The sequence below is a fragment of the Hyperoodon ampullatus genome (genome assembly GCF_949752795.1).
Source record: "Hyperoodon ampullatus genome assembly, chromosome: 14".
Taxonomy (NCBI): domain Eukaryota; kingdom Metazoa; phylum Chordata; class Mammalia; order Artiodactyla; family Ziphiidae; genus Hyperoodon; species Hyperoodon ampullatus.
Window position 1 is genome coordinate 11,521,901 of NC_136927.1, and position 144,179 is coordinate 11,666,079.

Here is a 144,179-nt window from a genome sequence, read left to right on the forward strand (position 1 = left end):
GGCTGGATCTAAACTCTTCAGCTAACGGCCTGGCTGCTTCCTGAGGGGTGTGTGGGGAACAGGCCACAGCGGCACAGAATCAAAACAGGTTCAAATATGGGGAACTCCAAGGAGTTCACATCTGAAGACCTTACCAGCCCTTTGTTTTTTCCAGTACCAGCATTTTGCTTTTAACCATTCCTTAGCACCCTAATTAGTGAAAATTTGGGGGTAGAGGTGAGAAGGGGCAGATAGGAGGTAGGGGAGATTGGCTTGTATGGAAAGGTTGGTGAGAAAAGTCTAGATGGGATTACATATGACAACTGGATGTCTTGCATTTAGTATAATTGGGAAGAGTGGGGACTGGGGTACATTAAGACAAAACACCCAGGTTGCTACTGCTTATGGTTCTTCTCTTGGATATGTCCTTTCCAAAATATGGACTAATTCTCTCATCAATGATCATCAAGATGGGACACATCACCATTAAGAAGGTGCCTTTCTGGGAATTCCCTGGCAGCCCAGCGGTTAGGCCTTGGTGCTTTCACTGTGGTCGCCGGGGTTCAATCCCTGGTCTGGGAACTAAGATCCTGCAAGCCACGTGGAATGGTCAATAAATAAATAAATAACAACAAAGAGAGAAGGTGCCTTTCTTAGGCTGTTAAAATGCCAAAATTCCTAAACCACCCTTGGTGACATTGAACCAATGTCAAGAGGTCAGTTAGCTGCTTTCTTTTATTCCCTAGCATGATGAGATCTAGTACTGAAAATATTGTCCATGTTGATCCACCCGTTAAATGCAATAAATAACCACAAATTAGCCACCGTTTTATTTTCTCATAACTCAGTACGTTGGAAAATATTTTCCTTTCACCCTTGCAGCCCATCATGCCCCACAGTTTCGGAGGGTTTGAGCCACGACCCGGCCCCTTTTCCTCAGGACGTACCTAATATAGGGGCCAAAACTTTGTCCACATTTTGGGGGAAATCAGTCTTTTCCCTAAAGAGATCTCCTCCAACACAGCAGCAGGTCCTCCCGCAGAGGGGTTGGCAGAGGCGTCTGCCAGCCCGCAGGTTTCCTTCGACCTTGGTTGTGACCTAGAGTGTCGCTGTTAATTGCGAGGCTCGCCTCAAGGTAGAAAATAGCATCGGTTTCCACTGCCACCCCAGAGAAGCCAAGTTCTGATGCCGGGCGACGGCGGTGAGACAGTTTTCCAGGCTAGTCTCCGGCCACCCAGAGCTGCTCGGAGGCCGCCTACAGGTGCAATCCCGGCACTGCGGCCTGGGCAGCGGGACGGGGAGGGTGCGAGCCCCAGCCCATCTGCATCTCTGCCTGCCTCTTGCAAAGCCTGCGCAGGGCCCTCCCTCCCCCGCCCCTCGTGCCAGCCGCCCTCTGCCCCCGGCTTCCCCTCCTCTGCCCCGGCGCGGTTTGGAAAGGAAGCTGGGAGCCCTCCGAGGCTCCGCAGACTCGGGTTTGGAAGAGGGTAGGGCGCGGCCGAGGCTTCCCCTCGAATCTGCGGCCAGCCTGGCTCCGGGAAAGTTTTTCAAAGTTCCCAGCAGCGCCTGCCCAGGTCGCCTCCGCGGGGCGAGCAGACGGCGGCCAGCGCGCCAGCCTCGCCGCCGCCGCCAGCCGCGCGCTCTGGGCGACTCTCTCGCTCGCTCGCTCGCGGGAAGCCGGCCCGGCTCCCGGCGGGCAGGCCCTCCTCCCGGGGCGAAAGCCGCAGCTGACGCAGGCGGCTCGGAAGGCGGAAGCTGCCCCGCTCCGACTGCTCAGGCAGCGCCGCGGGGCCTACACCTGGGGCCCCGACGGGCGGCCGGCCCGAGGTGCCCGAGGGGGCGGTCCGCGCGGGGGGCCCCGGGCGTCTAAGTGGCTTAGCGCGTCCCAGAGCAACGGAGACCTCCCGTTCCTCCCCGCGCCCTACCCGCTACCCACTTCCCGCCTGGCCCAAAGCGCCCGAGGGCGGGGGTCTGCTTTGGGCCCCCAGAAGTCTACGCGTCCCTGAGCCCCCTGCCCCTTCCAAGTTCCTCCCTGTACTCCCCCACCCCATCCAACGGGAGGGAAGGGGGCGTGTCGCTGGTGGACACGCCCCTCATGAATATTAATAAGCGCGCATGCGCCTGCCAGGCGCGCTGGGTAGAGGTGGCTAGCCCCGGCCGCGGCTCCCAGACGGGCTCTCTGAGTCCCTCTCCGAGAGCCGGGCGGGCACGCGTCATTGTGTTACCTGGGACCGGCCCGCGAGCTGGGTTCGGGTTGTTTTTTTTTTTTTTCCCTCCCCTCCCTCCCTCCCTCCTCTCTAAGCAGCTGATCTGAAAGGGAATAAAAGGCTGCGCATAATCATAATAATAAAAGAAGGGGAGCTCGAGAGAAGGAAAGAAAGCCGGGAGGTGGAAGAGGAGGGGGAGCGCCTCAAAGAAGCGATCAGAATAATAAAAGGAGGCCGGGCTCTTTGCCTTCTGGAACGGGCCGCTCTTGAAAGGGCTTTTGAAAAGTGGTGTTGTTTTCCAGTCGTGCATGCTCCAATCGGCGGAGTATATTAGAGCCGGGACGCGGCGGCCGCAGGGGCAGCGGCGACGGCAGCACCGGCGGCAGCACCAGCGGCAGCACCAGCGCGAGCAGCAGCAGCGGCGGCGGCGGCGGCGTCCCGAGTGCCCGCGGCGCGCGGTGCAGCGATGCGGTCCCCACGGACGCGCAGCCGGCCCGGGCGCCCCCTGAGCCTCCTGCTCGCCCTGCTCTGCGCCCTACGAGCCAAGGTAAGAGCCCGCCGGGCCACTCTCCCGACCCGTCCTCTTCTTTCCCTCGCGGCGCCCCGGACGCCTGCGGTTGAGCGTCTGGAGCGGGCTCGGTAGCCCTGGGGCGCCGGCTCCCGCCCCGGCCCCTGCGCCCAAGAAGCTGCACTTGGGCTGGGGGAGCCCCCGGGCTCCTAAATGTACCCTCCAGGCTGGGCAGAGCGCGCGTTCGCTCCGCTCTTGCTCCCGGGGCGGGGGGGGGGCGGCGTAGTCGTATCGGTTTGCTCCCACTCTAGCCTCTCAAGCCCGGGAATCACGTTGAGTCCTTGCGCCCAGTTTCGTAAAATTATTTTCACTTGGCGCCAAGGGCTCGTCGGGGCGGGCGGGGACGGAGTCGCCACTTCCACCCTCGAAGAAAACAACTTTCCCCTGCGCTGACCTCCCTCCCTCCCTCTCTCGCCGGCAGGTGTGCGGGGCCTCCGGCCAGTTCGAGTTGGAGATCCTTTCCATGCAGAACGTGAACGGGGAGCTGCAAAACGGGAACTGCTGCGGCGGTGCCCGGAACCCGGGGGACCGCAAGTGCTCCCGCGACGAGTGTGACACGTACTTCAAAGTGTGCCTCAAGGAGTACCAGTCGCGCGTCACGGCCGGGGGGCCCTGCAGCTTTGGCTCGGGGTCCACGCCTGTCATCGGGGGCAACACCTTCAACCTCAAGGCCAGTCGCGGCAACGAACGCAACCGCATCGTGCTGCCTTTCAGTTTTGCCTGGCCGGTGAGTGACGGCCGGGGGTGGCCGGGCCGTGGTTTGCACCCGTGGGCCGAGCTCTGCTTTCTCTTGCGAGCGGAGAGGGATTTAAAGGGCCTTGGCTGGAAGCTCGGCGCTAACCAGGGATGTCTCTGTGGTGGCGGGGTTAGGGAGCCGAGGCTCTGTAGCTAGATCTCGGCAGGCCCCAGCCCCAGTGCTTTTTGCTAAGCGCACGAAAGTGGGACCCCAGAGCGAACGGTGGGGCAAGGCTCCTAGGAAGGCCGGTTGAAACTTACAACGTGAAGGCCCGAGAGTAACCGCCTGAGGCAGGAGGTCGTTATAGATGATCTTTGCTCAACCTTATTAAACCTGATGCGCCGGGGAAGGCGGCTCGGCACAGTTCTGGCCTCCGAACGCCGTCCAAATTGGCACCCTCGCGTTTCCCGTGAGCAGCCGGGAGGGCGGGTGTGTCCTTCCTGGAGGGTGTGGGGAGCCCACTTCCCGCTGCTCCCCGGGAGATTTCGGTGCGTGCGGGGGCGCGCTCTGGGCTGAGTAAGGCCGGGGGGGGGGCGGCCGCCGCCGGGGGGCGGCCGGGCTTTCCCCAGAGCTGTGGGCGCGGGAGCCACCCGCCCCCTGCCGGCCCCTTCCTGCCCTCGCCCCCGCGCGGCGTAGCTCTTGTGGCCTCACTAACAGCGGTTCCCGGGCTCTGGAACAGCTGTGTTTGCAAACTTCCCCGGGAAGGGCGGGGGTGCGCCCTCGTCCGGTGGGCGCGCGGGCCCCGCGAGCGTCGGGGGGCGTGCCGAGGCCTGGAAGGGGCGGCCCGAGCGAGGCAGCCCCTGCGGGTGCAAGTGCGCAGACCCACGACTCCGGAGCCGCTCGAGGCCCGGGCCCCGCTGGCCGACCCTGCAGCGAGGCCCTGGCAACGTCTCGAAATGGGTGGAAGGAAGATGAGTGTGATTGCAGAAGGGGAGGAAAGGGGAAAGTGTTGGTGCCCTCTGCCCCGCTCCTGCCGTCCAGGAGGCGTGACTCAGTACCAGGACTGGGGCTTGGCCCGGCCTGTGCTGGGCGGGTGGGTGGTGAGAGGGGGAGGTCGGTGCCCTGGGGAATACTCTTCGCCACGTGCTCTGATGGGGCGCACTCTGCTGCCTCCTATCGCGGGCTAGGGCTGCAATCGCAGCTGTGAGAAGGGAGGGGAGAGAGTCGGCCTTGGAGTGTGTGAGAAGCTCGGGGTGCCTCTCAAGGCCCGCGTTGACTGGGGCTGGCGTTATAAACTGCCCTCTGCCTGGGTGGGATGAGACATTTATCAGAACATGCCATTAAAAGGGGCTTATAAAAACCTGTGGTTTGTGGAATTCTCTGAGAATGGAGGACTGAGTCTGTTGTGGGATCTCATTTTTACAAAGAGTGTTTATCTTGTTTGTTAATCCCCTTTAGGGAGAACTTTAAGCTAAAGAGGTTGGCCGCTTTTTAACCTGGCTGGGCCCAAGTTGACTGTGACGACTGACTGCCCTTACCCTTGTCCGTGTGTTTGGAGGTAGGGGGAAGGGGCCTGCAGGTGGTTACACCCGCCTGGAGGATCAGTCCGGAGCCCCTCGCTTTTCACAAGACCATAAAAGGAATCTTATTACTGATGTGGAAAAGCTGCAGGGCTGGCTGAGGTTCATCTTGGAGAGGAGGGTCAGAGAAACGGCTGGGATGAACACAGGGAGCCTTGCTCCCCTGGCTGGCTGGCTGGGGAAAGTGACCCAGAAGGTGTGTCTGCCTCCTTTTGACACTTGGCAGAGAGCCCGAGATGGGGATGAGCGGCAGTGGTGTGTGAGGGCAGGGAGACGATTGATTTGCTGGTGCTCGTCTGTGGTTTCAGGCCCCGCGGGTCACCAACCATGAAATAGACTCTCGGCTTTTCTAGAATGGGGGAGACGGCTGGAGCTCACACTGAGAGTGTGGTTCTTTTGAAGCTGGGCCAAATGCCTGCGTCCCTCCTAAACAAGTCCCCACCCCACCGCCCCAAAAAGGCCTGCTGTGCAGCGTAAGCTTGACTTCCCAAGAGAGAGCGGAGGGTGGGGTGTGCCGTGTTATTTTCCCCAGCACGGTTGGAGAAACACCACAGTCTGTAACTTTCAAGAATGATTCCAGTGTGAGTGTTAACTGAAGTGAAAGCACTTAGGTAGCTGGATTAGTACCGAAGTAGATCGCACAGCTTCATTCAGTTTGGTAATTAAATATTAATGAGCGTGTCTATTTAAAGCTGATATCTTAAATAGGTAAGAGCTGAACTTGGTATAGAATTCAAGATGGAACAAGGAGGATACAGGGTTTAAAAAAAAAAATCAAACCACCTTGAACTTCCTGGCCCCTAAGTTTCTAACCCTTAGGCAGCCACAATTAGCGTCCACGTGGTTCCTCCCAAGTTTGCTGACAGTGGCAGGGAGGTGGTTCAGGGTGCACAAAAGAAGGTCACTTTAGAAGGTGGTATAATTACGTGTTTTGTCTGGAATTATGACCCCAATCAAACAACTGCTTGTGTTCTGAAGAGGAAGAGGAGAAAACGATTTGGTCAGATATGAAGCGTAACCCACAGGCCAGTGTCCTTGTGAGAAGCTCTGTGGTGTGGGCCTGCCCTCCAGACAGTATCTGATTGTGTCCCACTTGGGGTCTACTGCCCCAGCCGCAGCCTGGTGATGGTTTTCTTTCGTGGCTTCTAATAAGCATAGCAGTGCTGCTCAGAGGGGCTTGCCTTGAAGCAACCAGCCTGATTTATGATCCTCCAATCAGGGGACCCAGTGATAAGACCACACATTATCGGAGGTAATTAGGCTCAACGGGAAATGATTGGGGAACAGCCATTTAGAAATCACTGAAATGGTTAAGTTGCACTTCCCAAAATTAGTACTAAATCCCAGGAGTGCAGGATAATTAAAAGTACATTAGTGTAATTACCACTAGCCAGCCCCAAAAGCTTTTTAGGGACTCCAGAACCCCGGTTAGCTGTACTGATGCTTTGCTGGCCCTGCAGTGAAGTGAATCTGGAGAAATTTGGGGGGAAGCAGTTCAGGTACCTGGTCTCTTGGCCTCACATTTAAATGCCATTGACATTGATAAAAGGCTTGCTGAGATCAACTTCCATCTTTTAGGAAAACCCAGTGAAGTGTGATTCATGCATACCAGAGGGATGCCAGCTTTGGCTCCCTTCACACTTGAGGCCTGAATGACCAACGGCCAGGGGTTTGGGTAAATCGGATGCTATAAGGTTAGTCGCAGACCATAACTGACATGCCCTTGCCTTTATGCCTTCCTCTGTGCTTTCGGGTCCCTAGGCCTCCGCAGATGGGTAGCCACGTGGAGGGATGGGGTTCTCATTTAGACTGGCTCCTCTCTGCAGTCAGAATGTGCCACCCACGTGGTCAGCATGCGTGCATACAAATAGCACACGTGTGTACGTGCTCAGAGCAAGGGACTTTCTGTGTATGGGGAAAACACCCTTTGCCCTAAGATACCTACCTCGAACTAAAGTGATGAAATGATATGTCTGCATTGCAAAACCAGGCTGGAGAGAACGTTGAGCTATGCCTGTTTTGTACTGAGTGTCTGCAGCATGGCTACTCCCCACATGGAATCCCTATTCAAGGTACTTGGTCTCTAATAGTTCTTTCCTCTTCCAGGTGTAACCTCTGTGTGTTCCCGCTCCTTGTTGTCTTGTTTCTTAGCAACTTATTCAAACCTCCAGTACTTATAGGAGTTTACAACCCCCCAGCTCCACACCCATAATTCTACAGGGACTTCAAACATTTTTCAAGAATGGTGAAGCTTTTGGCATGGAGGCTGTTTGGGGGAGTTGGATGGTTAAGGAGGAGAGGCAGCAGCCACTTACAAAGCCTGTAGCCTCCCAGAAAGCCAGCAACCTGAATGCTGCCTAAAATCTTTACAGCAAATAGTTGTAAGGGACCTTTTGGATGGAAGGTATGTGGAAAGTTTAGCATAGAGGAAAAATGTGATTCATGAAAAAACGAAGCCAAGGCAACAGGGAGTCTTCACGTCCTGATCTGAAAACAGGAATGCAAACAGAGGCCTTGGCCGGATTCATAGCAGCCACTGGCCCATTGTAGGAGGGCCAGAACCTGGTTCCAATGCCAGGCTTTCAAGATTAGTTACAGTATAAGAATGCGTAATCTCTGGATGTGCATACAATCAGCATGGTAATCCATAAAGGCAAATATTCCTGAGAACTCTCCCTTGGTAAACGTTCAGAGGCATGTTCCTACACTCTGCCCGTTCAACCCCCAAGGTGAGGTTCCAAGCTGCTCCAGCTTTTAAATACATTAAAAAAAAAAAAAAATTAGCCCTAAACAAACCTAACCTAGTTTTCAACTTTAGGAAGATGTTTGTTTTAGTATGCATGGGAAGTGATGATTCTTGTGTTTTCTAGAATGGTAGAGGCGGAGGGGTAGGGTTCTGGGTTCAGAAATGTCCTGCCTCTAGCTTGGCATGGGGCGGGGGTGAGTGGCTGTGTTGTGACTTCTTGCTGGTTTCTGATCACCGCGTGCACTACCCTGCCCTGTGGCCCTTGTTTCTAGGGCACCAGTGACATTTGTCTCTGGTGCATTGCGTGTGCTGGGAGGACACGACAGCGTGGCTCACGGTGGTTAAAAGTGGCACATAAATAGTCAAACATTCAGGGCCCTCTATCAGTTCAGCCTAGTCTTTATGCGCTTCTGGTAAACGAGTAGAAAGGCATCTTGTTCAGGCTTGCTCTGTGTGAACCGGACGGTTGTGCTTGGCTGGTTTCTCGGTATTCTATCTATTAACCTCGCCACCCTTTTGTAACTGGTGCATTTAATTATCAGTGGGATGCTTTTCAAACAGGTAGGGATAATGATGGGAAATGGGGTGGGGGGCCTCTCATTGAGAGTCTCAGATCTGGATATGAGCTTCGGGGCCCCGCTTGGTGAGTCTTTGAGGTGGGCTTTCATGAGAAAATCACCCTTTGTAACCAGATCAGACTCTATTGAAATGTCAAGCCCTGCAGACTAAATTGCTTTCTGTGACTGAGGTCTCAGCTGAGATGCCATGGGGTGGTTGTCCTCCCTCCATGCCTCACCTTGCCCAAAGCCTGCCACACAGGAATCGTCGGGGCGAGCGTGCATGTACCCACTCATGACATCTCTGGAGCCTTTATTGAATATGTTTGTGCTTGGAATGTTTTATACTCGGGCCACCCAGACGCAGGCAGGACAACAGTGTGGCCGAATTGACTGAAATGAGGATTACAGGGAATAATGCAGCCGCTGCACAAATAATGCAGATACAGGGCCAGCCACAGGAAGCGACAGTTGAGTCAGCAGAGCACAGGGCCCCAGACCGACCTGGGCCCGATGACTCTGTACAATGGCCCTGTGGGCGCTCCCAGGGCGCGCTCCCTGCCGCCTGCCCTGCAGCCCAGGCTTTTGGATGCCGCACGTGTGCCGTTTGCACGGTGGGCTGTTTGTGTCCCTCAGTTTGGCAGGAGGGGAAGCAGCAGCTTCTCGGGGCTTGGTTTGGCTGCCACTGTTGCCAGGAAGAGGAAGCTCTCCGCTGCCAGCACACTTACCTTTGTGTCTCACGTCCCCCCTTCTTAATACGGCAATTAAGTGCTTACCACCCCGCCTGGTGCCAAGGTAACCACCATGGGGCTGGATGGGCGTGGAACACAGGCCTCCCGCAGCCCCAGCTCCACGGGCGGGAGGAGGCGCCGGGGGGCCCTTCGATGCCAGGACCCTCCTCGAGGTAGAATTCCAGGGGCGTCCTCCCCAGAGGTCCTCCTGAAAGCTGACCATTGCTCCTCCCTGCTGCACGAGAGTGAGAACCAGCTGCCATGTTGCCAGGTTTCCCTGGAGCTGGGAAGACAGAAGCGATTCACACTGTGAACCCAGACTGAAGATCTGCTGGCTGCCCGTCCCTCCTGCTTTACCCCCAGGCCATTTTTCTGGAAAAAAACGTAAGGAAAAATAGATGAATGCCAGGTAGCTTTTTATAAGAATCCTCTTCTCATAGTTTGAAACCAAGAAAAATCCAGGTGTTTGCTATCTTTTATGTTTTTTGCGGGTTTTTTTTTTTTTTTTGGTATGAACTTGTTAATAAGTTGAAACACCTGCCCGTCATCTCGCCTGCACCCCCCTCCCAAGCCGTGAGAAGGGCCCTGGGACTTGGCCTCTCTAGGGTTAGGTTTGCAGTGGCCACTTGGGTGTGATGTGATTGTAGTGGAATGCCAGTTTGGGGCCTTGTACCCGGGCTTGATGGCATAAGGTGCACATGGTCTGGATCCCGGAGTCGGGATGTACATTCTGGGATGTATAGAGGTCAAGCGTGGGCCTGGGAAAACTTAAAGTTCCCTAGCAACTAATAATCATTGCCAAATTATCTCGATTGTTGATCTATAGTGTGAGGTTGGAGTGGGAGCTTAAGAATACCTCCTAATAGGAGCCTTGGAGAGAATCCTTTTCTCTGAAGGCTGGGTGGGAGGAATCCTCCCGCCCCAGGAGGCGAGTCTTAGAACCACAGTCCCTTCTCTGAAACAAGGGAGAGAGAGACGGTCCAGGGCTGCTGCTTGATTTTTCTACCAGCGCCTCGTTGCCAGTGCTGCAGCCCCCAGCCCCTACCCCACCTTCACCTCCTAGAAGGCCGTTCATGGGGAAATCATGATGCCAGCTGCTGTCAAGGGCTCTGTACTCCTCTTTCCCCTCAAGGTGGGGCATGTTGGTCAGCGACTTCTGAGGTCTCCCAGTTCTGGGAGGATGAGTCCGGGAGAGAGCCTGGCCTTCTAGGATCTTGTGCAAGAACCAAGGATGCCCTCTCCCTTGAGCTTTAAAGCAGAGTTACTACTGTCACGCCAGCTCGGTCCCGGGATGCCTTCCCTTTCCGTGGGGTTGTGGGCATATTGTGTGTTTAGTGCTTGTACAAGTCTGAACAAACTCCCGGGTACCGGTGCATTTAATCAGAGGATTAATTACAACAATATGTGGAAGTGGAGAACGTGGGTCTCGACGTGACCAGCAAATGAAGGGCTTCATTATCCAGAATCAGACACACATCTGGCCTCATTTGGACTTGGCTGTCATGTCAGATCAGCAGAGAAACCTCTAACATCTTGGTGCTCTCAGGGAAGAGTCCGGTAATTTGTAGGAAGTCCTAAGAAACACAGAGGCAGTAAATAAGGTGTAACTTTCACTAATGAAACACCAGTGACGACAGCAATGAATTTGGACCTCTGGCCACTTGCAGGAGAGGGCTGGGTATGTGCCCCGGCTTGCCCGGTTTTGCTTGCTTTTCTGAGCATTTTCCCACAGTTATCAGTGAGCGAAATGGAATCCTCCTCTGCTTTGAGTATGAAACATATTTCGGCTGAATTCCAAGGCGGGGTCTATCACAAGATATTTTTATGTTCAGAGACCTGCTGGGTCGCTGTGTGAGCAGTAAGCTTGCTCTGAGTTATGAATGAAGTTCCTTTTTTTTGTTTTCTTCCCCCCTCTGTTTTTGCCTTCACCTTGTAGGTGGCACCGTATTATTTGATCAATATACGCTACTATTTCCGACATCCTGGTACCTGCCTTTGACAAGGCGGGGATACATAAAAGGGTTCATGTGCCTTTCTTCCCTACTCTCTACCCCTTTGGATACATTTCCCCAGCACCAAGATAGCAGAGGTTTTCTTGAAACCCTGGTGTTTTGTGAGACTGACCTCATTCTAAATTACAAATGAAGATTTGAGTAAAAGTGGGAATTTGCTAATGGGCTGGGATTTGGGGGGGGGGTGGGGTGGCGCGGGGAGGCGGTGGAACTCTGAGATAAGCCTGGAAGAGAAAAGGTACCTTCAGTAGAATGGCTGGCATCCCGCCAGTGTCCAGGGAATTTGTTTAGTTAGTGGACTCTGATTATTCCTGGAATGTTAGATCTTATTGACAGATAAGTTTATCAATAAATACAACCCATGGGGTGCAGCTCTTTCTTCCTTTTATACTTTGGTCCCTAGAGTCCGCCCCCCACCCCCCGCACCCCCAAGTTAGGTTACCGCCTTTGTCTTCAGAGTCTATTTGCACGTACCCCGCCTCCTGCTTCCTGGAGTCACCTGATACTTGTGGGAGCCGAGATGGTCTCACACAGACAGGGCTTTCAAAGGGGTTCGGCAAAGGAAAAGGGGCCTCCCTGGGGACCTCCCCACCAGGGCCCAGAGTGTAACAGCAATCCCCAGCCCTCCTCGCTGGGTGAGCGCCTCCACTCCCAGGTACAAACACCTGGTTAGGTTAGCTTAGAATCAATTCTTTGTGTGGTTTGCTCAAGCCACCAGGGTTAGAGTCTGGAAAGTTTGGGAAAAGCATTACGCAAAGTGTGCACAAGTCTAGGGAGATGGCATTTCTTGGTCGGGACTTTAGGCTGCCTGCATGAGGACCACGGGGGGCCCGGTGTCTCTTGCCACCCTGGGGTGGGTGCTAGGGGGAGGGGTGGGGAGTTGGTCTGGACCTAAACACCCAAGACCTCCCTTCGACAGCAAATACAGTTTCCATGTTGGCTGCATGGTTTTGTTTGGCAGGGCGTGCAGGGAGGCCGAGAAGGCCTGACCTTTGCGAGCTGACCCCCGTTTCTGAATACTGAGCTGTTGTTTATCTGTGTTACAGAGGTCCTACACTTTGCTTGTGGAGGCGTGGGATTCCAGCAATGACACTGTCCGTAAGTATCACCGCCATGGGCTGAGCGCGTGAGTCGGGAAGCACAGAGCTTGGCACCCGGTGCTTGTCAGAGCTGTCCCCAGGCTACTTCAGAGCTCTCCTGCCACCACCACCCCCCCCAGACCTCTCTGTGGAGTCTTTTTCCATCACTTCCCCTAGAATTTTCGCTTGGAATATTAAGTGGCCAGGACAGATGGCCAGTTAACTCGGTCCCTGAATAAGGCCCCTAGATTATCTTTGGGATAGAGATCTTAATGGTTTTACAACTCTAAAACCTTGTAGACTTGCGAAAGGATCAAAGTAGTGACTTTTTAAAAGTCCATTTAAACTTTAAGTGAGCATTTAATCTCTCATCGGAAAGATAAAGCCCGAAGAGGTGGCTTTGGGCTCTAAAGACCGACCTTGAATTTCACTCCTTGGGCAGGTGAGCCCCCAGCCGGTCAGGGTTTCCCACACTGTGGATGACAGGTGTTCCAGTGCCTCATGGCCATCACACTGCCCTTGTCCCCTTCTGAAAGGTGGCTCTGTTCTCAGCGCAAGCTGCTTTTCAGGGCTGCTGGGGGTGGGCGGGTGCTGGGGTCCGGGGAAGCCCTAGAGGATGCCGGTAGAAATGGCAGCATCTGTCTGGCTTAGAACGGAGTCTTTGCTCTTGGATTGTAGCTTCAAAATACGTTTCCCCTCCCTCGCTGAGACTGCCAGCCAGTTCCCTTTTTGCCAGCAGGATCTGGGTGGTTGTCATGGGAAAACTTGATTCACGCTGAAATCTGAGTCTGCACAAGAGGAGGGGTTGACCGGCCTGGTGTCTCTGTGCGCGCCCCCCATCCCATCCCTCTGCGTGTCTCATCCTCTCTGACCCTTGGTGTGTTTGCTGCTAAGAACATTTCCCGCTCTTCTCACCTTGCTTTTTTCTTCCTGACTCTGGGACTGGTGAATAACCAGAGAGGGCACAGTGAGGGCCTGGAATCCAAGAGGCAGACACTGCCCAATGGTCTTGCTGGACCACCTTGAGCCGCTCGATCCCTGCTGAGCCCCGGTTGCCAGAAGCTCCAGGCCGTTTGGGTCACTCCTTGTGCTTTGGCATCTGAAGTCCAGATCCGTGGACCTTCCTCCCTGAGTGATACCCCCGTCCCGCTGTTGGTGGAGGGAGGGGAGGCAGTGGCCTGCCTGGGCTGTGGCTGATGCCAGTCAGGGTCATGGGCACCTGTTTGTTCTCTGTTTCCTCCCCTGCCACGCGCGTTGTGGGCTGGGTGAACGTCATGTCACTGACCTGCTTACAGTGGTAACTGTACATTGGGAAGATGGGGGATGGGGAGGGGGAAACAGGCTCTTCAGATGTCCTGGTGCAGATATTAACACAGGCTGGCTGGTGGCATGAGCATCCTTGAGGTTGACCCTGGCTCCTGGCAAGGCTGGGTTAGGACACCTGTCAGGGTGTGCAAGGGGCCCCTAGTGTTTGCAGGGCCCTTCCTGGGCCTTCCACCAGCCCACGGGTCAGGTAGCTGTTCCTCCGGGAAGCTGGTGCCCCTCCAGAGCGGCCCACGGTCGTGTGCCCCATTTTGGGGTTCTGGAGCCTCTCCTCTCTCGCTGGGAGGTAAAATCACTGGAAGGACGCAGGAAGACTTGGGGTAGAGATAAAGGGCTTTCAGACCTCTACTCTTGAAGAGAGGGGTTGCCTCAAAGTCACGGAATGCCCACTGCAGGGCATTGAGCCTCACTTTTGTGACCCTGGTGAGGAGGAACGGGGGTTTGCTGGGAGTGGCTTATCCACGTGCTTGTCCAGCCTCCCTTTTGCGATGCTTCCAAGGTATCTCAGATTCCAGCATATTCAGAACCAAATGTGTCATCTTCCCTCCCCCAAAAGCAGAGCCTGCCTAGGGCCCTTTATGGATGACTGGCACCAGCATTTGAACGCCCAGTACCATAAGCCAGAAATCTGGACAGCATCCCCTGTGTACCACCCTCTCTTAGCATCAGTACCTAATCCACCTCCAAGTTCTGAAAACCTTCTGTCCAGTGCTCCACACCCAATCCTGATTGGGTTTGCCTCCCTCTAGCTCCTCTGCTGCCACCATGGTCCATGTCACCATCTGCTTACGCCTCAGTTCTTACAGGAGCGGCTGAATTAATGCACCCCTATCTACTCTGGTCCACCTCCAGCACTTTCTCCATTCTCCTGCCATCTTGATCTTTTCAGAGCGTAACGTTTGAGTGTCACCTTTACTGAGAGCCACTTGGTAACTTCCTGTTGCCCTTGGGACAGATCTTTGTGTGGCCCCAAAGCCCTTTGCATGGCCCAGTCTGGTCTCCCTGCCAGCTCCATCTCACATGCCACGTTGTCATCTGTCATACCTGTATTCTCTCAAACCCCACCAGTCAACTTTCTGTCCTCAAATGCATCACATTCTCTCCTGCCTCAGGGCCTTTGCACATGCTGTTCACACTGCCTGGAATGTTTTGCTTTTACTCTCTTCACCCTCTGTCCCTCCCAAGGCACTGTCCTCCATGAGAGCAGACGCTGAGGATGTGTAGCAACCCAACTGGGGTTGGCTGCTCTTTGGGGACCAAACAAGGCTTCAGATTAGAGGCAGAGCCCTGAGCTTGGGAACAGAGAATTCCTTCTCACGTCAGCTCTGCAATGAACCCTCGGGAGCAGAGCCTGGCCCAAGTGATGTACGTTTTAGAAAGTATTTTCTGAGGCCAGCCCTCCAAGTTCATTGCTATTGCATTTCAGGACTGCACTATATAAGGATGCAGACTTTACTCTCTCCCCCAGAGCAAATTATTTCAGTTTCTCGTTCTGATCAATAGATATGTAAACACAGGTTGGCATACTTAGGTCCAAGTTTTCCTTATACTGTAGCCTTCTTGGTTAAGCCTTCTTGGTTAAGGTTTGTGGTTGGCATGGTTCCAGGATTCTGCTCAGACTCGCCTCTCATCCCCTCCTCCTTGGCCTGCAAGGCTGTTGTGGGTTCTTTGTGCTCCATCTTCATGCAGTTCAAGGTTGTAGGAAGGCCTGGTAATATCCCCTTCCAATCTTAAAGCTGGGCTATCAACTGAACTACCCCAGAAACACTGGTAATGCCCTGAGCTGATAGGAAGTGTGATTCAGGCGACAGCAGCTTAAAAGAAGCATCTCTGTAACCCAGATGCCAGAGAGCGTGTCACAGACACACTCAACTCCCTCTGGGCCCTTAGGAAAAATCTGTCACACAGGTGTGAAGTTAGTTATACAGACCTGTTAGCCCCATTGAGGATTCTGAAATGATGTCTTCACAACATTTCCCGGAAATAGAAAGCATACCAAACCACTGACTGACATGTCAGCCTGTGCCTTTAGGATTACCCCGGACTCTTGTCTGAATTGTTTGTTGTTGCAGCCTGCCTGAGAAGGAGCCATGGCTAGTGTGTTTAAGTAATCCCTTTATTAAGATCTCATCATCACATGGTAATAGCTCACTACACTTTTTCATTGAACCAGCAGAGGAAGCACACAGTTAATGCAGGGACATTTTTGTCATTCTTTGGCCTGTGTTTATTTGCAAAACTCAGGTTAGGAAAGCGTCCTCTGCAAGTGCTTCGTGCATGCCAGGGTGTAGGTCTACAGGTATGCGGGCTTGTTCAAGGCCCGTCTTGCCCACAGGTAAAGAGCCCAGAGGATGAGGGCTGGGGTGCTGTTGGAAGTGGAGTGTGGCTGAAGCTGCCCAGGAGTGCCCGTCTCCTGGTCACCTGTGGGGTTTGCCTAGCCTTGCAGATGAGCACAGGCCCTAGGCCTAATAAATCAGGGGTGTAGGTGGATAAGAATCACAAAGACACTGCAAGCAGTTCCTAACGGTCTCTCCAAGGTGGCCTTGAATTTGACAAGGTGTCAAGGGTTGGTGCTGGCAGGCTTAAGAAAACAAACACAGGACCAGGGTGGGTGCTGACTCGGGGCCTCGTTTCCTTTTCACGCCCCTCCCCTGAACTCCTGGCACCTGGAGTTTGGAGCTATTTTTGTACCTGTCTCTTCTCATACTAAGTGATAGGTGACCCCAGGGCAGGGACCACTTCTTCCTCCTGGAGCTGTTTGGGCCCCAGGCGTGTCTCTTTTCCTCAGTAGGCACTCTTTAAGGAGCCTGACTTGGCTCCAAAAAACCCTTAGTCTACCTGTCTGTAAACTGGGATGAATGCTTTTCCCATATGCCTTCTGGGCAAAGGTGAACGGTGAAATGCATCAAGTTCGTGGTATTGTTATTTAAATGCCAGCTTAAGAGGTGGCAAAGTTTATAATTAAAAAAAAATTACTCTTTGGCTTCCAGTGAAGTTTGGAAATAGACACAGCCTTTCTAGAGCAAGACACAAAACTCTAAAACCAGAAAAGAAAGATTGCTAACCTTTACCTGGAATGATGAAATTTCCTCAAGAATAGCCTTCCATAAGGGGTCACTTTCTATCACATGTAAAGAGCTTTTGCAAACCAGTATGACCAAACAGCGCAATAGAAAAGTTGGCAAAGGAGAGAAACAGATTGAAGTTCAGAGGAGCCTATACACATGGTTTTGTCAAAAGGGTGCTCACCATCACTTAATTAAATACCCATTAAATCAGAAAGTCTGATAACGCAGTGTTGGCACTGCTGTTGGGAAACAGTTTCCTTTGCTGGTGGGAGGGCAGACAGATGGGGCTTTTGTTCCTGGTGGTTTGGGTTTTCTGGGCGGAAGTGTGTTGGTTGTGTGTGTCTTCTTCGATCCAGCACTTTCATTTCTGGGATATTTCTTTCTTCTAGAACCACATACAGGTAAATATGTTCAAGGATGTTCCCTGTGGCTTTGCTTAATAGCCAAAGGCCAAAACAACCTCAGTGCACATGTTGGGAACTAGGTAAATGATTTCACTTTATTTCCAGACGAAGAAATACTACATGCCCAGTAAAAAGGGTAAATGTATGATGGGGAGGGAGATGAATGGCTCATTTTTTGCCCTTTTGTGTTGTTTGAATTTTGTGCCGTGTGCATTTGTTGTTATTAAAGGGCGTCAAAATGGTCGGGGGAGAAAGCTCTGATATCTGATGTGAATGTTGGTGTGATTAATCCTTTTTTTTTTTTTTTTTTTTTGCCTCTAGAACCCGACAGCATTATTGAAAAGGCTTCTCACTCAGGCATGATCAACCCCAGCCGGCAGTGGCAGACGCTGAAGCAGAACACGGGGGTTGCCCACTTTGAGTATCAGATCCGCGTGACCTGTGATGACTATTACTATGGCTTCGGCTGCAATAAGTTCTGCCGACCCAGAGACGACTTCTTTGGCCACTATGCCTGCGACCAGAATGGCAACAAAACGTGCATGGAAGGCTGGATGGGCCCTGAATGTAACAAAGGTGTGTGTGGGCGTGCCTGGTGGGTTAACCAGCTCCTGATGGCTGTCACTTTGGGTGTCATGTTCTCACCCCCCTGCCATCAGGTGGCTTTCTTGGGTATGGTGAGATTTGGGCTGTTTTCTAGGCCTGAAGCACGAAGATGCTGTTGGTACCCCATCCCCCAGATGCTTTGAGCATTGGCTGCTAACAACATCTCCTTCTCTGGAGCATTGTCCTTGGCCAAACAGGTGCCACTCCACGCCCCGTCCCGCCAGCTCACAGTCTGTGAATGGCTGACATGGGCGTAAGAAGGCCACAGCCCCCTTTGCGTTAACCCTGGGCTACAGTTCACACTCCGGAGTTTCCCCTGGGATCAGGCTGAGGCCAGGCTCCTGCTGAGACCACGTTCTTGCTCAGCTTCTTGCCCTGCCCATCTGCTGCCCTCTACCTCTTTCTCTGTACCCGACCCCCCTTCTCAGGCTCTGCGTTTTAAGGCATCCAACGCGAAACAGATGCCAGGTGGACTGGGTTAGCCCAGCCAATGTCTGAACAGCTTGTGAAAAATGACAGCCCTTGGCTCAGGGTGGCCTTACGGCAGCTTACGGCAGCTTTCACTGGGCATCTCTGGGGGCCGTGGTATTGAGGGCGAGTGGTGAACTGAACGCCTCCACAGTGGGATAAACTTCCAGACCTCCTGTCTACTGTCCCAGCCCCGTCTATTGGAATACAGGGAGTTATCACATATTCACAGATGTTCACAGAATCATCTGTGGTCTTTACCTTTACAAAGCTTCTAATTCATAGCAAACTGGTGTATAATTCTAGTCAACCATGTAATAGGCCCTCACGAACATTAACGCACTCTGCTTAGTTCACATAATTTGGTAAATTCCTTTAAGATAAACTCAAGTTGAAAAACGAATTTTTGAACTGTGACTGAAGGGTAAGGCAAAGAGAGGAATTTGCAGGTCTCCTGGGCAATATTGCTTTCTTAAATAATTAGAGACAAGAGTGAAAAGGATGGCCTTTCTGGGATCCAAATGAAAGGATTGATAAAACATATTTTAAATAGTTGGTATCCTAAAAATCAGTAACAATTACTTAAAAAGTATCTGCCTACTATTTTTTAATGTCTGTTCAAAAACTTTTTTCAGTAAAGGAAGCAGAATGGTTTTGTGTGGATACTTTGCAAAAAAAAACAAAAAACAAAAAAAACAAAAGTACCACCAGATCTGGCCCGTGGATTAGCCTGCCAAGTGAAGCCGGCCTGGTTGGCTTTGTGAGTCCCATGGGATTTTTGAGATACCAGGCATTTGGTCAGAGGGTTCTGAGGAAGCTGGGGTACAGAGTGGGGAAGATGACAGAGTTGAGGAAGGATTAGACCTCCTTTCTGCTTTTGGCGAGGGTGGGAATTGACCGGGAGCAGCGCAGCTATTGTTCAGAGACTCCGTAAACCTCCCCTTGCCTCACCTGCTTGCCTGCATTTTGTCCCCAAATGCTATCATGTTTGAGGCTCTGCTAGCATGGCCTTGAAGTTTAAAGCTGGGTTTGTTCTTGGGGCACCTCCCGTCTTCCTCTCCTTACCGTGGGCTTGATACGAGATCTCTTAAAATAGTGGATTTTGTTGGCTTAATGGACAAGGCCATTCTCATGATGGTGACAGTGCAAGAAACTGGCAGTGTGCTGACACATCCTTCTGTGTTTTTTGTTTTTTGTTTTTTTACAGCTATTTGCCGGCAGGGCTGCAGCCCCAAGCATGGGTCTTGCAAACTCCCAGGTGACTGCAGGTAAACAACTAAACTCATTTTTTTCCTAATAATGATCCCTTTAATACAAGAGGAGGACTGACTTTATTGTGAATACGCCTCTTTTACTTTGGAGGACAAGAAAGCGTTACCAAAAAAAAAAAAAAATTTTTTTTTCAAGTAGGCACATCCGAAGCTTATTAAATTATACCAGCTGTCCAGTGAAATGCACACGCTTTTCTCTTGGGGGGGAAAAAAAAAACTCTTCTGGGCATAGTCAGTGACTTCATGTATTAACGGTTCTGTAAATTGATAACTCGTTTTTATAATCTTCCCCTTAAAGTGCTAATGGACTAGATGGAGGGCTGTGGGTTTGGTTTTTGCGGCGGTCTCTCTCCTCCTCCACCCCCCAGCCCCCGCCTGGTTTTCTGTCTCCCAGCCCTCCCCCACTTTTCCCATCAATAGGGGAAAGTGGAGCATTCTTTAGAATGGGATTAGGACAATCTCCTGGCCCCTTTGCAGGCGGGAGCCTGGCCGGTGCTGAGAGGTTAATGGCTGCGCTGGAATCTTGTCAGTTGAGCCTGATGAATGTAGACTTTTGCTGCTGGCCTTTGAAGTCTGTTCTTTTATGGTCCTGGACAATGCAAGAAGCCAAATGGAGACCTCCCCCACGGCTTCCCGATTACAGGTTTTGGAGCTTCTTGAAATGTACATCATGCCAATCTGGGAAAGGCTTGTTTCAGGAAATACTGTTGGTGTCTGTGGCATTTTGACATGATCGCCCACTTTACTCTCCTCCCAAATCTGAAGGATTAGCAGATTTAACGTGACACTCAATGGTTCCTTTGGGCCTGTCACGTTTTCCCCCAGAGCTACCCCAGTTTGAGCCCAGGGAAGCTTACGAATCCTTAGTCTAAACCAGTGCATCTCAAACTGACGTTACCTGGGGCTCTAGTGATGACGCAGATCCTGATTCCATAGCTTGGGGTGGACTCAAGTCTCTGCATTTCTAACAAGCCCCCAGCAGTGCTGCTCTTGCTGGTGGGGGGGACCGTACTTTGGGATTCACTGCCCCCAAACCTCAGTACTCAGAGTGTCATTCCCTGAGTTAACCAGGGACATGTGGAAATGCAGGTTGCTGGGTGCCACCCCACACCCACGGAACCCCAGTCCCTAGGCTGGGCCCAGAAATCTGCATTTCGACAGGCTGAGCACAGCCACAGGATTTTGCCGATCCGAAAATCCTGAAGACCCCTGTGGTCCTCCGTACCTTTGTGCACCCGCCACCGCAGCGCCCCTCCCATGCAGCGGGGAGCTCTGAGCTCTGGGGCTTGAAGCTGAAGGTGGGAATCAAGGCAGCTGGAAGTAAAACAAAACCAGGCTGGCCTGACATTGTCTCTTCCTGCCCTTCAGAAAGATAAGTTTACTTTCTGCAAGACTGAAGGGCTTCGCCTGCGGACCCCCATCGCTGGTGGCAGCAGACTGTGGTATTTAACAGCGTTACTGTCAAGCTTGGGGGCAGGCGCTTCTTTGTGAAGGTTGTTCCCGAGAGTCAGATCAGCCGTGCTCTCAGGGACTCTGCTGCGCCCGCTCCGTGCTCAGCACGCGGGTGCTCAGCTCAGATGAGTATCAGCCGAGGGCGACCTCGATTTCTGCTCCTGTCATCAGAATAAACACACTGCTGCCTGGGGAGGGCCCTCCCAGCCAGAACAGCAGGCTTTGTTTCCAGAGTTTAGGCCTTTCTCTTTCGAAGTCTCCCTCCCACTCCCTGCCTGGACTCGCAGGCCCTTATTTACTTAAGGTGTGACTTTCCCACACATCATTTGCATGGTCTCCCAGACCATCTCCTTCTCCTTCCCTTGAAAGAAAAATCAAAACAGAACCTTCTCGCCAAGGAAGTTCTGGTTGCGTCCCGCTCCAGAAATAGCTGATGGCAAGTTACCTGTAAGTTGTCCTTTGGATCGTGTATTACAGAGGTGTGTTTTGTCTTGTTTTTTCCCCCACGTGAGAAAACTTTACTGCTTCTCTTGCTCCCAGGTCGACCTGGAATCCCTTTTTCTGGGTGCACAGTCTTGCTTTATTGCGAGCCTGCCAATAATATCAGACTCAGTTATGAATCATCCTATGAGGAAAGTCACTTCAATTTCTCATGAGAACCTTAATCATATATTATTAAACTGGGATAACCTTGTGGATGCCTCTTTTAGGGTCAGTATTTTTATTTGTTTTCTTTTGAAGTCATCCAGGGCCTCTTGTGGTTCCTTTCTTATGCTTGGGTATCCAGCTCTTGCTAATTAAGAGCTGAGGCGGGTCCTCAGCTGCCTCTTATTCCTTTTATCAAGCAAATTGAAGAGGTGTCCTGATCCTTCATCTGGAAGGGAATGAGGGAAAGACTACGAATAATGGAATAATGCTATTTCCCAATCCGTTCCTTCTTAATATCTACCTTTCAAACTAAGAACATCAGTCTTTTACCAAAGGCATCCCCGTGACCTCCCGCTAACTTGAGTGTCCACTTTTTAAAAACACTTCTACCAGAGGATTTACTTTGTTCTTATTTTACTCCTTTAACAGTGCCTTGTCCTTTAGACCAGAGTTTCGTTTTAGATAAACCAGAATCCTCTGTCTGATTTTTAAACCACACAGCCTGGTGGTTCTTTGTATTGGGGCGTGGATGGCTTGCTTTTAGAAGTTAGGAAGTGGTGAGTCAGAATTCTCAGGGGCTGAGTTGACTCTCGGCCGGGCCGTGGATGATTAGCGATTAGCTGGATCCCTGTAATTTTCCCATGACAAGGATTTTTAGCCCACCTCCAGCTCTCTGGACGCAGAAAGCCTTTCCTTCTTTGCGGGGGAGGCGATTCTGACCATGGCTTTCCCGGGTCCCGTCATGGAAATATTTGCTGGTCGCTGTTTCTGGCTCACCCCACCTTCACTCCACTGTGGGCTGGCCCCCGTGCCCCGAGACCAGCTCCTGTTTGCTAGAGCTTGATTTCTGAGAAGGCAGTTAGAGTTTCAGAGGGCTTGAAACTTGAGGGGAGAGTAGTTGAGCCCCTGCCCCAGGTGAAGGTGTATGTTTGTGTTTTTGTTTGGGGATCAAAGGCACCATTTGGCCTCTAAAGAGTCCGATTAATGAGGCGCTTATAAAGGAAACTCGACTCCCTTCCCCAATATGAGATAAACCAAGTTGACTTTTTGTGTGTGTGTGCAAAGTGAGAAATAACTATAAAATAAATTAGCCTAAGTAGCCACGAGGGCGGCGGGTCATAAATCATGTACGGAAATGGTTCCAAGCGCTGTTGCTTTCCTCGTCCTCCCTGCAGAAATGGGTCCGGAGATCCTACCCCATCTCTCCAAGGAAGTGTGCCCTTCTCCCTCGTTGTCTGAGTTCAGGGAGCCTCCTTGGGAGGCAGTTTCCTGCCGCACTTGGTGTCTTGGTGCATTTTTGTGTGCTGGGGTCCTGACTTGCTGCTGAGACACAGCCCAGCCGAGCTGCTGTGTAAAACTTGCCCAAAGGGCTGCGTCTGCAGAGGCTTTCACATGGCTATTGTTGTCACTGCAGGGAGAGCCCTTTCCTTCCCCCCAGGGGTTGATTTATTCCAAGCCTCCACCCTGGGCTCATGGGGGAGCCTGAGAAGAGAGAGGGGCTTTGTGGAGGGCAGCCCAGTGCTGGCCTCTCCCCAAACAGCCCTCCTTTTGTTGGGAGTCGCCTGGGAGGGGACCTCAGTCCAACTGGGAAAATGTTTGCTTAGAGGGAACCCCCGGACAGACCTTGACAGTCTACCATCCTGTCACCAGAAACAGCAAGCCTGGGCTTTGCATCCTTGAGTTTTTCTGGCTCCGATCTCCCTGCAAGTTCTAAAGGGTGAAGCAGGGTTTGCTGTGTGTCCCCAGGTGCCAGTATGGCTGGCAGGGCCTGTACTGTGACAAGTGCATCCCACACCCAGGGTGCGTCCACGGCACCTGTAACGAGCCCTGGCAGTGCCTCTGTGAGACCAACTGGGGTGGCCAGCTCTGCGACAAAGGTATGTCTGGGGAGGGCCTGGGCGGAGCTGGAGGTTGGGGGTGGGGTGTGGGTGATTTGGTTTGTACTTTCATTTATTTTTATTTGCAGGGGCTTTTATTCTAAATCTGTTTGAATTTGCCTTTAACCCTGTGAATCTGGGTCAGTTTCCCTCGGTTTTAGTTTTTAAAAGAGGAATGGGTCTAGGAACACAGTGTTTCTGGTCTTTGAGTGACTTCTTTGGGGTCTTTTTGGCAGATCTCAACTACTGCGGGACCCACCAGCCGTGTCTCAACGGGGGAACTTGTAGCAACACGGGGCCTGACAAATATCAGTGTTCATGCCCCGAGGGGTACTCAGGACCCAACTGTGAAATTGGTAAGTGGTCCAGGCACAGTGAGATCCCTTTGTCTAATTTTTCTGTACACTCAGCTTAAATACCCTTAGGGACTCGTAAAAAGATGAAAATATCCTCCAACGTTAAGACCTGTCCTCCCAGCTGTTCCGTGGGTCTTTGAAACCTCTGTCTAGTTGCTCAGGTGGTTTGGGTGCTGCTGATTGCATCGGGGGCGGCGTGTACAGGGCAGTGACCCAGCTCTCAGGTCAGAAGCTTGGAGAAATGGGGCCGGAGAGCTTAGCAAGAAAGATGACTTCCTTTCCGCCCCAGACACAGTGGGGTTACGTCCCACACCTGCTTTGATTTCTTGAAAGGAGCTGGAGCTGGTGGCCCAGGTGTGGGATTTGGTTGCCGGGGAGAGTTAGGTAGCCTCTCGGTGGGTGCCCCTTGCTGACTGCTGTGCTGGTGTCCACAGCGGAACACGCCTGCCTCTCTGATCCCTGCCACAACAGAGGCAGCTGCAAGGAGACCTCCCTGGGGTTTGAGTGTGAGTGTTCTCCGGGCTGGACCGGCCCCACGTGCTCCACAAGTAAGTCTGCGTTTTGGCCTGTGTCCTTTCTTGGCGGGGGGAGGGGGGTATTGTGTCAAGATACAGGGTTGTGGGTCCCACGTCCGTCTCAGTGATGGGTCTGTCTCGGTGGGAGGGGGTCTGGTGGGGAGGCTGGCCTGAGCTTCCGGCCTCTGCCCTTGGAAGTCTCCTGGCATCCCCATCCTAAGGCACCCCGCTAAGTTAGCACATGCATCTCTGACTGGAAGAAACTCGCTCGTGGGGTAGCTGCGTCTTTCTCCCTGGACTTGTGCCTCCTCTGAACTGAATCACGGTTATTCTCCTCGAAGCTGTACAGAGGATGCCTGCGGGGGAGGTCGTCACTACTGAATTTCATGGTGGGGACAAATTTTGAAAGAGGGACCCAGGGCTACAGAGTGACAGTGGCTGCGGGACTTGGCCGCACACAAGGACTACCCCAGTGCTTCCCAGTACAGGTCTCTGGGTCCTACGGTTTTCCTTTGGAATTGGGGAGTTCGTGCCTTCCACAGGCTCCTGGGGACTTCCCTGGTGGTGCAACAGTTAGGACTCCGAGCTTCCAGTGCAGGGGACGCAGGTTCGATCCCCGGTCGGGGAACTAGCCTCCCACATGCCATGCAGCGCAGCAAAAACAAAAAACAAAACACACACAAGCTCCTGGATTTCAGAGGTGCAGCCAGGCCCGAGGTCCACGGTCATCAGCCCCCTGAGAACAGCATGCAGCACGGTTAAGGAGCTGGGTTCCGGGGTTGGATCACCTGGGCTGGCACCATGGCCCCGCCACCTGTCACCATGGTGGGACTGTGGTCACTGCCAACCTGTGCCCTGTTTAAACGGGAGAGTAGCAATTCCCATCTCCTAGGGGAGGGAAGGCTCGGTGAGCAGGTTCATGAGGAGAGCCTGGCACCTCCTACACGGGCAGGAGATGAATCGCTAAGAGGCCTCGGGAGTCTAGTGCAGAAGGGGGAGGTTGGGCACTCCAGGCATGTGATTTTGGGAAAAGTCTGTGAGTAAACAAGAATATGATTTTTTCTTCACCAGCGAAGAAGTTATTTTTCCTTACCTCTCCTTAGTTACCTCTGTGCCATGATGAAACTTTTCTTTAAAAATAAAGGGTAGGCAGAGAGAGATGTCCTGAGTTACCCAGGGCTGATGCTCCGGGGATCCAGCTGGTCTCCCGCCCGCTCAGGTTGCGGATTAAATGAACTGGGCCAGTGGGGGATTTAAAGCTAAAATCAGGCCTTATCGTCATCGTAGCAGTCACTTGCAGCAGGTGTCTGGCTCTTAAGTGAAGGCCCCTCATGTGAGGGGTGGTATTAAATTATCTAATTGTCAAATGGATTGAGATTAAATTGCCAACCCTCTCCTCTTTTTGTCGAGCAGACATTGATGACTGTTCTCCAAATAACTGTTCCCACGGGGGCACCTGCCAGGACTTGGTTAACGGATTTAAGTGCGTGTGCCCGCCCCAGTGGACGGGCAAAACGTGCCAGTTAGGTAAGAGAATTCCTGCACCGGGCCTGGCTTGATCCGAGCGATTAAGGGAGATGTGCATGTGGCCAGCGGTGCAAGTTTGCGTGCCATCGTACCGAGAAGTCATTTATTATCTAGGGGTCCAGCCAGCGGGCCTGGAAGAAATAACTCGCATGCAAATGGCCTGGCTCTTTGAGGCCCTGTGGGAAAGTCGTGGGATTCCTTGAACCATGTCAATCGTCTGTCCGAGGAGTGTTCAGCTGGGTTCCAAACGGGGATGATCTCATGAGGAATGAGCTGTCTGCATTCTTTTTTGCCACTATTAAATCCCAGCAACTAGGCTGCGCTGGGTTTTGCACAGAAGTGCCTAGTGGCTTTCTGCTGTCCTGTCGGGGGCTAGTTGTTAACAGCAGCTGGAATGTTATCAATTAGCATTCCTTACTGGAGCATGGCTAGGGGAGACGGTTCAGATGTTCAAAGTAGTATCTCTTATTTAGCTAGCTTATTAAAATGTCTCGTTTCAGACAAACTATTGGTATGGTGGGTTTTTTTTGAGGGGGGAGGTGGGGTAGGACCCCATTTCTGACTGTTCATCCTCTCTGTTTTTCAGATGCAAATGAATGCGAGGCCAAACCTTGTGTAAATGCCAAATCCTGTAAGAATCTGATTGCCAGCTACTACTGTGATTGCCTCCCGGGCTGGATGGGTCAGAATTGTGACATAAGTGAGTGTGAGACTGTTTCAATTTTGATTTTCATGAAACTGGGGTGTTGAAGGCGTTTGCCAGCCGTACTCAGGCTCCAGGTCTAAGACTTGAGTAGTGGAAGGAGAACCTTATAGAGGGAATGTTTTTGGAGAGGGAGTGATGGGCACAGAAATGAAAACATACACGTTATCAGGCTCATTAGCTGGTAAAAACACGGCTGTACTCTGATAAGGTGGCTGAAACAATGATGTGAAGTTTCAGTACCTCAGTCTGGAAGAACTAAGGAGTGTTCCCACCAATCACCTTATTTCACAAGCCGCACACAAGAAATCTGATTGGAGGTTTTTATCTGTCCTGAGCAGAGAAGGCTTTTCAGTTAAGCCCAATTTCAATGTAAATTGCCCCTCCAATACGGTGACTTGTTTATTTTTTAGATATTAATGACTGCCTCGGCCAATGTCAGAATGACGCCTCCTGTCGGGTATGTAAATCTTTGCTTATATCAAAACCTTAGTGATTGACAACAAGCCTTAAGATTTATGTGACCCTGGGAAAGCTCTGTCCCTGAGCGATTTTAAAATGCAGGTGAAAAGTGAGTCTCTGGAAGTTTCACTCAGGCTCATGTTACCCCAGCCTCCCGGGAGTCATCTTGAAGGCATGCACATAGAAATTCCTCTCTCACATTTGGAGAGGTTTGGCATCTCTTTCAGTGAATCAGCTGAAGCGCAGCAGTCACGCTGAACCACTGAAGCCCTGTGTTTGTGGAGCACCTAGAAAAAAAGCATGTGTTTCTCACCCTCCTTCTCCTCCCTCCAGGATTTGGTTAATGGTTATCGCTGTATCTGTCCACCTGGCTATGCAGGCGATCACTGTGAGACAGACATCGATGAGTGTGCCAGCAACCCCTGTCTCAACGGGGGTCACTGTCAGAACGAAATCAACAGATTCCAGTGTCTGTGTCCCACTGGTTTCTCTGGAAACCTCTGTCAGGTGAGCCGAGCTAGAGCGTCCGATGGCCAAGTTTTCACAGGCAGTCTCCCCCCACTCCCTTCCCATTCCCGACACTGTCTGGAGCCTCCTATTGACTAGGGATCTCTGCTAGACACACGCCGTGGAAGGAGGGAGATGAGTGATTTTCTTCCCGTTGTCCGGTAGCCTGTCGATTTCTCTTTGTCCGTTTCATCCCAGACCCAGCACTCTCTCGTTCTGCCCTGTTGTCTCAAATGCGTACCTGGACAGTCGCTAGGACACGACCGTAAATCATGCTGGGTGTTCTTCTAACAGAAGCAGACGGAAGGGTCAAATTCCAGTGGCCGCTGCCCCGGAGGAGTCATAATCACGCCTTTGTTTTACTTTGTGTCCCCCTCCCCTGCCCCTGGTCCTCGCAGCTGGACATCGATTATTGCGAGCCCAATCCCTGCCAGAACGGTGCCCAGTGCTACAACCGTGCCAGCGACTATTTCTGCAAGTGTCCCGAGGACTATGAAGGCAAGAACTGCTCCCACCTTAAAGACCACTGCCGCACCACCCCCTGTGAAGGTACCTCCCTCCCCGCCAGGCTTCTGGCTTGTCTTCAAGGCTGCTGCCCTCTGCCCCTTTGTCACCGCCCCGTGACACTCGGAGGGAAGCCAGAACACGTGGAAACAACCTATTCAGGCCCACCAGTTCGGGGGGACCATACCTGCAGGTAGCCCAGGGCAGAGAAGGGAATTCATTTAGCATCCCCATTCTGGGGGACGCTGATATGCAAGGCCGAGATGGATTCCTCAGGGCACCTCTGCCAGTAGAACTTTCTGCCATGGTGATATCTGCACCGTCAGGTACAGTAGTCTCGGGACACGTGTGGCCCGGAGCGTTTAGTGTATGACCAGGGCAACTAGAGGCCCTGATTTACTTACTTTTCATTCACTTAAACTTAAATGGCTGCCTGTGGCTGCTGTGTGAGATGGCTCAGGCTTCCAGGTTCTGTTAAGTTTGTCCTGCAGCTGTAAGTGCCCTTACATCGAGGGAAAGGCTGTTCCTCCTCCTTAGCCAGCTTCCAGCAAATTCGGTAGATGTATCAGTAGAGGGAGGATGAACAGGGCCTGCAGACACGTGGGCTCCTGGCTCCATAGGGAGAAAACGCCTAAAAAAAAAAAAAACTCTCCGCCTGGGGTCTCGGCTTTGCCTGTCACTTCATGACACGGCACGTTGCCAGTCTTGGCCCCTGAGGTGCTGGCTTCTTACCCTCATTAGCCTGGCTAAGGTGCCTGGCTCCAGGAGAGCAGGTGTGGCGTGGGTCCTGGGCTCAGGAACACCAGGTCTTCGGGTCCCTGGCGGGGATCTGACCCCACGTCTGTCTCGCAGTGATTGACAGCTGCACGGTGGCCATGGCCTCCAATGACACGCCTGAAGGGGTGCGCTACATTTCCTCTAACGTCTGCGGTCCCCACGGGAAGTGCAAGAGTCAGTCGGGAGGCAAATTCACCTGTGACTGTAACAAAGGCTTCACTGGAACGTACTGCCATGAAAGTAAGACCCCACATCCTCGGGGAACGGGCCGAGGTCCCCCAAACCCTGCCCCGGCCCAGCTGGGGGGCATCTGGAATCATTTCAGGAGAGACCAGTCCAGGTTTACCATCTACAATCTAAGACTGAGGTCATGTTTAACTTACGAGATCACTGACGCCTCTTAAGTCTTCAGCACGTTTATTTTAGAATGTTCTGGAACCTTACTAGATCGGGTGGTCCGCTTTCCCTAGGAGTTTCCTCCCCACTCTCGCCAAGTAGCTTAGTGTGAGGACATTAAATAAAAGGGACGGGGTGCTCTCTGGAGGCTCCTGCTTGATAAAACTGCCCACCGGATTCAGAAACAGTCCTGACGGAGTTAAATGTTGAGGTGCCCAGTGTATTTTCTCAGGAGGGGCAGGGAAACCCATAGAACAGTGCTTGGCGGTGGCATTACTTTTCCTTCGTTTACCTGTTTTTCCTTTCACAGATATTAACGACTGTGAGAGCAACCCCTGTAAAAATGGTGGCACTTGCATCGATGGTGTCAACTCCTACAAGTGTATCTGCAGTGGTGGCTGGGAGGGCGCCTACTGTGAGACCAGTGAGTTCAGGGGTCCTTTGGGGACAGACAGCTCTGGGGGGTGTGGGCAGGACAGAATCCACATGGGAAGCCGTTCTTCTTCGTGGAAATATCTGGGAGTGAGACCCCGACAGTTCCTGCCCTGGGACGGCATGGCCTGTGTCCTCTTTGCCTGTGTTGATGCTGACGCCAGCCAGCGGGAAGGAACTTCTGCGGAGGAGCTTATAGAATTAGACCCTGTAATTAGGATGATAGATATCCCCGCTTGCAGGCAAAGTGATCATCTTTCTGTTTGGGTTGTCATTTCTGCCCATCTTGACTTTAACTTCCGTGGCCTGTTGGGGGCTCCTTTATTCCTGGGAAAGGGTGACCGTGTTTAAGCCCCCGGGTGTCTCTGCTGGTTTTGAACTGGGCGTGGAAAGCAGGGGCTGGGGGTGGAGAGATGCAGTCCTCAGGCGTCGCGGGGTGTGGATGGGCCTGGGAGCGTCTTCAGCCGGCTGTCTCCTCTGATTGCAGATATTAACGACTGCAGCCAGAACCCCTGCCACAACGGGGGCTCGTGTCGCGACCTGGTCAACGACTTTTACTGCGACTGTAAAAATGGGTGGAAAGGCAAGACCTGCCACTCACGTAAGTGGTGGCCGGCTGGGATCCTGCCCTGTCTTCCGTGAGCAGGGCTGGCCAGGGGCTCACGCCGGGATCTTCTCCTCCAGGTGACAGCCAGTGTGACGAGGCTACGTGCAACAATGGTGGCACCTGCTATGACGAGGGGGACGCTTTCAAGTGCATGTGTCCCGGAGGCTGGGAAGGAACGACCTGTAACATAGGTACCTTTCTGCCCTCCCTGGGCTTCACAGGGGCCGTGGGCCTGTGAGCCTGTGACTGTTTCCTGGGACCTGGTTTCTGCCCCTCCAGACTGTCGCTGGATCCTCAGGGAGGGTGGCCTTGTCTGCTCTTGTCTCGTAGCCCGAAACAGTAGCTGCCTGCCTAACCCCTGCCACAATGGGGGCACCTGTGTGGTCAATGGCGAGTCCTTCACGTGTGTCTGCAAAGAAGGCTGGGAGGGGCCCATCTGTACGCAGAGTGAGTGTTTCCCGCCCCCACTTGCCACCTTGAACTCTCTGAGGGCTGCAGGAGTCCATCCTGACACCCCCAGGGACTGGCAATGGAAACCAGCAGCAGAGCCGTTTGATGTCTGCTTCTGCGTCACCTGGGTCTGTTCTAATGACTTGATGGGATGCAGCCCTGACCTGGGCATGAGAAAGTCGCCGAGGAGATAAGTGGAGACAGATGGCGTCGTGGTTCCCAGCTCTGGTCTGACCAGCAGCCTGTCTCCATCCATTCTCACACGCCCTGCCCACCCCACCCAGGGCCTCTTCCTGTGTACATGTGTCCCACGGTGAACGGGATCAAGTGTGGTGTGGGCCTGCTTCCAATTGAGCAGAGGTCTTAAGCTCCTTCTGCCGGTGTTAACGACAGCTTTATCCTCTGGGTATTGTGGAAATCACTGGTGTTTTTACTTAGGGCTAAGAAGGCCTCTCTGTTAAGTTGTCTTGTTTTTACTTTGCAGATACCAATGACTGCAGTCCTCATCCCTGGTAAGCATGGCCACCTTTTAAGCTGGCACTTGTTGGCTGTGACACGTGTGGGCATCTCCCGGGGACCTTGTTTAAAGTGCAGGTTCAGATGCAGGAAGTCTGGGAGCTGCTGCACATTTCTCCTCTCTGACAAGCTCCCAGGCAATGCCGATCCTGCTGGTCCGTGGACCACACTTTAATTAGTCAGGTTGTGTCCTCATTTAGAGCAGTGATTCTCAACCTTGGCTACACGCGAGAATTATCCGGGGAGCATTTATAAGTTCCAGTGCCTGGGCTGCAACCGAGACCTGTGATATTAGACTCTCTGGGGGTGAGACCCAGGCATCAGTATTTTTAAAGCTCCCAGGCAGTGGTGCGTGTGAGCAGGGGTGAGAGCCGCTGATCGTAACTGGCATGGCTACCTTTGAACTGGCAGGGGGAGTGGTGGACTGGTGGTGACCGAGGGGTCTTTGCTTTCCTAGTTACAACAGTGGCACGTGCGTGGATGGAGAGAACTGGTACCGCTGTGAGTGCGCCCCCGGCTTCGCTGGGCCCGACTGCAGGATAAGTAAGGACCACCTCCGACTGGGTCTCCCCACTCCAAACCCTCAGCCTGAGAGTTTTCATCTTTAAAATAATTATGGCCATGGTTCTAAGTAGCCTTGACAAGTAATCTCCTGCCTCCAGCTGGGATTAAGATGGCCCTGGCCGGCCCCTCCCTGGGGGACACAGCCCTCCTTGCTCTAGGGGTGAGAGCGTCAGCCACAGAATTTGGTGATTAATCTACTCTGAGGTCCTAAGGAAAGAGTGTGCCTGTCCCCGTGACTAACATGAAATAATGGGCAAGCGGACGTTGCCACAGCCATGCTGGTGGGGGACTGAGCTAAGGCCACAGAAGGGGCACTGGGGCTGCGGTTTCCGGGGCTTGATCAGGCCCCGGTGAAATGATTAAACAAAATGGAGGCAGGCAGTGCAGTTTTTCAGGAAGTTCACAGTTTATTCTTTATTTTGAGCCTTTTCCCTACTTTGTTTACATGCCGTTTCTTTTGCCAAAAAAGGTGATAGATTAGTTGTACTTCTTTGTGTTCTTGTCCCTAAAGTATTTAAAGTTTTACTGGTCCTTGAGGTCCCCAAGTCTGGGACTTCAAGAACTGCTAGGTGGGGGAACTGTGTATCTGTTTCATGTTTCTGAATCAGGAGTCGGCAAATTATGGCCTGGGGGCCAAAATAAAGTTTTATTGACACACAGCCACACCCTTGTTGATGTACTGTCTAGGGCTGCTTTCATGCTGCAACAGAGTTGAGCAGTCATGACGGAGACTACATGGCCTGCAAAGCCTAAAATACTTACTAGCTGACCCTTTTCAAGATCTTTGCTGGCCCTTGTTCTAAATTGTACTATCAGAGAAAAAGGAACCTCAGTTAAAAATTGCTGCTTCCCCATATGATTCTCAGCTGTTAGAAATCAGGCTAGCGGTGATCCTTGCGGGGCAGTGACTGGAGACTTTGGGAGTACTGATGATCTGTTTCTTTATTTGGGTGCTGGTCATGTGATGAAAATGAGTTAAGCTTATACTCAGAAAGCTTATCTGTACGTTTTGTCAGTAAAAACTTAGAAAAACGTTGCTGCCTCCCACTGGGGCCTAAGCTCGAACTCCATTTTTCCTAGACATCAACGAATGCCAGTCTTCACCTTGTGCCTTCGGGGCAACCTGTGTGGATGAGATCAATGGGTACCGGTGTGTCTGCCCCCCAGGGCACAGTGGTGCTAAATGCCAGGAAGGTACGTGGGCCGGACCCAGCTGCCCGTGTGTCCTGCGGGCTGAGCGGGCACTGCAGTCACTGTTTTGACTGTTCGTGAGTGGACACTGTGCTCAGGGAGAGAACACGGAGGGGACAGCCACTTGGGACCACGGGGAAGGGAAAACCTGAGGGGGGGTCCCGTGAGAACAGGGTAGCTGTTGGTTTTAGCCAGCTGTTGCCACAACTATGCTGTGTGACAACCATCCCCGATCTCCATGCGTACGACAAGTATTGGTGTTGCTCGTGGGCACAAGGGCGCAAGCAGAGCGATGGATGCCTCGGCTTGGGTGCCCAGGTCTGTGTGCCACCCCATCCTCCTTGGACCAGCACTGTATCCAGGGCATGTCCTTTTCCCGGCAAACAGCAGGCTCTCAAGGGGCCAAGCCCACCTGGGAGAGACTCTGCTCACATCGCATCCCAACGCACTGCACTGACCAAAGCCGGTCACGTGGCCGGGTGCAAAGGCCACCGGGGAGGGAGGGACGCTTGCCCATCGTGGGAGCAACTGTGTTGTCATGGGACAAGGGGCAACAGGTGTAATCACTTCCCGACGGGCAGGGAGTGAAGTATCAGGAGAACCGTCTCCAGAAAAGGCAGCTCCTCCCACTCACGAGTCTCCACCTCAGTTTCAGGGAGATCTTGCATCACCGTGGGGAGCGTGATACCTGATGGGGCCAAGTGGGACGATGACTGCAACACCTGCCAGTGCCTGGACGGGAGGATCGCCTGCTCGAAGGTAGGCGTGGCCCCAGCCGCCGGCGTTCTGGTTCTGGAACTGCCAACGAGCGAGCGTCTCCTGAGCTCTACTCTGTCTCTGCAGGTGTGGTGTGGCCCCCGCCCTTGCTCGCTGCACAAAGGGCACAGCGAGTGCCCCAGTGGGCAGAGCTGCATCCCCATCCTGGACGCCCAGTGCTTCGTGCGCCCCTGCACTGGTGTGGGTGAGTGCCGGTCCTCCAGCCTCCAGCCCGTGAAGACCAAGTGTGCCTCCGACCCCTACTACCAGGACAACTGTGCCAACATCACGTTCACCTTCAACAAGGAGATGATGTCGCCGGTACGGAACACCTTGCTGGCTTTGGAGAGGTGGGGTGTGTCTGCTTTTGCCCTAAAGCAGGGGCGTCACGAGCTCGGATCTCCTCCTCCTCAGCCTAGATTCTTGTCTTACACCAGAGCTCAGCTTCTGAACATAGCTTCGCTTTCAAGCAAACAGCAGCCTTTTTTCCTTCCGCTCTTTTACATGTGTGTGGATTTAAAAATCTCGTTCTAGGGTCTCACCACAGAGCATATTTGCAGCGAATTGCGGAATTTGAATATTCTGAAGAATGTTTCTGCTGAATATTCAATCTACATAGCTTGCGAGCCTTCCCCTTCTGCAAACAATGAAATACACGTGGCCATTGTGAGTATGAGACCCATGCACGCTTAGTTGTTTGATTGCCAAGTAGCTCAGAAACTTCACTTAGCCAGTGTCCAGATAAGCAGATACATTGACATACACGTGTGGTCAGATAATTTTGAATAAAGGTGACTGTGGAGTGTCCCTGATCCTCCGGTCTGATGAGTCTTCCTTTTCCAGTCTGCTGAAGACATCCGGGATGATGGAAACCCAATCAAGGAAATCACCGACAAAATTATAGATCTTGTTAGTAAACGTGAAGGGAACAGCTCACTGATCGCCGCCGTTGCGGAAGTGAGAGTTCAGAGGCGTCCTCTGAAGAACAGAACAGGTAGGTGGTGGGGGCAGTGGTCCCTTTCTGTGAGGACTGTCACGTCCATCTCATCAATAAGACCAACACAACCGGCATCCAGTAAAACCGCCAGGGTGGGGAGTTACTTGACGGTTCCCTACTCAAGGACCCCCCATTTTTAACTGAGAAAACAGAGGCCGGCTGACGTGACCAAGGTCACATGGCAAAGGGCAGAGGCGGCCCTGACTTGTTCCCCTGCCTGCAAGCTGTGCTCCGGCAGGCGGGCGCCCTTCCAGGCACGCATTGTCTCTGGGTCCCGGGAAGAGCATGGCTGTGCCTTGAGCGCGTGTCTGTGTGGAGCCTGTCCTGTGCTCCGGTATCGGGGGACAGCCCGTCCTAAGCACTGAGACACGGGTTTGATAGATGGCTCGATGGCCCTGCAGGATGTCCAGAGTCCCCCGTGGATGCCCCAAGTATCACCGTTCTAGTGAAGCGACTTGCCGGGCGCAGGACCACTGGGGGCATTTGAACCGTCCATGCCGGGACCCTCTTTCTGATGGTTCTGGAAACCGGCTCCTCTAATGAGCTGCCTAAGTAGCCAGACTCCCCGTGACCGGCCCAGATACTGCTCCACACCCAGGCGGGAGCCTCTATGGGCTGCTGCTCGGCCTGGTCTCTCCAGGGATGCTGGGAGGTGATGATGTGTGGTTGGGAAAGGGACCCGTCCCCATGCGCCCTCATAGGGACCAAGGACAGGGGAGCCGTGGGCGCGGGGCTCACGGGGGTGCCCCTGCCTTGCAGATTTCCTGGTGCCCCTGCTGAGCTCGGTCCTGACCGTGGCCTGGGTCTGCTGCCTGGTGACCGCCTTCTACTGGTGCGTGCGCAAGCGGCGGAAGCCCGGCAGCCACGCGCGCTCGGCCTCTGAGGAGAGCACCACCAACAACGTACGGGAGCAGCTGAACCAGATCAAGAACCCCATTGAGAAGCACGGGGCCAACACGGTCCCCATCAAGGACTACGAGAACAAGAACTCCAAAATGTCCAAAATAAGGACACACAACTCGGAGGTGGAAGAGGACGACATGGACAAGCACCAGCAGAAAGCCCGCTTCGCCAGGCAGGCCACGTACACGCTGGTCGACAGAGAGGAGAAGTCCCCCCACGGCACGCCGGCCAAACACCCGAACTGGACAAACAAACAGGACAACAGAGACCTGGAGAGCGCGCAGAGCCTGAACCGCATGGAGTACATCGTATAGCAGACGGCGGGCGGAGTCTGAGGGCGCCCGGGGTTCCTGAAGCTTCTCCAGATGTCTGTCCTGTCGCGTTCCGGTCCCAGGCTGTCCTTGACGTAGAATCCCTGTGTTAATTTAAGTTCTGACAAGCTGGCTTACACTGGCAATGGTAGTTTCTGTGGTTGGCTGGGCAGCACTGCATCGCACAGCTATGCAAACACCAGGCCCCGAGGCCCCGGAGCCCCCGCACCTGTCGGATCAGGCTCCCAGGAGAACACCCGGTCCCCCGAGGCCTCCAGCCTCCACTTCTGCCAGATGTCCCGATGGTGATGCAGTCTTAGGATCATAGTTTTTATTTATATTTATTGACTCTTGAGTTGTTTTTGTATATTGGTTTTATGATGACGTCCAAGTAGTTCTGTATTTGAAAAGTGCCTTTGCAGCTCAGAACCACAGCAACTATCACAAATGAGTTTATTATTTATTTTTTTTATTGTATTTTGTTGTTGGGGGAGGGGGACTTTGATGTCAGCAGTTGCTGGTAAAATGAAGAATTTAAAGAGGAAAAATGTGTCAAAAGTAGAATTTTGTATAGTTCTGTAAATAATTCTTTTTTATTAATCACTGTGTATATTTGATTTATTAACTTAATAATCAAGAGCCTTAAGACATCATTCCTTTTTATTTATATGTACGTGTTTAGAATCGAAGGTTTTTGATAGCGTTGTAAGCGTATGGCTTTATTTTTTTGACCTTATTTTCTTATTACGTGTTGCCTATAAGCCAAAATTAAGGTGTTTGAAAATAGTTTATTTTAAGACAATAGGATGGCCTTCTGTGCCTGGAATACTGGTGGAGTTTTTTTTTTTTTTTTTTTTTTTTTTTCGTACGACGTCAGATGTTTAAAACCCCGACTGAGGCAGTTTGAGAGTTAGTCTAGAACAAGGTTTTTTTTTGTTTGTTTTTTTGTTTTTTTTTGTTTTTTGCTTTAGACTTGAAAGAGACAGGCAGGTGATCTGCTACCGAGCAGTTTAAGGGAACAAGCTGAGCTATGACTAAACGTAGCCAAAACGTGAGTGGTTGAAGCTCATTAAAGATATCAAATTAATTGTGTGAAGTTGGAAGCACACCAATCTTATCTTGTAAATTCTGATTTCTTTTCACCATTCGTAATGTAAGACTGAACCACTTGTAGATTTGATTTTTTGTTGTTATCTACTGCATTTAGGGAGTATTCTCATAAGCTAGTTGAATACTTGAACCGTAAAATGTCCGGAAAGGTCACTGTTTAGATTTGCCAGAGTCCACTGCCTGCCTTAAGTGAGGAAATCAAAATGCTATGACGAAATTTAAGATCAAAAAGACTTATTAAAAACTGATTTCGTTGGTTCACCGTTCAGACCGTGAAGGTCCTTTGTATTGTCCTCTTAGCGTTATACGAACATAAACATACATCTTTGATGTGTTGTTCCTGGCAATACATTTTGAAAAGTCATATTTATTAAATTTTTTTGTACGAAAACACGGACCCGTGTGGCCTCTTCTGAGCTTACGTAGTTCTGCCTGGCTCTGCCTTGTGCCTTTGCCACCGCCCTGGGCCTGTCCTGGTGACCGGGGTGTGAGAAGTAGGCTGTGCTTGACAGGGGCCCCCCTCAAGAACGGAGAGCCTTTTCAGCCATAACATGCTCGAAACCCCGAGGGGCTGCTGTGAAGCTGGAGCTGTGAGCCCCGTCTTGGGGGCCTAGGTGCCCTTGTTATTCGACAGCAAGTGTGAATACTGCTTGAATAAACACCACTGGATTAACGGCCTGCAGTGTGGACTGAATTGTTTTGAGCACTTGCGGGGAACGCCCACCGCAGTAAAAGGGTTTTAAATAGCTTGGAATTGGTGCTGGGGGGTTAGGAGGGACACTGGATGCCTTCTCTTTTTATTTTTCCCCTGGCTGTTTGGATGAATGTGGATGTCCTGCCGTCAATGCAGACCACACCCTTGTGGCTTTTGTGCACCTTGTGCCTCTGGGCTGGTCTCCGCAGGAGGTGGTGGCTACAGGCTTCTGGGGTGAGGGTCCTCCTGCCCCTCACCACCTTGCTCCTAGGGAGTGCGCGAGTGGCTGGCCTCCTGTGCACCCTTGGGGTGCCAGAGCCGGGCTGCTCCTACCTGTAAAGAGCAGGTGAGCTGTGGTGGTTGCTCGTGGCTGCTGGGGCCAGAGGCCAACAAGCCTGCCCCACACGGCGGGGCGGGGTGGAGTGGGGGAAGCTTTGCCTCTGGCATCTCGGCACTCAGGGATGAACCACCAGTGACAGGCACGTGGACGGCTTCCAGCAGCTTTGAGGAGCTGCCAGGAGTTCCCTCCTCTGGTTAGGAAGCTATAGCTTATCCTCCTCGGAGCTGTGACACCCAGGCTGTCACCCACCTCCAGTCTTCATAGTATAACTCCAGCTGGAGTGACAAACTGAGTGGAGGAAAAGCTACGGGGATGTTTATCTTTCTTCATTCTTGGGAAGCTTCTCTTTTTACCAGGCTAGGAGGTGTGTCCCGATGGACATCTTGGTTAAGAATGGATGGCGGGTTGAAGTGTCCCTGGTTCCTTGTGCACGAGCGGAGGCCATCAGGGAAATCAGTCCGGGACAGAGTTTTGGCTTGGGGAGGGAGCGCGAAGGACCTGGACTGTGACGGGTCTGGGTTTCCACGATGTCCCCCTGTCCTGGAACGGCCCCTGTATCACTGCTCTGCGGGGGCCGGGTCAGAGGGAGGGAGCAGTGCCTTCCCGGTACAGACCTGACGAGCAGGACAGTCTGAGTTCAAATGCTACCTTGCCCTGGTGGTTTGTAAACTTGGATTCTGCAGGACCCAGAATTCCCTGGGTAGTTGCCAAAGGCTTGTGTGCCAAGAAAAAAGTTTAATGAGCCTCTGCAATTCTTTATTCCAGGAGGGAAGTGAGCTTGTGATTGTTATTTTAAGGAGCCTTCTATGCAGGACACGCTGGGTAGTGGGAAGGCTGAGATGGTCTCATCGGGACAGGGCTCAAAGCCACCACCTTGGGCGTTAAGGGCAGTGGTCCCCTCTCTCCAGGCCCTGGTTATCCTGGGGGCAGGAATGTGCAAAAGAAGGGACTTCGAACATTCCCCATCCCCTGGGAATGTTCTGTGCCCTCTGTAAGCAGGCCCTGGAAAAGGAAGAATTTTCCGTCCAGAAACATGGCTAACTAGAACTCCAGCATTAGAACATATATATACCATGAAACTCCGGGAAAGCATCAGCTCAAAGTTGGTTGCTTTAGGATGGGACACTGTCCTGGGATTCTAGACTTATGTAATGCGGAGTTAGAAGAGGGGGGTATATCTTGAGTAAAAGCCCAGTGAGACTGGGTGATGAGCAGAAGCGGAACTTGTAAGCTGGGGTGGGGGGTTCTCTTAAATGCAGAGTCCCAGGCCTGGCCCATGATTCATAAGCGGGGCCTGGAAACCTGTATTTTCAACAAGCTGTCCCCTCCTCCCCCAATCCTCCCTGGTTTAGGTACAGCAAACTTTGAGAACAGCTTCACTAAAGTACTAAAGTACAAGCTCTTCCATTAATTACAAGGTTTTTCCTCCTTGTTAAACTGAATTAAGTATTCTGGAAGCTGGTTTGTTGCTCAATTGCCACCTGACATCATTTTTAAGTAAATTAACGACACCGCCCCTTGAACAAGTTGTGGTGTAAGAGCTTCATTTTACTGGCTGATCTGAGGGGGTCAGTGAGTCAAAGTTAACTTATTTGGTAATATTTCTTAGGTAGCAAAGAGCCCAAGGAAACAGATTGTGGGTTTCCCACATTTCTGAACGGCATACACCTGTCGACCCCAAAGTGAGCAAGTGTGCGGCTAAAAACCAGTTACCTTTAAAGAAAAAAAAAAAAAGTCCCAGCGGCCTGCAGAGGTTTGCAACTTGGGCTGAGCAAAGTTCCAGCAAAGTTTCCGCTTCGACGGCGGCTTTCTTTCTTGCCTCTACTGGGAATGAGACACAGGAGTTCAGAGGTTCCCGGGCTGGGAAGACACACAAGTACTGGGTTATGGGAAGTCTCCTCCTGCTAATGTGTATTTATACTTTGTCAACTCTGATTCATCTGAGCATTGAAACAGAAATCTGCTTCCTGAGGTTCTGTTTTTAAATAGATAGTTTGCAAAAACAACAATTATTTTTCTTAACATTTTTTTTTTCCATCCCACAAGCAGCTAAACATGCCGGCTCGGGCTATGTCAGGCTCCAACTATGCCAACAGACAGCTTGGTCATCAGAGGTGGAAGGGTGCCCCAAGGCCGTTCTGTGGGGTTCTGGCCCCAGAAGTCTTAAAAACAAAGTTTAGAAACCATTAGGGCAATCGTGTTGTGTCACTTTAAGTACTTTTAAGTCCGTGAGATAGTCCTGGGTCTATTAAGAATAACGAATTTCCCTTTGTGAACAACTGCCTTCTGATGGTGGTTAAAAGTAAGGGCAAGTGATGCTCGTAGGGGCTGTGGGTACCGCTGCCTGGCACAGACGGGCCTGCACACCTGCATGGCACCCTCTGCGACCGTGTCACGAGGGTGCGGCTCCCTGGCTTTGGACATGAATTCTACCTGTGTCACTTGCTCCCACATGCCAGGCACAGCCTCCTGGCTTACAGTGTGTTTCTTTCAAGTCCCAGGCAGCTTTTACAAGTCTTAAATTCTGTACCATTATGCACGGGCCCAGTATTAACCTGTGATATGAAAGTTGGGGAAATTAACTTGGAGAGTAAAGGCTCTTAAACCCAATGAGAACCTTAAATCGAGGCCTCCCCGCCGCGGCGTCCCGCCACCTCCCCCCCACCGCAACTGTCCACATCAGGGCACCCAAGGGTCGAATTACTCCGAGAGCAAAAGCAGATGCCAGCAACACGAAAGTAACAGCTTTGTTTCAGAGATGCTCTCCTGGCAGGGACAGTGGGGCTCCTCCACGATCCCCAGGGGAACACAAGTTAGCAGCTGGCTTCCTAATGACTACTCAGCACCCAGACGGGTTGGCCCCCGGCTCTGTTTTGCACCTGAAGAGTGAAAAGCTGCTTTACTTCATCCTTTTGGAGAAATGTGCAGTTGAAAAGCCTTCATTGGAGACTCGCCCGGGTATTAATGCGATCGGTGACCTTACCAGTGAAAGGATCCACCCCTCCTTACTTTCCCAGAAGGGGAAGCTGAGGCCTAGAGAGGATCAGGGACCTGTCCCAGGCCACACAGAGTTCGCGACAGCCAGGACTAGAACCTGGGGCTCCTGCTAGCTGGGCTGCTGCGTTTTCTGCGTCTTCTGGGGATTTGCCAGGTTTATGTCCAGATCCTGCCCTTGATGTGATTTTCAAAGGTAAAGAATTGGAAGATCAGCAATTAACAAAAAGGGAGGCCGCAGGAAGCTGCTGTAAAGACAGTGGCGTTGATCTGAGCTGTGCCTCCTCTGGACTTTGCCTAGAAAGTGACATCTTTATAAATCCGTGAGCAACAGATATTTTCCAAACCAAAGGTAGATGAAGACGTATCCCTTCGGAGGTGATTTCCTTGTTCTTGGGCAGCTTCACATGTCCTTTTTCGTTTCTGCTTCATAGAATTAGAAGATGAATCGCAGGAAAAGAGGCTCAGAAAGGAAAGCAAGTGACAGCCCCCTACATCCTACTCCTGTGCGTTGCACAGACGTGCACACCCTTCCACAGGGGTTTTCAGGATGATCACGACACTCTCCATGTCTGAGGCAGTTGGGAGGGTGCCGACCAGTGTCAGGTGATTTGCAATTACAACAGGCCTCCTCTCACACCCCCTAACCACGCTTGCCTCCTGGGCAGGCTACGTCCAGGTTATGGAGCAAAAATCCCCTGAGCAGCTACAAAGATGAAAAGCCAAGGCGGTTGAACGTGATGCCACGCCACGACAGGGTGCAGCCACGCCATGACGGGATGCAGCGGGGCTGGCACAGACGCACCTGGGAGTTCCTGGAACCGCCCGTGGGCCACTCTGCCTCCTCCACCAACACCTGTGCTCTCCCCACCCGCTGAGGAGGGATGGGAGCGGGTCCCACATCTCTAACCTGTTTGTCATGTTGGGGAGGCCAGAATTAGGCGTAGTATGCTAAAGTTTCCTATGCGCTGAGGCACCAGCGCCGACCAATTTGGGAAAACTCCATCCTGGGGACAGAAATGTCAACCCTCCAAGTTCAGGACACGGACAATCAGATACCCTCACGGGGCTCTCTGGCTTGGCAGGGATGGTTTTTGGAAGTGTTTTTGAAAGAATCCAAGGCACAAAACAGAAAGGAAGAGCACAAATGTGAAACAGCTACAGTTTTGCACAAAACTAAGGACATGGTGGCTGAGATGTGAAGGAAAGGGAGTGGAAGGGGCGAGTCAGGCCCCACCCCCTCTGCTCTCCCAGCACCCAAGGCCGGTATCTCTGCATTTGCTTCCTGTGCGTTCTCGTCCAACACTCAACAAAAGAGGCCCTGAGCAGAATGTAAATTGATGCAGCCACTATGGAAAACAGTCTGGAGGTTCCTTAAAAAACTAAAAATAGAGCTAACCATATGGTCCAGCAATCTTACTCCTGGGCGTACATCTGAAAAAGATGAAAACTCTAATTCGAAAAGATACATGCACCCAAATGTTCATAGCAGCGCTATTCACAACATCCAAGACATGGAAGCAACCTAAGTGTCCAACAACAGATGAATGGATAAAGCAGATGTGGTATATATATATATGCAATGGAATATTACTCAGCCACAAAAAAAGAATGAAATATTGTCATTTGCAGCAACATGGATGGATCTAGAGATTATCATACTAAGTGAAGTCAGACAGAGAAAGACAAATATCATATGGTATCACTTATATGTGAAATCTAAAAACAATAATACAAGTCAACTTATTTGCAAAACAGACTCACAGACATAGAAAAGAAACGTATGGTTACTAAAGGCGAAAGGGAAGAGGGAGGGATAAATTAGGAGTATACGATTAAAAGAAACATACCACTATATATAAAATAGATAAACAACAAGGATTGACTGTATAGCACAGGGAACTATATTCAATATCTTGTAATAACCTATAATGGAAAAGCATCTGAAGCTGTACACCTGAAACTAACACAATATTATAAGTCAACTATAGTTCAATTTAAATAGATAGAAAGGCCCAAACATCTCCTCCTGGGTGCCCTGCCTCCAACTGGGCTTGTCACTTTCACCTTCTCGGGCACAGGGCCAGGCTGAGCACTGAGCCGTCAGGGGCCTGCACTCTGAAGCCGCATTTCCTTGATTCCCCTGCAGCTATTCCATCCCAACTCCTGGCGTTAGTATTTTCTGCCTGGGCGGCGTTAGGCGCACACAGCAATTTCTGGGGCGGCGTTAGGCGCACACAGCAATTTCTGGGCTTTGGGTTTGGACAGGCCTGGATTCTAGGCTCTGCCACTTACCAACTCGGGGAAAGTTTCCAAAATTCTCCGTGCCTCAGCTTCCCCATCTGTGAGATGGTGATAAGAAATGTGTGCCACTGTTAGTATTCATGAAAAAGGGCCACAGGAAGAAAGAACGCTGCTCTCGGTATTTCTCTTAGCATCCCGTGAGACCAGAGAGTCCATTAAAAGATGAAGGAATCCAGCTAGATTTCAGTGACAGCCTCCGCTCTCACCATTGAACTGGGCCCCTGTCAGAGAAGAGCCAAGGGCTGCTGGATCTGGTGGTAGATGGCTCCCAAAGACTCCTGGTTCCTGGTTCTTTGACCAAACCCTAATCTAAGTCCTACTGTGAAGGGATTTTTCAGACCTAATTAAAGTCCCAAATTCAGTTAGCCTCAAAATATGGAGATTATCCCAGTAGGGCTGACCTAATCACAGGAGCTTTAAAAGCAGGGAGTTTTCTCAGGCTGGTCACAGAAGGAGAAGTCAGAGAGATTCAAAATATGAAAGAGATTCAGCACAAGGGGTTTCTCCATTACTGAGATGGAGGGGTAGGCATGTGGCAAGGTCCTGAGAACAGCAGGAGATGCTGAGCAACCCCCCCGGCCAACCACCAGCAGGACCCCAGGGCTCTTACTCTCACAGCTGCCAACAACCCAAAGGAGCCTGGAAGTGGGCCTTTCACTAGTTGAGCCTCCAGATGAGGACACAGCCCAGCTGACATCTTGATTCCAGCCTTCTGAGACCCAAAGCGGAGGAGCCAGCTAAAAGGTGTCAGGAACCGAGATAATACCTATGTGTTGTTTGAAGCTGCTAGTTTGTGGTAATTTGTTACGCAGCAATAGTAAACCAATGCAGGCCTCTTGTAAAGGGGGTGGCACCAGGCTGTGTCTGGTGTGGGTGCTATACCGTATTTGATTCTGACTATATAAATCGTGGACTTTTTCCTGGATCAATTCAATGCCTGCTACCAGTGTTGCAGATAGAAAAGCTCATTTAAGACAAGAATGAACTACAGGATCACAAAAAATCTTGGTGCCCAATTAAATTCTACAACAGTGTGTGGTCTGAGAATGTAGATGACTTGCTATAGCCTCTAAATGATACTAATAGAACACAGTTCTTCCATATCCATCCTCTTCACTGTTTTAAAAAATTAAGGCCAAACAAGGTAAGCTCAGGTGCCTGGCCTTGGAGGACTCCAGGACACACAGTCTTGGGCCAGTTTTCTCTCCTCATGAAACGTGATAATGTCTGACTCCTGTTTTCTTGCTGATGCTTTCAGTGGGCTGGACGTCTCAGAATCACTTTGTAATGCCTTTCCCTATAGGGATATTCCTTCCCTGGCTGCCCTCACTGAGCTGTGACCATCTCCTCTGCACTGAAAGGGGCTAAATGTCGAGCCCAACTTACTCTCCCACCATCTCTTCTCTCCTAAGTTTGTGCTCTTATGGTGGGCGCTGGCCTGGGCGGGCATGCAAAGCCAGTGGCAGAAAGTGAAGATTCTCTCAAGTATGGTGCGCTTTTCTAAAATATTACTAGGACCTAGAATTAGACCTTACAAACATAGGAACAACAGCCACAGTTGTTTCTACAACCAGGACCCAGAACATGCGATTTGATAAACTGGTACCGAGAAACACTGTCTTCAAGAGAAAGGAAAGCCAATTTGATATAGAAAATTCACAGACGGACCGAGACTCTGCTTGTCTTTGAGCCTGTACAGAGACTTCAGGTGAGATCCAGAGGTTCTTCCAGCTGGAGATTCTTATTAGCATCAAAAAAAGAACTCCAACAGCACACCCCCTGCACTTCTGACACAGAGAGCACTTCCCCCCACTGGAGAGCTACCTGAGGATGCTTTTCTAGCTGCCCCGGGCTCTGCCCAGGTAGGCTCCACCCTGCTCTACAGGTCGCTGAGCTGAGCAGAAAGCGCTGGGGAAAGGCTCACAGGCAAGCATTTTCAGGAGAATATATTACACAAAGCAAAGCAGGGCTGCTGTCTCACAAGCCCCCATTCGCGCTGACATCATTTTGGGAAGGTCTTCCAGGCCCCTCCCGGCGGGACACATCCCAGACGCACAGCCCGCGTGTCACGTCAGGGCTGGAGGTCGCCCTAATTTACCATTCCCCCTCCTCCCACTGACAACAGGAATGGATGAGCTGGTCTTAGTCCTCCCAGGCACCCACAGTGGGTTTGGGAAAGAGCCCTCAGCATTCTTCTCACCAGCTGAGCATGTGAAGGAGGAACTGAAAAGGCCTTAGGAGCCACTGGGCCCAGAAAAACCCCAGCCAATCCATCACCTGCCTCCTCTGGAGAAGGGTCTGCCTGTCCATCCCGCAAATCCAGGGGCAGGTGGAGAGAGGGGTGTGAGGCAGTGGGGGAAGTGAGTGTGTGTGTCCATGAGCGTGTGTCCACCAGTGTGTGTGTCTGTGCGTCGAGTGTGTGCGTCGATACGTGTCCGTGTCCGTGCGTATGTCTATGAGTGCGTGTGTCCACAAGTGTGTCTGTGTGTGTCCATGAGTGTGTGCATCGATGTGTGTGTGTGTCTAAGCGCAGAGACAGGGCTGGTAACAGAAGAACAGGCGAGAGGGCGTGGGAGACTGGGCCCTTATTTATAAAAGCTCTTCTGCCCTGAAGCAAGTCAAACTCCCTGCTGAGGAGCTGCTTTTTCTTCCTCCCTTTTGAGTCTTCTTGCTGAACTGACCTCTCCCCCCGCAGAGGTCAGGGCTCTGCTCACCCTGGGCACCTCGCCTTCTGGGGCTGGATCGCCTTGGAAGCCCATAGAAGAGAGAATTCTTCAGCTCTAATTTCTGAGAGAAAAAACTATAGTAAATCTCGTGAAGAAGCTGTGCTTTTTTTTTTTAAAGAAATATATGCACGTTATGATCTTTGGGGAACTGTGGAAAAAACATAAAGCAAACATGAAAACTGTACATCATCAGAGTCTCCTCCCACAGCCTGCTTCACCACCTCAAATAAATCAGGGTGGGTAAAGAATGAGGTTTTAAGAAATGTAACTGAGCTTAAAATACAAGGTCAGCATCTCATCCTAGGTAATCCTTTAGAGGATGAGAAATTCTCCTGATTTTCCCACAGGGTTATTTCAGATGCGCTTTTTTGAGCCAAACTATTTTAAAAGCGTTCTTTCTTCCACTACCCTGCCAAATGTGAACTTGAGATTCACACGCACTTTTCGAGAGCTTATTAACGATATTAATGATCATGGATCAAAGGCAAACCCCAGACAACTATTTAGGTGCTTTAAAAACTCATCTTCTGTAGGAGGGTAACAATTTCTCAGTGCTGGCAAAGATGAAGGTAGCCTCACGTGTCGGGTCTAAATCAGCAGAAGTAACGTAGGGGGCCTTTGGGAGAAAAGAGAACACGTCTCTTGTAGGATTAAAACTTATGCCTATTGATACCCTGTCACCTAAGCCCTTCCCATTTGTTTGAAAGTAGGCCCATTTCTCATCTGCAGAAAGCCTCTCTCCTAAAGGATACTCAGCTCTTCGCAGACCCTGCCTCTTTTAACATCCAGTTAAACACACTCAAACCTCCACCCCCCCACTTTTACTTATTTTTTGGCCACGACTCACGGCTTGAGGGATCTTAGTTCCCCAACCAGGGGTCCAACCCGTGACCCCTGCAGTGGAAGCGCGGAGTCTTAACCACTGAATGGCCAGGGAAGTCCCTACCCCGGCTTTTAAACAATAGTTCTTAACTGTGGCATCTCATGAGAACTGGAGGAGCTTTTAAAACTGCCGATGCCTAGGCCAATAGGAGCTACCCAGGTAAGTCCAATTTCAAGAACCCATTTTTAAACGGATGGTGAAATTAATACACGGAGTGGTACGCTTACCTCGGGGCTCTATGGAGCCAAGTGTGGTACTTAAACTATCAGAGATTATTTGACAGATGAAGAAACTGAGGCCCGGGAGGTTAAGAGACTTGTCCCCAAATACATGAACCAATTGGTGGTAAAACAGCAGGGCTGTCAGTAGCCCCAGGCAGGGCAGGGCAGCTTTCCTGGGCCGGCCACATGGCACCCATGACCAAAACGGCCAGAAGAAATGGGCTTTGCTTTGTCGAGTGCAGCAGTTCTCAGCATTTCACGTACAGCTCTTCAGATGTATTATTCCAACCTGATATTGAAATGCTTCTGAAAAATTATGTACAGGATCTGAGGGGAAATATATTTACAAGCAACCAGAGAGGCCTGGGATCCTGTCATAAAAGGCAGTGCAGAGAAACAGTCAGCCCAGGGCTTCATTCGGTGCTGAACTAGGAGTAAATTCACTTCGAAAATGGAAATGAATCCACTTGGGAAATGTCAAGATTCTCTGGAAAGGAGTCAAGGTCACATCCTTTAACCCCTCACGAGAGGAGTCTATCTTGACTCACACTGGGAGCAGAAGTGGTAACATAGCTGCAGTGTAGAGGCCGCCCCAAGTCTTACGGGCCAATTTAACCACAACATCCCGCACAGGGTGTTCCAGACCTAAATCTTTAGGGCCAATGGTTCAAATGAAGAGCCCCTTTGATTATTTTAACACAGTCTTCAAAACCTCAGAATTGCTTCAAGGAGGAAAAAGTCTCCAACCAATAGAACATAATGTTATAGACAGCATGTTCAGAAAAGGGCATTTTGAATGTATATTCCTTGGGGTTAATTCACTTGCTTTAAAGAAAAGGGACATATACTAATTTACTTTTTTAAAACAATTTTACTTTTTATTCATAAAACAGGCTCATTGACACTACATACTAGTTTCATCCCCTAGGCATGCACAACTATTTGAACTATTTTAGCAGTTTAAACAAAACAAATGCGAGGATACGGCTAACGGGAGAAGGGACCTCTCCTGGTGATGCCTGCAGTGTTTGGCTTTCTACCTTGACTGAAGAAAGTTTATTCTGGGGATCTGTCAAATCCATACCTTTAGTTGCCTGGTCAGGTGCTTGGGGATCAAATGTATGGTTTCACTGATTTTTGTTTAATTAACAAGATTTTTGATAAGTAACTGTAACAGCAATCATCAGGTAATAATATCATGCTGCATAATACAACTTATGTGATTAAATCCAACCCCGGTACTGAGCAGTTCTCGACAATTAAAGGCAATAATTTCATCCACTCAAGTTCCCTCTGTTAAGCTACACGTTGACATGTATTTGTTCCTTGTCTTGTTAAGTAAACACAGAAACCAAATTAGAGGGAGTTCTGCAGATTTCTGAGAATTTAATTACATCATAAATTGTAATACCAATGATATACATGGTTAGACTTCTGCCCTGAGTGATTTTCTGAATTAACTTCATTTTACAATGCTTAATTTATTTTGTACCTAGGAAGACTTTAAACTGTTTAACAGAAATCAGCTTAACTTTGATTTCTTACTTGTTGCAACGTGTTTCAATTCATTTGTGTTTCAATAACAACGTTTGAACTCTCTTGTCTTGACAAACGAAGCATGGAAATTTCCTCATAAAAGAAGAAATTAAAAGGATTTCCATACTCAAGCCATAGCACAGCACACTGAATAGAGAGGTTTTGGCTCTTAGGAAAGCCAAAGGAAGGCCACTCACCAGAATTTTGTGGAGATATTACAGTGGGTCCTGCCAAGAAGGAATTCAAGGAAACTGGGAACGGCGACACCGTGATCCCAGGCCACTCTCTTGGGTACAGAGGTTTCCTTCCCTTACGTGCTCGGCTCTCTCTGAGCTCTTTCTGAAATCAAAAGCCACTGATAGGCACAACAATTCATGCTAAAGTCCAAACATGAAACTGAGAGCAAACAAATTAACTGCGATCCCGTTGTTGTCCCCAAGATATACCCTGAGATATCTCATTCAGAAAGAAGCTATATTCTCCAAAAATCAAAATACAGAGAGTTTTCGTGACGCTTGCTTTTTATAAAATGAAATACATTTTTCCTATGTTTTTCATTTAAAATAAGTGAGCACAAAAGCTGCAGCGTTTACTCCTCTCTCCCCAAATGTTTGCTCCTTTGCATTTAGCAATTTATATGCATATCTGGATGACAGTTAACCTCCAGAGGCAAAGAAAAGAAAAATGTTTAAGAAAAGTCGCACTGACTGTTCTCAGACATTTGCAAACATTAAAAAACAACAACAACAACAAAAAACCCAACACCAGTCTATTAAAAAGTCATTTGAAAGCACTTGGAGGTGACGTAGAAGCCATGACATCGAGAAAGTTAGGGAGTTCAAAGTTATAACATTAATCAAATTGGATCCATAGCATCAGACTTGGATTCCAAGCATTAGACTTACGGGAACTTGACTATACATTTAATTTGCTTTATTAAGTAAGTGGTTGAAGAACTTATTCTTTTTAACTAAGAATACTGACAGGGTCTCAGATTTTCAGATGCTGGAAATTATTAAGATTATTAAGAATATCAAAACACACCCACTTCTGGCAGGAAAGAACCAACTCTTCATTTCCCACCTAATAAGCAACAACAACAAAAAAACCTGGCAGCCCTTTTCCACTCCGTACTTCCAAATATCCAAAGAATCAAAGAACCACTCAAGTAACAAGAGATCCAGGGGTGTTTCAGACATGTGGAAGGAAAATGCTTAAAGGTGAAATTCCTCAAACACATGCCCTATTGCGGAAGCAGAGAGCTGCTCCCTCTGTCAATCCTGATAAAAATCCCACGTACATGATGGCTGTGAGAAAGACCCTATCTATCTACAGCCAAAGGTGCTATTTTCCCTCTAGTTCACAGTCATTGTTTTTTCCACAAATATACCAAACTCTAAAACAAGACTTTTCTTGAAGGACGATCACTAAGCGTGTTAAGTATTGGCTTTAACCACCAGGCCTAGGTTAACTAATGAAATAAAAACTCGATAAAAACCTTCTCTGGTGCCTCCAGTTCAAATACCTCCTAGTTCTGGGGTAGGCAGCAGCTATTGGAATGGCTCTTTTTAATTCCAGACTCTTCCAGGGAGCTCATTGTTTCTTGGCCTATTCCCTGGGTTATTATTTGTGCCCTCTCTGCTTAAACTGTTCCAATAATTGTTTAAGAAGAGTCAGTGACACACTGTGGTCCTGTCTTTAATGAAGAGCACACCGAGAATACGCATCGCTCTGAGAGAGGGGCCCAGGATGGGCCATGTTCGACCACCTTCTCGGGAGGTTTCCACCCTGGGTAGTCTGCCCCTACTGGAGGAGCAGAATCTGCTCCGCTGTGGTTGGTATTCTGTTGGGCTCCCTCTCCTATAGAATCCTCTGACTGGAATCACCTGGGGCAGGAAAAAAGCTAAGTGGGAAGAGGAAGGGGTATCAGTGGGCGGGGCCATGTTCCTGGTCGGGGTGGTGAGGCTGGGACCATAGGAAGGGAACAGGCTACCAGGAGAGTCTGGAACATCAAAGGGCTAGCACCTGTATCCACGGCCAGGTATGGCAAGCAAGACTTAGCTTCATGACACAAAATGATGCCATGAAATATGGCTGCCTCTTAATGAGCCTTGCCCTGCAATCTAAGAGGGGAAAGGAGAGTGGGGAAGGACACAATGAGCTGGGAGAAGCCACTAATTAATCTTAAGCATGAACTTACACTGTGTCTGCTTCCATATTCTTTTATATTGTTGGGTTTTTTTCTGGGTTAATTTTTGCTAACTCCTACACTTTGGGGAATATACTTGATTTTCCTTGTTACTAGGGAGGTACTACTTCAAAGGACCACCCAATGTTGAGCAGGAAAAAAGATACATTTGATGGGTGGCCTTTGCGTATGGTTTCTTCCTTATTTTAGAATGAAACTGGGTTAAGAAAATCTACTGTAGGTGTCCACCCAAAACAAGTCATTGCTATGATTCACTACGGGACATTTCAGCAAGTCCACTGGAGACAACAGTGGGTGATACTGCAAATGGAAGGCTCCTGGTTTGAAACTTAAACTGCCTGTGAAGCCTTCCAAGTGGAAAACCGCAAACTCTGGCCGCTGAGTTCCACTTGGGTTCTGGTCTGTCCTGAACTTAAACCAGCATCTCAGAGGTGGCGGCAAGGGCAGGGACATGCCTGAGCTACAAGCAAGAACAAGCTTCTCCCACATCTTCCTCTAATGTTGAGCTGAATTATATGTAAATGTCCTGTAACTCTTAGGATAAAGTCACAGTTCCCTGGGCTCTGTGGCCGCCCTGCTTAAGAACCTGGGAACAGAGTGACTCATACACTGAACCCAGGTGCTTTACAGGTTTGAGGGGGCATGACGGGTGCATGTCCACACGTGGGCCCCTGCCGATGCGCTGGAGGCCAGAATTGCCAGGCTGGAGGGAATCAACCCTAGGGAGTCTCCAATAAGCCCGGTGGTTCTTGAACGTGGGCAGGTTTCAGAATCCCCCAGAGTTTCTCATTCTGTAGGTCTGGGTGGGACCCAGGCTCTGCATTTCTTCCACAGATTCAGACCATGATGCTGGTGCCACAGACAGACAGTGTGAACCGCTAGCCTGTTCCTCCAGTGCTGCCCTCCTTGGGCTGAAGGGTAAGAGAACTGACCAGCAGCCCCGTGGCCTGTCATGTGGGCCGTCCAGGGATGTGACAAGGAGGCACAAGATTGGTCTCTTCATGCGGTTCCTTCATGGACACTGTCACTGCCAACAAAGTGAGTGGCTATTTATCATTAAAGTACATTTCTGAAGACAGTTATAAAGTGTGAATGAGAAAGTAGCAATGCTGTCAGAACAAGCACGTAGGCTCCTGGGGGCCGCTGCTTTGACAGCTGACCCCAACGCAGGTACATATTTTCTATGTGAAACAATCCTCTGAATTCCTTTAAAATCACGGCATCTGGACACACTGCTCGTTTGTCACAGGCTTGGCCACTACATCCTCAACTACGCATTTGCAATCGTCTTCCGTACATTAGTGGCCTCTTTCGTACTTCTTTCTTTTCTTGCTCGGGCTGCCCTGAGTCGTAGCTAATCTTTCAGTGTTTGTGGCTGAGCCAGTGTGCCGTGCCTGCCCTGGCTTATTTTTCCTAAGATGTCTGGAGGAGAGATTTTCCAAAGCATGCAACTCTTCATTAGACGCGGTTTCTGCCAAATCTCGTTTCAAAAGTAACCCCGGATCTGACAGATCTGAAGTTGGCAAAACCTTGACAGCTTTGTTTTTTTTCCACCATTATTTCCCTCGGGACGAATCGGTCACTTGCAAGAGCAGCTCTCTTGCGGTGGTCGGCGTCTTCCACAGAGCCGTGGTTCCTGCGTTTCTGTTGTGCTCTGGCTCCTCGTGGACTTTGTTTTGGACCCGGGGATGCTGACTCACAGCTACAGACAGGGCTCCCGCGTAGAAGCCCCGTCTCTAACCGCGCCCCAGGATGAGGTTTCTGCTGGCTGCTGGTGCCTTCTGGCGGGGGCTGATGAACTTTCTCCAGCTTTGGAACAGGAAGCCCCCGGTGGCTCTCAGCTGCCTTTATGTAAGCCTTCGCCTGTCCCGTGGACAGGGGGCCGGATGGGGCCTGGCTGTCCCCCCTCTTCTGTGCTACCTCCGCAATCACTGAGTCACTGGATGTTCCCACACTGTTCCTGCTGCTCCGTGATTTGCTCACGACGCTCCTTTTTGTTTCAGTTGTGTTCACACTAAAACAAAGAAAGATTTTTTTGTCTTGTAAAGCTGTAATGGCCAGGTTTCCTCCAGATCCCCCTTGTCACACTTCTTACACTTGAAGCAGGACGCATGTGCTACTCTCCCTTCTCCTCACCCCTCGGCCAATCTAGGGAAATCCCCAAGTGTATATTTACATGCAGACCAGATCAAGCAAGAGCCATCACGTTGTCCAGTACCCGAGGACACACTTTATTTATCGATCACTGGGTTATCAATGGAGTTATGATGGAGTTCATACTTTAACTAAGGCTGAGAGGCATTCATTTCAGATGTTAAAGATCAATATTGCCTACATTTAATACATTGATTTTTTTCCCAGAAGTAAATGCTCAAATACATCCAAAGCACAGGCTCTGTGTGTGTGTGTGTGTGTGTGTGTGTGTGTATAAGAACATGCTTGTAACTACACAAACCCCCTTTCTACAACACACATACAACTGATAATGCAAACTGCACTCTAAGTAAGTGTGAAATTCACTTGCAGGAGCGGGATAGAAGCTGCCCAGGGAGAATTCAGGGGCTGGAGCCTTGTGAATGGCAAGAAGTTTCTTAAACCACCAAACCCGAAATATTGAGACTAAAATATTTCTTTAGGCTAAGCTTTAGTCTGGGAACCAATATGTATGTCTGTGTTCTTACTGTTGCTTTGAGGGGCCCGAGGATTATCACAATGACACGAGGGTCAGAACAGGCACCTTAGGAAAGGAGTGCATTTTTTCAGATCTGTCTGGGGTTGCTCGGAAGGTTGTACAAAATACCCTCAACAGGTGTTTTCATCTTCAAAGCGCTTGTCATTAATTACTCTATGCAACACACCTGTGAAGCAAGGCCTTGCTCCCCACTGTTCAGAAAGCAAGAGAAAAAGAGTTTGGAGGGGGCTTCCCTGGTGGCACAGTGGTTGAGAGTCTGCCTGCCGATGCAGGGGACACAGGTTCGTGCCCCGGTCCGGGAGGATCCCACATGCCGCGGAGCGGCTGGGCCCGTGAGCCACGGTCACTGAGCCTGCGCGTCCGGAGCCTGTGCTCCGCAACGGGAGAGGCCACAGCGGTGAGAGGCCCGCGTACAGAAAAAAAAGAGTTTGGAAGGAGGAAAAGCCAGTCTGTGACTTAGAGTAGGGTCAGCGCCAGAGGGGCTTCTGTGATTAGGGTCCGAGCACTCCTGCTGAATTCTAGACCTCGTGTTATGTGCCAGTCCATACAGACAGTCCAGAGGGAGGAAAAGGAAACTCGTGGGACCTACAGGTCTCGCAGAGCGTTTCTTCTGAGCTCTGCGCCAGGAAGAAGCGGCCTCTCCACGCACGCAGCACGATCCTCTGACGCTCCTTGGAGAGCTCTTCCCGGCTATTCCAAAAGATAACAAAAGTTCAACCAGAAATCTATTAGCTGATCAGGAGGAAAAACAGTTCCACTCCAAATGCCCCGGTGAACAGATATCATTTGGTGAGGACTGGATGTAACTACGTCATGTTAAGCCATTCTAATGTTTTTTAGTTTAGAAATTTTTGGTAAATTGTCACTTCCCTTGGCTTCCCAGCACACGTTTCACACATGAACATGCACCACAAACGTGCAAGACGGTGATTCCAAGCCATCTGGGAACGCTCGGCCACTATCTGATATCTCTGTGGCCCTGTGACGACGCCCAGAGCCAGGAGCCAGGCAGCCGTGTGACTGTGGGCCTGACCTTCCGGAGAGACCTGGTGGCACAGTGGTCTGTACCCTGATTAGCCTCAGAATTCTTACATTTTCTCTATTGACAAAAATGCAAAATATGGCTTTTGCTATACTCAAGACAGTGTCAAGAGTTAAGCCTTTCAATATGGGTACTTTGGAAACTGGAGTTTGTAATCTTGGTTACTAAAAAACTGGGAGTTTTTTTTTTTTTTCCTTAAACTGACAGCACTAACATGGTTTTAGATAACTCTTAAGTAATCTATCTATCTATCCTTATATATTCCCATGGAAGCTTCACAAGGAAGCAATTATAAAACGTAAAAACCTCCCAACCATCACCAACATTGACCCATTTCTTACTTTTTGAAAGTTGTTTCCTTTTTGTTAGCATGTAGATCATTCAGAAAAGGTGTTAACTTCTTTTATTTTCTGGTACATTTCTAAGTACCCTTCTCCAGCCAATTCCACAGTAAAATGTTGCTGCCCCAAGGAATGGTGTTGGTAAGGTACCAGTAGGTCCTTGCTTTAGACCTACACTGGATTAAGAATGACAGCCCCAGAGAGGCTGGTAGGCGGCAGCCATCAGTGTGTTGCCCGGGTGTCCCACAGAGCCATGCCATGAGCTTCGTACAATCACTGCCCTGCGCCGCTGAGTACCAGCCGTTAGCTCTCACTAACTCTGCCTACGGTTCAGACTTGGACCAATGTCACTCAGAGTCATGTCCAGTTATGACCCAAGTCAGTTTGAAGAGTCAGTGAATAGAATACAATAGGTTTTTATTGGATTATACTGCATTTTGATGCTTGTCCCTTTTCTTTCCCCTATGACTTACTAGATGACCAAAAAGGGCTAGTTTAAAAGTTAAATGACAGAGAGAGAGAGATTGAGATTTATGTGTGAAACACTTCTAAACATGCCCTATAAGTACAGTAGATCTCCCCCTTACAACCACACCCTGTAAGTGCTGTATTTTCAGAGCTGAACAATTAACATAAGGAGCATGAGTCAGGCTTTGAACAACTCTGTGGGAACCAGAAAGCCTTTTGCTATTAGGAATGATGTAAATTCCCCAAGGCTGGAAGAAGTCCACAATGGAGGCAGACAGGGTCATAAATAACAACAATGGATACTGCACAGACCACATAACATATGATGCTGCGATAGTGACACTCTTTGCATCTCATGCTCGATTCAACCACTGCCTTTATTTATTTATTTTTTAAGCTTAAAGATCACTCTGCATTTCCTGTGGGAACTTCAAAAACATCTCTAAAAAACACAGGACAATCGACTCTCCTCCCGAAGTCCTCTGACAACAAACAATGGGGGAAATGTCCTTGGAAGAAAACAACAACAGAAAGAGTGACAGAGTGACAGAAGGAAATGTCCAGCTCAAAAAGTGCAAAACCTGTGACTTTGTGTTAAAAAAAAAAAAAAGAAAGAAAGAAAGAAAGAAGGAAAGAAAAGAAAAAGAACAAAGAAAAAGGTGAGGCAGGGTCTCCCGCTTCCAAATTAAAACCACATTTGGCAATTTGTTGAAGGAGGCATATTTACATTTGTATGAAGACTGGGTGGGCAGGGGAGAAAAGAGATTAGACTCCTTCAGCCCTTGAACTGTCAGATCTCATTAGAAATCTCTCACTCTTACATTTTAGGGTTAATTCACTCCCCTTTGTCACTAAATCGCAGCCTCCGGTGCCCCCCAAACAAGTATTCCAGAGGAAGCAGCTACCACCTGGGAGCAGGACTTCCCAAGGGACTTGTCCTGATTACTAATGGCTTCTCACATCTGGCATCAAAATGCAACCGTGGCTTATCCAGAAGCAAAAGTCGTAAGGCTGAGGTGGCAAGTGCCTCCAGGGCTTACCCGGATGACACTGCTGCTTTTCAGATTCTGTGTGACTAAGGACCCTGACATCTTCTGCAAACAATACAGACAAACCCAACATATTCAAGAAGGCTACGGGCAGGCCATCCAAAGTCCAGAGTGGGCACTGCTGGGGTACTCAAGATTTAAGAAACAGGTTAACCAAGAGGATTGCTATGGATCATCATCAATCATCAATGATTCTTCACAACCTGGACGCTAGCTCTGAGTCTAGCTAAGGAAGAAAATGCTGCAACTATCTTTCCCTGGTCACCTCTCCCCCCCATTTATTTATTTACCTTTGGTAATACTTTGAGGATTTTGGTTTTAAAAATGTCCACCTGTAGGGACTTCTCTGGTGGCACAGTGGTTAAGAATCCACCTGCCGATGTAGGGGACATGGGTTTGATCCCTGGTCCGGGAAGATCCCACATGCTGTGGAGCAACTAAGCCCAGGCACCACAACTACTGAGCCTGTGCTCTAGAGCCTGTGAGCCACAAACACTGAAGCCCGCACGCCTAGAGCCCGTGCTCCACAACAAGAGAAGCCACTGCAATGAGAAGCCCGCGCACCACAACGAAGAGTAGCCCCCGCTCGCCACAACTAGAGAAAGCCCGTGCGCAGCAACGAAGACCCAACACAGCCAAAAATAAATAAATGAAAAATAAAATAAAATAAAACAAAAACGTCCACCTGTAAAGGTGTGTCTATATACAGTTCCAGGGAGCAACGCAACTGAAGTGGAGCAAGGCTACCGGCCCCAGAAGTCTAATGAGGGAGATACCCTCCTCAGCAGCTTGAGCAGCCCAGGCAGGCACCCAGAGCAAGGGGTCAGGCCCGCCCCCATTCCTGGGGATGCTCTGGAGACAAGACAAGTGGATGCACCGTACGTCAAGGACAGCCAAAGCCCACGCGCCCCAGCACAGGTCCAATGGGGAGGCGGAGCAGGTGAGTGTCTAAGTATGATGGGGGTGGGTATTACCCCCAATGCTGTCTGGTCTGACCTGGGAAACATATTTTAAATCCCTGGACAGAAAGGACTACAAAGAGAATACCCACCAGAATGAGCTGGGTTGAAATGTAGTGATAAATACTAGTGGATGTTCAAGTTACAAAGCAAGTTGTAATTGTGGATAAATCAAGGATTTATTCACTCCACAGTGACTTACTGAGTACTACTTTTGAACAGAACACTGTTGGATTAATGAGGGATGGGGAGTGAAGGTGGCCTAAAAAAGGCATTAAAAATACCCGCTCTCAAGTTTATATCCTCCTCAAGGAGTCCATAAAACATACCCAGGCATCCCAAAGGCTAGTGGGAAGATTAGCTGTTATCAGAGGCACAGAGGGAGCTTTTCAAAAATATTGATTCTCGGGACCCATCCCTGGAAGTTCTGAGTCACAAGATCTGGGGTGGGGCTAGATCTATATTTAGGCTCCCAGGTGATTCAAGGACTACCGATGTGCATGAAACAAAGCTCAACAGAGCAGAGTAGCAGGTGCACAAATGTAAACTGGCACACCAAGGCAGCACCTGGCAGAGAGCGGCCCACGTATGCAGCATCAAAATCACCTGGGGAGCTTGTTCAGAAACGTCCAGGATTCTACCCCAGAATCTACTGCATTTGGGTTTCGGGGCTGAGCGGGTGGCGGTATCAGGGCACACACATTTTAGCAAGTTCCCCAGTGACTGTGATACCCGGCGGAGTTAATAAACTTCTGTTCTTAGGGGCATGGAATTGAAAACCAAGCAGAGTCATCCCATCAGGCACCACTGAACTCTGCATCAGGTATTGTCTGAGGTCCTTGCAGAGATGGACATGGACCCACAGAAAATGTTCTTCCTGTCATGGAGTCTCCATCCCAGTGGGGAAGACAACAAACAAAACACCATACAATGTCAGGTGGTGATGATGTTATGAGAAGAAATGAACCTCTAAAGGGTTGCTGGGGTGCAGTTTTACATACGGTGGTCAGGGAAGGCTGTGGGAGGTAACAAGGTAAGCTCTACTCACAGAGCTGAGTGGAGGATGGGCCGCAAAAGCACCTGAGAAGAGCATTTCAAACCTGGGGAGGGGTCAGGGAGCAGGTAAGAGGTGCGTGAGTGTGTGTGTGTGTGTGTGTGCGTGTGTGTCGATGATGGTAAGGCCATTGGAAGGTTCCAAGAAGAAAAGTGACTTGGTATTTTAAGTGGATCGCCTTGGGTATAACAGAGGGCCAAGGGTGGAAGCAGGGAGACCAGTGATGAGGATACTGCAATGGTCCATTCAAGGACGGTGGGTCTTGGAGGAGGCAGGTGGTGGTGAGAAGTAGTTTGACTGGAAATACAATTTGAAGGGAGACCCAACAGAATAAGCTGATGGCTTGGATACAGAGAGTGAGTGGAAGAAAAAAGTCAAGGATAACTCCACAATCCGTGCTTTAAACAACTGGACGAAGGAAGTTACCCTTTACCAATACAGGAAGTACTGGGGGAGAGGCAGGCTTGGGGAAGTGAAACCAAGAAATCCGTTTTAGGTATGTAAGCTTTAAGAGCTGTCCTGGATGAAGAATGGAGATGCTGAGCAGGTGGCTAAGCTACAGCTTCTAGGAAGAGAGAGAGTTCTGTCTGCAGACACAAAGCTGGGAAGTCCACAGAGACGGTATTTAAAGGCATCTGTCTGGATGAGTTCTGGGGGGAGTGTGTTTGGATGAGGAAAAAGAAGTTGAGAAGACGAGGAGGATTCAGAAAGGAAGACTAAGAGGGAATCATTAGTGAGGAAAGAGAAGAGTCAACATGACATGGTGTCCCTGGAGGCAAGAGGAGAAATGGCTTCCATAAAACTGACAACCATGGGCTTCCCTGGTGGTGCAGTGGTTGAGAGTCCACCTGCCAATGCAGGGGACACGGGTTCAAACCCCGGTCCGGGAAGATCCCACGTGCCGCGGAGCGGCTGGGCCCGTGAGCCATGGCCGCTGAGCCTGCGCGTCCGGAGCCTGTGTTCCGCAACGGGAGAGGCCACAACAGGGAGAGGCCACAACATTGAGAGGCCCGCGTACCACAAAAAAAAAAAAAAAAAAAAAGTGACAACCGTGTCAAAAGCTGCTGAGCCTTCAGGAGTGAAAACTGACCAGTGGAAGGTGACTTGACGAAAGCTATTTTTGGTGAAGCGCTGGGACCCAAGCATACCTGGAATGTGTCCAAGAGTGAAGTGGAGGCAGAGTGGAGACCAGCACTCTCCAGTGGAGATATGACCTGTGCTGTACAGGTGACCTTAAATCTTCCAGGGACCCATGAAAAGGTAACAGGAAACTGGTGACATTAGACTTCAATAATGCATTATTCAACTCCAAATGTTACCTCTACAACGTGTGATCCATATACAATTATTGAGAGAGTTTATATTTTCGTACTGCCTTTGAAATCTGGGGTGGATTCTACACTTCTGACCCGCCACACTTCAAATGCTCAATAGCCAGATGTGGCCAGTGGCCACAGTACTGGCCAGCATGGGTGCGGACAACACTTTTGAAGGGTTCTGCAGTAAAAGGGGAGCAGAGAAACTGGGTGGTAGCTGGACTGGGCGTGGTGGGTAATGGAGGGTGAGTCTGGGATGACTCTGCAACAGGCCTATTTGGTGGGAGGTGATCAGCCACCATGTGTCAACCCGCAGCTGAGTTCCAGGCACTGTTTCAGAAGCTTTGCATGTATTCACCAATGTCACCCTCAAAACAACTTGGGGAGGCAGGGAGTTTTCTTATTACCGCACCGCATTTGTGGACAAGCAGCACGAATGCAATCCCACTGCTCATCGGACAGCATGGCTTCTTGGGAACATGTTGCTGCCAGTCCCCTGGCACCAGGCTGCAGGCCCCTGGGATATCAGTATCAGTCCAGGGTGGATAGATCCTGGGGGCCATGATGTCGGCTGACGCTGTGTGGGCACCAGTGTCACAGCTCAGGCCAGCTACCGCCTGCCGCAGCCTGGTGCACTGGCCCCCCTTACAGCCCTGGGTGGAAGGTATGGCAGAAGTTATCCTGCTAAACTCTTGTTTCCAGGATTGTAGAACATTCTGCCAGATATGAAGGCAGTAATGGGAGAAGGGGCAAAAAAAAAGATCCTCGATGCTGTTAAGATTTTTCTCACAGAAGCACTTAATGCAGTAATATGGTACTTTCAGTCTTTATCTTTTGAGAGTTGGATCTATTTTCTCATGGTTATATATATGAGTTTCTTCTGATTCTCTTTTGTTTACTCCAAATGAAAACAGCTAATAACCCAAACAGGATATTTTAAAAGTAATCCACAGAATATTAGAATACATAGCTGTTAAATCACATTCATAATGTGACTGTATCTGAATTCCTTGTCATCACATCTGCTCAGAACGACACACCCAGAATTGATCAGATCGGGTTAACGCTCCTGGGATGCAAGGTGGAGCACAGAGGTGAGGGGACAGAGGCCAAGGAATGGCACCGCTTGGTGGCTTGTCCCAGAGCCAGTTCCTTAAGCCCCTCATAGTTGGTCCATGATTATTTGGGGAATTTAAATGCAGCAAGAGGTATGAAAGAAACACACTTTGGAAACTGGCAAGCGTTGAGCACATTTTCTTGACGTTGTTGTGAAAGAAAATCTGACACCCGCGCAGACCACGTGGGTTTATAAGAAGGCGAAGGATGCTTTGCATCTGTAGGAAACTTACATGATTAAATTCTTTCCCCACATCTCACTGGGGCCTCACTGAGTATTTGGCAGACAGGTAGTGTCCCGATTTGACAGAACGAGACCCAGGAGATTAAGTGTCTAAGGCCACACATTTAGCTGGGGGCAGGACTGAGTCGAGAAGGCCTGGCCCTGGTGCAGCACTCTCCCCACTGTGCCCAGGGGGTCAGTGTGCCATCTTGGTTAGAGACGGAGACGGAGGAAGAGTACAGAATACTGAGCCCAAAGTCCGTGGGTCCAGCTTCCCTCGGTCACTATCTCACTGTGGCATCTAGACAAGCCCCGTATCTTCTCTGAACATCAGTTTCCTCATCTATTTTTAAAAACGGGGGGGAGGTGATAATAGCTATATAGTGGACCCTCACCCATCTCCTGGAAACAATACACAGATTTTCTTTTAGGGAGTCATGTCCCCACTGTCCATCCAAAGTCCATGCCTTTCAGGAGGACTCATCTCCAAGCCTGACTCCAGAAGTGGGCCTGTGACCTAGGCCAGGCGAATCGGAGTTCAGAATTCATGAGCCTCGTAGAGATGCATGGGCTACAGTGGCCCAGGAAGGAGCCTTCTCTCTTTTCCCATGAACCTGCAGCCACCAGGACCAACCACCACATGGAGGCTGACCATGACGCCCAACAGTGGAAGGCAATGCCGACAGATGGTGAGAAACAGTCCTGATGAAAGTCTCTGCCCTCTGATCAACATACCTGAAGTCTGGGCTTTTGAGGCACATGAGCCAAAAACCTCCCTTTTTTTCCTAAGCCATTTAGAGTTGGCCTTCCTGTCCCTTGAAAACGAAAAGGTTCAAGACCGATACCAGCTCTTCTCAGGTCTGTTGCACTTAACAAGTTATTGTATGTGACAACACTCGACAAAACTAAAAGCCTTTTGCAAACAATAAAAGCAGCACAGAGGTAATATATTATCAGCTTATTTGGGGGGAGGGGCAAATACTAATATTAAAGTGAAAAACTGGAACTACTTTCAGTTCTTCATGATTTTATAATAATAAGGCAGAAAGAAAAGTGTTCCTCCTAGTTCGGTGTGATGCCTGATGACTTCCAGGAGCGTCAGCATGGTGAAATGTGACCTGACACAAAAGGAGCTGCTCACAGAAAAGCAGCCCAAGTAGAGCATGAAATACGACAGCGACCACAGTCTTAGACGGTGACGCAACCTGGTCATGAAGAAACCACATGTCTTAAAATGAAGAGGTCTCTCCTTCCCAAATTTGACTTCTAAGATTTTCTTAAATTATTTGATATTTAATAAGTGAAGGGAGTGAAAAGGCCAAAACAGATGGGACAGAGAAGTCACGAACAATTAAAGTATAGAAACATACATGTGTGTATTGGCTCAAAGGAACCAAAGCAAAAAGAGGTACATGAGGGCTTCCCTGGTGGTGCAGTGGTTGAGAGTCCGCCTGCCGATGCAGGGGATACGGGTTCGTGCCCCGGTCTGGGAAGATCCCACATGCCGCGGAGCGGATAGGCCCGTGAGCCATGGCCGCTGAGCCTGCGTGTCCAGAGCCTGTGCTCCGCAACGGGAGAGGCCACATCAGTGAGAGGCCTGCATACCGCAAAAATAAAAAAAAAAAAAAAAGAGGTACATGAAAAGGAAAGTGGTATCTCAAGAATCCCACCGTGGCCTGAAGGGCTTTTCTCTGCAGGTGATAACGATGGAGGACCTCTGTACTGAGATGCCGCAGACAAAGCACCCGGTATAGGGACCAGTCCTCATGAGACACCCACCAGGCAGACATGACCTCCCCCATCACAGAGATGAGGAAAGTGACACCCAAGAGGCCATGTCACCTGCCCAATTCCCAAGGGACAGGCCTTGGCGCTTCACTAGGGTCCTCTGGCCCCCAGGCCCTCCATCTCTCTGCCCTCCCACGCAAGGACAAGTCTCTAAGGGGAAGAGGAGCACAGCCTTGCTGATGATGCTGCCACACGGGTTAGCAGCAGATACCCTAAGATACCCTAGTGTGTTTTTTTAAAATAATCTTTTTTAAGTTTTCATTCCTTCTGAATTGAGGACTGTGAAACTATCTTGTGCAGATCAAGGGAAGTACCAATAAAATAGCTGAAAAGAATGTTAACCTGAAAATGAAATCAGTGAAAACAAAAAAAAAAAATCAAGGAAGTGATCTTGTAGGAAGTACACATTTCATAGGGATTTTCCAGTGTACACTTACCTAACCCTCGAGAACCTAAAAATAAATCCTGAACAGCCCCGGGCCCCATAGTTGAGTCTCTGGTGCCACACAACTGTGAGAAAACTTGGGTGCTTGAAAGAATTTGTAGGTTTGGGACCAGTGCTTCTCAAGAAGGGAGACCACTCACTGACCACTCTGAGAATTGAAGAGAGCTCTTTCACTTTGGCCAGAAAAACATAAAAATACATACCACTCTTTAAAAAAATTTCAGATGATTCATGAATCATAGGTTAATAATGCCCAGTTTAAAAGTTGAAGGGAAATAGCTGTGAAAAATAGAGAGAAACTTAATGGCAATTACCTCAGGCAGAACTACCCTAGTCCTTGGAGGTCTCCTTATTCAAAAATCCCTTCCCTCAGAGGCCTGTGGTTGAAAAATGCCAACAGCCACAGGAAGGTTGCCAGCCCTTCGTTCGTGGTGATCTTTTCCCTGACATCTCCCATGGCCGAGCATGTGGGTCTGGACAGGATGGGAGAGGAGAGAGGTGGGTAAATGTTCAGGGCAGCCAGGCAGGTGGCAGGACTGGCCAGGGAGGGCCCACTGTGGCCCTGGTTGCCGGTGGGAAGAGGCGTGAGAGTCAGAGCAAGGACACCACAGATGACTGTCTGATTTCACAATTCTGCTCAGAACTGGCCCTCTGCCCAGGGATGCAGAAGGAACAGCTCTCCCCATCTCCCTCAAACACAGACAGTGAGACCCCCCCCTTTCCAAGTCTCCAGTCTCGTGATAGTGACAGACTTCTGTGGACTCGTCTGGGAACCTCGCCCCATTTATGGCATTGCTTCCTTGGGAAAATGAGCACTGAAGTCTAAATCATCTGAGTACTAGTGAACTTTCCCAACATAATACCCTTGCACGTCGACTCCGTCTGTGCTATCACCGTGGGTGTTCTGATGGCCGTGTGGCTTTTAGGAAGTCGGCCTGAGAGATCTGCTGGTTCCCAACTCCTCTGTACCTCAGAGCAGTGACTGGGTCCTTCCTCCAAAGCAATGTCTCACTGAGAGTATACTGGCAGCTACTGGAAATGAAAGGCGTTTTAACCGGTGGTCTCTACCTCCTCCTCCCCTGGATGGTGGTTAACAGAGCTCCTGCAGGAGGCCTTGAGTTTATGCTCTTGTTGTATCCCTTTGTCCGTCACTGACTTGCTGCCAAAACGGGGCTTGGTCACTTAACTCTTTGGTACTTCAGTTTTTATAGTTGCAAAATGAAGCTGGGTTGGCAAATGGAGATGAAAAATGAGAGTGCTGAGCTTCTTGAGAAAATCACATGTGCACGTATGTTTCTCATTTCTGGCACAGGGGGTAAGGTGTTTAGCTATCTGCCACTCTGGTGTTAATGGCATTTAAATTAACTCCTCTTTGGGGAAGAATGGGAATGATGGTGATAATAACAATTAGTATTGCATTGGCCCTTTAGAATTTACATTTTTGTATTCATCATCTCACTTGATCCTTGGGAAGGCTTGCATGGCAGGCATCACTTTTACTTCTGCTTAATAAGTCTGGGGATGGATGCTCCAAGAAGCCAAATGACTTGTCCAAGGTCATCAAGTGAGTGACGGGAGAGGCAGTGGTCAAAGTCAAGTGTTATAATTTCACGTTTGATTCCTTTTTCACTTGTTCTATTCCCTGCCCTGTTTTGCTTAATTCAATCGATCATCTAAGTAGTCATCAAAGGGAGATTATAGGCCTCTCACAGGAAAGGTACATTATGGGGAAAAGGCACAAAGGATTAGAGGCCCCAGATACATCCTATTCTAACGTACCCTATCTAACTATTCTAACCGAGATACGCCCTACCCTAACTTATCTAGTCTACCTGTTCTAACTCAGCAAAGGGCAGGTTCCTTTGGAGGGCTGGAGATGGGGCCAGGAGACATCTCATTCACAAGTACTGCTGGCTAATCGTTTGGGAGAATTTTTTTTTTTTTTTTTGCGGTACGCGGGCCTCTCGCTGTTGTGGCCTCTCCCGTTGCGGAGCACAGGCTCCGGACGCACAGGCTCAGCGGCCATGGCTCATGGGCCCAGCCGCTCCGCGGCATGTGGGATCTTCCCGGACCGGGGCACAAACCCGCGTCCCCTGCGTCGGCAGGCGGACTCTCAACCACTGCGCCACCAGGGAAGCCCTGGGAGAATTTTATTATTAGGAAGGAAGAACAAAACCTCCGTTTACTGTAACATACAAGCAAAGGATAGTTGATCTCAAAAGAAAATGATTGCCCCTGAGAAAAAATTTTCTTATGATCTCTGTCATTGTCTAGAAAAACTATTCGAGACAGACCGGACCAACCAAGAGCATCTTCATCGCCCGCGGCCCCCGCCCTGCAGCATTTTCGTTAGCATCATCCACCTGCCAGTCCACACAAGGGGAGGGCAGGCAGGTGATGGATGCCGCTATAGTTCCCATCCTTATCCAGCCCATCCACAGGCCCGGCCGAGGACACAGACACCTACCACACAGCCAAAACGTCATGTAATTGAAAAGTAAATGATAAACTCACTGAAAGTTATTTTCCTTACTATGTAAGAAGTTTTTCTATAGTAAGGAGTTTGTGAAATACAAAAATACCAATAGAAAAACTGACATAAACAGACAATTCACAAATGAGTGGGTCCTAGTTAAAATAAATACAGACCAAACTTAGTTATCAAGTATGAACTACAGAGGAGTACAGACTAGATCATTAACAAAGGTTATCTTTGGGTTGGGAGTTGTGGGTAATTTTTAGTTTCTAAAATCTTTTGTACAATGAACACGTACAATTTTGGTAAGCAGTTATTAAGTAAAAAACTTAAGTTCAGAACACCGTGGGAAATGCGAAATATGGAAATGACCTCTTCCCACTCAAGGAAATTTTCCTAGTGCTACAGGAATCTCTTGTTAATGGCTTCCATGTAATTTACCACTAGCATTGTTTAGGAAATACAATAAGATAAGAAGAATGGATTCTTAAAGTCTACGATACAGTAAGAAAAACCTAGAAAAATCATCCACTACTTATTTAATTTTTTTGGTACAAAAAAAAAAAAAAGAGTTCCTCTCTTGAATAATGTGTTTTAAACTTACACAGAAATTTCCTCAAGGAAGCTAAATAATTCTGTCATCAGGGTACAGAAGTTAGTGCACAGTCAAATTGTTGTTTATTTCTTCTAGTCTAAAAACTTAAGGACTGAAATGTTTCCTTATAATTTCTATTTATCTTTCCTAAGATTAAACTATAACCCTCCCCTGAATTTTTGTTTTCAATCACAATTTTTAAAGCTATGAGTAAAATGCTCTTTTGTGCAAAATCATTTTGTGGTTTTTATTTAGCTACATTTTCATCTGCTTTCTCTGATAGAAATTCAGTGTGAGAAAGTATTTTTGAGATAATCTGATATCCTCCCCCTTGACTGAGAGGAGGGCTAATAAGGCCCACAGAGGTTCAGTTACGCACAGCTGAGCTAAAAATAACCCAGGCTAGGGCAGTTTATTGCTTCTTTAGACTCATTTGCATTTCACTTTTATACTCATAAACTAGAAGGAGGATTCTCTAACATTAAACAGTAGCTTGACTTAAGAGAAGTATTCAGTTTAGTGCTGAAATATTGTCTCTTGTCAGGGCGTGCCAGCAATCCTTCCACTCTGGGCGGGGGCCTAGCGCTTTCTGAAGAATCGTAACAGCTGTCTTCACAGCTTGGCCACAAATCAAATGAAGGTGAGGCAGGGCGTCTGAATATCTTAACGTACACATCCACTTTTCTGCAGCTCTAGTGCTAAAGGCCATTTTTTCATTTCCCAAACAATCACAGACTTTTACAGCTTAGGTTTAAAAGAAAGTAACGTAGAATTTTGGACTTCCCTTCCCGAATTGTAGAGAGGAGCTGCCTGAACCATTAAAGTACAGAACGGGTACGTCTTTAAGAAAAGAGGAGGTTCTATTAGAGTGACAACTTTTAGGTCACCTGGGTCACCTTCAGTACCCTTGATCTGCCAGACTGTAAGCTCCTTGAGGGTAAGAGCACTGTTTTTCTTTTTCTTTGTTTCCCCAGTGCCTACCAGAGCTCCTGGCACAGAGCCAGTACTCAGGAAACTATGTTAAAATGTGATGGTGAGAGCAGATGGGAAGGCTCTCCAGAGACTAGGAGCCGCTGTAACCAATGTTCTATGAGACAGCAGCTTTGTGCTGACTCTGAAATGTCCCAGATATACACAGAGTTCTGTGATTATTTACACAATAAAGTTCTTACTTTGGAAAGTAAAGCTATGACTTTGGTTATGATTCGTTATTTCCTTTAATAAAGGAATGATAAAATGATAAACAATTTTAAATTTCCCAAAGCCCCCCCCTGGGCTTTACATCTGAGGAAGAAAGCAGTCTTTACATGGGGACCTGGGTTTGTAAACACGAAAGAAAACATTTGCTGGAATGGGATACACTGAGCACGATACAAATTTACTTTCTCCTCTTGGTATTTCTAAGGAAAAGAAGGTGAAGGGAAAACAAAACTATGAAACTAAAGGTTAAACACTTGCAAAAAGGTTTCCCAGCTCCATTTCTAGCAATAGTTCCAAAACTCAGGCTATAAGGGCTTCAAGATTTCTTATGAGAAACTGTAGTAAGAAAAATACAATGACTCATCTCGTAATAATGCCCTTTCTTCCCAAAGTACACATCATGATTCCCACATCCCTGGCACGTGGGCACTCAGGGCAGAGCTATTGCAACAACACGGAGCACCTCCCCGCACGGAGTCCCTCGTGCACGGGGGTGTGCGTGTGACAGACCTCCCTGGTGCTGGGGGGCAGCACTGACTGCATTCGTTCTGCCCCCAAAGGAGGGGGATTACTCCCTCTGGGCCGCCTGATCAGGAAGAGTGGTTCTTTTGTGCGCCCACCTTTAGGAACCTGGGAGCTGAGTGCATCTGGCTTCCCTGTGTCAGGCGGAGCAGCTCTGAATAGGCACTCGCAGATTTCCTTGATTGCTTGCTTTGTTTATTTATTTATTCATTCATTCATTCATTCATGCATTTATTTATTTATTTATTTATTTATTTATGGCTGTGTTGGGTCTTCATTTCTGTGAGAGGGCTTTCTCCAGTTGTGGCAAGCAGGGGCCACTCTTCATCGCGGTGCACGGGCCTCTCACTATTGTGGCCTCTCCTGTTGCGGAGCACAGGCTCCAGACACACAGGCTCAGTAGTTGTGGCTCACGGGCCTGTTGCTCCACGGCATGTGGGATCTTCCCAGACCAGGGCACGAACTTGTGTCCCCCGCATTGGCAGGTAGATTCTCAACGACTGCGCCACCAGGGAAGCCCCTAGCTGACTATTATTTAGTCACTGAGGATCAAGGAAAGGAAAGGGAAGGGAAAAAGGCAGGAGAAAGGGCATCTCTACTCAAGGCAACAGCACGAGTAAAAGGCACCCTGGCTGCTGCCCAGGTACTGACTCACCGCCATCACTTCCGTGGCTGGGGAAGAGGGAGTTCAGTAGACAGTTATAGGAAAAATAATTGACATTTATACCAAAGAAGTCCCTCTGATACAGCTGCTCAGGAAGCCCATTCCCCAGGCCTCACTCAGTCAGACATTCCTGGAGAGTAACTACCAAGAGAAAATGAGACGGATCGGCCCTTTGGTGAGTATCAGTGTAAACTGATAAAAGAATTCGAAGCTTTAAGGAATGTAAGGAAGTTCAAGGGATACTCAGAGGAGAGCCAGACCTCACTGGCTTTGGGCATCTGAGAGAGAGTAAGAATAACGGAGTAACTTTACCTTCTCTCTGGCAGAAGGCAATTCTGGGAGGGAAGGATTGTTTATTGATCCTTAAGTAGCTGAGACTGGAGGGATCTGCAGACATCAAATATCAGTGAGGACAGAGTCCAAGGCACTTGTAACGGAAGGACCGTGGCCTTGGCTGGACGGGCCATTTGTGGGAGAGCGGACCCTCTGCTCGACCTGGGTATGTTATCGGTTCTGGGAGAAGGAGCTTGAGGAAGCGGTGGACAGGCCTGTGAGGAGGGGCGCCGTACAGGCAGGCTGGCCACGCAGAGGGGCGCACGGAGCCTGTGCCTGGGATGGAGCCATCTGGCAGTGCCAGGCGTTAGCTGACTCGTAGACGTGTGGCTGGGAAAGCGTGTATGTGAAGGATGGTCAGAGGTGGGGAAAAGGGAAGCTCAAGAGACAGAGACTGACCACATCTAAAGAGAAGCACTCCAAACAGTGAAAGATCCTCATGATGTAAATGACACTTTTCTCATAAGCTAACGTGGTTAAGTCTGACACTGTTATCCTTGGATGTCAGAACATTTTGAATATGAGAACACGGAACTGGCTCATGCAAAAGGCTCAGACCGGTCAACTTTTCAGAATGACAATTCTTAACATTTAGGATGTCCTCCAGATTATAAGATTTATATGACAGCAGCTATAGGAAACTTACATCTGTATAAATACCAATGCCCCTAAGGAGGATAATATTTCATTTGTATGGAGACATTTTAACTCACCCTTAATAATTTAAAATATTACATATTAATATAACATCATACAAGATCTAATTTCTTCTGCATTCCATCTGAAAAGAGTAGTACTTTGTGGTACAATTAATTGTTGTTTTCTCAAACCACAAATCAATTTCTTCATTGGTCTGAGAATCAGTTAAGCTATATTACATTACAGTTGTTTGCCAACAGCATTACGACTTTAGTATTTATTAATTTACTAAGATAATTTAACATCCTACAAATACTTCACAAATAAACTTTCAATACTTTTCACCAGATTTGCCCCATTTATTTCACTTAATGTGTATACTTAGCGTTTAATTGATAGATGAAATACGGGTCTCACTGGCTTTTCTGAAGGGCTCATCTGCTACAGACGAAGGTATCTAAATTTAAATCTGCATTCTCTGCTCTTTACTTTTGCTGGGTCTCTGTTCACCCTTCTAGTCTCTAAAACACTTTTCCTATGTATTTATTTAAGATAAGATAAGAAGCTGGTTTTAGACCATGTGGGCCAAATTTCAAATGGATTAAAAAATAATAAACGTAAGGGATAATCTAATATCCCTATAAATTATTTTAGAAGCATAATAATCATGTCATACTTCACGTCCATGTTTAACGTCTGCTAGATTTTTTTCCCTCTTTCTTAAAGTTTCAAGTCACAAGTCCAAGTCCAAAAACATGAAAAAAAAAATTGGTACAGAGGTAAATTCTGATAGATTGAGCTGTGACTGCAGCAAGATACACACACACACACACACCAAGGAGACTCTTAAATGTATATGCTAAGCTTAAAAGACAAAGCTGTAAGCTATAACATTAGGAGTGAATTTTCAGTATCCATTTGTCTGCATAGAGAACTCCAGCGAAACAGAAATAGGACTGATGGAGCTCAAAACTTAGCACAAGAAAAGAGAGAGAAAACAAACCCTATCAGCTAAGAAATAACACACTGGGGAAAAGTACTGGTTCTCATGAAAATGTCAGTGATTCACCATGGAATAAAATTCAAAAGCCACTGACCCCAATGAAAGCTTCTAGTGGAAACATGTGGATTTTGCTTCATTTCATTTAAAGAATGCTTTATATTTCATTTAAATACTATGATAAGCATTTTCACAGTTTCTGTGATATGTTTTCTCATTTTTACATTGCTACGGAAGAGATACTACTGATCATGCTAAATTTTCAAGGGGTCTTCAAGAAAAGCAGCAGCACATCAATTAATCAATATTATCATGCAAAATAGGTAAGACTTTTTGGTCCCTTAAAACATGCACTGAGGGCTCAACAGCTGAATGAGAATAGACAATACTCTTTTCTATTTTTCATAATAACTCATCATTTAAGCAGATTTATTTGCTTACAGAATTTTTTTCATACATACCAGCTCTTCGCTCTGACTTGCCAAAAGATCATGACCGAATGCAAGCTGACTTACGCAGACCACAAATCTGTCGGGAAATATCCGGAGCTCTGTACAAAATGAAGGAAATCACATTACTAAAGGTATCAAAAGACTAAACACAGAAATGCTTGGTCCCAGACTTTTGAGTTACAGCAATAAGCGTGTATGTATCAGACACGTGTCTTCCCCCTCCCCTCATTTCAGTGCTTGTCATCAATACTGCGGGGCAAGCACAAAGCTCTAGGGATGGCCGAGGAGGCTGCAGATGGGTCCACCTGAGCCCCTGGGCCAGTATATCACATGAAACCCCCAGGCAGGGCCTTTACAGCTTTCCCTCTGTGTCAGTTTGCTGTTTTCTGTTCAGAACTCACATTTAGGAAATAGGGTCGACATTAACTAGTGAGCGTTCAGACGTACACAGGAAGGTGACGAAAATCTGAAAACGTGACTCGACAATGTTCTTACTAGTTTACTTATCCTCTCCTCGGTCACCTGGTCTTGGAGAGGTTCTCCTACAACTGATCTGAACCAGGCTATGAAAACAGCAGTGTCACGGATTAGGAATTAATGATCAAACTTATGGAAATGGTTAAATGTGCAATAGTAAAGCTGATACAACAATACCATAGTTGCAGTGATCTATTATTACAACTTCTTAAAGCAAAACCACTGACTTCTGGGTGGGGAAGACTGAATGAATCACAGAACCAGACTTCTCAACACTCAATGCAAGGACTATAAAATGGTAAATGCTACCTGTGTGCCTCCTTCTCCATCTGTCTGTCCATCTCTCCATTCATTCATGCAGCCTCCACCTACCTTTGGAGGGATGCTTAGCTGATGTGAACGGTGTACATTCTGGGGGGTGGGGGTGGGAGGGTCTCCTCTCCCCTTCTTTTACTTGGTTGTATTGCCTGCATATTTTTTATAAGACGTATCATATTTATAACAGAAATAAAGCCATCTTTTTCTAAAAGAGAAAACCTTCCTCTTAGATGTGACCAATTTTTATTATGAGTCATGAAAGTGAAGCCTTTTACATACATAGCACATTTCCAACAACGGATGACAACGGGAGAGCACTGAGGTAGTGACGGAAGCCAAGCGTGAAGGTGTCAGTTCCACAGACACACAACTTCTGCACAGTTAACGCCTCACACCTCTCGGGGAGGTTAAATGATACCGAAAGGCCTAGCGAGCTGATGTTCTGGGATCTGCTCTCTCCTCACCGGGACCACTGTTGTCTCCTTGGGGGGGTCACTCTTCTCTATTCCAATTCATTCTACTCAGGGCAAGTGGGGCAGCAGTTCCAACAAGAGCTCCGCTTACCCTGCTCAGAACCCCACCCTGGCTCCGCACCACGCGACGTGCGAACATTCAGTCTCCGCAACTGGGGCCTAACCTGCTAATTCTGATCTGACTCCCTCTAGTCCTTCTCATGCAGAAACCCCCATTTCAGGGGGTCCAGTGTGTTTAAACTTTGACCCACATGGGTGCTATATCTGGCTAGGTGGCTAGGGTGGACATTGAAAAGGCAGAAAAACAAAGTTAACATAGCAGTTAGTATTTATTCACTAATTCTTCCAATACCTTATTGAGATAAAAGGTAAACAGTCCACTTCCTGCTTTATGGAAGGGGAAACTGAGCCTCAGAATTCATTATTTGCACCCCTGCCCCCCAATATCACAATCTTCAAACATAGTTCATTAGTGGATCAGAACTAGAATTCAAAATGATCAGTTCTATCAAATGATTCCTCTTGAAAATAAGAACGCTAGGGCTTCCCTGGTGGCACAGTGGTTAAAAATCCGCCTGCCAATGCAGGGGACACGGGTTCGAGCCCTGGCCCGGGAAGATACCACATGCCGCGGAGCAACTAAGCCTGTGCACCACAACTACTGAGCCTGCACTCTAGAGCCCGCGAGCCACAGCCACTGGAGCCCGTGCGCCTAGAGCCCGTGCTCTGCAACAAGAGAGACCACTGCAATGAGAAGCCAGCACACTCCAACGAAGAGTAGACCCCACTCGCCACTACTAGAGAAAGCCTGCGCACAGCAACAAAGACCCAATGCAGCCAAAAATAAATAAATTTAAAAAAAAGAAAAGAAAATAAGAATGCTAGAATGGCAGATTTTAAACAATTTGGTGCCAGGTATTATATAAACAGAAAGCCACTTATGTACCCTTTCACTCTGCTTAGGTTATAACTGAGATTTATATTATGTCAATATTTAAATAAAGTAAAGATTTGGGCAATGGCAGTCCCTACCAGGAAGGGTAGCTAGGCTGTATTTTAACAGATACAAAGTTAACTGGCTTATTTTACTAAGAGAACTGAACAGAGTGGAAGGCCCCACTGTGAGAGTAACATAGTCAACTGACACTTAAAGTTAGGAAAGTGCAGGAGGCTTCCCTTTTCACCACACCCGTTCCAGAACTTACTGTTTCTAGATTTTTTGATAATGGCCATTCTGACCGGTGTGAGGTGATACCTTATTGTAGTTTTGATTTGCATTTCTCTAATAATTAGTGATGTTGAGCATCTTTTCATGTGCCTCTTGGCCATCTGTATGTCTTCTTTGGTGAAATGTCTATTTAGGTCTTCCACCCATTTTTTAATTGGATTGTTTGTTTTTTTGATATTGTGCTCCATGAGCTGTTTGCATATTTTTGGAGATTAATCTGTTGTCTGTTGTTTTGTTTGCAAATATTTTCTCCCATTCTGAGGGTTGTCTTTTCGTCTTGTTTATGGTTTCCTCTGCTGTGCAAAAGCTTTTAAGTTTCATTAGGTCCCATTTGTTTATTTTTTTTATTTTCATTACTCTAGGAGGTGGGTCAAAAAAGATCTTGCTGTGGTTTATGTCATAGAGTGTTTTTCCTATGTTTTCCCCTAAGAGTTTTATAGTGTCTGGTCTTACATTTAAGTCTTTAATCCACTTGGAGTTTATTTTCGTGTATGGTGTTAGGCAGTGTCCTAATTTCATTCTTTTACATGTACCTGTCCAGTTTTCCCAGCACCACTTATTGAAGAGGCTGACTTTTCTCCATTATATTCTTGCTTCCTTTGTCGTAAATTAGGTGACGATATGTGTGTGGGTGCGTGGGTTTATCTCTGGGCATTCTATCCTGTACCATTGAGCTATATTTCTATTTTTGTGCCAGTACCATACTGTCTTGATTACTGTAGCTTTGTAGTATAGTTTGAGGTGAAAAGGGAATCCTCCTGCACTTTTGGTGGAAATGTAAATTGATACAACCACTATGGAGAGCAGTATGGTGGTTCCTTAAAAAATTAAAAATAGAACTATCGTATGACCCAGGAATCCCAGCACTGGGCATATACCCTGAGAAAACCATAATTCAAAAAGAGACATGTACCACAGTGTTCATTGCAGCACTATTTACAATAGCCAGGACATGGAAGCAACCTAAATGTCCATCGACAGATGAATGGATAAAGAAGATGTGGCACATATATACAATGGAATATTACCATTAAAAAGAAATGAAATTGAGTTATTTGTAGTGAGGTGGATGGACCTACAGTCTGTCATATGGAGTGAAGTTAAGTCAGAAAGAGAAAAACAAATACCGTATGCTAACGTATATATATGGGATCTAAAAAAAAAATGGCACTGATGAACCTAGTGGCAGGGCAGGAATAAAGATGCAGACATAGAGAACAGACTTGAGGACATGGAGGGGGGTGGGTGGAGGGGAAGCTGGGGCAAAACTTCGACATATATACACGACCAAATGTAAAATAGTCAGCTAGTGGGAAGCAGCAGCATAGCACAGGGAGATCAGCTCGGTGCTTTGCAATGACTTAGAGGGGTGGGATAGGGAGGGTGGGAGGGAGGCTCAAGAGCGAGGGAATATGGGGATATATGTATACATATAGCTGATTCACTTTGTTGTACAACAGAAACTAACACAGTATTGTGAAGTAATTATACTCCAATAAAGATTCATTAAAAAAAAAAAAGAAAATGCAGGTAACTGCAGATTCCAAGAGCAAACCTCCACACAGTTACTTTTTAAAGTCCCTGTTTCATGTCTTACGTACTAAAATCATCCAAGGGAGCTGAGCTAGATTTTCTTTCCGGTTGTTAGCATCTGACTCTGTTGTTGTTGGCTGGACACGTCTGAAATCACTTCCTCAGTGGACGTCTTGACTTGTGGAAACGGGGGCCAGGGCGGGGGGAAAGCAGGCCTCATCACACACCTAGGAAAGCATTTCCTTGTGCACGTGCTTGCTCTGTACTTCTGGGCCCTGGTGTGCACAGACAATGGTGAAGTGAGTCACAGTTTAACTGCCCGACAGTCACCCTGGAAGCTCAAGGAAAGTGCCGAGATGCAGCAGGAAAGGAAAGTGGAGCGTGGCTCCACTCACTGCGCTCAGGCAGGCGGTAAACAGCGCAAGATGAAACACAAATAATCACAAGTGCTTGCAAATACTAAGTGTCATGAAGGCTATGAGGCAACCAGGAATCTTCATTCCTTAGTTTTCACCCCTTCTCTAAGGACACGTTAATTGTGCAGAATGCCTGATGACCCGAGAAAGCAGCTTCTCACCTGCATTCTGTGAGCCCACGAGGCAGCGGAGACGTAACCCTCTCTTGAGGAAATAGGCTGTGATGTGAAAGCCATAACCTGTAAAGTGAATATCATATGATATCACTCATATGTGGAATCTAATTTAAAAAATGATACAAATGAACGTATTTACAAAACAGAAACAGACTCACAGATTTCTAAAACAAACCCATGGTTACCAAAGGGCAAATGTGGAGGGGGAGGGATAAATTAGGAGCTTGGGATTAACATACACACACTACTATACATAAAATAGATAACCAACAAGGACCTACTGTACAGCACAGGGAACTCTACTCAATACTGTTTAATGAACTATATGGGGAAAGAATCTGAAAAAGAATGAATATGTGTATATGTGTAACTGAATCACTTTGCTGTACACCTGAAACTAACACAGCTTTGTAAATCAAGTATACCCCATTAAAACAAACAAACAAACAAATGAACCTGTAAAGTGAAAGAAGACAGCATTAGATAATAAGCTTGTTTGTGACTGAATCCCACGGGCCCAGCCCAGTGCCTACCATCCAGTAAGCATTCAATGATCACCTAGTGAGCAAAAGATGAAGAGAATCCATAAAGGGCCTCGCTTAGAGGAAGGGGTGAACAGTGTACGCTTAGCTCTTCCAGGAGGCCCGGCCACGGCACCTGGAAGAGCCTCCAGTCCCTGAAGCAGCTCAGTTACTTTATCTGTAAATTGGAATAAATGAGGTCTGACCAAACAGGCCTAACAACCAGTCCCTCCAGGTTGGAGGATTAATTCAGGCTGAGCTGGTGCACCCATCTTGGCCACCTTCTGACGCTCATTACTTATCAGCTCACAGAAAGAAGAGTTGAATACCTTTTTGAAGATGGGTGTATTTCGCCTGTAAGTAAGTTATTCTAATTCAAGTACAGTAAAGCCTTTATATAGGATGAGATGAAAAGAAATAGGACATGAACCTCCCCCCCCCAACCCAAGAAAAGAGAAGAGGCAGAAAGAAAACTCTCCAATCCACCGAATGGCCAAACTGAAAAAGGCCAAGAGTACCAAGTGTTGGCAATAATGTGGGCAAATGGGAATTCTCATGCACTGCTGGTGGAAGTATGAAATGGTACAGCTTCCTTCAGCATCTAAAGCTGAACTTAAGCATAAACACACAGAACATTAATAGCACTTTTCACAAAAGTCCCAAACTGGAACCAATGTAAATACCCAACAAAAGTAGATTTTTTTTTTTTTTTTTTTTTTTTTTTTTTTTTTTTTTTTTTGCGGTACACGGGCCTCCCACTACTGTGGCCTCTCCCGCTGCGGAGCACAGGCTCCGGACGCGCAAGCCCAGCGGCCATGGCTCACAGGCCCAGCTGCTCCGTGGCATGTGGGATCCCCCCGGGACGGGGCACGAACCCATGTCCTCTGCATCAGCAGGCAGACTCTCAACCACTGCACCACCAGGGAAGCCCAAAAGTAGAATTTTTAATTGAAAAAAAGGGAGGAGGTAATAGTCACACAGTGCAATCCTACTCTGCCCCTAAAAGTGAATAAGCTACAACTAGAGGCAATATCAGAACTGAATCTCACAAACATGATGTTAAGTGAAAGAAGCCTGGTCCAAAGGAGTGCATTCCATCTGTGATGATGGAGACATTACTATTCACCTTACAGGGTGGCAATGGAATTTCAGGTGGCTCACAGGAAGTACTAGCATAGTTCCTTCCTTCCTTCCTTCCTTCCAGCCCCCCTCCAGGTATAAACTACTCTCCTGATGACTCTCCTGAAATAATCAAGTAAAATCGTCCGGTTAACACAGTCCAGTACTTGGTGGAAGAATCAGAAGTGAAAGGCCCACCAAAGATTGGTGAGGGTTCCCAGGTTCTAAAACAACCTCAGAAAATTGCTAACTCTTAAAGACAGTATTTTATTCATGAAATTGGAAGGTCGAGGAGTTAAAAGAGGTGGTCTCCAGGCCCACTGGATCCTCCAAAGACTATCATTATGATTGTTTTGAAATAACTTGTACATAAAGAACACAATTAAAGTTTCCAGTTTTACATTCAAGTATCCTTCTGTCACCCTCGTAGAAAGATCCAGAACATCCGTGACCACAGACTCGATGTTCTGTCTATACAAGCTACGGCTCTGACAGCACAACCGCTTCAGTCACGGGGATTTCGAAATAACAGTGACATCTATGATGGGATAATCTCCAGATTTACTGAGATGAAATATATGTTTTCCTTACATACTTGAAGTGGGTTGCACTTTGGTCATGTGGCTTTCTTCTGCTTAAAGTGTCAAACAAAATACGCACACCACTGGCATTATTCTGAGTGCTTTAAAACAAATACTTCAGCCCTTAGGTCACCAAGAGAGTGGAAATGATATCCACATCTGTTTATTTGTCCTACTGCTGGGGGAGGGGGATGGTAAGAGAGGAGTCCTTAACAATTTGGGATTTACAAACACACAAAGAAAGGTGACTTTCAAAGTAACGATTTATCATGTGAGGCTTCCAAAGGGCTGACAACAGCAACAAAAATGCAATATCGAAGTCATTCTGCCTTTGCTGGTGGATCACACTTAATGCTTATAGTTCCAGGTGCTCAAGAGTCAGATGGCATGCTCAAATTTTCAAAACTCTTTTCCCTGTACAAAATCTCCAGCGATAAAGTGTTATTAGTAGGAAGGCGCTAAATCTGAAGTCGACTAGGAAAGCTTGAGCTCGAGCTCAGGAAGCCTGGTATCTGGAGATACCACTTGAGTAATAACTAAATCCTGCTTGGTCAGCTGTCTCAGTAGGACACCTTCCCCTATAGAAAAATAAAGCAGTATAAGTCAAATTCTGACTGTTTTACTACGGACATTACTAGGAGAAATGAGTTTATTGAAATCCTTCCTCTTCTGTGCCCCACCGTCCCGGACAGGATTACATTAAAGGCAATCATTCCTCAGCTGGTGTCTTGTTATGGTTTTAGTGGAAGACCCTGTCGAATGGCACCTATAAGAGAAATGGTAAGTTCGCCATGTAAAAGAGATTTGTACCTGCTTAGTTCAAATTCTACTGGCTGTCGGAAACCTTATTGTTTAAAGAGAAACTTGAAGAGAGAGAAGACACAAGAAGTATTTGTGTCAGTTCTTACGGCAAACTAGTTTTGATATGTAAACGAAGAAACTCACTGCTGTTGAAATATACTGAACTGAAATGCTTAGGGAGTTGTACTTCATGTATCCATAGATGATAGGCAGTGACGAAGACTACATTATCTTTGCTCTTCAATGAAACTGGCTTCACAGACTTGAGCAGGCTACTGAGATTCTGTATTCTCCAGGGTTAATGTAAAGCTCCAGGACTCTCGAAAGCTAAATAGCAGCTTGGCAAAGAATCCAGGAGGCCCTCTGCTTCCCTTTCTTGGGCACCAGCTTGCAACACTGATGTTCTAAATGCCCGGAACCAGGGTCAAGGCCAGCCGGGGAAGAAGCAAAATGGAAATCAGAAAGTGATATTCATCTGAAAACTACATGACAATGGTATTCCAAGATCCAGAGGCACTTATAAATCACACTTAAGGATGCCTGTTTCCTTTGAGCTACTGTGGGCCTCCTTAATTTGAAAAAACTGTCTGTAGCCACAGAAAGAGATTGGGGTTAGAGAGAGGAATGCTTTGTAGTGGGAGCACCTTTCCACCAGGAGTCTTCAGGTACGTCTACTTCTAGAAATAATCTATATTTCTGCGTTGCTTAATGTCATGAGACATCCAGTACCAGCAGGAGGCCACCGTCTCCCATGGCCCCCAAGCAGCCCCAAAAGTCTCCCATCCCTGTGCCTCCCGCATTCCGTACTTTATAAAGAGCTGCTGCACTTCCGGCTACCTTTCTACAGACAGCCTTGCAATGAAGCCCCAGATGATGACTTGTTACCACATGTACTTCCTTCTGTTCTTCACCAAAGAACATTAAGTATCCAAGAAAAAAAGGAGGCAGGGGTCAGTAATATTTGTGAGAGAAAGAAAGGGTGGTCCACGTTTTAAGGACAGAGTTCTGCTACTATTTCATTTCACATTCTGTCTAAAATAAACTGTTCCAAGTGGCTTTATTAGAAATTCAGAGATTTCATGAATAGAAAGGAAAAAACAAACAAAAAAAATCAAGTATGAGTTGAACATATTCCATCCTGGCTTAGCAAGGCAATAGATTAGTTTTTTTTTTTTTTTTTTTTTTTTGCGGTACGCGGGCCTCTCACCGTTGCGGCCTCTCCCGTTGCGGAGCACAGGCTCCGGACGCGCAGGCTCAGCGGCCATGGCTCACGGGCCCAGCCGCTCCGCGGCATATGGGACCCTCCCGGACCGGGGCACGAACCCGTATCCCCTGGCATCGGCAGGCGGACTCTCAACCACTGCGCCACCAGGGAGGCCCAATAGATTAGTTTTAAGTAGTACTGTGCTCCAATGAGTAATACTTTTGAAGGGAGTGGTCGTTTATTTGGGTTGTTACATTTCATAGTCCCAAGACACTAAGAGCAAATATCCAACATGGAGTTTTTACTGTAAAACTATCCGGCTTCTCTTGTTTTCCAGGGGATTCCTGGCTAACATGACTTGAGCTTCCCCAAAACTGCCAAGGGGAAGCTGTGGTCCAGTGCATCATGGTGGGAAGCCCTCTCCCACGGCGACTAGGAGACCAATTCATGGGGAGCCTGGGAAGCTGCCTTGGGTCAGCCTGCTGAGCCCCTGGACAGCCGGGCAGGTAAGCACCCTTCACAGTGAGCTCCGCCCACTACTTCATGGCTCCCCTCCAGCAAAGCCTTCTCCCAAACCACAGGGCAGCCTCAGCAAGACATACTGTGTCCCACAACACTTCTCTCCCAGAGGTGACTGCCTCCTTAGTATCATCACGCACAAGCATGAAAAATTTCAAACACCCAGAAAGAGGAAAAACAGTGCCATGAACACCCAGAAGCCCACCATCTATACTCAGTAATGGTTAATATTGTATCATATTTCATACGCCCACTTGCTATACCATTTCAGAGTAGACATCATGACGTTTTACTCCTAAATATGCAAGCAGACTCCCAGACAATGACATTTTCCTATATCACAAAATACTATGATCATAACTGACATGACATTATTGCTCTAATAGACAGTCCATGTTCAAATTCTCAAAATGCCCCCAAAATGTATATCACTGACTTTCCTCCTGAACTAGAATCCAACCAAAGGTCATGCATTGCATCTGGTTATGTCTCTTACACCTAGAATAATAAAATAATCTCTTCCTTTTTTCCATAACTCTGACCTTTTAAAGAGATCAGGCTAGTTTTTCTGGAGAATGACCCCCATTCAGGGTTTGAACTTTAAAGAAAATATCTCAGTTGCCTAAATACAAATTTTCAACCTGCATGCTATTTTAGAATGCCAGTCATTTATTAATTTTGATGGCTTCTTTAGCTGCTGCAGGAAATTGCAGGTTCAGACTAAAGCTATAATTACAATTCCAAGTCTGAAACACACACGACTTGAAGATTCAGTCCTAAAGTTGATTTTGAAGAAACCAAATCTTAAATTTATAGACACTTCAATTTTCAGCAAAGGTACGCTTACCTAAGCAGGTGTGATAGTGGTCTCATATTGGTCTACATTTGTTTTAAGAAAGGGGACTTGGTGGCAATCAGATGACTATGGGCTGAACTAGAAGCAGCTCCATACTGTGCACCAGTTCAGACTTATGACTCTTTCCAGTCTGAGGTCATGAGTCAGTGCTCATTCACTAGCTGAAGACTTGGGTGAGATTTAATAAGACAGTAGGAAGGAAGGGTCTGATACCTATCAAGTATTGACAATGTCTCGGTGCTAGACTAGGCCAGGAACACATAATATATTTAAAAGATGGGTAATATGTGTGTTTTAAAGCTATTTAGTTCAGGAGAAATGAAGTTATAATTCAGGACTTCTGAAACTGTGCCTATTTGGAAAGTCATACCAGTCCTTATCAGACAGTCAAGGGTAGAGAAATCATAAGTTTGATGCCATCTCTTGAAACACAAAGGAAAAACTAAGTATAAGACACCGGCTTTGAAAAGCCTTTATGGAGCCCTTTGAAACATTCTGTAGGCCTAAGTGCGACCTTTACCATTGCTGATGTCAGTGGGGTTGTAGAAAGAAACTGTTCTGTGGGAACCAAAAAACAAGTGTCCTGTCCTAAGTTTAAGAAGACACACACAGGATCCCAGTCTAAGACCACAACTGGGAAACAATTTGGGTGGGTAAGTGGAATATTTGATCCTGGGCTAAAAGTTTCACTTATTACCCAAGACATTTAGAGACTCCAAAAAAGTTCCCTTGAGATAACATTTCATGTCTTTAAATAAGGACAGAACTGGACTCTGAGTCACAATAAAACTATGTCTATTTGATGCCAAAACAAATGGGCAAACTGGTTAGTTCCATTAAAAAAACAAACAAACAAAAAAAACCTGTGAACAAAATAATTACTTGAGGCCAAATTAACTTAGAAAAAAACAAATTTTCTACCTGTAACCTCACTGACTTTGTATGTAATACCACAGGCCACATGTGCTATTAATTTTAGTATCTACAGGATCTATCAGAGATTGTTAACACTGAATGAGAAAGCTTCTCGGGGCGGACAAAAATGAAAATAAAACATACTGAGAAACTATCACTTTAGATTTCTTTCGCATACCACTTTCCCACTATTTTGTTTATAAAAATATGCCCTTAACGTTAAATACGAAAACCGTGATTAGATAACATTCAAGCACAGATGAAATGATATTCAAGAAGATGGTCCCCACGGTAATCATGGGAATGATGTGATACTGAGTACTTATAAAACTCAAAGTTACCTATAAAATCCTTCACTCACATTTATATAACTATGCATAAAAGCAACACAGAGTTTTAACAAACCTTCTAAATGAGGTAGTTAGTTGTTTGAACTGCTGGTTGTTGAAGCAGGTCCCTCTGCAATAGCTGTCAAACTTCCGGTGCCCAAGACGAGGATGCCAGATGAAGCATGACCTCTGTGGGCTCCCTGTCTTACACAGGGCCCACTGCAGCTTCGACGACCATGTACACTGAGAAAAAGAGTTCTTGAACCATGGGATTTATTCCAACAGGATTGCACACTCACAGGACAAGAAAGATCTTTGAGAAGTCACCTACTCTACTTCCCGCTTATTAGGACCATATTTATTTATTTATTTAACATCTTTATTGGAGTATAATTGCTTTACAATGTTGTGTTAGTTTCTGCTGTATAACAAAGTGAATCAGCTATATGTATACATATATCCCTATATCTCCCTCCCACCCTCCCTATCCCACCCCTCTAGGTGGTCACAAAGCACAGAGCTGATCTCCCTGTGCTATGCAGCTGCTTCCCACTAGCTATCTGTTACATTTGGTAGTGTATGTATGTCCATGCCTCTCTCACTTCGTCCCAGCTTACCCTTCTCCCTCCCCATGTCCTGAAGTCCATTCTCTACATCTGTGTCTTTATTCCTGTCCTGTCCCTAGGTTCATCAGAACCTTTTATTTTTTTAGATTCCATATATATGTGTTAGCATATGGTGTTTGTTTTTCTCTTTCTGACTTACTTCACTCTGTATGACAGACTCTAGGTCCATCCACCTCGCTACAAATAACTCAATTTCGTTTAAACCATATTTAAAAAACAGTACTGAAAGGCTGAATGAAAAATGCCACACCTATACATGTACAACTCAGTTCTTCCTTTACCACTTGAATTGAGGTTGTACACTTAAATGCTTAAGGGGCAAGGCAGGTAACAGGAAAGGGCTGGGTTCTGACAGAGGTGAACTGGAGAAAGCACACACCTGGTTTAAAGGGGACAGCTGCTACTGAACTCCAGCCGTCAGCTGCTGCTGGAAACTCGGGTGCAGGGTACCAGATTTTAAGCCTTGCCAGAAAAGCTGGACATCTAAATTTTTATGTGAGATGTCCCAAATTTTAAATTAGCAATGAATTCAAATTTTTAAACTCTGCCGTGCAGTCCAGAATAATGCTTCTGAGGGCCGCTTCAGCTTCGCACTGCCAGTTTGCAATCTCTAATCTGAATTGCTCACACTTTAGTTGAAGTTCATTTTCCTGTGTCCTGTCTTTGGCAGAGCTGAAGGAAAGCTGGCCACTACCACGTGCTTGGAGATAGGTATTCAGTTGCAATACAGTCATTTATTTTAAGCTAAATAAACCCTGGTCCTTAATCTCACGACACAGGATGTATTTATCTACGTTTAAATCATCTTTCTGACACTTCTAAGTCCTGACGGTAAAGATATACAGTTAAGGGTTTGACTCAAGGTGGGGGAAAAATGGAAAGATTATACTATTTTAGAAAACAATAATTGTATGAATGTGTGAGATCTGTATTTCAAAAAATCACAAAGTTTATATTAATTTAAAAAAAAAAAGGACTTGAAAAGATTTGAGTAACATACCATGTTCTTGGTTGGAAGGGCTAACCGGTATAAAGATGTGAATTGTTCCCGTATTTATTTACTTAACAAACATACTGAGTGCCTGTTATGCACCAGACAATTCCAACCAAACTCACAATGAAAATGTTATTTTTGTGTGTGAAGGGAAGAGGCAGTTTGGAAGTTGCCAAAAAGAATTCTAAAAAAATAGTCTAAAAGAAGACTAAACTAGTAAAAATAGGGGAAAAATTGAAAACGAAAATTTTTTTTTTCAAATTAAAGGTAATGTATACTTAATGTATTAAAAAAAAAACTAAACAAAAACAAAAAGGAGACATAAAGAGAAGGTTAAATCACCAACCATCCAACCACCCAGAAATAGTCACTTTGTCACCTTGAAGTCCTTTGATACCCTCCAGATTTTTCTCAAGATATATAACCACACATATATTCTTCTCTCTCTTTACAAAGATGGAGACATGATCTTTTAATGCTGCTTTATAATCTGATTTTTAAAAAAATCTCAATGTTGTGTGCATTGACTTTGTGTATGGTATCTGTGAGGAATCCACTTTCATTCTTACTCCAATGAATAACCAATAGAATAGTCAATAGAAAGTCCCTACTGATCTGAAATGCCAGCTCTGTCATACATAGACCTGAGTTATTTTACTCCATTGACTTATCAGTCAATGCACACTGTGTTAATTACCTGAGCTTTATTTATAATAAATCTTAATATCCAGGAGTGCACATTCTTCTCCTGGTCCCCAACACTGTTTCTAGTCTTCATCAGGATTACCTGGAGTTATTCTTGGCCCTCCATGCTGTCATAGAACATTAGTATTATTAGCTTGTCAAGCTGCATAAAAAAACCCTGTTGGGAGTCTGATTAGAAAAGGCCTTGAATCTATAGATCAAGGTGAAGAAAACTAACAACTTGATGATAATGAGACTTCCTATGCATTTAACATGGTAAATCTCCCAATTATTTTTAAGGACTTTTAAAATGTCTTTCAATAAAGTGTAACATTTTTCTATATAAATTTACTGCATACTTTATTAGGTTTATTATGAGGTACTTCCTATTTTTTTTTATGTTGCCATTGTACATGTTAGCTCCTAAAAATTACATTTTCCAACTGTCTGCTATTGTAATTGATTTCTGTGTATGGACCTGCAGCTGAAAAACCTATGAAATTCTCTTATTAATTCTAATAATTAGTCTGCATATATGCTTTAGACTTTTCTATGTATTCATTTACCCCCAAAATGATCCTTTTGTTCTTTATTTCCAATATTTCATCTGTATTATCTTCCCTGTTTATTGTTTGGGCTGGAACCTCCAGTAATTACTGAATATTGTAGTAGGCATCTTTGTGGTGCTCTCAGTTATAAAAGGAATGCTTTTAATGTTTCACCACTGAGAACAATATTTGCTGTAGACTTTTTTTTTTTCCTTCCCTTTTTTGCGGTACACGGGCCTCTCACTGTTGTGGCCTCTCCCGTTGCGGAGCACAGGTTCCGGACGCGCAGGCTCAGCAGCCATGGCTCACAGGCCCAGCCGCTCCGCGGCATGTGGGATCCTCCCGGACCGGGGCATGAACCGGTGTCCCCTGCATCAGCAGGTGGACTCTCAACCACTGCGCCACCAGGGAAGCCCTGCTGTAGACTTTTTATAGACACAATCCTAATCTTTCCAAGAGTTTTTATCATGAATGACAGCTGCTTTTTCTGCATCTAGTTATCACATGCATTGTTCTCCTCTAACGTTTTAATGTTGTAAATACTACTAACAGGCTTTCTAATGATGAACCAACTTAGCATGATGTCATGATTTTTTTCTACGTTGCAAAATTTGGTTTGCTGACATTTAGTTTAGGATTTCTGCTTTTATGTTTGAATGAAATTGACTTGTAATTTTCCTCTCTTTTATTGTCCTTATCTGGTTTTAGTGTCAAATCATACTAACCTCATAAAATGAGTTGGAAATGTTAACTCTTATTCGATTATATAAAACTGGAATTATCTATTTCTTAAATTTTGAGGGAATTCATTGGTAAAATATCCAGACCTGGTACTTTCTGAAGTAGTGGTCTAAATTGTTTAATTGAATCTATTCAGGTTTTCTCTTTATTCTTAGCTCAACTTTGCAGTTTATCTTTTTCTATGATTTTTTTTCCTTTCATCTAAGTTTTCAAATTTATTAGCATGAAGTTGTTCTTAATAGTCTTTAATTAGTCTTTTAATTTCCACTGACATCTAATTACATCTTTTTTTCATTACTAGTATTTCTACATCTAGTAATTCTGTTTGCCTTTTTCACCCTTGATTTTGACCACTTTTATTCTTGAAAATTTATTTAAAAATACTTAATTTGAGCTATTTAAAAAATCCTTTCTACTATACACTTCCTGTATAATTTCTTTATATTCTTTTATTTCTCTCCTCTATTTTCCTTGAGTTTATTAATTTGTTCTTTAACTTCTTAAGCTAGATGCTTAACTTATTCATTTTCAGCCTTTCTCCTTTTCGAATATAAGCTACAAATTGCTCTATGTAGGTGTGCCCTACAACTTCTGGAAAGTAGTCTTTTAATTATCATTCGCTTTAAATATTTTCTGATTTCAATTCAGATTTCCTTTCTGTCCCACATATTATGTACAACTATAATTTTTAATTTCCAAAAGTATCTCTTTGTTACTAATTTCTAAATTAGAGAATGTGACTTATCTTTTTAAAAAATTTTTATTTATTTAGTTTTGGCTGCATTGAGTCTTCGTTGCTGCATGTGGGCTTTCTCTAGTTGTGGTGAGCGAGGGCTACTTTTCGTTGCAGTGCATGGGCTTCTCATTGTGGTGGCTTCTCTTGTTGTGGAGCACAGGCTCTAGGCGTGCAGGTTTCAGTAGTTGTGGCATGCGGGCTCAGTAGTTGTGGCTTGCAGGCTCTAGAGCACAGGCTCAGTAGTTGTGACACACAGGCTTAGTTGCTCTGTGGCATGTGGGATCTTCCCAGACCAGGACACAAACCCGTGTTCCCTGTACTGGCAGGCAGATTCTTAAGTCCCTGTGCCAGCAGGGAAGTCCCCAGAATGTGATTTATCTTGCATGATCATATTCTGTGAAATTTTCTGAGGCTTGCTTAACAATCTAATGTGATCTAGTTTCGTAAATGTTCTCTGTATGTTTTGATAAATATGAGTATTCTCTGGATATAAAATATGTCCACTGGTTCAAGCTTGTTATTTGTTTTGGTCAAATCTTTCATATCCTTCTTATCTTTTCATCTTTTTGATCAATTTATTAATGAGAATGGTGGGTTAAGATCTCTCTTTATGATGGTGCATTTATCCATTTCTTTTCAGTTCTGTCCATTTTGCATGATATTTTGGGGAACTGTATTATGTACACAGAGGTTTAGAATTTTTATTTGTTCAACATAAACTGAACCTTTACTCAATAGTCAGTGGTCTTCTTTAACTTGAGTAATGTTCTCTGCCTTAAATATTTTTTGATTTGATACTAATATATCTGCTCCAGCTTGCTTTTCAGTGGTATTTATCTAGTATACCCTTTTCCTTCCTCTTACTTTTGACTTTTCTGATGTCTTCTGTTTTAGGAATATCTCTTATAAATAGCACATGAATAAAATCTTTAACAATCTAGTCTTTAAAATATTTGACCACACTTATCAATAGATATGGATTAATAGCTATTATTTTTTTTATTTGCTTCACTTTCTCTCTGTTTGCTTTGTAAAGCTTCATTGCCATCTTGGATTGATTGATTTGTTTTTCCTCCCTTATTTCCATTTCCCTTCTTCCTTCTTGCAGTGTCACACTATAATTTTTCAAATGAACATTTAACCTAACAAGTCTAAAGCTAGTCTACCTTTTTACCTCCTTCCAAAAAGTCAAGACCTACTAATCACCCATGCCCCTCTTCCACTACATATCTGCCAATGCTTTCCAGGATTTTAGCTTTATCTTGATTTTTATAAATCCTATAAATTATTCACTTCTGTTGCTTTGTTGCACCCACATAGTAATCATTTTCTTTGTTCACATCTGACTGCTCCTCCGGCCTCTTTCCTGGGATCATGCCCTGCTTCCTAAAGAAGAGCCTTTGGAAGTCCTTATAATGACATTTTGTGAATAGCAAGCTTTTTCAGTTGTCTCTCTGTTTGAAATGCCTTTATTTCACCTTCAGTCTTGAAAAACAACTTCACAGAATATAGAATCCTAGGTTGACAATTATTTTTTTCTCAGGACTCTGAAAAAAATCATTCCAGTACCTTGGATTACATTTTTGCTGTTAATTAACTGATTGATTTTAAAAAGATGATCTGTCTTTTCCTTCTGGCAGCTTTTAAGACCTCTTTTAAGTCTTTGGCATTTGGGAATTTACTGTAATATATCTAAGATCTTTTGAAAAATGTATCCTGCTGGGATCTGCTGAGATTTCTTAAATCAGAGAATACATCCTTCACTCATTTTAGAAATTTGTCAGTCTTTTTCACTTTAATTCCCGCCTCCAATGCCTTTTTCACTGTTCTCCTAGAACTTCGATTTTTCTTATGATGAATCCATTTTCTCTTTTCCTAATTTGCCGGGATCCTGTTGAAACTCTGACTGATGTGATATTGCCACATTCCATTCCAGAAAAAAAAATTCTAATTCACATTCCCACCAAGAGTATAACATCATGTCCATTTCCCCATATTCATACCAACATTGAGCAATCTGCCTTTAACTGCCTAATAGGTTAATGCTCACGGCTCATGGCTTTTTAATTTCCAGTTCTTTAACTGCAAGTAAGGACAAACTTTATTTCAGATACATTTGTATTTCTATATGTCCTTTGTTCATTTCTATTAGGGTGCAGAGCTTTTTTTAGTTTATTTTTTTCACTGATTTGTAAGCATAATTTTACAATAATTACATTAATCTTTTATCTGAAAATGTTTTCTTCCCATATTATCATTTATATTTTAACTTTGTTTATAGTGTTTTTTATTTTGCCAAAGTATTTTCCACTTTTATTTAGTAAAACACATATATTGTTCTGAAATTCTGACATAAAGCTTTTGCCCATGCCAAAAGACAACAAAATCACTTACATTATCATTTTCTTATAATATTTTTATCTTATGTTTAAATAAAAAATCACAAACTAGTGGCCTATGAAGGTGCACGTGGTGTTATAAAAGTTTTTTAATTAGTTACAAACATTTTAAGGATTGGGCAAGTTTACATGAAAATATGTATTTTCAGCTTCACTTGAAAAATCAGAATATGTAGCACATGGGCCTACACTTCCACAGTGGCACAGACTGGCTAAAATTGGTAGAAGCTACAGCAAGCCAAGTGGGGGAAGGTGAGGATTATCGGTTGTGATAGAACTAATGAGAAAGGGACACATTCAAGGGACACTTCAGAGACAGAAGCAGAGACAGGTTTGGTGGTCAACAGACAACATGCATAGAGAGGGTGAATTCCAACGACGGTGTTTCCAGCTTTGTTGACTTGGTGAATGGGGGCTTGCTAAGGAACAGGGAGGGTGGGGAGAATTGGTAAGACAATGAACCAAGCTTTAGACAGAAGGACCTATGAGATATCTGGGAACGGCTGTCTGGGAAGCAAATGAAAATAAGGTGTGGACTTCAGAGGAGAAGTGATGTCTGGAGATATATACTGAGGCAACTCTGACCAAAGGGAAAAGAGGTCCATGGTGGAGCATGCCAAGCAAGAAATGAAGCGGATGAGGGTCAGCAGAGAAAGAGGCGCCCACAGGAGTGGTCAGACGGGAAGAGGGATAACCATGGGAGTGAGGTCTCAGAAGTTAAGGGTAAAGAGAGTTTCAAGGTCAAATACATTAGTAAAGGTGGAAGTAGAAAACACTAGGAGTTGACAATTAAGAGGTAGTCGACAGCACTTCTGAGGTGGCTTCATGGTAGAAGAGTGAATGAGGGTGAGAAAGAGGGCACAAAGAGACAAACATCTGTTCCAGGAGCTCTGCAAACAGGAGGCAGCACAGGCGTGTCAGGGGAAACTACTGAAGTAAAGGCAAACCGTCGTTTGTCCCTCTGGGACCACACTCCTGTTCCCGTTCCCCAGGCTTGTGCTGGCTTTCTGGACAGGCACTGTCTCACTGAGTTCTGTTAGGACCTTACCGTGGCTCTGTCCTTCGTGACATGCGGTCACTGCTTTCTCCTCCGTGTTGACGTAGTCTGTTTTCTGTTCTATGTTTGCTAGTCAGCATTTGTCTGTAACAAACATTCCTCTCAGGATTGTCACTGTCATTTGGGATTTGTATCCCATTTTACAAGGTGCTAGGTCCTTTTGCCATTTTTGATGCATTCACTCAAGCCATGGATGAAAACACCAAATATGCCCAAAGTTTATCATCAATCCTACTGTTTATTCTAGTTATTAAATAAACCACTGTGAAGTTCAAGTGACCACCTACTGGTCTAGAGTCTTTCCAACTCCCAAGCATGAGCTCCCTGCCCATATCTAAATCACTCGAGGAATTTGAATCTCCATGCTAGGGTCTTTTACAAATGCATAGGATTCCTGTATCCCCCGCATCCCAGAACCCGATGTAGATCTGAGGTGGGTGCCAGAGAACTGTATTCTTTTTAAAAAGCTCCAGGGGATTCTGATGCACAGCTGAGGTTTGGAAGTCACTGCTCTAAATCTTATTTTGTTGATTTACTGGTCTGTTATAATGAAATTAGTAGCAAGAGTCTCGCTAGAGTAATGGTGGTACTTTACAGAGTTGTTGGAAGACAAAAACAAAATTCGAGTTCTGTAAGTGAATGTAAGAGAGAAATTACACGAGTTCCTTAAACACAAACAGATAGGCCTTTGGCAAGAATACTATAGCAACAGCGAAGAGGTATGGGGAGAAAGCTAATTTCTAAGGCACTCAAGGCTCAAACTACCAAGGCAATTGATGAGAAGCCAATGCATATTAGCTCTATTATTATCGCACCTCTGGAGGATTTCAAAGAACAGCTCTCATGCCTTCTTTGTTTTCTTCTCTCTCTCTTTTTTAACTGCCTGCTGATAAACTTTTTCACAGAAGAAAAAAAACAAAAACACACCACATGCTTTTCCTTTTCTTATCTTCCACAAGTCCTTAGAGTTCACATAAAATGTACATCATTTGGATGTGTAAAAAATTAAAGTGATAGGTATGCAATGACTTATGATCTTAATTAAGACGTTAAATCAGATCTCATATAGGCTCAGGTTAAAAAAGGAACCAGCTATGGATGCTATCGGCAAAGTTCAGAAGAATATGTAAAGGGGTCTTTTAAATTTTGTTTTGCTGACACAATATTTACTGATAATATAAATATCAAATGAACCAATCAAAAATACTGATTGATAAAAATATCATAAGAAACTCCATTTTCACCATATACACATTGTTCACATGAGATTATGAGATAAAACCAGGCATCACATGCTGCCCAGTGAGATGCAGTGGGAAGTACACCCCCTCCACCACAAAGGATTCTTGCACAAGAAACAACAACAGGGGACCAGACCTCATCAAGCCGTCACTACCAGGTTACAGGAAATACAGGGCTGGAAGAGCATGTTAACATCACCATGCAGATACAGTCAAACCCAAACTGTGGGAAGTTCCAGAGGATACTTGACCCAGTTTCTTCAACAAGTAAACAGCAAGAAAAAAAAAAAAAAAACTGGGAGGGGTGTTCCCATAGGTTCAAAGAGATATTTATCTAAGGTAAAGAGAATCATCCAAATGCAATCAGGGTGTGGACCAACCTTGTTTGTACCCTGATTTGAACAATCCAACTATAAGAGAATTGAAGAGATATTCAGAGAACTCTGAAGACAGATTATATACCTGATGACATCAAGAATTCTTTTTTTTTCCTTAACGGCACTTTGATCATTTAAAAAAGCAAACAGGGGGCTTCCCTGGTGGCACAGTGGTTGGGAGTCTGCCTGCCGATGCAGGAGTCATGGGTTCGTGCCCCGGTCTGGGAGGGTCCCACATGCCGCGGAGCGGCTGGGTCCGTGAGCCATGGCCGCTGAGCCTGCGCGTCCGGAGCCTGTGCTCCGCAACCGGAGAGGCCCCGGAGGGGCCGCAACAGTGAAAGGCCCGCGTACCGCAAAAAAAAAAAAAAGAAAAAAAAAAAGCAAACAGGGGCTTCCCTGGCGGCGCAGTGGTTAGGAATCCGCCTGCCAATGAAGGGGACATGGGTTCGATCCCTGGTTCAGGAGGATCCCACATGCTGCAGAACAGCTGGGCCCGTGCGCCACAACTACTGAGCCTGCGCTCTAGAGCCCGCGCACCTACAGGCGGTGTTCCAAGACAAGAGAGGCCACCGCAATGAGAGGCCCACGCACGGCAATGAAGAGTAGACCCCGCTCACCCCAACTAAAAAGAAAGCCCACGCACAGCAACGAAGACCCAACGCAGCCAAAAGTAAATTAATTAAAAAACAAACAAACAAACAACCTCATCTTTTAGAGCTGTGCATATTGAATCATTTGTGTGTAAAATAATACGATATTCAGCATTTACTTTAAAAAAATCGGGGGGAGGGGGCAGGAAAAAGCATACATGAAATAACATTGGCTACGTGTTAAAAATGTGATACTGGCTGATGGATAAGTGGGGGTTCGTTGTATGATTCTATTGTTGTGCTTATTTGAAATTTCTAAGTTACAAAATGAAAGTGAAGATTCTTTTAAAGAAGGCTTAATTTTTAAAAAGAAACACCATCATCTGATGAAAATATTCAAGAATCTTAAAAAAGGATGCACTTTTCTTCTTTTAAATATTTGTGTTTTAAAGAAAGTCCTTCGTCCAAAGTCTCCAGAACATAAATCTTGATTAAAGCTTGATTTTCTAGGTAATGTGCTAACTTTGGAAATAAGATTTTATAAAGAATGCAAAAGTATTCTTTATTACGTTGGTGAAATTTAGTCATAATCTTTAGAATCATCTTTTCTGAGGAGAGAACGATTACAAGGCAACCTAAGCAAAAATGGTCCAACAGGTGATGGTAAAGCTCTTATCTTCCTGAAGCCTCAATAAGCACACTACTAGACTTACAACAGGAATCGTAACTTCACCTCGAGATTCTTTAACTATTAGCAGTCCAAGTTGAAAATATAACTGATTACAGATGTAGTTATAGGGATAGGTATAGACACAGAGACATACCTTTTGCAGACTCAAGCCACATTACCAACCTGTTAAGTATGGAGTAAAAAGTGCACCAGTATTAAAAAATACAGCTTTGCAGTAAAAAGAGCACATTGCTAAAAACTGAATCTGAGGAATCTGGCAGTCTGAGATAAAGGAGACCTTCCCACTAAAAACACAGAATCCAGGTAAAGGAAAAAATGTGTTAAAATATTGATACATAGCTGAGCTCGAGACAAATGGAAATATCAAGGAAATACCAGGAATGGAGAAGGCAAGCGTAGAAAACCAATGGGCAGACACCCTAAGGGCCTCTGGAGAAGGTCAGACGAACCCAGGCGAGCACTAAAGCTGTGCCCTAACCATATCCCGGTTGCCACCCAGCCCTGGGAGGAGACACTGCTCCATCATTCCATGAAAACCCCACTCTCGCCGGACTTGTATATTTTTCTTTTGTTGAATGCTGAGAACTGACCATCCCCTGAGGCTCCACAAAGCCTCCCATAACATTTCATTATCCCAAACCTCCCAGCTTCCTGCCTAACCCTCCCACAGAACCACTTTCCTGCCCTGGCCTTTCTCTATCGTCACCTTCCAAATGCACACGTTTTCAAGGTCACGCTTGAACTCACTTGACTGAGATCTGAGATGTTTCCAGACACAGTTCTCCGCTCTTTTCATAGCAACTTTCTCTCTACCTTTAATTGGTTTTATTAGAAGTTCCACATGATAAGAGGGCTTTCTCCCTGGTATTGGAAGGTACTAGACACTCTGCAGGGCTTTGGAGTCTCAGACGGGGAGTCCTGGGGATCCCAGCGGTGTCCTGGGGTGGGTGTGAGTCTCAAAGCAATGGCCACCCAAGCAAGGGCATGAACACATGTGTTTCCTTTTGCCTCAAGCCATGTGCCGTCCCTCCCATGCCCCTCCCTGGCCTTGCGCTTCTCACTGGTTTACTAGTTGTCTTCGTCTTTTCTCCGTGGCACACCTCTCCCACCAGCTCTACAGTGCCCAGGTTCTTCAAGAAGTTCTAGCCCCGCTCAGAGTTTTCCTTGACATGCCAGCCCCACCCATGCCTGCTGTCATCACCCCTCGCCCCTGGTCTTGCCCTGCGGTCCCAAGCTTACACTCTGAGGGCCACCTCTTCCCTATCCACCTGTGTCTGCACCCTCCACTCTGCTCATTTCCATCATTAAAACCCCTTCCCAGGGCATCGGAGCAAGACAATTTTTTCCTCTGCTCTCTTCTCAAAACACAGCTTTTCTAAAAAAAAAAAAAAAACTTTACTGAGCTCAGGAAAAAGAAAAAATTCCTTAGAAATGGCAGTAAGGCCAACAGGGTTAAACGAGCTTGGGAATTCTATGTTAGTTATATAACAGAAGTTAAACACGACAGTACATGTCACACTGATGATGAGCTGTCACAGAGTGGGCAGGCTGGCAGCACACTGGAGTTTTCCCATATTAGTGAGGCATTCTACTGAGCGGGATCTTACTCTTTCTGACCCTGAAAATGATCTCAGGAGAGGGGTTATAGGGATCAGTGTGAACAGGAAATATACATTCTTTTATTCTGTCAAAAGCTGGATGTTCCTCTAATAGTAATAACCAAACCAGAGGCATCCAACTCATGCTGCTCGTGCACCTACTACAGAGAAGATACAGAAGAGTTGAAGGAGGACAGGGACAATGCAAGTGCTATAACAAAGACATGTGTGGGAACCGGGGATGCCAAGAAAGGGCGTGTCTAATTAAACAAGGGAGAGTAACAAACTCAACTGGGAGGAGAGAGATCCCCAAGGAAGGGACATATCCAAACAGAGTCTGGAAGCGTCAGGAGGATTCTGCTAAGAGGACTGAGAATCGGAGGGCATGACACCCATGTTCGTGTAAAACCACAGGCGACTCCTGTTGGCTCCTGGGAACCCTGGTAGAGTAGACCGAGACTTAGGGTTCAGAATAACAGAAGGAAAGGGAGAGATGAAGGATGAGGTTGGACGGATAAGCAAAGGTCAGACTTTAACCCACAGTCAACTTTTCAACCTAAAGTAAAGGATTTTAATGAGTTATTGAGACCCATGAGTGTCCCCAGTCATACCTTACAAACACTGTGAACTCACTAAGGCTTTTCCATTAATATGAAGACTTGACTATAACAAGAGTCATTTTTCTCTACATCGATTTAGTTAAAATGGAATAATTAGAGTTGATACATCTGTAAAAGATTTAATCTAAAACTCTAGAAATCCTTTGGCAGATTCGATAGTATTTAATTAATTCATTAAAAGTCAGGTGTTTATAACAATTTAAAAGTGAAGTTTATACCAACTAAGTTGGTATAAAACAGACTCTTGATCCTGACTAGTAAATGCCAGCATTAACCCTGCTGGGAAGATGAGAAAATAGTTCTGTTAAAAGAATGGGAGGATGATTTAAAATTTACTACAAAGCTACAGTAATTAAAATAGTGTGACACTGGCATAAGGACAGACGTGTAGAAATAGAATTGAGAGTCTAGAAATGAACTCTCTTATTTATTGTCAACTGATTTCCGACAAGCGTGCCAAGACAATTAAATGGGGATAGAATAGTCTTTTCGACAAGTGGTACTGGGATAACTGGATATCCACATGTAAAAGAAAGAAGTTGAACCCTTACCTCACATCAGATACAAAATTAATTCAAAATGGATCAATGACCTAAATGTAAAAGCTAAAACTATAAAAGTCTTAGAAAAAAACACAGATATTTGTAAATCTTTGTGGATTTTGATTATGTAATTGTTTCTTAGATGTGACACCAAAGGCACAAGCAACGAAAAGAAAAAAAAATAGATAAATTGGACATTATCAAAATTTAAAACTTTAGTGTTTCAAAGGATACCATTAAGAAAGTGAAAAGACAATCCTTAGAAGAGAAGAAAAAGTTTGCAAACCATGTATCTGATAAGGGACTTGTACCTGAGATATGTAAGGAACTCCTACAACAACTCACTAATAAAAAGGCAACTCAATTTTAAAAATGGGCAAAGGATTTGAAGACATTTCTCCAGAGAAGGTACACAAATGGCTAATAAGTATTTGAATAGATGGAAAACATCATTAGCCATCAGGGAAATGGAAAAATCAAAACCACAATGAGATACCACTTCATACCCAGCAGGATGGCTATAATCAAAATGACAGATAATAACAAGTGTTGACAGGATGTGGAGAAAAAGGAAACCTCATGCACTTCTGGTGGGAATATAAAATGGTGCAGCCACTTTGGAAAACAGGCTAGAAGTTCCTCAATATACTAAACATAGAGGTATAAAATTATCCAGAAACTCCTTTCTTAGGTATATACTTGTAAAAAATTAAAATAAATATCCACTCAAAAACATATACAAATGTTCATAGCAGCATTATTCATAATAGCCAAATAGGAGAAACAGTCCAAATGTCTATCACCTGATGAATGGATAAATGAAATGTGACATATCCATACAATAGAGTATTATTTGACAGCAAAAAAGAAACAAAACACTACTGATAAATGCTACAACATGGATGAACCTTGAAAACATTATGCTAAATTTAAAAACTCAGTTACAAAAACAACGTATTGTGTGACTCAGTTTATATGAAATGTCCAAAATAGGCAAATTGATAGAAACAACATATAAATTGGTGGTTCCCTAGGCTGAGGTTAAGAAAAGTATTGGGGGGAAGTGGTTCCCCCAATACCTTGTGGGTATTGTAAAGGCTAGTGGGTACAGGGCTTCTTTATAGAGTGACAAAAATGTTCTCAAATTTATTCTGGTGATGGTTACACAGCTTTGTGAATATATAAAAACCACTGAATCGTATGTGTTAAATGAGTGAATCATATGGTATGTGAATTACATCTCAAGAAAGTTATTATTAAAAAAAAAAAAGAACAGGATGAAATGTTCTTCAGCTAAATGGATGGGAACTGTCAGTATTTCTCATTTTTAAATCCCTAAATCAAGTAGGAAGACTGATGCTTTCCTCTGGCTGAAATGTCTGAGATTTTCCAAATGGGAAATAATGACTGGCTGACATGCTGGCCAATTCTAAAAGGCTACACAGAAACAATAGTCCATCGTTTTACTAGATTCAGCAAATGCATCGATGACCATCGGATGTGTGAATTCTATAGTTTTTCAACAGTAGGCCTCCTAGACCTACATTTATCCTAATTAAATGTCATTGGTGTATTCTGGTCCATCAGAGTACCACATATTACTACAGGTCCCCAGAGCTTATTCAGCCTAATTTTCACTTTTCTAAAAGGCTAGAGAAAAAAGATTTAATAAGTTAGAACTGGAAAAAGGAAAAAAAAGTATGAAAAACCTCTTCACAAGAGGACTACTTCTAAAGTGTACACTTTTGTTATTAACTAGTATTTTACTAAAATAAGGATAAACTTACATAATGCAACAACCTTACACTCTTCCAAAACTTCACATTACCTTGAAAGGAAATCTAGAAGCTGTTTTATTTTCAAATATATCTTATACAGAAAGATTTGTTAAGCGTTTCAAAAATGTTTTCTATTTAAAAGAAACCTTTACGAGTCATTCTTGTAAATAATGAGCATTTCTTTTCCCCCAGGGGAATAATTCCTACTTCAGTGTTTCTAAGAATACACAGGGTTAAAACCGTGTAAAATAGATTTTCTCACAGTTGGGGGAGAGCAAAACACCGCAAATAGGAAACCAGACAGCTAGGAGGTCAAAACACTACACTTCCAGGTCAGACTTCTGGTTGCAATTAAGTAAAATTCCTGCAAATATTTGGAAGGAAATCATATTTTTGGTGTCTCCTTTCTGGCCTTGTAACATTTTATTTTCCTTAGCAGCAGTTTATGTATCTATATTATTCATTAAAGACACTCAGAAACACACAAACATACACAATTACAGGCACATATGCACCAACCTATGACCTCAGAATTGCAATTCGATCTTGGCCTCAAAATTAAAACTAGCATCTCTTCCCAGGCATTCATTTTTTTAGGTTTGAGATCGTGTGGACCTAGTCTGGGTTTTGCTTAATGTAGACATGGATGATTTTCTCAAGACATTCCACACAAGAGGTTAAGCCAAGTTTCCCATTAGTGAAATAGTTCATGATCAAATATCTGAGATCCATTTGAAGCTGACTGGAGTTTAGGCTCTAAGTAGTAACGGCACTGTGCTACAACAACAAATATAAACCAGCTCCACAATTAAGTGTAGCTGAGCAGGTATTAAACATGCCTCTACTCAACTCCCTGGGAATAGCCCAGGGGTTTGCAATGCTTCACAAATGCACACCTCCTTCAGAAAACGGTGGTGGATTCACTTAGAGGTGATATAAATGGCCACTGTACCAAAGGGAGCAGGTAGTCCCTAGCCAGTTTATAGACGTTATTACAGTGAATATAAAATTGTTTTCATTATAGACAATTGCAGTGGTAAGATGAAAATACTAACTACAACAACCGTAATTTAAGATTCTCCACTTTTATCCTAAATAAAAGGGTGTCATGTTAGGGAATTTGAAAACGAAAGCACTCCGGTCTTTAATCATCACTTGGGCTACTGGCCCCCAAATTCCCAAGATAACTAACTAGCAAATCCCAGTCCCAAAGCATTAAACCTCAGCATGTTACCCTCCACTAGACAGAGCCTCTTCACACGTCCTCCGTACCCTTCAAAGTCAAAGAATTCTTAGACATTTAATCAGTTAGATAACTACTATCTATTTTCTCTCTCAAGCTTCACAATGGCTATTAATATTAGTGATGTGAAACTCAATTACTATGAATTTTAAAATCTTGGCATTGTGATCAGAGGGCCTGGCCAAAGGAAAAGAATTTAAAGGGGACAGACAGGCTGGTAAAAGCCATAAGCGCTTCCCATACATAGGAAAGGCTATTACTATAGGGCAACGGACATAAAACTCCCAAGAAATGTACAGTACCCGCCAAGGTAAATAGTTTCCACTATACCTTGTCATCTCACACATTAAAAAATTATATGCAACTCCTGTGAGAAAAGGCCACTGCTTTCTGAGAAACGGGCGTGGGGGAGGTAGGGGATATGTGTGCGTTAGCTTTCCTCGTTAGTATCTGTCAAACACAGGAGAGGTGCCACTCTTTAAGACTTCATCTGGGATTTGCCAAAGGAAAGTACAGCTTTGTCGGGGGGGAGGGTCTCACCATCTCCTTCTGCCCCCCACCCCTCCCAACACACACACACACACACACACACACACACACACACACACACACGTTATGTGGCAGCCAAACCGTTTGAACAATATAAGGCCAGTGTCCCAAGGGTCACATTCGCTACGTGCTAGAATAAGCCACAGTTTTCACTGGGTAAACCGTGAGAACTACAGGTCCCCCATCCAGTTGTCACCGTTAGAGACACTGTGACAAAACACACAGATCACTACTAGAATGGTGCTATCTCACGCGGATTATCAATGTAAGGCAGTGACTTTCTCTGCCAGCAGGGCAGGAGTGCCAGCCAGTCCCACCTGCCACCAAGCAGGACTCGTCTTTGGAAGATCTAGTAATAAACAGTCAGTCTTCATAGAGCTGGTAAATGGGCAGGGCTCTCAGCCAACTGGGACAACTCCTTTTACAAAAGTCTTGCAACCACCATCTGATGACAAAGATCTTTCTAGAATCCAAGAGTCCCAGGGGATTTGGTAAAGTTGTTTTGAACTTCCCAGTTCCTGAATATGCAGAAATTTGGGAGCAAAAAGTCTGGATGTAAATGTGAACCAGCCCAAGCCGACTCTAAAGTATAAATGGAGTTGCATCACCATAAAAGCCCCAAGAGAATTGGCATTGTAATTTGAACCTCAGCAATGGCAACGCAGACTTCGTTTTATGAGGAAAAATCTTTGTTTGTTATGTGCCGGGCAGGGGCTTTCAGGAGAAGGCCAGGGTGGGAGAGGAAGCAGCTGACTCACCAGCCAGCAGGGTGGATTTAATAAGGTTTATACTAACAACGAAAAGCCCTTCTAGGTGGTTCAAACTGGCGCTCGACAACCTCTTGGTGTGGTGAAAAGAATCCTAACCTTTTTTTGAAGCTTTGCACATCGGGTTTTTTTGTGTGTTTTAATTTCTTATAAAATCAAAAAAATAAACAAAAGATCAGTTATTGCCACTTCAGCAATGTCCATAACAGGTGACTATAACAAGTGGAAACATAATGCATAAAAGTTTACAGATTTTGCTTTTCTTTCCAGTTATTGCAATAAATGATTAGACAAGTCTCCCCAGTTTTTGAGGACGCAAAGACTCCCGTGTTGTCATTGCTGCTTTAGCACAGTTACGGTAAAAAGTATAAAACTTAAAGTTTCACAAATTTCCAATTCCTGGAAAAATCATCTTTGCTGAAATTGCGGCACGTTCACCAGAGGCCTTGTGGGCACTTGCTTCCATTACTGCCCTTGTAAGCTTCTCGTGTGGATGAAAGCCGAGCAAATGTTTTGATGGAGTACATTATGGGAAGAAATGTAAATAATAACCAAAGCTATTTAAACACATGTGTAAAGAGAAAACACATGTTTCCATGGTGCCCTAGGACACATCTAGGGAAATCCATTTCTCTTTGTAAAGGGCTGTGAATAGAAAAAAACAATGTCTCCATATTAAGAATATTTAGCAGCACGGCAGATTGTTTTAAATGTGCTGTGCTTTTTACTGTGTATCAAAGCGCAGGAGCTCCCAGCTCCTCCCGTTTCAGGCCGAGAAGCCCTTCCATGGCAGCGTCGGCGGCCGCCCAGGGCTCCACCTCAACGGCCGGGGAGGGCAGGGGCGGGTGCTGACACACAGCCAAGGTGACTCCGAAGCTGGGACTCTCTGCCAAGGGCCTATGTTTCATCAGGGCTGACAGCTGTTGGAGAGACGGTAACTTTCATTGTCCCTAATGTCTAAGGAAAGGATGGTCACGTGACTGCGCAAGGACGGTGTTTCGGAGCAAGCTTTCACTGTTTTCTCCGCAAACGCCCGATGGTTTACATGGAGGAAGGGCTGGGCTCAAACGGAAAAGGTTTTCACTTCCAAAATTTCAAATAGGAAAAGGCCCTTTTTTCAATGGGCTGGGAAAATAAATACAAAGCAAAACAAACAGCACAATATGCGAATGTGCGCTCCTGGGGCCCCTGGGGAGCGGGGCTCACAATCGGGCCTGTGTCTGGAGAGCAGAGAGAAAGCTTTTTTTGGCAGGTAGGCGCATCGGGCGATGGGGAAAGGAGAGGAACGTTTCTCAGACGGAGGGAAGAATAGGAAGAACTTGCTTGTTTTGGCAATTCTCGTCTTTTTCTTGTGCTCCTCCTGTTGTGTGCACACCCGCTGATTTCCTAACATGGTGGTAAAGTGCCCCCCCACTCCCCAGGATGCTGAGTGGGTGTCGATGGACAGATAGGAGGTCTGTTCATCTGGCCCCGAACATTCACAGAAGATGCCTCAGATGCCACAAGAGAACGAGCTGCACGCTGGCTGGAGATTTAAGCTAAGATTTTATAGGAGCCTTTGGCTTAGAAGAAAAGCCAAATAGAAAGCCAAGGCAGACAGAAACCACAGTGCCCAGGAAAATTTAATCTATTTTACGGCATTTTCCAAAGGGCTGGGTTTCTTACATGTTAACTGCAAGAAAAAGGTTACACAGAATGGAATAATAGGCAGTAAAAAAAAAAAAAAAAAAGAAAGATTACTGCTCTACAAACAAAGATGTCTTAAAGCCCTAATATTTAGACAGTGTATTGTGGGAAGTGCTTGGAGCTGGAAGATGAGCTCTGTTTGGGGGTCTATTTCTCCTCTTCTATCTTGTGAGCAGAGAGGAGGGCATACAAAACCTAAAACAAAGACAGCCACATGGTAGCTCGAGCAGAATGCCATTCCTGGCTTCCACATGGTTAAACACAGCTTTGTTTTCATGGTTAGAGGAAAATTTTATTAAAAAAGAAAACACACACACACACACACTCTCTCCCCCACTCTCTCTCCCTCCCTCTCTCTCTCTCTCTCTCCCCCCCTTAATAGGGATGCTGAAGCAGTGAAGAGAAGCCAGGCATCTTGACAGCCATGTTTTCATGATGCCTCTGACACTTCCTAGTTATGTGACCTCGGGCAAGTTGCCTGAACTCTGAGCTTGGTTCTCATCCTTAAAACCAGGGTTAAGGATGCTGCTAGAAAGGGCTGCCCCAAGGATCCACTGTGGGTACACGGAAGCCCCGGCACAGTGCTGGCACCCATCAGGCTGAATCTTGGTAACAGTAACTAGTAGGAGTGGTAACGTTGGAGGGCACTTGTGGTGGGCGGGGCTGGAGGGCAGGCATCTGCAGAAGAGGCAGAAAACACTGCAGCTCACCTTACACTGGGGTAGGATGTGGCTTTGACTTTCTCAAAACCAAATGAGGAAAACCATCTAATAATTTGTAACTCGCAGACCACTTTTACCTCTGCCTTTCGTTGAAGGGGCAAGAGATGGCTACGATGGAAACAGAGCACAAAGCCTTGGCAAATGAAATGTGACCGGTGAGCACAGCTACAGTTCGTTCCTTTACTTCTTCCAACGCGTGTGCTCCTCCTGAGTGACAGGCTCTGCACTGGGTGCTGCCCAGGACAGGACCCTTGCCCTCCAGGAGGAGGAAACGATGACTGTGCCACTGTCCAGGCCGCTGGAAAAGGGAGGAGCAGCTCCCTGAGAGGGAAGACGCACCAAGTCAGATAAGGTTCCTTAAGGGAAATGACGCGGGAGCACAGGCCTGCAGGGTGATGCAGAGCTGGCCCAGCGGCGAACAAGGAGAAGAGAGAGTTGTGGGGAGAGGAAGCAGCATGTGCAAAGGCCCAGAGGCAAGAGGAAGCAGCATGTGCAAAGGCCCAGAGACGAGAAAACATGATGTTCTGGGGGCCTGTCAGTTATGCTACGGTGCCAAGCTGATAAATGAGGGTTTATCATTTATCCCCCCTGACCAAAGCCATCTGGGACCAGTGACTCCCCTGCCCCTAGAGGAGAGACGCTCCTCCGGAACCCAGCTTCCCACAGGTCTGGATGGGCCGCCCAAGTCTCCGGGTACCAGGCGGTTGGCTTACCCAGCATTCTCCCAAACAGCCCGACTGCTCAGTGCCTGAAACTGGGATTAAAATGTCCCACCCTCCTCCCCGCCATCCCCACAAGGTCATTTTCGTGCTTGCTTAATAAAAAGGTTGATCATGGGAGAACTGGGGTCCCTCTGCTGGAATGCAGCTACAAGGTACATAAAGCTGTACCCCCGGCTAAGCACACACAGCTACAGGACGGCAAGAGAGCACAGGATCCTGTGTGAGACTGTCAGCCTGTGCCAAGTGATGCCCTGCATTCCCTAGAACCCTCCGCACAGGTGGGGGCCCAACATGGGGAGGACACTGCCACCATGGCTCTTTCTGAGTGGACCCTGGGGTTGAGGGACACCCTTAGGGGACTGAGAGCTAGTTGCTGGGACGACTAATGACCAGGACAGACATGGCATCTGTAGACCACCACAGCTGAAGAGTGGATGGGTCACCTGGTGACGAGGAGGCCAGAAATTTGTCGTCCACTAAAGCCTGTGGCTGGGTGAGTCACTTGGTCCACTAGAGGGCCATGAGCCAGTGGTAGCCTTGGTAGGAACGCTGTCAGTGGCTTGACTGACAGACATCTTTGGCTTATTGGTTAACTGATACGTCCATGACTCCAAATGAAATGGAGAACATACTTGGGCCCTACTTAAACTGTACGTTATGGGCTGAACCATGTCTCTCCCAAATTCTTATGTTGAAGCCCTCACCCTAGAGGTACTCAAAATATGACTATATTTGGAAGTAGCATCTTTAAAGAGATAATTAAAATGAGGTCATTAGGGTGGGCCCTAATCCAATATGACTGTATAAGAGGTGGACTTTATATGAGGAGGAATTTAGGACACAGATATGTAGAGGGAAAACCGCATGAAGACACGGAGAAAAAGGCCATCTGCGAGCCGAGGAGACAGGCCTCAGAAGAACCAACCCTGCTGACACCTTGATCTCGAACTTCCAACCCCCAGAAGTGTGAGAAAATAAATTTCTGTTGTTTAGCAGTCTGTGTTATTTTGTTATGACAGCCCTAGCAAGCTAGTACACTGTATAATAGAAAAGAATCTAGGTCTGGTGAATAGGGGTCTGACTTGGGCTACCTTGAAAGACAGCCACAGCTTCTCATCAGACCCAGAACTGAGTCGGTTCGCTGACCCAACCTCTTTGAACAGAGGGCCAGGCACCCAAGTAAGGTCCCCTCAAAAATATTACAAGTACATTCTATAAATTTTCCCCTTGGGATTCTGCAGTTGTTTACTAGGGTACCTGCACAGTGAGAAAAGGGAAATAGCCAGAACTTTTGAGGATGACTGGAGGCTAGCTCTGAGACTGTGCTAAGCCTTGGGGTTTCTGGTTGCCACTGTGACCCACCAGAGGGGGATAAATAGAAACCTGGCTTCAATTCATCTGACAAAGGGCCCAGCAGGTCTGTGAAAATCTGTAGTTATCTTCTCAGCTGTTGAGTATATGACTGAAATAGATTTACTCAGCAAATGACAGAAAGACTGGGACGAGGACATTTGGGGAAAAGTTATACAGAGTGTGAGAACATTTGCATCTGATGTGAATGTTCTCTGAAAGGTCCCATTAGGAGGTTCTTACAAGAAGCTGGACCAGATGACCTGCCCCCATGCATGCTGGCCAGCCTCTTTCCCCAGCTGCCCAAAGACTCAGGAGTGATGCGGCCACGAGGGCAAGGATGAACATTATGCTTGGGCTCAACAACACAGACTTAACTGCATCAAGGCTGAGCCCTGCCAAATGCCCAATTAATCTGAGCCTCCCCACCAACTCTCATATCGCAGGGAGATGGGCTAGCCACGGAGGGTGGATTATATTAGATCTCTTTCATCACAGAGGCGGCGACAGCTTACCTTCATTGGAATAGACCCTGATTCAGGATTTGGACGTACCCTCTATGTCTGCCATGTTTCTCCCAGCCACACCACCCATGCACTTCCTGAAGGCCTCATTCACCATCACCAGTGCAGTGATTCTGACCAAGAAACTCATTTTGCAAAATAAGACAGTGGGTTCATAAAATTCAGTGGTCCTACCAAGCAATCAAGCCAGGCTCAAATGCAGCTGGCCTTATACGATGGTGAAAAGGTCTACTGAAAATTCAGTTATGATACAAACTGCAAGGCAGAAGAGCTTGTGGAGCTGGGGTGAAGCCCTATAAGATGTATTATGTGCTCTGACCAGCAGAACAACACATTCCCTTGGCCAGAATATGTGGTTCCTGGAACCAGGGAGTGGAAGTGGGAAGTGACCACCTCAGCAAAAAGTTTGCCTTCCATCCTCATGACTCTGCTTCTTTAGTACTCGAGAAAAGACTAGAACAGAGAGGAAAACATGAGTCAGGCTGAAAGTTCAAAGCGCCGTGTAACTGTTTCAGGCTCTTCACGCCACTAGACAAACAGACCAAAGGGCGGCTGAACTGTTGGCTCACGATGGTACAAGAAGAGCAACAAGGTATACGGGTAACACAGAAGGAATGTAACGCATTCGACCTAGCAGAGCACATCCAGTGCCAAAACTTAACGCAAACTATGGCAACCTCAGAAAGGCAGGACCACTGAGGGCTCAAGTCCCTTAGGAAGGAACATTTCGGTCACCTCGCCAGGTCAAGAAACCTGATCAGCTGAGTTACTGGCTAAAGAAAAAGGGAATATGAAATAAATATTAGAGGAGGGAATATACAAACACCAACTATTTATTTCATGTAAACGACTACAGAAGTTAGAACAATAGCATCTTCCTATATTGTCTTCCTTGCTGAACCACATATATATATTTATATATTAACGAAGTTTTTTGTTTTTTTATTCAAGGTATGTTGGCAACAGTTAGCTTTGTCATTTAGTCAATAAGTAAAACAATATGGACTGTGAATAAATCAAAGGAGGAATAAACATCACTCAGAAATCTCGGGCTTGGAGCTAGGATGTGAGACTTGGGGTTCTCTCTCTTGGAGGAGGTGCTGAGCATATTTTGTCTGTAGTTGGGAGAGTTGTATTGTCAGGCAAAAACTTGTTGTTATTGTTTGGAAGTTTATGGAAGAAGGAAGCCAACAGGAAAATGTCACTGGATATTTGTAACTCGTATCCACCCACCCAAAACTTCTGCCCATCCTCCCTGCGTTTTGGTAACTTCCCACATTTTTAAAGTCCCACTTTCCCAAGGTAAAAGCCAAACATTTTGCACTCCCTGGCTCACCTGCAACCAGGATACAGCCATGGGATCCTCTCCATGGGATGAGCACAGCGCCATGGCCACAGGCCAGGCCGTCAGGCTCCTGCAGGCTCAGTGCTGGGCTCTGCAGACGGCAGCTGAAAGGGCTCATGAACCAAAGCCGTCCCCCCATCTTGAGGCTGAGGCTGTGCTGTCTGTGTAGACTCAGAATCGGGCTGCCTGGCCCTCCTACAGGTAGATTCTGTTGAACTACCTAATATCTTTAATCAACTTCTTCTCTGCTGAAGAGCCAGACCAATTCCAGCTAGCCTCAAGCAGAAATGAAATTAAACAAAGGATATTAGGTAACTAAGGTTCCTGACCACAAAAGGTTTTAAGCTGGAGACGATCACATTTTTGTTTTCAAAAGGCCACTCTGGCAGCAGAGGCATGGATGAATTGGAAGGGAAATCAGGAGGCTGTGGCAGTGATTCAAGAGCTGATTAATAAGAAGGGCCTTGACCAAGTGAATGACACAGGGAAAAACAAAAATTTAAGACGAAAAAGGCAAACAACCTGGGCTTCCCTGGTGGTGCAGTGGTTGAGAGTCCGCCTGCCGATGCAGGGGACACGGGTTTGTGCCCCGGTCCGGGAAGATCCCACATGCCGCGGAGCAGCTAGGCCCGTGAGCCATGGCCGCTGTGCCTGCGCGTCCAGAGCCTGTGCTCCACAACGGGAGAGGCCACAACAGTGAGAGGCCCGCGTACCGCAAAAAAAAAAAAAAAAAAAAAAAATGGCAAACAACCCAATACAAAGGTAAGCAATAGTTGTAAATATTCAGTTCAGTCAATAAACACATAAAAACAGAAAGATAAAAATCAAAGGGCATGACATCTCTTTTTTTGATTTTTGGCCTGTCAGACTGGCAAAAATTAAAAATACCAGTAACACTCAATATTGGCAAGGCTAAGGGGAAAAATATTAATGAGGTAGAGTTGACAGAATCTGAAGCTAAGTCTTTAAAACAGAAATTTTCTTACAACATTAATTTTTACTAAATCCACTGAAATAACAATTCCAGGTGACTTAAGAAGGCTGAAGCTACTGGAAAATGTCTGTGCTATGCTGTTCGCTGACTGAGTTTTTGCCAGTACTCTTTGTATTCCTCAATATTACATGATTAAGGAAATAGCTTAAAAGTCATTTATGTTATTTTTTTAATAAAGGTAACTCAGAGGATGAAATATATTAATTTTATTAAAGCAATCAGCAAAGTTACCAGCCTGGTGACTTCAGCTCACCCAGCATCATGTGTTAAGTGTCTATCCCATGATGAAGTACGTTATCGTTACTCAGATCTGGAAACGGGAAAGGTAAGAAACTCACACAAATAAGGAAGATACCCAATTTACACAAAAGCGAAAACCACACACATTCACCCTAGTCACCAAGACAGTAAGAGCAACTCTATTTTCAGGGAACATGAGACACAGAACTAAACAGTGAGGAGGAAATAGGCAAGGCCTTCGTTACAGTTCGTGGCTCTGAAATTCCTTTTGAAGAAAAAGGCATTTAAAGTAAGACTACGGGGGCAGCCGAGAAGAGGCAGTTTCCATTTTTAGTGATGCTGATAATAAACAGTCTGGGATGGGCGGCATCACTATGTATGTCTGCTTCATCCCTGCGGGTGTGCATGTCCTAGAAGAGGATGCACCTCGGCCCTCTATGGAAGGCAGCCCTGGGGTAGAGATGGGCGAACAGCGCTCTGACCCTTAGGAAATTAACAGTTTAGTATGAGGTGAAGCAGAGTTACCGGTTTCTGCTCTTGAATTAAGCAGCACGGTCATTTGGAGGGAAAAAAAAGGAAAAAAAGAGGCTCTGGGGTGGCAACCCCCCAATCTTTACCAACAAAGAAAGGGAGAAAGGCAGGTAAACTGATTATAAAACAATTATAATACAACGTGACCAATGTTATAAAAGTGCTATGAGCAAGGAAGACAGGAAATTGAGGAAGACTTTGTAGAAGTAATATTTGAGTTAGGTCTTAAAAGCTGAATACTAGGAGATTTCCAGGCAAAAGAGAAACCCAAAAACGTAAAAACACAGAGGTATAAAGAATGCAGGTTTGCAGGAAATAGAAAAGTGAGTAGCAGGAAGGGACAAGGCAGGCAAGGTAAGTTACAGCAGACCTTGACCTTACTAGGAAGAGGAAAGATGTATCCATGTATGTAATTAATCACTTGTACAAACATTTATTAAGAACCTACTGCAAACCGGAAAATACGCTCCATGCCGGGGATACCACAGATCATAAAAGAGGCAGAACCTGTCTTCTGGCGACCGGCACATTTGTGGAGAGATCAACATTAATCAAATGGTGTGAACCAAAGTGCAGGATGCTCCTGGGCCTGGAAACAGGGGACCTGTGGACAGGATACGCTTCCCTGGGGTGTGGACTTTGAGCGGAGAGCTGAAGGTGGCAGAGGGCAGGGGAGGACCAGCACTCCAACACGGGCAGAGGCCCCAGGAGGAGTGGAAGAATGGGGCTTTGAAAGAGAAGAACTGAGGCTGCTGTGGCTGAAGCATGAAAGAAGGAACAAGGGGCACAAGATGAGGCTGGAGAGGCATGTACCCCAGAGATCTTGGCCTTCGCCCAGGAGCCCTGGGGAAATCCTGAAGGGCCTTCTGCACAAAGATCAGACCTGTGACGTGAAGGGATTACACTAACTCAAGTGTTGACAGCAGGTGGGGCATCGGCCAGAGCGAGCGCAAGGGCGCCAGGAGCGTGCTGCTGCAGGTGTTCGAGTGTCCAGCTGAGGCGGGACCATGGACTGCTTGGTGGCAACAGAGAAGAGGACTAGCTCAGGTGGGGACATTGAAAGACATGCTCCGTCAAAGGTTAACTGTTCTCAGAAGCAGAAAGAAGGAAGATGCTGCTTTCACACCGAGTTGGCTTTCGAAGAGGGAGAGGAGTGAGCAGCACACTGTTGCGTCAGCACCCTCCTGCTTTCTTGGGCAATCAACGGCGCTGCTTATCTCCGACAGAGAAGCCCGGCATTCACCCCCACTAGCGGGCATCGGAGGCTCCAGGGGCAAAAAAGGCTTCTCGTTTGTGGTTGTATGTTAAATAAACCAAGTCAGTGGCAAATGACAAACTGAGAAAAATCTCTTGCAACACACATAACACACAGAGCTTGAATATCCTTAAGGAGCTCTTACAATGTATGAACATTAGAGAGAAATATTATAAAGAAATTGAAGTGTGCAAATATCTAGATCATCAAGGTGTCCACCGTACCATTGTTTACAACAGTGAAAATATTAGATGCGACTTAAATGTCCCACTGATAAATCAAACTATGGACACAATGGAATTCTATGCAGTCATTAAAAACAGTGATGTGGACCCTGAATGGCCAAAACAATCTTGAAAAACAAGAACAAAGTTGGAAGAGTCACACTTTCTAATTTCAAAACCTACTATAAAGCTATGGTAATCAATACAGTGTGGTATTGGCATAAAGACAGACATACAGACCAATAGAATAGAAGAGAGAGACCAGAAATAAACTCTCATATTTATGGTCAAATGGTTTTTAATAATGGTGCCAAGGCCACTCAATGGGGCAAAGGACAGGCTTTTCAACAAATGGCACTGGGAAAACTGGATATCCACATGTGAAAGAACAAAGTTGGACCCTTAACTTAAACCATATAAAAGATTAACTCAAAATGAATCAAAGACCTAAATGTAAGAGCTAAGTCTATAAAACTCTTAGAAGAAAAAAACAGGGAAAAGCTTCGTGACACTGAATCCAGCAATGATTTGTTGGATATGACATCAACTGGCTACATCAAAATTAAAAACGTTTGTGTCAAAGAACATTGTCAAAGGCTTTGTTTTCTCCATTTCTCTCAGGAGGGAGAAAATATCTGCAAATCATATCTGATAAAAGATTAATATCCAGAATATATAAAGAATTCCTACAACTCAAGCAAATAAACAAACAACCTAATTAAAAAATGGGCCAAGGACAGAAACAGACATTTCTCCAAAGATACACAAATAGTTAATAAGCACATGAAAAGATGGTCAACATCACTAATCATTAAAGAAATGCAAACCCAAACCACAATGTGATACCACTTCACATCTGTTAAATTTTAAAAATGGTGATGTATGTGTTTCAAAGGACTTTCATATTATGTTAGGTGGGAAAAAAACAGATTACAAAATTGTATGTACAGTAAGATCACTTTTCTGTTTAAAAACAAACTTCTTGCCCACGTGAGCCCAAGAAAGGCTTTGGGTTTCATCTTGGGGCCAGAACACCATGTGTGCCCTGCCTGTGAGAGAGGCTGGGAAAGTGAGTATTTAGCTCTTCCCTCAGTAGGAGTGGAGGCCAGGGGAGGGGCCAGTTAAGGATCAGGACTGACTAAGCCACTACCACAGTGGAGACAGAGGTCTTGGAACTTTCTCTGCTCCTTTTCCTTCCGTACCAGTTAGAAAGTGACACTAGCCTGGTCTGCTGGAGTACAAAGGATGCAAGCTCCTACGGCTTTTCTCAAGAAGACTTACAGTATTACTAAGCAAAATGCCAGCAAGCGTCATCTAATACAATATTGTTTGGACTGAAAATTCTATTTGTCTGAGGCTTTCGGTTTGAATAAACTTAACCTATCTGCCCACTTATCAGTCGTGCCCAAGTAAACAGCGCAGATTAAGTATGCATTCAAAGGGGAGGACGTGACACCATTCTTTCCCTAAAGAGGTGTTGCATTAGCATAATCTAGTTCACAGCACTACAGTGCTGTCCTCTGAGGATTAACATGGGTTGACTGTAAGTGTACTACAAAGAGTGCCGTGAAATGCTAACTTAAAATAAAAAAATTTAAAACACCACAATGACAGAGTGGAGAGAACACTGGGCTGGGGGGTCAGGTTCTGCTGCTTGTCACCCAAGTCCTCCTCCATATTCAACGTATCCCTGAATATGCTGAATATGAATCTGTGCATCAGGCACTGAGCTAAGTGCTGGGGGCAGGGAGAGGAGAAGGGAAGATGCCAGATACACGAGATAATCTTTGTCCTCGAGAAGATGGTCTTTTATTTGGGCAACCCCCTTAATCTCACAACCTCAGCTTCTTCACCCATAACTTGAGGATATGACCATTCTCCAAGTGTTATTAGGATAACAGGGTGGGATATTTCAACCTCAGTACCCTTGACATTTCGGGGGATAGTGTCTTGCTGTGGGGAGCTGCCCTGGGCACCGTAGGATATATAGTGGCGTCCCTGGCCTCTACCCACCTGATGCCAGTAGCTCCCCACCATACTTATGACAACCCAGACTGTCACAGACATTTCCAAATGTCCCCTGGGGCAAAAGCACCCCCAGGTGAGAACTTCTGAAATAGGGTGACATAAATGAAAGCATTTAGAAAAGCATAAAGCCCCAAATCAAGTCAGTGTTAACGTAAACCCAGCTGTAAGACTACTTGTCAAAAAAAAAAAAATTCCTTTAAAGAATTTATAGCTTCCTTAGGAATGTTTTATTTTCTATTTTTATGTATTTTGCCTACCATTAAAAGCCCTTCAGGGCTTTCTGGTTAATTTTCTTTACCTAATGAAAGCATCTTCAATAGAACATATTTTTAAAAAATCACTGTACTAACGTGACAATCAGAGTCAAACATAACTGCCATCTCTACAAAGCAGAAATTTTATCCAAAATCAAAGTACTCCATTCCTACCTTTTAAGGACAAGGGACTGGATCTTGTGAATTCTGTATTTGACGGCCTGTGCTGTTTACGAACTCCTAAGTATTCCTTCACTCTTGAATCAATGGTTTCTTTTAACAGTAAACAGACTTCCTAAAGTAAATCAGAAAATTAGATATAACTTTCTAATTTAATGCAATGCACAAAAAGTCAATGTCATGCATATTTAAAAGCCAAAATCGAACATTTCATCTTGTTTGCTTTTTAAATTAGCTATGAATGAATAAAGGAATCTTATATGTGCTCATGGATAACACTGCAGATTTAAATTTGCCACTGAGCTTTGCTGGAAACCATGATGTTGGCTTACTCTGTGATATAAGAAATACATTTCATTTCTCTCTGCTTCAGTTTCACATTTCTAAAAGGACGATAAAAGCACTTAAATGTAAAAATCAGGGCGATGAGGTGACAAAATCAGAGAGGTAAAGACTGTTTTCGTGTAAATATCAAGCCATGGGATTGTGACAAACAGAAGAGAGAAGTCAAACAGAGCCAACTCTGGATGGAGATGGTAGTCCCAGAGCCAGGCCCACTGGGTGGGGACTGTGGACCGGGAGAGGCTGGGAACCAAGGCACAGTCAGAGGGAACCCTGACCCCAAAGCAGTCAACAGGGGGCAGCCCCCCGTGCTTTCATATGGGGACACAAGGCACAGTGATACCAGATCTTCCAATTTGTTTAAGAGGAACTAGAGACAGTGATTTTTTATACAAAAATTTCCCACTTTTCAAACTTGGTTCAAAAAACTTTTAATACCCAACCGCCATAATTCATTAGTTTCTGGGATTTACAAATCTACTAAGAAGGAATAGCACCGAGTGGTGGGTTGAATAGCGAACTGGAAATCAGGAGTCTGATTTTCTTCTCATACTTGTTGATGATACTGTATATACTTTTGTGAAAACTGCACTATGTTCACCTATTCATGATAAAAATAATTTAACTTCTTATATTGCTCAAAAGTAGACTAATATTTATTAGGCAACAGAAACACAGGGTTTTACTTCAATGTCAGCATCCCATATGACTAGCAAATTTCTGGAGCTACTGTTTTACGTATCGGTGTTATTGATAAAAAGAAAAACAAAACTTTAAAAGTCCAACCACACAATGGGATGACACTGCCCATTCCAGCTACACTAGCAGAAAAATGTTACCTGATGTAGGGAAAGGAAAAAATTGCCCACAAATCTAAATTTCTTAACTGAGATTAAGAGCTGATGTGTAAGGATGGGTAATTCTGGTTCAGTTCCCAAGGACTCTGCAGAAGGCTCAGAGTTTCCAGGTCGCCTCAAACCTGTTTCACTGGTTTCTGGCGATGCCATCTCAGGCTGATCTCTTAGAATCTTCATAAATTAAAATGAGGACAGAGTTGTAAGCTCCTTCAAAGGGCAACGAGAGCCAAACTTTTCTTTTGTTGCAAATACGTGTACGCCTCACACGGTACAGAGGACCCTTGACTTAATTGACAAACATGAGTTTCTTGACAAAATACAAACACGGGTCTCCTCTCTCCTGCTCTCATTTTGCGGCCCAAAGATGCAGTGCCTTGTGGAATACAGCCGTATTCGTTTACAGTTAGGGTTTTGGCATTGTTCATGCAATAGAAAGGCAGCCTTGTCTCATACTGTTGTTTTAACAATTAAAGAATTCTGCTTCACATGCAGGGTTCAACGATGACTGAGCTAGAAACTATGTGAAAGACATACATGGAAACAAGGATTGTTAAAATTTGGCCATAAATGCCCTATAAGGCCAGAACTAAAAATAGTATGACAAAAATAAAGTCAAGGCCCATACACACAAACTCTCTCCCTAGAGTTACGGGGCTTTCCTTCCATGAGTCAGGTTTGACAAATGGAAGGTAGATAGTGTGCGCTGTGGTCGAGATACCCTAGTAACTGACCACACTGCACTTGGCGAAGTGTTCTCTTCAGAACCAGAGCAAGGCGAGAAAAGACAAATTCCCAGCTAAATTGGAGGCGTGGCAAGAAGGCCAAGTCCGAATCAAGGAGCAAGAGAGAGATGTGCCCAACATCTCCAGGCTAACAGGGGTCCATGTGTGCTTCCCCAGGTTTACAAACGGAACGGTTTGAGTTCAATTGTTTGGGTACAAAGACTACTCATGATGGACTCAAAATAAACACATGTTTAATACATGTAATTAGTTCCTTTTCCTGAAAAGGAACTGGATATTCTTAAGACTTTCACTACGCAAAGCGACTGTTAAAATGCAATCAAACTGATTGCTCATGAAATCCCAGTCTTGAGATAATCTAATGATTAAAAAAACTGAACATAGGCTAAAGTCATATCCTCAACTAGCTTTTCTCCTTTCTTATACACACACACACACACAAATTATCCCAGAGCGATTTTAATGTCAGTGAACACACTTTGAAGGAACAACTTCAGCAAAAGCCACAAACTATCTACTTTGCTTTGGGAGGAAAACTCAGCTTGCTGGCACTGCATCGGAGCTCTGCAGGTCTAATCGTGCTCGGAGCATCTTGCTAAGTCACGCCCTGCTGCCCGGACATAGGTACGAGGTGGAGCAGCACAGTTGCTTGTGGCACCCTGGAAAATTCTAGCCTTACGCTTTGGCTAGGAAGTGAGTCACATACCCACAGATTTATTGTAAAGCCTTCCAAATCAACTGAATCTTGGCAAAATTGACTAAATATCAACAAAAAAGGTTTAAGGCCACGGTGGCACAGCTGGGAGAGAATAGAGGAAAATGGAATGGTGGATTCTAGGATGCTGTTAATGTAAGTCAAACTTTTTGGGTGGGGTCCCCTGGGGTGCATATTAGTCACTTTGGGGAAACGAATTAACTGTTTTGAATCATAGGGACGTGTGTTGAGAAGCCAAAGCTTGGAATGACATGAAGGTGAGTTGTAGAAGGAGATGCTGGCCTATCAAACGTTAAGCCCTGAAGAGTACGGTTCACGGCTATTTACTTGAATGAAAATCCCATCATACAGAATCTTGTGCCTTCTTGCTCCAGCTTCAGGCCACTGGATATCCTTCGCAAAATTAGGACAACAAAGTCCTGATAATATTATTATCTCCTGACTGAAAATGTATCACTTATAAATTTTCTTTTGGGAGTTTTCTTTTCTAGTTATCTCCAAAAGCTGACTGAAAACAGTTATCACAGTAAAGGCGTAAAAAAGTGGTATAAAAAAGTACCACTATCACTAGTTTCTTCTCCATATACTACCTTTTAGTAAAATGCATTTTTATTTCTAGCTCTAAAAAGCTGTTGTGACCAACGAATATCATGGAAGACACCAAGGGCTCTAACTTCTGGAAAGTTATGTGAAAGCCACAGGCTCACTGTCCTGCTCTCCTGTAAGCAGGGATCTGGAGAAGGGAGGCAAGCACGTGATGAGAGCTAGAGGCACCTTCTCACCCTCTGCCACAGTGGCACTTGGGTGGGACCTCGGAAACTGAGAGCCGGGAGTGACTCAGCCAGGGTCTGGGAGAACCCCTTCATCTACAGAGGAGGAGGCTGGGGCCCCAGGAGGTCCAACATCGCCACCCTGTCACATGACCACTTCCTTTACTGACTCAGCATCAGCTTAGTGACTGGCCACGGCGAGAGGAGGGCCGTGATCAACCATCTCTACACTTTGTCAAAGGATCACACGGTGCAGAAGAGGATTTCAGACCGGTGAGAAAGACCAGCTTTGTGTCAACCCCACACCTGCTCCAGGTGCTCAGTCCATCCTTTACGGCCAGCCAGGATTACAGTCCCTGCTTACCTGGAAAAGTCACTTTAACTTCTTTTTTTTTTTTTTCCTTTTGCGGTACGCGGGCCTCTCACTGTTGTGGCCTCTCCCGTTGCGGAGCACAGGCTCCGGACGCGCAGGCTCAGCAGCCATGGCTCACGGGCCCAGCCGCTCCGCGGCATGTGGGATCCTCCCAGACCGGGGCACGAACCCGTGTCCCCTGCATCAACAGGCGGACTCTCAACCACTGCGCCACCAGGGAAGCCCCAACTTCTTCTTTTTTTAATACAAAAAACCCTTTCCCCCAAACAAAGAGGTAGGAAATTTCTGGTTTAAATACTAGAATAGCAAAGGAAATAGATAGATGTGTCCATTTCCGAAGAAACAGCAACAACAAAAAAGCAGGTGTATGTCTGTTGTGGGGAACACAACTGCTTTTCAAGGATTAAATAGCAATCAAGATTTATTGTCCACTAATGAAAATGAAAGCTGGAAAAAGAGCTAATATTCCTTTTAAGAGCAGCTCCTTGCATTTAAAATAGTGAAAAGTTTTAAGGACAGCACAGGGAACTATATTCAGTATCATGTAATAGGACTTCCCTGGTGGCGCAGTGGTTAAGACTTCGCCTGTCAAGCAGGGGACATGGGTTCAATCCCTGGTCCAAGAAGATCCCATGTGCCGCGGAACAACTAAGCCCGTGCGCCACAACTACGGAGCCTGAGCTTTAGAGCCCGCGTGCTGCAACTACTGAAGCCCATGCTCCTAGAGCCTGTGCTCCGCGACAAGAGAAGCCACTGCAATGAGAAGCCCATGCACCTCAACGAAGAGTACCTCCCGTTTGCCGCAACTAGAGAAAGCCTGCACACAGCAACAAAGACCCAATGCAGCCAAAAAAGAAGAAAAAAAAAAGAAAAAAGAATGAACTAATTCCACTACTAATGAAATAAACAAAGCCTGGAAGAATTTATTTAAAAAAATCATGTAATAACCTATAATGGAAAAGAATCTGAAAAAGAATACGTGTGTGTGTGTGTGTGTTTGTAGGTATAACTGAATCACTTTGCTGTACAACTGAAACACCTTAAATCAACTATACTTCAATTTTAAAAAATAGTGAAAAGTTTTCTGGTACCTCTTTCTTCTGTTCAGAAAACCAGCTGGTATCTTTGTTTGAACCTTGCGGAGATATATGAAGATCCACCAGGACAGCAAAATTCCCACACTGAAAGACATTAATGGCAGAGTTAGCTCACGCCCAGCAAACAATGAGAGAAAATCTCACAAATTCCTATGTGGTTGCTCATGATGAAACGGCAACAAAGTTCACTACTGGACAGAAACGTTAATATGGGGCGGGGTAAAACTCATAACCCGATGCTTTTTGCAAGTTTATAATTTATGCTAGAAATGCTAGGAAGAAATTTAATCAGGATAGGAAAGACAAAATATCTATCTCTGGGCCGCACCTTCAAGGAGGATGCCCAGAAATCTGGCAGCAGTTGGAAGGCTATTAAACACTGAGAAAAGTTAAATAGGTCAGTACGAGGTAGGCTCCAGAAAAGAATGAGTCCGTGGATGGCCAGGGGAATTCTTTCTTCCCGATAGGCGAGAACAGACAGAAGTTACTGCATTTTTAGACAGACAAAAGGATTGGCTGGGACCGTACATCTTGGACTAGAACTAGAAGCACGGACAAATGAAAAAGAACCAAAGAGCAGAAGGTAGATGCTGAGCGACAGTTATGAAAACTACATGAGTTTTATTAAAATATGCTACAAAACTGTACAAAGCCTGTCTCCTTTCTTATTTGGTAGGCTAGAGCTGTCTAGCACTTTGGAAAAAATGGAAATCTTCTCTATCTGCACTGTTCAACAGGGAAGCCAATAGCTTTATGTGGTTACTGTGCACTTGAAATGTGGCTATGGTGACTGAGAAGCTGAACTTTTTATTTTATTTAATTTCAATCTAATTTAAACAGCCACATGTAGCTAGCAGCTCTGAGCCATGGCTACAGACCCTGTAAAAACGTGTAGCTTCATAAACCCTCATACCGTATGAGTAAAGTAATCTGAGAATCTCAAGATAACTGTGGATGAACTAACTTAGAAAAGCACCGTGGGTTGCTTTATGGTCAGCAGGGGAAGTCATTTTTGTACCTCTTTGGCTAAACAATTTTTTTTTAATTCTGTGCTATAATTCAGTGGTGAAAAAAATATATTTTTTCAACAAACGGTGTGAGAATACCAGATATAATATGGAAAGAAAATGAAACTCGACGCCTACCTCACACCGTACACAGAAATTGATTTGAGATGAATCACAGACCTAAATGTAAAAAACCAAATCTATCTTCCCAAACTTGGGGTAGAAAAAGATTTCTTAGACAGGATCCAGAAAGCACTAATTATAAAAGAAAAAAATCAGCACGCTGGACTTGATCAAAATTAAAAACTTCTGCTCATCAAAAGACACCATTAATAAAATGGATATGTATGCCATAGACTGTGAGAAAATATCCATAAATGCACGTGTCTGACATAAACGACTGGTGTCTAAAATATGTAAAAAATACTTCTACAAATTGACGTTAAGAAAACAAAACAACACAAGCTTGAACAGACAATTCACAATTAAGATAAACAACTGGTGAACAGGTACGTGAAAAAAGTGTACAACATCATCGCTTATCAAGCAAATACAAATTAACACTGCCAAGAGATACAACTACACACCTACTACAACAACTGCAGTGAAAAAGACTGACGCACACCAAATGTTGGTAAGGATGGGGAGTGACCCAAACTCACACACTGCTAGTGGCAATGGAAAACGGTTCAACCACCCTGGCAAATGTTTGTCAGTTTCCTACAGTTAAACACATATTTATTTTACCATCTGAGCCAGCAATTCCACCTCAGGTATTTACCTGCGAGAGATGAAACATATGTGCACACAAAGAAATGTACACAAACGTGCGTGGATGTTTTATTTGCAAGAATCGAAATGGAAGACAACCCGAAAGCCTCTCACCAGGAGAACAAACAAATTGTGGTATATTCATGCAATGGAACCCTCCTCACCAAACTACTGATCCGCTCAACACAGACTAATATCAATAACATTGCACTGAGCAAAGCCAGGCTAAAACACATACTGCATGATTCCATTTATATAAAGTTCTAGAAAAGCAAAATTAAATCTATGGTCAAAGAAATCAGCACAGTGATTGCTCAGGCAGAAACTGACTGGGGAATGTTCTATGTCTTGTTATACAATTAAGATCAGTTCGTTTCCCTGTATATACGTTACATATCAATAATAAATGACTTTTTAAGTACTGTGTAAAAATACACTCTTATTTGTTGACAGATATTTAAAATGTAAGTATTATGTCCTTGAAAATGTGTGGTTATTTGAGGGGAGAACAAAGTGAACTTCCCTGGGTAATAAATCATAAAATATAATGAAAAATGGTCTCCTACAATGTCAAACAGTGCAATGTCACCCACAGAACTACAGTTTAGTGAGCTGCAACCAGCATTTTATTTTAAGGAAAGAGAAATGGGATAAAAAAAAATACCAATGTGTCACATGGTAAAGTTAAGTCTTGTTTTGTGAAACTTAGGTATAAGTGTACTGAGTTATGATATAAAGCCTATTTCTCACTGTGGGTTGTGGTCAAAAATGTTTGAAAACCATATTCAAATACACTGTTATTTTAGAAGTTTCTTCCATGTTGATTATCGATTTAACCTTTAAGGAGTATGCTGCCACCAGGTGGAGGTCTCATGTCACAACTACAGGATCTTAGCCAAGGATTATTAACCTTTCATGTGCCACGGACCTCTTTGTTCAGTTGTGAAGCTGATGAAACCTGTGCATAATAATGTTTTTAAATGCATGGAGACACAATGCATAGGAGTAAAAAGAAAGCCAATTATACTGAAGTACAGTTACCCATATTAAAAAAAATTGTAATATAGTAATGGATATACTTGTTCAATAAGGCATTGGATCTTGTCACACAGTGGTGGATCTAAAAACTACTATAAATCCAAAGTAGTGATAAGCATAAATGACATTTTCAGATATCTGCCACAATTATAATGCAATATGAAAAGAGCTGTGATTTCTAATGGTAACAAACATTGCTAATACTATTGTGTTCTGAATATTTCATTCATAATAAAAACAAAATTTATTAGAACTTGGTCAAAGTAAAGATGCAACTTTTTTCCCATCCAAGTTCACTGACCCTCTGAATTCTCTCACAGGCCTGTTGAGGCTCCACGGATCCCAGAACAAGAGCCCCTCCAAAGAGGTGAGACATGCCTCATGCACATTCTACTGGGTTTCCTGTGGGTGTTCCACCCTGACTGTTCAGTCAGACCAAGTTCTCTGCTACCCCTTTGTCATCAGCAAAGATGATTTTTTAAATTAAAAAAAAAGTGACGTTTGAACAACCTGAACTGATACTATGTAATAGTATCCTTCTAAAAAATTGAATGATAAGGTCCAATTTGGTATTTTTTCATCATTTTAGCTCTGATCACAAAGAAGCTAGTCTGTTTGATTATAAGAAGACTGATTACAATGTCTTTTTTTTTTTTTTTTTTTTTTTAAATAAATCATTGAATCTCACTCTGGTGCTCAAACCTTCCCGGGCTTCCCGCCAGACTCCCCGCTCCCCAGCGGGGCTCTCCCTCTGCAGCCAGCCTTCTGAGTTTTCCAGCAAGAGCTCTCTCCAGCTCCCACAGTAATCAGAGATATTTTGCCTTTCTGAAGTTCCCTGCTCTCAAAGCTTTGCTTCTTTTCTCCCATGAGTAAACAGAAGTGAAAAAAAAAAAAGAAAGAAAGAAAGAAAAAGAACACCACCCCTGACTGCTGCTGGCAGCACAGCCCCTCCTGCCCCTTAATTAGGGGCCATTTCTTCTCTACTCTTCCAGGCAGAGCAGCACAGTCAGCATCACTGGGCTCTCAGGCCAGAGCTGCTCACGCTACACAGGCCATGTTACCTCCCTCACAGCCCAGCAGCTACGAGAGGAAGCTCAGCATCCCACGCCTGGGCTGGGAACCAACCGGCTGGGGGCCGGTCCGGCTTCCTCCTCCTCCACCCAGAGGTTTCGGCCAAAAACCTGGGAGTCACCCCTAACTCCTCCCTTCCCTCACCCTCAGTCACCACGCCTAGTAGATTTGGCTTCTTCAAGAGCTAAACACACCCCTCCTCTCTGGCTCTCCAGCTCACGTCATCTCCCACTTGGAACATCAGGGCCACTTCTCGGAGTCCTGGATGAACTCCCCAGCCTCCACCAGAGCCACGCCTGCCGCAGAGAGGATGCCGAGGCTCCAAGTCTCTGATGAGGCCCGCTCCCCACTGTTTCCCGCTGCTCCTGGGCACATGCTCTCTGCCCTTTGCTTCCAGAGCACCTCGATGCCCCCGTGCCCGGTGGGCTCTCACGCATCCTCAAACCCTCGCAGGACTGCGGCCATCCCCATGGAGCTTTTCTGAACAGTTTGCCACTCCCTCCTCCGGATCAGCAATGCTCCCCGTGCTTATTTCTGCATTCAGTGGCTGGTCCATGTAGGGGCCTCCCCTGCCAGACTGTCAGCTCCTCAGTGGAGACAAGGTCCACACCTCAGTCCCTCTGCATCCCAGGGATCAGCACAGTGCCAGCTCACAGTAAATGCTTAATATTTAGTGGAAGGAAGGGAGGGACGAAGGGAGGGAGGGAGGGAGGGAGGAAGGAAGGAAGGAAGGGAGGGAGGGAGGAAGGAAGGAGGGAAGGAGGGAGGGAGGGAAGGGAGGAGGGAAGGAAGGAAGGAAGGAAGGAAGGAGGGAGGGAGGGAAGGGAGGAGGGGAGGAAGGAAGGAAAGAAGGAAGGAAGGAGGGAAGGAGGGAAGGAGGGAGGGAGGGAAGGGAGGAGGGAAGGAAAGAAGGAGGGAAGGAGGGAAGGAGGGAGGGAGGGAAGGGAGGAGGGAAGGAAGGAAGGAAAGAAGGAAGGAAGGAGGGAAGGAGGGAAGGAGGGAAGGAGGGAGGGAGGGAAGGGAGGAGGGAAGGAAGGAAGGAAGGAAGGAAAGAAGGAAGGAAGGAGGGAAGGAGGGAAGGAGGGAAGGAGGGAGGGAGGAGGGGAGGAGGGAGGGAGGAGGGGAGGAGGGAAGGAGGGAGGGAGGGAGGAAGGAAGGAAGGAAGGAAGGAAGCAGGGGGGCGGGCAATCACAGCCTTATCTGCAAACTGGGGGCTCCGACACCACTCTGGGGACAAGGTCACTCTGACTAAGCCCAGGACACTGATGTGTCATAGAACAACTTTCTCCCTCCTTATTCTGGAGCGGCGACAACTATGCCATCACCAGTGACAACCACTCATTTTCCATATTTTGGAAAAAGGGAATTCAAGGATCCTAGGATTACCTCACCCCAAACTCACTGCCAACCAAGCATGTTGGTGATTTTTCCTATTTCTTTCCTAAGAATTCCAAAGCCGAAACTTAACTGTTACCAAGTCTTCAGGGGTGGGAGATCTTGTCCTCTAATTGTACATTAAGTGTAAAATAAAGGTGAAACTGCTAACATTTCTCATACGTGTAGCTCTCTCAGATGCAGGTTCAAAACTCTGAGTTACGTGGAAGGTTCTCCACATTCTCTCATTCGCTCGTTCATTCATTTATTCATTCCCCACTGAGTTTCACAGGAGCCCTGGGCCAGAGCCGGTGCGGGGGTGCGTATCAGAGCACTGCAGGCAGTGTGACCACAGTGCACACCCAAGGGAGCTGAGTGTCAACTCCCCCTGAGGGAGGCCAGGGAGGAGGGTGTGATGTTGCAGCTGAGTCCTGAGGAACAGGGTGGCAAGTGGTCCAGAGAGAGGCCCAAGGAAGGAGCTCGGTATATGCTCTGAGGATGGTGGAGTCTGACGACACGGAAACAGGGCAGGAGGGCTCAGAGCACAGAGCAGCCCCGGATGGGCTGAGGGGCCAAGGAGACTGCAGGCTGGAGGGTGGAAATGACCCGAGCCAGGCATCCAGGTTTAAAGCCACCACAAGAGCCCAAACCAGAGGCAGTAGAAGGTGATCCTGAGGTGGGGAGGAAGGAGCAGATTTGAGGGATACTCAGAAGACAGAGTCAAGAGCGTGTGGTTGGGTGCGGAGGGGGAGGGGCAAGGGTGACCCCAGGGCCCACGGGCAGTTTCCCCCATAAGGGTCTGTCGCACTGTCACTGGCATTGTACACCCACCTATTATTAAAGATTTAAGGCAGCCTGGATTAACAAGGCAAAGATTTAAAATGGGGGAATAAGTCAGAAAAACAAGGGTAAAAAGATAAAATGAAGCCAGTGCTAGGTCTCACAGGTCTGTACAAAAGCCCCACCATGTCCTAAGTCTCTGCAACAGTCTGCTCTCAGTCTGCTAGTTACCAATGTGAAAGACAAGAGGCCAGAGGCCGTCAGATGAGAACAAATCGGTGCTGAGGATAACTCAATCAATCCCGATACTCAGTCTAGAAAGACATTTCTCCTGAATATCTTCATGAAAACACATGGCAATTATCCTCCGGGAGCATCAACTTGACTCAAAGGCTCTAGCAAAATATTAAATATTTTCGGGGGCTTCCCTGGTGGCGCAGTGGTTGAGAGCCCGCCTGCCGATGCAGGGGACACGGGTTCATGCCCCGGTCCGGGAAGATCCCACGTGCCGCGGAGCGGCTGGGCCCGTGAGCCATGGCCGCTGAGCCTGCGCGTCCAGAGCCTGTGCTCCGCAACGGGAGAGGCCACAGCAGTGAGAGGCCCGCGTAACGCAAAACAAAAAAAAACAAAAAAAAAATTAAATATTTTCATATCCAAACGAACCGCATATAGGCTACAGCACAAAATTTTAAAGTCCCATGATTTTGCAAGAAAGAGCACAGTTGAAAATACTGACTTTAATTCACAGTATTCAATTTAATCTCAGCCACTAAGCTGTGAAGGAGCACGACCATTGCTCGCATTTTATAGGTAGGGAAGCGGAGTCAGAGACGGTAAAGGCCAAGTCCAAGATTATGCAGGCAGTGAAGGACAGACCCAGGAATCAAATCCTAACCTTTTACCCCTCAAAGCCAACTTGTGTGCACTACTTGGAAGAGCTATCCCCCCTGTGGAAGGCCCCTCGGGTCTCATTTCCTGACCCCACGTGGAGGCACGTTCAAGGCTGCCTGGCCTGGAACCCCCTCCACTCTACTTGGGAACTGGCCTCGTGTCCCCTCTAAGGTGGTTGATGGCAGCTGCGCGGGCCCACCCCATCGGTGCCTGGTGACGGAACCAAGGATTCTGAACGGGGTCCCACAGCTCCCTTCCCTGGGCTGAAGCGAGGCCCTGAGGGCTCAGACCCTAAAGCTGCCACTGGGGTAGGTACGCTGCTGGAGAAGAGTGCAGCGTGGAGGTGAAAGCCCCACTGCAGAGTGAGGCAAGGGGGCTGTGGGGACAAGGAAGGAGGAGAAGAGTGACACATCACGCCAAAGGTGGGGTCGGGTGGCAGGGCAGGAAAAGAGGTCTGACATGAACAGCCCCATCCAGGGAGCTCAGGCTGAAGAAAAGTCAACGCAAATATTTTGTCAATTTCACCCCCCCCTGTTCTTCCTTAAAAGACTTGCCCAAGAAATCCAAGCTTGGAGTTTACATTCGAGAAAAGAAACCAGCATACCTTCAGGATGGCATATGCCATAAACACACAGACAGTTAGGTCAGGGGACAGGAGAATAAACAGTTGTACTATCGGAATACACGACACCCTTCATCTAATTGCAAAAACGTCCAAAGGGGAAATAAGTTGGCGATCACAACAGTTAAGATTTGCTGAGCACTTACTGTGGGCCAGGCCCTGCATCAAGCCCTCTCAGTGCATTTACTGCACTTATTGTGCCCCGGAGAGGCACAAACAATTACCACTCAGCATCCTAGAGACACTGAGAAGCTTAAGAGCTCTCTCTCTCTCTCATCAAAGGTCCCTGGTGATCATGGCTGGGTTTTGTTTGGAGTGGTGTCTGCCAACCTGGCAACACTCGTCAGGACAGGTAGGAGGAACACTCTATATTCTTAGTCACAGAACGAGACACAGCCTGAAGTCAAGAGCACAGCACACAGAGAGGGCCTGGAGAAAGCCTTCTGCTGACAAATAGGAGAATGGCCTAGCACAGGGAGTCCAAGGCCACGATCTCTTCTGGTGACACCCCAGTTTAGGAGGGGTGTCCCACCTGCCCTCTCTGGGTGTCAGTTTCCCTCTTTGTAAAATGACACAACTAGGTCTCCTTCAAGGTGCCTTATGCTCTAAGATCCCATCTCTTAGGGTTTTGATTTGCAACCATTTGCCTGGACTCCATTGGCCCATGTCACATCTGCCCTCCTGTAAAGCTTCTGAAAGAGCCACCCTGAGTCTGGCACCTGGTACCATCCTCCATCGGTTCACAATGGGCCCTGCAAGCACAGCAGGCAAGTCCACCATCATTTTGGAATGGACAACAGGAGAGCACATGTCCTGCTGGGCTGACCTCTGTGGGCAGGATTTAGTCTTGGCAACCAATGACAGAAAATACCAGTCTCATGGCTAGAAATCACAGTATAAACCACAGGAAATGGAGAAGCTCAGTGGAGTTGGCTGAGGGAAAAATCTTAGCAACCAACGAGCTGTTCCCCACAGAGCACTCTCCGACCAGATGCAGGCGAGACTGAGCTCTTCTCTGCCGCCATAGCATTTTATTTCTGCTCCTCTTGTGGGACTCCTTACAGGCTGTCCACACAGGACTGCGTGCTTCCTGGCTCCCGAGGTCTGCTTGCGAGAAGGAGCTGCTTTCCGTTACCTTTGGGTTATCAATGCCTAGTACTGGGCCTGGCACAGAGATGGCTGGGAAGAGTGTTTGTTCAATAAATGAAAATAATACATCAGTGATGAAAATTACTTAAGTGTCTGCCCTGTTCTCTCTGTAGGAGGGATTCCCACCCTCTCACCTGCACCTCGTCCTCAGAACAGAATCAAGCTCGTGGTTTACAACTAAGGTTGCCTCATACATGCACAGGACACAATCACCCGGGAAAACTGGCAGAGGTGGCCACTACCACATGCTAGATGGTTAGTGTCCCATCTTGCAATCAAACCCTGGCTGATTATATGAATCCAGATCCATTAGAAGGAACCTACATAGGGCTTCCTTGGTTGCAAATGAATAGCTAGTGCTTTGAGGTCAAGTTTTTCTGGTTGAAAGGGATGCAGGGAAGGGTGTGACTTTTCTCAAGTGGAAAGGAATCAGGAGGGGAGGGAGTTTCTCTCTGTTTGGTTTCTGCTCTGGGACATTTGACTACAGGTCAGGGATGTACGCCTTTTCAGTCATTTGTTTGTTTTCCTTAACAGATTTATTGCTATGGTTGGGAAAAGGTTCTACACGGGCAGGGAGCAAATCACAAAGGAATGAGAGAAAAAGATGGCAGAAAAGCAGAGCTACTGAGTGTGATGACAACTTCTAAAAGGAGAAACAAACAGAGTCAGGGGCTGATGTCCTTCAGTAAGTTGTCTCTGGTCTCCTGCTCAGAAAGAGTTTTGGGGGTTTTTTTTGCCTAAAATGCTCACACAGTGCTTCACATAAGCTACGGATAGGATCTGAGAAGGGAAGCAAAGTGCTGCTGGGAGTGAAGCGAAGGCCAACAAAGCGGTCTTACGAAGCGACGCTGAAGTTTCCCACATGCCCCCTGGAACCTTTAAGTCGTATTCGAGGCCAAACCACAGCCTCTACAACCCATCACTGCATGAAGAGCGCAGTGAGGAAAAGGCTCTCAGTCACTCCCTTTGAAAGATAAGAACGGTCTTCATTTCTTCAGATACTAACCCCAGTGATTTTTCCAAAAAGTATCCTTTTAAATGTAACCCCCAGGCCACTATTCCTAGGAGACCGGCCTGTGGCACGTCCAGAGCATGTGAGCAGTGAGAAGTGGGGATGACAAGGGGGCAGGATAGACCTGGCGCAGCCCCCTGCCTGCGCCTCAGACCCTCAGGCCCTGGGTAAGTCCCCGCAGTGCACAATGGGACAATAATGCAAGATGCTTCACGGAGTCGTTTTGAGGATTAAATGAGAGAATTCAGGTACAAGACTTCAGCACATCTGAAGGGCTCAAGAAAGAAATATGGGTCGTTTTGTTTTGTTTCTCTCCAAAGGTAGAATTTGTTTCAAATTCCAGAGAATTTACAATGAACTCTGAACTGTCAGTTCCATTAAGGCTGACAAATAGGTCGGGCGCAGGTTTCCCCTTGTTTCTCCTAAGAGCTAATAAATGCCTCCTAATTCTTTTCCGCTGTTTTACTCTGGCCACACGCTGCTTCTCAGAAGAACAGCAGATGGCTTGTAATCACACCAGATTACAACGAGACCTCCTGCCACACACTTCTGCAACAGAGAACATGAAAGGAAAAGATAATCTGACAGAAATTATTCTGTACTTGTCTATAGGGAACTTGTCTTGAGAGGGTCTTAAGTGGCTAGAAAAACAAGCAGCATTCACAGGTTAGCAACATTTCGGCTTCTCAGGAGCGTGTTAAGGAACAATTACGGCCAACCATCTATAGGAATCTGAAAATGGAATCTGGTGGACACCAGGGGTGTTGGTCCCTACAAATTCTGCTCACAATTTTACCCAGCATGTGTCATCAAGAAGCTTTGGAATGTGGGTTTCAATTTAAATTCTAAAAATTAACACGTTAAAAAAAAAAAATCTGGGCTTCCCTGGTGGCGCGGTGGTTGAGAGTCCGCCTGCTGATGCAGGGGACACCGGTTCGTGCCCCGGCCCAGGAAGATCCCACATGCCGTGGAACGGCTGGGCCCGTGAGCCACGGCTGCTGGGCCTGCGCGTCCGGAGCCTATGCTCCACAACGGGAGAGGCCACAGCAGTGAGAGGCCTGCGTAAAAAAAAAAAAAAAAAAAAATCTTCTTTTATATGCCCAAAGAATCTTGACATTCTTCACGGTCAAGAAGAACAAAAGAAAAGCAGTGCAGCCTATGAGTTAAAGAAATTTATGACAAATTATAAATAAATCAAACACAAATACAAACAAAAACCCTGTAAATATTCCCTTAGTGATCAATGCTTAGAATCTGTGGATCATTCTAAAGGGTGGTTGGTCCTGGAGGGAGATTTCTTGAAAGAGGAAGGGAGATAAAAGACAGGGGGCACAATTTTCCTACCTCTCTGGGGAGCAGGGGGTGGTGAACCAAAGAATCTTTGATGAGTACTTTGGAGATTCTGGATGACTTAGAGGAATTCTGTTCGTATGGTTAATGTAAAATAATTTAAGGAATCCCCCACGATCAGTATTTTTTCCTCTGGAATCCTCCTGTCCCTGTTCAAATATAACAAAGGGCTTGCCCAATAGAGCTGTGACAGACACCCTCTGGAGTATTGATATTGTGTAGGTACTACTGATAAAGGGGGCTTACATTTGCTCTCCTAAACTGTGTAAGGGTAGTGTTTTCCAAGCCAACTTTGACAGGCCAAAGACAAGGCTACGTGTAACCTTTTTCAGGAAAGCAAAGAGAATCCAAGCATATGGCTGCAACCAAAACATCACCTCAGAGTGAGGACCTCCTGAGGCCTACTGCACCTGAAGAGTTTCCACTTCTGCAGGGCTCAGGGTTACCAACGTCTCAGAGAGACCCAACCAAGTCAAGTGCCAGCCCTCTCTCTGTGCTTGGCCATGGTTATCATCCTGGTTCTGCCAGTTCAGGAAAGCTCTCTGTGTGTACAACCTTAAGGATATTTGTCCACTAGAGTCTGGAGATGTAGCTCTCAAAGTATCTGCAGCATCAGTATCTCCTGGAGCTTGTTTGATATGCAAATTCAGACCTAGCCAATCAGAAATTTTAGGTGTGGAGTTCGGTATCCTGTGTTTTAACAAGCCCTCCAGATGATTTTGGTGCAGGTTCAAGTCTAAGAACCACTGCTGAGGACTATTTTGGCATGCTCTGTACAATACAGGAAATTTTTTGGAGGTTACATTAGAAAAGGGGGAAAAATCTGATTAGGTTTCATAATATACCACAAAAGAAGGCGACAGCTCTCCAGAATATATTACAATTCTAAAACCCATTAGGAAAACACATCACAATTTTACCATGATGATAAGAAAATAATTCTCTTAGAGTTGTAAGAAACTCAAATTATGATTTTCTTTAAAAAGAAAAAAACAAACACCCTCCAAAGGTAAATGTGATGTGCAACCAGGGTTGAGAACCACAGATATAATAATGCCTCCCTAAGCATCTTAAAAACTGCCCTCTGGACTAGGATGATGGTGATGGAAATCCAAAGGGAAAAGGAAATCTACCTACTGGATCAAGGTAGAGCCTTAGGAAGAAATGGAAAGGAAAGGCCAGAAATGGAAAGGAAGGAAGTTGTAAGCCCAAAACAGACAGGGAGGTCACACAACTGCACTTAAGTCCTTGAAATGAGCTCAGATCACTGGGCTCAGGGGAACCCACCCCAAAGCATAAAGAGGATGGGCTCTGCACGTGGCTTGGCCACTGGGATGATGAGATGCAATGGGATCCTTGAGAGAGGCAAACGACATTGCTCTTTGCAAAAGAGGGAGGAAGATAGATTTTGCAACAGTCAACTTAACCCCTGATAGATTATTAGATGGGATCCAGAAAAAAACTCAAATTATGGAAAACTAATCTCATTTTCTTCTTTGTTGAGGTTCCTAGACTACGACACCTGGTGAAATGTGATTGACAAAGAAGACATGAACCTCAGCCAGGAATCAGGCAGACTCTCCCATGACATCCTTTTGTCCAAACCACTGCACCACAGCAACTTTTGTCAAGGTTACCTATGACCTTCACGTAGCCAATCCAATGAACAGGTTTCAGTCCTCACATTACATGACCTCTCGGCACCATCCTAACAAAGTGGTTTATTCACTTGATCCTTGAAACCCTCGCTTCTGGGCCACTGTGCTTTCCTGGTTCTCCTCCCTCCTCACTGGCCACTCTTCCTCAGTCTCCTGTGCAGGCTCGTCCCCACTGCACCAACATCCAAACAGAGCTCAAGCCTTCGACCTCTTTGTCTTCACCTACACTCCTGTTAGTCTCAAGGTTTCAGATACTGATCATGCCCAGTGTTTCTGCTCCAGCCTGGACCTCCTCCCAGCTCCAGATGCACATATCCAACTGCCTACTCTACATCTCCACTTAGATGTGAAATAGACATTTATGATTTTACAAGTTCAAAACCCAAACTACTACTGTTTTACCCTCAAATGTGCTCCCAGCAGGTTTAGCTGAAATGGCTTGGTAAATGACAACTCCACTCTTCCAACTGTTCAGGTCAAAACCTTGGAGTCACCTTCGATGCCTCTCCTTCTCTCATATTCTACAGCTTTTCTGTTAACAAACCCTAACAGTTCTACCTTCAAGACAGCCTGCCTGGTACACAGCAGGAGCTCAATAAATATTAACTGGACAAATCCAGTTAATGCACAAGTGAATCCCAGTAAAGAAAAAACAGAAAAATATCATCATAAAACAGAAAATTTTCATCATGGGTGAAAATAACAATCAGATGGATTCATAACTAGTTCAACAACCATAACCCCCAGAGTCATTAATGGCCAAACCACAGCATGGAGGGAGACGGTGAAGAGTTCTTCCCTTGACCCTGATCTTGGTCCACATTCTTAGCAGTGACATGATGAAGGTGGACATGCCACAAAATAGATGGATGAAGTTGCACAGGAGGGGAGAGTGAATATCTGGAATAGCAAAAACTGAATCTGGCACAAATACAAGAAACAAACAAAAAATCTGGATCTCTGTGACTCAGAAAGATGAGATCAACCTAAGAAGATGGAATTTAACAAGAATATATGTAAAGGTCAACATCTGGCTCCAAAAAAACTAACAGCCTGAGCACAGAGGTTGTCTTGGTCAAGAGAAAGCTCTGTGAGTGGGCAGCAAAATGCTGTGGTCGATGATGGAAATGTCATTTTAGGCTGCCTTAACAGTAGCAGCCAGAATAAGCATTACGGTGGCTATGCTTTTTAGGCATTTAGTACTCAATGAGTCTCAACATACAAACAGAGACAAACAATCGTGTATTAGAATAAGAGTGACCAGGGTAAGACCAACACTTAAAATCATGTTATGAGGATCAGTTGAAAAAAGTGGAATGATTTACCTAAAAAAGAAAACCACCAGGATAAAATAATGTTACCAGGACATTTAAAGGTGGAAGAATGATCCTTTTTAGTTCTTCAGGGCCTTAAGGGATACAGAGCAGAGAAAGCCCAAGGAGACAGGTATTGCCTCCACATAAAGAAGACTTCCTGGCCGGCAGGCTTTTCAACCAGGAAATGATCTGCCATGGGAGGTGGTATGTTCACCAGCCAAGCCAGGAGATCACACTGTATTGACATAAAACACATGAAAATCGACAACTGTATAAATATTGCCTTCTTATCACAGGGCACTGGTCTAGTTGTGAGGAGTTATGAAAATGACACAGGAAAGGGTATGCTACTGACTTGCTGCATTTTATTAATTGGCCACTGCAATCATCCAGTGCAACACTGGTTACTGGTTTTTGTTTTTTAGTGTATCCCAAAGGATGTGGGCTTACTGACCTCAAGAATCTGAGAAGTTACCTTCGGAAACAATTAAACATACAAAGCATGGGCTTTTGGAATCAAGCAGGTGTGTGTCCAACCCCTGGCTGTACCTTTTACTGGCCATAAGGCCTCAGGCCTTATGTCCTTAGATGTCCTTAGGATTAAATTCAAAGAGGAAAAATAGAGTACAGTAGTAGTTAACAAAGAGTAGTTAACTAATAAATTGGGAGTAGTTAACAAATAATGACATCATTTGCAGTCCCAGTACTCCAACTATAATGGGGGTGACGAAATTGACCAGTGCTGCCTGATAACTTCCTGCGATGATGGAAATGTTCTCTATCTTCGCTGTCCAACACCTTGGCCACAAGCCACGTGTGGCTACTGAGCACCTGCATTGAGGCTTGTGTGACTTTGGAGTTTGATTTAATTCTAAGTTGGTTTACTAGCAATTAATTTATTAATTAACTTGAATTGCTACATGTAGCTAGTGGCTACTCTACTGAACAGCGTAGATACTTCCCTAAAGTGACTCCTGGTTCAGAAATCCTGGTTCTATAATTTTTTGGGGGGGGGCCACACCACGTGGTCTGTGGAACTTCCCTGACCAGGGATCGAACCTGTGCCCCCAGCAGTGGAAGCACAGAGTCTTAACCACTGGACCACCAGGGAAGTCCTGGTTCTATAATTTTAATGAGTGACTAAAACCAAAAGAGCAAACAACATCAGGAAACCTGTAATAGGAAGTGCCCGGTGATGCGAGGGAGGGGATTCCCATCCCGCAGGGAACTCCAGAAGGCTCCTCAGGATGGCCTGTGAGGGAATGATAGGGACTAACCTGGGAAATTTCTCTGAACTTTACCAAGGACGGTGCTGGTCCAATAGAACTGTTTTAGTTCAAGGTGTTTTCCTTGTAAAGAGAAAATGAAGCCATAAAAGCTGTTACTGCCAATTAGAGGATTAAGAAGTTTAAGTTTCCCTTCACCTTTCACCCCTTTCACCGTGACCCTGCTTTATCAAATCAGAAAACAAAATTCAAGGAGAATTCTTAAAGTTATTATTATTGCAGCCACTATAATCGCTCCTAATCCCTTGGCTTTCACTGAGAATGAACCTTAAAATTTGGTGCTTGGATTTCCCTTCCAACTCTGCCCTGCGTCTCAGGACTCAGGAAACAACCCTCTAACGACTTTCATCACTGCTTCATCAGGTTTCTACAAAATGAACACAAGTTCAAAGGGAATTTTCAACCCATTCATGGCTAAGGCAGGAAATTGAAACAGCAAATGCGACAGAAGGATGTTAGACAAACACAGGCGAGGTCTGCTGGGGCGGGAGCCGGAGTTTCTCTTTCCCGACCCGTTTTTAGAGAACTACAAAGGGCAATGAAGGGAGGCTGTTAATTGGTCACAGGACTTGTTTAGAGCCACCTGGACTTTCTTCTTCTAATTGACTGCCGGGAAGAACACCGTCTTCAAGGACTGCTCAAAGGGCAACATGCTGGGACAGGAGACCACTGATGAAATGGCTTCAGAAACTGAAGATCATTAAATAAAAATATTGAGGGACTTCCCTGGTGGCACAGTAGTTAAGAATCTGCCTACCAATGCAGGGGATGCAGGTTCGAGCCCTGGTCTGGGAAGATCCCACATGCTGTGGAGCAACTAAGCCCGTGAGCCACAGCTGAGCCCAAGTGTCGCAAATACTGAAGCCTGTGCGCCTAGAACCCATGTTCCTCAACAAGAGAAGCCACCGCAATGAGAAGCTGGCACCCCAACGAAGAGTAGCCCCCGCTCGCCACAACTAGAGAAAGCCTGTGCGCAGCGACGAAGACCCAATGCAGCCAAAAATAAATTAATTAATTAAAAAAATATTGAGAGCAAGGTTGAAAGCTTCGCAGAAACGAGTTGTGGGGGGGGACAGCTCGGTCTCAGCTGCTACCTACACGTTAGCAATTAAGCCTTATGAAGGCTCGATGGAAAGTTACAGCTTCCAGGTGGTCCTCCCTGGATAAGTGAAGAGTCTCCTGAGGTGACTGAACTCTGAAGATGGTCTCATCGACGTAGGGTAGTATCTCCACCAGCCACTATTCCATACCCTTGATTCTCAGGATTCAATGTCTTCCAAGCACCGCCACCCACTGCCTGAAACAGTGTTTCTCAAACTTGAGCGTGCATCAGATTCCCCAGGGGAGCAGGTTACAGATGCAGATTGCCAAGGCTCAGCCCCAGAGTTTCTTATTTCACAGGCTGGAGGTGGGGCAGAGAATGTGCATTTCTAACACTGCCAGGTGATGCTGCTGCTGCTTCTGCTGCTGGAGACCACACTTTGAGAACCATCAGCCTAAGAACAGGGGTTTGCAACCCTGGCAGCACATCAGCATCACCTGGGGAATGTTGAAAGCCTATGTTCTAATTCTACCCCAGACCAATTAAATCAGACCCGGGAGAGAGCGGGATGGGGCCTGGATATCAGTATTCTTTTAAAATCTCCCTACCTGATTGTAATAATGCTGGCTGGGTTGAGAACCAACGCAGAAAAGATCAGCCTCAAACCATTTAAATCTGGAGACTACATCCACCCTTACAAACTAGAGACAGGGAGGCAGATCCTGGCATCCGATTGATTCCACCAGCTCTTGGAGGTGATATTTCACCGTTCATTTATTTTTTTTCTACAAACCAAAATATGATCCTCATGGTACTAGCAAAACACACACACACACACACACACTCTCTCTCTCTCTCTCTCTCCAAGAATTCTCTGAAGATTTACTAATGAGAGTAACTGAAGATCTATGAACACTAATAAACCTACTAATCGTTTGAAAACAGAGTAGGTAACAGGTAATAAATTTTGAAATGAGAACCCTACAGCTAGATGAGGAGCAGGTAATGATTTTTAAGACATTCAAAATCTTGTAACGTTTCTTCCTCAGATCTCTTTTCTCTTCTCTTCGAATTCCTTTCCCTTCTTTCAAATCAGATTCTCCTCTTCCTCGTCTCTACACGTCATCTGCCTGCTTCTACTCTTCCCTCCTCATCTCTGGCGTAATATGGCAAGGATGAAGTTTACAGTTAGTTATTCCTGTGAAATAATGTCTTATGATGCCTGTTCCTCCTTTAACAAACTGGGGAACTAAATATTTTTTTTTGGTGAGAATAAGAAAGCTAAATTGAATTATTTTTGGTATGTACCCCCTGATTAACTCCGCCTTGAGCATTAGCACTCAACAGGAAACCTATTCCCCAGCCTGAATTCAAATGAATGAATCTTCAGGCTAAACTATAACATGTGCCATACATCAGCACCTACGGAGAAAGTGTAACAGTGCCATTTACCTCCAAGTCCTAAAGCTAAAGATGAAGGAATATACAGTTCACAATCTAGAACTGTGGTTCTGAGGCCAAACCTCCCCCGGCTTCCCCTCTACCCCCGCAATGTGCAACGTCTGGAAACATTTAGGGTTGTCACGACTGGCATCTAGTGGGGTAGAGTGCAGGAAAGCTGCTAAACATTCTACAATAGGCAGGAGAGCCCACAACAAAGAATCATCTGGTTCATGCTGTCATTGGTGCCTAAGTAGAGAAACCCTGCTCTGGAAACCGCTACGTGAAGTCAGCTGACTTCTCAGCCACTGGAGAACCGGCAGGGATCTCAGGCCAGCCGGGAGGAGGAACAGAGAGAGGGCCTGAGGGTCCAGAGCTGAAGAAGTCCTACAAAATGCCCAGCCGAGGAGAGAGCTGGGGCCGCTGTTCATCCTCCCAACTGCCCTGAACAACACAGAAACAGTCTTCTCAGCCTTGACCTTGCCAGACGTGGTCAATGAGGGCTTTTTTCAATGAGGTTAAAGATTTAGTTTGGTAACAATTCTGTTCCGTGATTCATCACATGGCCAACTGACAGACTACCTCCACTCTATAAAGCATTCTGTATCATTCCTAACTTTGAAAAAGGCCTAAACTAAGGAATGAATGAATGAATGAAAAAATGCAGGAATTCTGAACAGGTATCATTTTAGAAATCGACTATATCACTACTTTTGTAAAAATCTAAACGGCAGTACTGCCCATTCTCTGGAGAGACATTTTTATTTGGGGCGATTTACAGAGGGTCTCAGCATAGGGGTAGATGGGTAGCAGTGAAGGAGTTTTCTCACGCATCATTAATATCATACTGAGATCATGACTATTAGATGTATGTCCTGTCACCATTAACTTCCTAGAAAAATTACACTGGTCAACAACCAAAACAAGTATGGTAGCTAGCTCTGATTTGGGACACTCTTCAGGTTTTAAATGGCAAATAGCTACTTAATGGGTCATTTAAAAATCTATTAAATGGTGTTATAGTAAGGAAGTACTTAAATGCCTCACAAAATTGTATTTCCATTCCAGGTACTCACGACAGGCTTCCTTTAAACAGCAAAGGCCACGTGGCTCACTCAAGGGCTTACCTCCTTCCCAGGTGGGGAGGGAAAGACAGGTTGCCAATCAAAGATTGATCAGAAAAGAACAAGCACCAGTAGGATAACAGGAACTGTCTTTTAGTTACGGCCTAAACCACCATATACGGTAACCCCATATTCTCACTGCCCCTTCCCAATAGAGTTAGTTATTTTAATATATTCTTAAGTTTTCCCATGTAACTTAAACTCATCTCTAAATTATAAACTGTGTAAATATGTCACCAAGAAATGCTAAAATGCCCCTATTGCATATGAATTGTTTATCCCAGGCCTATAATGTTCTGTGCCCTAATGCTCCAGAGATACTAGATACTAAAATTTTATTAAAACCATATTCCTTGCATTTGCTGCCATTATCAGTATCCTAATTCACACGTGTGTGAGCTAATGAAGCAGTCAGACAGGGTTTCATAGGCAGAGAAAAGGCTGAAAGAAATCTTTTTTTGCCAAATAGAAAGTGGCCCAACTGTGGAAAATGATATGGATGTCTAAGGTAGACCCCGCAAGCCAAAACTGTAAATAAGGTTAGACCCTCGCATGGTTCCATGGTCTGAGTATATGTTACAACATTTTAAACCAAACATTCATTTCATTATAGGGATTTCTGCCAGCTGGCAAAGTGTAGTTGACCAAAAGTGAAAAATGAGCTTGAGTTTTCCTTCCTTGTAAAACTCAGGACATTTGTAGCGTTAGCCCCTTACCAGAAGAGGGCAATGGCGGCCCAGCTGGCATTACACAAAGCGCTGGCAGTTACCTGCAGTCAAGGTAATAACTTGCCAAGGGAATCAGACCTTAGGAAACAACCTGCAGAAGCACAGGCTTCTACGTATCACGCGTGCAAAGATACAGGCTTATTGCGTTTCCTTTTCCTGGGATGAATTAACAGGCAGCTGCAAGACCAAACCATTCCAGTATTTCCAAATGATGATGCCGAAGTACGGTTCACTGCAACCCAACCAAAGCATTTTAAAGTTACCATCTCTTTCTGGTCATACCAACCATAAAACTCTTCACATTCTAAAAACAAGAGGGTGCTTTAAAGATCTTTGAATGAAGATGAATACTATGTAAATAATACATTAGAAGTCCGTACATTAGAGAGACCATAAGAGCCGTTCTAAATACAGACTCCAGTTTACTTGCGGTACCCTGGCGTTTTAGACCCCCTTTGCTGGACTCTCAGTTCTGCTACCTGCTCTCCCTCACCATGTTTCTGAGTTCATCTTCCGAAACGGTGCTTTTTCAGCTCAGCGTCTTTGATCTTTTCGGGAAAGAGCATTCTCCAACCTCCTCTCCCTGATGAACTATTCATTCTGTTGTGCGGGCTTACTCAATCTTTGCTTTTTATGAAGCAAAGGATTTGTTTTTGGTTAATAAAATTTTAGGCGTAAGCGAGTACTGGATGGGTAGAAGGGGCTGCGGTAGTTTTAACAGAGGTGGGACATGAGTCCAGCAGCACGGGTGGAGTTAGGTTATTTTCTCCTCGTTTGGGAATTCACAAGCCTAAGGGTGAAAACTCAAGTTCATACTTTGACTTCCCCACCTGTCCCAAACTACACATTCTCCCCAGACCTGTTCCTCCTCCCTGTTCTAGCTCCACCAGAGGCACCAAAACCTGTCCAGTTCTGAGACCTTGACACCGCTCTTGGCTCAGCAGCCACGGGCAACCCATCACCACGTCCTGTGGTCCATCCCCCTCGCCATCCCGGCCTCCAGTCCGGGCCACCACCCTCCCCTGCCTAGCCCTTAAATGCAACCGTCCCATGATCTCCTAAGTCTTTAAGTCACTTTCCGTCTGTTAGAGTCCTACAGCCCATGGCCAGAGCGATCGCGTCTTGCCTTTCCTCCACACTTGCACCCAAGCTAAAACCCCTTCGAGAGGCCTTGCGCTGTTCTCCGAAAGAAGACTAAACTCCCTATGGTGGCCTGTAAGAGGCTGACCACACATCCTAGTTTGCCCAGGTCGGTCTCATTTTACGTCCTACTGTTCAAACATAATTATTAACAGTACCCTCTTTTCATCTAAAAGCTGTCCCAAATTTCACAGCAACCCAGATGATCTCTTTAGCAACGAGCCTGTGAGGCCTGGCCCCTGCCAGCGTCTCCAGCCCCATGTCACTCCACTGCCCCCTGCACTCTCTGCTGGCCTTCGTTTATTCACTAATTCTTATTTGTTGATCGTACACCAGACGCCAGCCCTGTGCCAGGAGCTGAACACAGGGCAGGGAACAGAAGAGGCAGGACCTCGGCCCCAGCCAGCCTGCACCCACCTGCCCCTGGGCTCACACGGGCGTGTCCTTCAGCCTCTTTGTTGCGGAAACCTTCTGAGGCCCAGGGCATCCCACCCTTCACCTTGCCTCTCTTTGAAACAATGGTCCAAGGCTGCAATTTTTCCTGCTCCTGTGTGATTCATCTGACTGCCAGATTCTTCCAAGAGATGATGAAGTCTGTGTCTATCTGGGAGGGGGAGGGGCAGGGAGCAGAAGCCCCCCACCCCCTCCATCACCGTCACCCCTCCTCAGCTGAGACGCACTCTGCGCTCTGCACAGACTCTCATGCCCAGCAGAGGGCTGCCTGGCAAACAGTAGCCAAAGGAAAAAGGGGACGGCAAGATGAAAATCGGACAAGGTAGCATCAAAGGCGAAAATCATTCAAAGAAACCGAGAGATGTTTCATTTAAAACGATCAATCCATCCAGAAGCCACGAGTCACAAGCTTCAGGCACCGAACAGTGCCCTTCTCCCTACCAGAGTGATCTCAAACTTCTCTCCATTTCAAAGTAGATCTCTGCTTTATTTGCACAAATATGAGGCTCATCTGAGCAGTTTTCCCAAAGAGAAATATTGAAGTTTCCCTCTCTTGACAGAAAGACATTGCTTGTGGCTTATAAAAGTCCATTTTTTTCCTTCCACTTCTACCCATTATAGATTAAAATCTGAGTGCAAATTTCAGCTTGGTACACCCACCCATCTGCAGGGGAGGGCGGGGGTGTCACTTAAACAGTGTGAAGCTCTATTCAATGTGAAAGCAATACATTGGTTATTTTCACCACAATATCCCACCAAGGCGGGTGGGGTGAGGTGGGGACTGGTTGTGTTTTACGAAACAACCACACCGACAGCACCCGAAGCCCGTGCCGCACGGCGTCCAGCCAGGAGAGTGACAGCAGGTGAGGGCCCCGCAGGCACACCCTCCACAGGGGCCCCCTTCCTCCGTCACACCACCTTCCCAGACAGAGGAGCCTCGGCTGCACCCGCCTAGTGAGGGTGCTCGTGGTAATCTTTTTTTTTTTTTTTTTTTTGCGGTACGCGGGCCTCTCACTGTTGTGGCCTCTCCCGTTGCGGAGCACAGGTTCCGGACGCGCTGGCTCAGCAGCCATGGCTCACGGGCCCAGCCGCTCCGTGGCATGTGGGACCCTCCCGGACTGGGGCACGAACCCATGTCCCCTGCATCGGCAGGCAGACTCTCAACCACTGCGCCACCAGGGAAGCCCTCGTGGTAATCTTTTGATTACTTTTTTATCATGCTAAATGTAGAGAAGAGTTCTAATATTTTCCCTATAGCAAGGTGGACCATTTCCCTCCCTCCGAGTCCCACCTTGGCGCGCGCACACATAACTCTGGAGACCACTGCGGTCAACTGGAGAAACATCTGGATGACTCGGAGGGGCCCGGGGAGTCAGTACGGGCACAGCCCCGCCGGCAGGGGCAAACCCAGCAATGCCCGCGCAACCGCTAAATCATAGCAGGAGGATGAAATGAGCCCAGGGAGGACACTGATAGTGACAGAGGATAAAGGCTACAAGGAGATGAAAGCTCCCCTGAGAATCCAGTGTCACACACAGCGCACAAATGCAGATAGAAAACCCCACAAAACCTGCTCATCTAAAACGCCTCGTTTGTTTCTGTCTTGATGCCTTTGCACCTCAGGTCTCTCGGCTACAACTCCCTGGGGAGGTGCCTCCCTCTTTCTACTCAGACTTCTCCTCAAATGCTACTCCCTGGGAGAGGCTCTCTGACCTGCCTGCTTAAACTGGAACCACCTCGAGTCCCCTGCCATCAAACTACCGTCTTTCATTCTCTTCCTCACTCTCCTCAGTATCTGAAATTATCCAGTTTCTTTCCTTGTGCGGCGTCTGTCTTCCCCCGACTGCAAGGTCACCTCCATGAGACCAGGGACCTTGTCGGTCTTACTCAAAACTGTGTCCCCACGGCTGAGAACCATTCCTGGTACGTGGGAGGCAAGCGATAAATATTTAATGAATAAATAAAATGTTTAAAAACAAAAGAAACCCCAGAGTTGTAGGAGATTGAATCCACTTCTTTCAGCCCACGCCGGATCAAGGAAGCAAACATAAATACGACCAAAAAGGACTTATAAACATAATGTTATCTGAAATATATATATATATATATATATATATATACACACACACACACATATCTGATTTTATATATATATATCAAACCCTATACAATGAAAGCTGAGAATACATCATCTTTTGAAACATTCATGAAATGGTCTCTGGATCTGTCAGTCTTAACTTCCAGTTTTCAAAAAATATCTGAACTTCCCTGTAGGCAGGAGGTGAGGGCGAGAGTGTGATCCCATAGCAAGATACAGCAGCCAGAGGTGGGGGGTCTGATCACAGAAAGGGGGGTCATTGCCAAAGGCTGGGCCGCTGCCCGATACCCGTCTACTAGGCCCCTCCACCCTAGTGTCATGTTGCTCAGCAGACTCTCCACATACAGTCTAAACAGGGAGACAGACACGCTAGAACCTAGTTAACCAGGAATCAACCTAAAGATGTATTTAAAGCCGAGGACTCTGCAAACATATGCTCCTTAAGCCACTTTAAAAAACATCTCATCAAGTATCTAACACGGTAAACTGTGTTAATCAGGACCCTGCCATTTACATTTTTAGGTAGAAGGCAGCTGCCAACATTGGTTCTTTTGAAAAGTATTAGTAACTGTTCTTTATTTTTCGACCTTAGAGTCACTGTAGGAACAGAATCCCCCTTTAAAAAATTTGTTTCAACACCAAAATTAATTATTTTCTTTTTATAATCAAACCAGTTTCTGAAGCAAGATGGAAAAAGGGCTTACAGCCTCTATACCAAACCCTTATGCTCATGCCATAAATAATTTATAGCAAGAGGGTTGCTTCTCAGCGGCAGGCTCAAATTCCCATTTTAATCAAAACTGATTTTGAAATCTATTTCTCAATTTACATGTGGTCAGGGAGCTTCTCACCATGTGAGCTCTCAGATTCCTTCATGGAAATGGGCACTCTTCCCAAACTCCTAAAACTCCGGGATGCTATTAACCACTGGTAATCATTTCTTCTACCCTCTGATGCTCTTGACTTCATCAAAGGTTAACGTCATGGCGGCAGCCTCAGAAAAAAAATCAAAAGCTCAAAGCCACAAAACACCAAGGGTACTATGTTCACTGATACTTCCAAATGTGTAAACAGACCTCACAAAGAAAAAAGCTCAAAGATTCACTGAATCATCTAAACACACAAACTCATACCAGAAACATAAAGACATAATAAAGCAAAGTACCGACCAGTGGAGTAGTGTGCTTCAAATCTCCAAAGTCGTACCTCCAGGACTGTATTCATTGCCTTACTCTGGGGCAGGTAACACAGGAAAGTCTTTCTATGCTATTTTTGTTTCCAAAACCAGTCTTTATTCACCCCCCTGCAAAGCTTCTTGACCCCCGTTTTTTTTTTTTTTTGGTCTTTACAAAGTGGCTTCACTTAAATTAAATATTAAGTAGACAAGAGTGTCAGCCTGTTCATAACTGGATCCCCAGTATGGATTCCCAAAACTTCTGAGAACCACCATGCTCTGTGGCTGAGCACTGCCAAGGCAGCCAAAACTGTGACAGAGAGACGCAGCATCTTCACACGCCAGCTCTGCTGGTTGACTCCCAACTCCCATCCCATAGGTGAAAGCTCTGTGGACTTCACATGGTCTTGGGCTTTCCATTAGTGGAGAAATAAAACACCTGCCAAAATGAGACTTTTCCGAGGGCAGAGACTCAAAAAGGCTTCCCGAACTCATGAAATTCTCCTGGCATCAAGAATATTGCTAATGTTGGCTTAAGTTAATTTATATCCCGGTGGACTAGAACTGAAAAGAACATTTTACATGACAGCAATTGTGGGAAAGGTTCTTTGAATTTTCAAAGGCTTTGGTTCCTCCTTTCATAGTGATATGGAATTCTAACAAAGCTAGGATTAAAAAAAAACAATGTGAGTGATCAGGATCACTTTTCAACAACGAGCCATTTATTTTACCTTCTTCTTCCACAAGGCTAAAGAGCAAAATATATGATCTAAACATAAAAATTAAATATCTCTTATTAGCATGATAAGGAAAATTAGATTCACCTACTCCTCCCAAAGCTGGACTTTTAATAAAGTTAAAGCAGTGAACAAAATCTGAATCTACTTTTGGTTAGACACCATCCTAAACTTATTACTTCAAAGCAAAGAGACTCACTCAGAAATCCATCCAAACAAATCACGAATGTATCACCAGGTATCTTCTTTGCACAGCTCAAAATGAAATAATAAAGAGCACCCTGTTTGTAAGTCACACAACATAACAGAAAGCTCCAGGCATCTCCAACAGCTTCAGCTTTGAGCTGGGCTGCATTTGGCCACATAGTTTAAGGGTATTGAGATGTTTACATCTATGTTTAAAAGGAAAATCCCAAATTGCAAGAACATCTAACATGACCAGGCAAACATGTCCAGACCAGGGCAACAGGATCAGTGGGGCAAATACTGGCCAGCCACTATAGCAGGTGTGGGTCATAACCTGGATTCAAGGGTTCTCTCTTCTGGGTCTTCAGACTGAGGCTGAGGAGTCTGGGCCTTACTCCCTTGCTCTGAGATGTAAGGAGGGCTCACTCTAAACACCTAGTCTGGTACAATAATGCAAGTTCCCAGGAGTTAAAAAAAAAAAAAAGAAAAATCCACAAATAGAGCAAGGCCAGTGAAGCTTAAGTCCACAAGCCTCTCCCAGGTGACCTAGTAAAATTATTTCCCACTTCCTAAATGTAATTGGTGCTTTTGTTATTACTCATCAATATCAGATGAAGGAGAGGGAAAAAGAGGGGCAAGAGGATGAGTGACAATGGAAGGTACAAATCCTACTTGAATGACTCTCACCATGAAAATCAATTCCATTTCAAAAATGATGATGTTTATGAGACTAATGTCACATTCCCATGAAGGAGAGGGAAAAAGAGGGGCAAGAGGATGAGTGACAATGGAAGGTACAAATCCTACTTGAATGACTCTCACCATGAAAATCAATTCCATTTCAAAAATGATGATGTTTATGAGACTAATGTCACATTCCCATGAAGGGTCCAGCTCTTGCAATATGCACAAAGACTCTACAAATTGCTTTGATGCGCTTTTGTTTTGATATCATTTCAAACTTTAGAAAAGTTGTGAGAACAGTACAAAGTTGGAAAATTTCCTAATAGCACATTTAAAATTATCTTCTAAGAACTTAACACTATTTTTTTTTTAAGAAGATATTGGGGGTAGGAGTTTATTAATTAATTTATTTATTTTTGCTGTGTTGGTTCTTCGTTTCTGTGCGAGGGCTTTCTCTAGTTGTGGCAAGCGGGGGCCACTCTTCATCGTGGTGTGTGGGCCTCTCACTATCGCGGCCTCTCTTGTTGCGGAGCACAGGCTCCAGACGCACAGGCTCAGTAGTTGTGGCTCACGGGCCTAGTTGCTCCGCGGCATGTGGGATCCTCCCAGACCAGGGCTCGAACCCATGTCCCCTGCCTTAGCAGGCAGATTCTCAACCACTGCGCCACCAGGGTAGCCCAACACTATTTTTTAATTAGCTTCAAAAGGTAAATATAAAATCAGTTCTACTCTTAC

The 144,179-nt window shown here is 46.3% G+C and overlaps 2 protein-coding genes across 2 annotated transcripts; one reads left to right on the forward strand and one right to left on the reverse strand.

The window, feature by feature from the left end:
* Nucleotides 1-2,649: 2,649 nt before the first annotated feature.
* On the forward strand, nt 2,650-35,726 carry JAG1 (jagged canonical Notch ligand 1; the record flags this gene model as incomplete). The annotated part of the gene is made up of 26 exons (XM_079719996.1): nt 2,650-2,730; nt 3,173-3,478; nt 12,100-12,151; nt 17,249-17,503; nt 19,209-19,269; nt 23,119-23,249; nt 23,486-23,605; nt 24,040-24,153; nt 25,534-25,647; nt 26,234-26,347; nt 26,764-26,810; nt 27,146-27,319; nt 27,718-27,868; nt 28,676-28,840; nt 29,307-29,420; nt 29,916-30,029; nt 30,113-30,226; nt 30,366-30,482; nt 30,970-30,997; nt 31,459-31,544; nt 32,646-32,759; nt 33,406-33,515; nt 33,600-33,833; nt 34,047-34,178; nt 34,356-34,506; nt 35,269-35,726. 26 exons carry the CDS (start codon nt 2,650-2,652, stop codon nt 35,724-35,726), a joined length of 3,657 nt encoding a protein of 1,218 aa, XP_079576122.1.
* A 5,841-nt stretch (nt 35,727-41,567) lies between these two features.
* On the reverse strand, nt 41,568-120,996 carry SLX4IP (SLX4 interacting protein; the record flags this gene model as incomplete). Its single annotated transcript, XM_079718961.1, is given in 11 exon segments — nt 41,568-41,771; nt 43,776-43,902; nt 52,038-52,054; nt 52,057-52,287; nt 52,289-52,754; nt 54,022-54,122; nt 71,124-71,212; nt 75,721-75,798; nt 112,411-112,531; nt 117,308-117,397; nt 120,832-120,996. Coding segments are annotated over 11 exon segments (1,689 nt in total).
* Between the last annotated feature and the right edge of the window lie 23,183 nt (nt 120,997-144,179).